This window comes from Ranitomeya imitator, chromosome 2 (genome assembly GCF_032444005.1).
Source record: "Ranitomeya imitator isolate aRanImi1 chromosome 2, aRanImi1.pri, whole genome shotgun sequence".
NCBI lineage: Eukaryota > Metazoa > Chordata > Amphibia > Anura > Dendrobatidae > Ranitomeya > Ranitomeya imitator.
The window spans coordinates 630,828,558-630,950,453 of NC_091283.1; the positions used below are offsets into that span (position 1 = coordinate 630,828,558).

At 44.7% G+C, this 121,896-nt stretch overlaps 2 protein-coding genes across 3 annotated transcripts in view; one reads left to right on the plus strand and one right to left on the minus strand.

Annotated features, from left to right (window-relative positions):
• Positions 1–5,042, plus strand: part of LOC138665264 (zinc finger protein OZF-like) — an 11,075-nt gene extending 6,033 nt beyond the window's left edge. The window contains exons 3-7 of the mRNA XM_069752585.1: positions 1,217–1,390; positions 1,476–1,599; positions 1,688–1,785; positions 2,348–2,453; positions 2,711–5,042. Coding sequence (XP_069608686.1) covers positions 1,217–1,390; positions 1,476–1,599; positions 1,688–1,785; positions 2,348–2,453; positions 2,711–3,705 — 1,497 coding nt within the window. The 3' untranslated portion in view covers positions 3,706–5,042. The remainder of the gene's footprint in view (positions 1–1,216; positions 1,391–1,475; positions 1,600–1,687; positions 1,786–2,347; positions 2,454–2,710) is intronic.
• A 53,937-nt stretch (positions 5,043–58,979) lies between these two features.
• Positions 58,980–120,468, minus strand: LOC138665262 (oocyte zinc finger protein XlCOF22-like). 2 transcript variants are annotated; one of them, XM_069752579.1, is made up of 7 exons: positions 120,406–120,468; positions 73,331–73,482; positions 73,059–73,220; positions 72,850–72,973; positions 70,183–70,280; positions 69,421–69,541; positions 58,980–61,620 (listed from the first exon to the last, which is right to left on the minus strand). In XM_069752579.1, exons 2-7 carry the CDS (start codon positions 73,436–73,438, stop codon positions 60,542–60,544), a joined length of 1,692 nt encoding a protein of 563 aa, XP_069608680.1. In that variant the 5' UTR covers positions 73,439–73,482; positions 120,406–120,468; the 3' UTR covers positions 58,980–60,541. The 2 variants fall into 2 exon arrangements, with proteins under 2 accessions (XP_069608680.1, XP_069608681.1); XM_069752580.1 differs by lacking the exon at positions 120,406–120,468 and adding an exon at positions 96,905–97,017.
• Positions 120,469–121,896: the final 1,428 nt, after the last annotated feature.

Genomic DNA, 121,896 nt, shown 5'->3' on the forward strand with positions numbered 1-121,896 from the left:
TCTTTTAAACAATTGTACCTGCTAATTCCAGTTCTTTCTATAGCTCTCCACAGGTTGTCCTTGGCTCTTGGACAACTCTTCTGATAATTATTTTTCACTCCTCTATCTGACATCCGGTCTTGGCCTTTTTATGGTGAAATGATGTTCTTTCCACTTCCGGATTACGACCTGTTAAAAATCGTTATTGTGCAAAAATATCTAATCAAGACTTAACCAGGTGCGTTATTCTTAAAAGAAAAATGTCATGATTTTCTGAAGAAAGTATAGTGGTTTATTGACTAGTCCACAGAAAAACCAAATTGCAGAAAACATAAAAATAGATTGTCCATGTGTAGATATCAGCGCTTTTCTTGTTACTCATCTTTCCAAGGTCCTGAATGGTAGAAGTCATCTGTCTGTGTGAAGTCTGAAGTCATCATAGCATGGAGTAGCTAACAGCTGTTGTTCCTCGTGTCTTGTCCCATGTCCATGGAGAATGATGGTGAAGGAAGGGAGGTGACCGTCCCACGTGACAAAAGCCCCCCACCCTCCTTAGAGACGTTATTTATATGATTTCTACAGATCACGTGTTCCCTGTATATGGAGTTAACTTATACTCTGAGCTACATACACAGAAATAGCTTTAGATAGTGTCAGCAAGAAACCATGTGCTCGGTATAGAATAAAAATAAGAATAATTAATATTTAACACGACCTCAACTGTGCTCACTGGAACCTTCAGTAGTTTAGAAATTCTTCTGTAACCAATGGCATCAGTATGTTTTGTAACAATAAGGTTGCAAAGGTCTTGAGACAGCTCACTGGTTTTACCCATCATGAGATGTTTCTTGTGTGGCACCTTGGTAATGAGACACCTTTTTATAGGCCATTAGTTGAACCAGCTGATATTATTTTTCACTTAGTGGCAGGATTGCTTTCTAATTACTGATAGATTTCAGATGGTGTCATGACTTTCCATGGCTTTTTACACCTCTTTCTTTATATGTTCAATATTTTTTCCCTGTATCATTTCCTATTATTACTCCTAACTTAATTTATGCATATTTGTGGTTTGATTTCTTTGCCTGTGTGGATTGGATGTGTTGTTACCAAGATCTGGCGGGAATTTCATGTTAATAGCACCTAGAAATATATTTATTTAGAAAATTGGTGGCAAGTTCAATACTTATTTCACCCCTGTATATGGTGATCTTTATCCTTCCTTTTCCTTGCATAGGATTGCATAGTAGTTAAAAAGACATCTGGTCAGTGTATGAGCCCCGCCAGCTGCCCTTTACTGTCAGAATGGAGCAGGACCCAAAGTTCACTACACTCACTAATATGTAAGAATAAAAATGATCAGAAGATCCTTGACCTCACCAACAAGATGATTGAGCTGCTGACTGGAGAGGTGAGCGCTGCTGGGAATACTGGGACATTATACAGTAACATAAGGGATGATGTGTCTGGATGATGACTGTATCATTGTGTGTCAGGTTCCTATAAGGTGTCAGGATGTCACTGTCCATTTCTACGTGGAGGAGTGGGAGTATGTAGAAGAGCATAAGGATCTATACAAGGACGTCCTGATGGAGGACCACCAGCCCCTTATATTACCCGGTAACTGGAAGTTTGATTTTAAAAGAGAGAGCAGTTTTCAGGGTCACCTGTATATATCCGCAATTTGATCTGTGTATGTTTCCTGCAGAAGGATTTACAAAGAGAAATCAATCAGAGAGATGTCCTAGTCCTATATATTGTCAGGATTGTCCAGAAGAAGATCAAAGTGTCATAGAGGATCATCAGGTGAATGGTCTGTAGGAAACCTATGTGGACCTCTTCAGTTTGATTCAATACATTTAAATGAAGGAGGTGGGCAGAATTGTGTGTAGAAGACATTAGGAATGCACAATTTGTTGTCTTAATTGGGTCTTAGGGTGTTTTTCTGAGTTACTAAAATATTCAAAACGACTTTTATGTGTATGATTACTCACCCGGTAATGCTACTATAGAGCAGAAGTATTTATTTTCATTATCTTGCGAAGCTCTGCACTGCACCTTTGTGTTGAGGCTGCCAGGGAATTGCTTCGGACAAGATTACCATGTAAAGAACAGATTTTATGATCTCTCCCTTGTCTCACACGCATTGGCTCTATTTAAAGTAGTATGTCTGCCCCTATACTGTAAGGTAGGGTTTTAATTTCTCCATGATCTACTATGCAGTGACGTTTCAGAAGGTCACTTCAGAATAGAACGCAGACCTCCCGGACTTATAAAGCATATTGGAGGTCCGCAAGTAGTTAAAATTTTTTTACTAGACTTCTATTACTGCTGATTTGACTGGTATTTATTCCTCATGGTGAATAAGGATGAAGATCTGATTGATCTTAAAGTTGAAGTTGTTGCAGAGGAAGATGAAATGTATGATAATCACCTGTGTAAGGAGGAAGAAATTCCTACAGATATCAATCCAGGTAAATAATAATTACTAAATGCAGAAGATTCCTATGCTGACTTTAAGTCACCTTAGCAGGGCACTTACCGATAAAGCTGTGACATTAAGTTTAGATGAATGAATTTAACCACTTGTCTTATACACATTTTATATACTCATACTATACAGAGAGATGTGCCAATGAAAGGACAGTTTAGCAACTTCCTTCTGAACATGTGCCATATTATGGAAATTTGGCTGTTGGTATTTTTATTGTTTTGTTTCTATTTCTTGAAGATGACCGGACCAAGAGTTCAGAGGAATATGTCTTCTTACATCCAGTTTGTGAAGAAGATAATGATGCCACGCTAGATTCTTCAGCAGAAAACTCAGAGACCCCTAATACACATACACTCAATTACAGTAAAGATATATCATCTGATCCCTCTGATCATGACTACCCTTCCCCTGATCAGTTGCAGATGGACACACAAAGTACAAGTCATAGCAGGGATAACCTTTTTATATTTCCTGAATGTGAGAAAGAGTTTTTGCAGAAAGCAGACCTTTTTCCATGTGTCCGCTGTGGCCAATCGTTGACTTGGAAATCTTACAGAGGAGAAAAACCATGTCCTTGTTCAGAACTTGGAAAAGGTTCTACACAGAATAAATATCTTAAGAATCCGAGAACACACCTAACTGTGCCTCAGCATCAATGTTCTGAGTGTGGGAAATGGTTTACACATAAAGCAAATCTCGAAAGACATGAGAAAATTCACAGAGATGAGAGGCCATATCCATGTTCAGAATGCGGGAAATGCTTTACTCAAAAATCAGATCTTATTAAGCACCAAAGAATTCACACTGGGGAGAAGCCATTTTCTTGTTCAGAATGTGGGAAATGTTTTACTAAGAAATCAGTTCTTGTTAAACATCAGAGAATTCACACAGGAGAGAGACCATTTCCGTGTTTGGAATGTGGAAAGTCCTTCACCCAGAAATCGGGCCTTGTCGAACATGGGAGAATTCACACAGGGGAGAAACCATATTCATGCTTGGAGTGTGGGAAATCTTTTACTAAGAAATCAAATCTTGCAAAACACTGGAAAATTCATACAGGGGAGAGGCCATTTCCTTGTTTGGTGTGTGGAAAAAGTTTTGCTCACAAATCCGGCCTCATTGAGCATGGGAGACTTCACACAGGGGAGAAGCCATTTTCCTGTTCAGAATGTGGGAAATGTTTTAAGTACAGATCAAATTTTATAAGACATCAGGTCCTTCATACACATTAATCCCCCATTCATGTACCCGAATACTTGAATTGAAGTACTGTACTTACAATGCATAATTTTCTGGATACCACAATGATTAAGATTCAAGTTTAAAATAATAAAGAGTGAAGCCTTGTTTATTTGGCTTCAAGTACTGTACTACCAATGCATCGTTAATGGTTAGGAGTTACGTTTTTTTTTGAAGAATAAAGCTTTGCTGGGTTGAAGCACTGGATACCTTACTTAAAGAGAACCTATCACCAGGTTTTCCCCATATAAAGTACAGCCAGCCTCTTTCAGCCCTCTGTTACAGCATGCTAAAATGCTGTATATATGTCTCCAATCCACTCTGCAAGGCACAAAAAGACATTTGTATTATACTCACATAAACTGTGTTCTGGTCCGATGGGTGTCTCTGGTCTTGATCCGGCGCCTCCTCTCTTCTCACAATCGCCGTCCTTCTGCCCTACTTCATGTGGATAATACATCCTACATGATCCACACAGTGCCATCTTGGGCAGGGGGACTTCTCTGCACTGTATTGTAGTGCACATGCACCTGCTTTACCTACAGCTCATCGGCGCTCTCTAGCCTTTACCGGCCCAGGCACATTGCAGTGCTTTGATTTGCCCTCATGAGACCAGAGAGAAGTTTGCCTGCGCAGGAGCAAGATTGGAGGACACTGTGTGGATGACGTAGGACACGACATCCACACGAAGCAAAGCAGGTGGACGCTGATCTTAAGAGAGGAGGTGTCGGATCAAGACCAGAGACTCCTATCGGACCGGACCTTGTCTGTGAGTAGAACAAAAGCTATTTTTGTGCCTTGGAGATCGGATTGGGGCCATACATACAGCATTCTAGTATACTGTAATACAGAGTTTACAGATGCTGGCCATACTTTATATGGGGAAAACCTAGCGACAGTTTCCCTTTAAACAATTGTATTCCCTGGTTTCCCTTCTGGGTCTTAAATACTTTCTATTCTCTGAAAGTATCATTTGTAGGGTAACTGATTGAGAACAATTATATCTAAAACTAAGTTATAGATTAAAGAGGTATATTTTTACATAGTAAAAACGTTTAGCATGTTTGTGTTTTCAATTCATCCACAGAACAAAATATTCCTGTGCCACATTGGTTCCTATTTTCCAGAGAGAACCCTTATGTAATATTGTTCTGCTGCTGTAGTGTGACTTCCTCTAGGATAATATTCCTTTTTTCTTATTATGTGTATTCTTATCCAAAATGTTTGGTAACAGTTGTTTTATTTATGTTTATTTATGTTTTTCTATTTATTATATCATGTATTTCCTTGTTCATGTCTTCCAAACCAAAATAAAACTGTTTCTTTTCAATATGGTCATGACAAAATTTGAATCTAATTGTTCACCGACTCTGCGGAATATTGTAGTGAAGTACGGGACACTGTATGAGACGATTAAAGGGAATCTGTCAGCAAGTGTTGATATGTAGTCTGAAAGCAGTATGATGTCTGGGCAGAAAACCTGATGTCAGTGATGTATCACTTGCTGGACTGCTTGGTGTAGTTTTGATAGAATCCTTGTAGATGTATCACTAGTCGGAATACTGAGCTGTGTAAATTCCACTCAGACGCCTGATGTACAGTGTACAATGAAAACTGCCAATTGTTAGCAAGCTACCAATCAGTGATGAGGATGGGGTTAGACAGATAAGCTGGACTGGCCTGCACTTGAGACCTAGGCCTGCAGTGATAATCTATTGATAAAATGCAGATTGTATTGAAACTACAACACACAGCCTAATAAGTGACACATCACTATAATCAGGTTCTCCGCTCCTACATTATGCTGCTCTCAAATTAAATATCACAGCCTTGCTGACAGATTCCTTTTAAAGTGTAATGTGTGTCACATTACAAACCCTGCTATCACCTCTGACTACTGTGTGTGTCAGGAATCACATTTTTATGTCTGCTGTGCTCAACTTGCACTCGCTCTGCAATGAGATTCAAGGCTGTATTTATGTCTTTGTAATAGAGTGCAGGGGTGAGTATGTCATCACGGAACAGACAGAGGGGGATTTATTAACAGGAGTAAGATTCTCCTCGCAGGGAGAAAACAGGGGATTAGTAGAGATAAAGCAAACAGTATAACAATACACAGCAAGCTAACTGAAGCTATGAAACAGTTAAGCGGAATAGAAATGGTTAACAAATGTTCTTGTAACTTATCAGTCCAGTCCAGCGAGGTCCTGACTGGAGGGTCCTTATTCCAATGTGGGTACAGTCACCAGCATCACTTGAAGATCCTGAAGTCTCTCCTCTGTCTCCTGGGAACTGTAGACTCCGGGGTTAATCTTTGCAGTCTTTTTCTCAGAGTGAAACTGGAAGCAGGAAGTAGCACATTCACACTGCTGCAGGAGTCTCTGTATATTAGGCTGGCAGTCTCTCTGCAGTAGCAATGCTACACACACACTGGGCAGTTTACTTATCACACTCAGGGGTCTTGGCTTGTCACTGTGGTCACCGAGGCTGCGCACTCGGGTCATTGTCTCTGCACTGTCAGGGGAAAAATCTTCTCTGATTACGGAGGCTTCCGAGTCCACACCCTCCCATACAGCCTTCACTATGGTGGGTATCTCAGCCTCAGTGCCCGCACGGGGAGCACTCTCGTGGGGAGCGCGGCGCTGCAGCCTGCTTTCTCGCGCGCTGTCCCCTCTGACCCGCACGCTCTGCTTTCCCGCTCTTTTCTGACCACACTCCTCTCTCTTCCTCTCCACCCCAGCAGTCACATGGTCTCCTCTGTCCAGGGCAGAAAGTCCTCCCCCCAACAACCCAGCTGTCCGACTAAGTGGTTCCAGGTAAGGAGCAGGGAAAGCAACTTCCTTTGGGCTCGTCTTCCTCTTCACCCCCTTATATTTCACACAGGAATAGTCTGTTCTGGACTACTCCTATGTGAGATGTAATAACAGCCTGCTGTGATCTTACTGCAGAGCAAGAAAGAGTTATGCACAGCAAGACATACAGTTGTGCTCAAAAGTTTACATGCCCCAGCAGAATTTTTGCTTTCTTGTCCTTTTTTCAGAGAATATGAATGATAACACTAAAACTTTTTCTCCACTCATGGTTAGTGGTTGGGTGAAGCCATTTATTGTCAAACTACTGTGTTTTCTCTTTTTAAATCATAATGACAACCCAACACATCCAAATGACCCTGATCAAAAGTTTACATACACTGGTTATTTTGGCCTAATAACATGCACAGAAGTTGACACAAATGGGTTTGAATGGCTACTAAAGATAATATCCTACCCTGTGACCTGTTTGCTTGTAATCAGAGTGTCTGCATAAAAGCTGAGTGAGTTTCTGGGATCCAGACAGACTATTGCATCTTTCATCCAGCCACTGACGTTTCTGGATTGTGAGTCATGGGGAAAGCAAAAGAATTGTCAATGGATCTAAGGGAAAAGGTAGTTGAACTGTATAAAACAGGAAAGAGATACAAAAAGATATCCAAGGAATTGATAATGCCAGTTAGCAGCGTTCAAACTGTGATTAACAAATGGAAAATCAGGGGCTCTCTAAAAACAAAACCATGATCAGGTAGACCAACAAAACTTTCATCCACTACTGCCAGGAAAATTGTTCGGGATGCAAAGAAAAACCCACAAATAACATCATCTGAAATACTGAACTTTCTGAAAACTAGCAGTGTGGCTGTTTCAAGATGCACAATAAGGAGGCACTCGAAGAAAAATGGGCTGCGTGGTCGAGTCGCCAGAAGAAAGCCATTACTGCAGAAATGCCATAAAGTATCTCACTTACAATGTGCAAAACAGCACAAAGACAAGCCTCAAAACTTCTGGAACAAAGGAATTTGGAGTGATGAGACCAAAATTGAACTTTTTGGCCACAACCATAAACTATACATTTCGAGAGAGGTCAACAAGGCCTATAATGAAAGGAACACCATTTCTACTGTAAAGCACAGAGGTGGATCGCTGATGTTTTGAGGATGTGTGAGCTAGACATGCAAAGGAAACTTGGTTAAAGATGAATACAGCACGTTATCAGCAAATACTGGAAGCAAATTTGCAATCATCAGCCCGGAAGATGCGCATGGGACATATTTGGATGTTCCAACATGACAATGACCCAAAACGCAAGGCCAAGTCGACCTGTCATTGGCTACTGCAGAACAAAGTGAAGGTTCTGGAGTGGCCATCTCAGTCTCCTAACCTCAACATCATTGAGCCACTCTGGGAAGATCTCAAACGTGCAGTTCATGTTGGACAGCCCAGGAATTTACAGGAACTGGAGGCTTTTTGCCAAGAAGAGTTGGCAGCTTTACCATCTGAGAAAAAGAAGAACCACATCCACAACTATCACAAAAGACTGCAAGCTGTCATTGATGTTAAAGGGGGCAATACACAGTATTAAGAAATGGAGTATGTGAACTTTGATCAGGGTCATTTGGATGTTTTGGGTTGTCATTACGATTTAAAAAGAGAAAACACAGTAGTTTGACAATAAATGGCTTTACCCAACCAATAACCATGAGTGGAGAAAAAGTTTTGGTGTTATCATTCATAGTCTCTTAAAAAAGGCCATGAAAGCAAAAATTCTGCCAGGGTATGTAAACTTTTGAGCACAACTGTAAGTGTGACACTAGCACTATGGGCACTCATGTCTGGACAGGCAGTGTGTAGGAGAAGCAGTACAGCAGAGCTGACAGTTTTATACGATGAGGAGAGCTGATAGACGGGTTTGTGTAATGCTGATGTCCTTGAGTGTTTCCTCTTCCTCCTCCCAGATGGGATGAACAGGGCTCCCGGCAGCGCGCCTAGTGTGCGTGCGTGCTCCCCGATTCTTAAAGGGGCACTGCACACATTTTGGAAATGACCCCAGCCAATAGCTGAGAGGCATCAAGTACATCCCTCTAGTATACATTAGAGGAGACCGAGAAAGAATTCAGAAGGATGTAGATAAGCTTGAGCAATGGGCATCGCTAATAGAATGGTATTTAACAGGGAGAAATGCAAGATTCTACATCTGGGCAAGAAGAGCGAAAATTACGTCTACAGAATGGGAGGAATAGAAATAAGCAACAGCACGTGAGAAAAAAAACTAATCAATCACAGACTGCATGACTCAACAGTGTGATGCAGCAACAAAAAAGGCAAACAGTTCTGGGATGTGTTAAGAAAGGCATAGAATCTAGATCACATGAAGTAATTATCCCCCTCTACTCCTTGGTCAGGCCTCATCTGAAATACTGTGTCCACTTCTGCGCACCAAATTTTAAAAAAAGATAATGAAAAACTGGAGCAAGTTCAGAGAAGAGCTACGTGGATGGTGAGTGGACTGCAAAATATGTCCTACAAGGAATGGTTAAAGGATCTGGGAATGTTTAGCTTGCAAAAAAGAAGACTTAAGAGAAGACTTAAAAGCTGTCTACAAATATCTCAAGGGCTGTCACATTGTAGAGGGATCATCATTATTCTCATTTGCACACGGAAACAGAAGCAATGGAATTAAATCAGGATTGGACCACCTGGCGGGGTGCCAGGGAAATTCCCGGTGGGCACATGTAGAAGAGCAAGAGAGGGGAGAAGAGAAAAAAAATACAGGCCACGGGTCATTTAAAAGCGCGAGGGCATGCGCACGCAGCTCGACAACCGTGACGCACAGAACAGCGGCCTGGGACGGGAGAGCAGCCAGGGTTGCATGCACGGCTGTGTCATAGCTAGCAGACACGGTCACAGCCGTGTCTGCTAAAAGTGACATTACTCCGCGTGCCTTACACTGCTGCTTCAGGCTGTAGAATTGCTTCAATAAAGCATGTGCCAGACTAGAGACAAGCCAAGGTAGGGTACTAACACTCCTAATGTTTGTATTTGTTTATATGAACTTTTATGTATATGTTATATGGTACAAATGAAAACCCAAAAGTCATTATCTCAGTAACTTAGAATACTTTATAACACCAGCTTGAAAAATGATTTTAAAATCCGAAATATTGGCCTACTGAAATGTATGTTCAGTAAATGCAGTCAATACTTGGTCGGGGCTCCTTTGGCATCAATTACTGCATCAATGCGGCGTGTCATGGAGGCGACCAGCCTGTGGCACTGCTGAGGTGTTATGGAAGCCCAGGTTGCTTTGATAGCAGCCTTCAGCTCGCCTGCATTGTTGGGTCTGGTGTCTCTCATCTTCCTTTTGAGAATACCCCATAGATTCACTTTGGGGTTAAGGTCAGGAGAGTTTGCTGGCCTATCAAGCACAGTGATACTGTTGTTTTTAAACCAGGTATTAGTACTTTTAGCAATGTGGACAGGTACCAAGTCCAGCTGGAAAATGAAATTTCCATCTCCAAAAAACTTGTCGGCAGAGGGAAGCATGAAGTACTCTAAAATTTCCTGATAGACAGCTGCGCTGACTTTGATCTTGATAAAGCACAGTGGACCTACACCAGAAGATGACATGGCTCCCCAAACCATCAATGACTGTGGAAACTTCACACTAGACCTCAAGCAGCTTGGATTGTGTGCCTCTCCTCTTCCTTCAGACTCTCGGACCTTGATTTACAAATGAAATTAAAAATTTACTTTCATCTAAAAACAAAATGTTTGATCACTGAGCAACAGTCCAGTTCTTTTTCTCCTTGGCCCAGGTAAGACGCTTCTGGTGTTGTCCATTGGTCATGAGTGGCTTGAAACAAGGAATACGACACTTGTAGCCCATGTCCTGGATACATCTGTGTGTGGTGTCTCTTGAAGCAATGACTCCAGCAGCAGTCAACTCCTTGTGAATCTCCCCCAAATTTTTGAATGGCCTTTTCTTAACAATCCTTTCAAGGCTGCGGTTATCCCGGTTCCTTGTGCACATTTATCTACCACACTTCCTTCCGCTCAACTTTCCATTAATATGCTTGGATACAGCACTCTGTGAGCAGCCAGCTTCTTTAGAAATAACCTTTTGTGGCTTACCGTCCTTCTGGCGTTTGTCAATGCCTTCTGGATATCTGTCAAGTCAGCAGTCTTCCCCATGATTGTGGAGCCTACTGAAACAGACTAAGGGACCTTTTTAAATGCTTAGGAAGTCTCTGCAGGTGTTTTTGTTAATTATTATAATTTACTGAGATCATGACTTTTGGGTTTTCATTGGCTTTATGCCATAATCATCAACATTAACAGAAATAAATTCTTGAAATAGATCTCTATGTTTGTAATGACTCACGTTTTGTATTGAAGAACTGAAGTAAATTAACTTTTTGATGATATTCTAATTTAGTGAGAAGCACTTGTATATGCCTGTATGTATATGCCTATATGTGTATGTATGCATGGTATATGTGTATGTATATTCTTGTATGTGTATGCATTTTCCTGTATGTGTATGTATATGCCTATTTGTGTATGTATAAGCCTTTACGTGTATGCCTGTATGTGTGTGTATATGTGTGCGCGCGCATGTCTACGTGTGTCTGCGCATGCATTTCTATGTGTGCGTGCATACGTATGTTTACATAAGCATTTCTGTGTGTGTTTGAGTGTTTGCATGTCTGTTTGTTCTGTGCGTGTCTGCATGCGTCTGGTGTTTACGTGTGCATTTCTGTGTGTGTATGTCTTTGAGTGTCTACATGTGATTGTGTGTGTCTCCCTGGGTGTGCTTGTATGTGTCTTCGTGTACATTTCTTTATATACAGTTGTGCTCAAAAGTTTACATACCCCAGCAGAATTTTTGCTTTCTTGGCTTTTTTTTCCGAGAATATGAATGATAACACCAAAAGTTTTTCACCGCTCATGGTTAGTGGTTGGGTGAAGCCATTTTTTTGTCAAACTACTTTGTTTTCTCTTTTTAAATCATAATTACAACCCAAAACATCCAAATGACCCTGATCAAAAGATTACATTCCCTGGTGATTTTGGCCTGATAAGATGCACAGGCGTTGACACAAATGGGTTTGAATGGCTACTAAGGGTATGTGCACACGTCAGGATTTCTTGCAGACATTTTCCTGACAAAAAACTGACATTTCTGCCAGAAATCCGCATGCGTTTTTGACGCGTTTTTATGTGCATTTTTTCCCAAATGCATAGAATAGCAGGAAAAACGCAGAAAACCCCAAAATTAATGAACATGCTGCTTTTTTTTACCGCGATGCGTTTTTTTTTTTTTGCAGAAAAAAAAGCATCATGTGCACAAAACATGCAGAATGCATTCTAAATGATAGGATGCATAATGTATGCGTTTTTAATGAGTTTTTATAGCGTTTTTACCACGAAAAAACCTGAATGTGTGCACATAGCCTAAAGGTGACATCATCACCTGAGACCAGTGACAATCATGCAGCCTATTTTTCTTCAAGTGCCATCTTATTGTGCAACTTGAAACAGCCACACCGCTAGTTTTCAGAGAGTCCAGTATTTCAGCTGATGTTACAGTGCCTTGCAAAAGTATTCGGCCCCCTTTAACTTTTCAACCTTTTCCCACATATCATGCTTCAAACATAAAGATACCAAATGTAAGTTTTTGGTGAAGAATCAACAAGTGGAACACAATTGTGAAGTTGAACAAAATGTATTGGTTATTTTAAATTTTTGTGGAAATTCAAAAACTGAAAAGTGGAGAGGGCAATGTTATTCGGCCCCTTTCCTTTCAGTGCAGCAAACTCACTCCAGAAGTTCATTGTGGGTCTCTGAATGATCCAATGTTGTCCTAAATGCCTAGTGATAATAAATATAATGCACCTGTGTGTAATCAAGTCTCCGTATAAATGCACCTGCTCTGTGATAGTCTCAGGGTTGTGTTTGAAGCACAGAGTTCATCATGAAGACCAAGGAACACAACAGGCAGGTCCGTGATACTGTTGTGGAGAAGTTTAAAGCCAGATTTGGATATAAAATGATTTCCAAAACTTTAAACATCCCCAGGAGCACTGTGCAAGCGATCATATTGAAATGGGCCATCCCTCTAAACTTTCTTCTCCAACAAGGAGAAGACTGATCAGAGATGAAGCCAAGAGGCCCATGATCACTCTGGATGAACTGCAGAGATCTACAGCTGAGGTGAGACAGTTTGTCCATAGGATAACAATCAGTCGTACACTGCATAAATCTGGCCTTTATGGAAGAGTGACAAGAAGAAAGCCGTTTCTCAAAGATATCCATAAAAAGTAATTTAAAGTTTGCAACAAGCCACCTGGGAGACACACCAAACATGTGGAAGAAGGTGCTCTGGCCAGATGAAACCAAAATCGAACTTTTTGGCAACAATGCCAGACAATATGTTTGGCATAAAGGCAACACAGCTCATCACCCTGAACACACCATCCCCACTGTCAAACATGGTGGTGGCAGCATCATGGTTTGGGCCTGCTTTTCTTCAGCAGGGACAGGGAAGATGGCTAAAATTGATGGGAAGATGGATGGCGCCAAACACAGGACCATTCTTGAAGAAAACCTGTTGGAGTCTGCAAAAGACCTGAGACTGGGATGGAGATTTGTTTTCCAACAAGACAATGATCCCAAACATAGAGCAAAATCCACAATGGAATGGTTCACAAATAAACGTATCCAGGTGTTAGAATGGCTAAGTCAAAGTCCAGACCTCAAGACCTCTGTGGAAACAGCTGAAAACTGCTGTTCACAAACGATCTCCATCAAACCTCACTGAGCTCGAGCTGTTTGCCAAGGAAGAATGGGCAAGAATTTCAGTCTCTCGATGTACAAAACTGATAGAGACATACCCCAAGCGACTTGCAGCTGTAATCGCAGCAAAAGGTGGCGTAACAAAGTATTAAGTTAAAGTGGCCAAATAATATTGCACGCCCCACTTTTCAGTTTTTGAATTTCCACAAAAATTTGAAATAACCAATAAATTTCATTCAACTTCACAATTATGTTCCACTTGTTGTTGATTCTTCACCCAAAATTTACATTTGGTATCACAGGTGAGGATGTTACCTTTAGTAGCCTTTCAAAACTATTTGTGTCAACTTCTGTGCATGTTATCAGGCCAAAATCACCAGGGTATATGAACTTTTTATCTGGGTCATTTGAATGTTTTGGGTTGTCATTATGATTTAAAAAGAGAAAGCACAGTAGTTTGATAATAAATGGCTTCACCCAACCACTAACCATGAGTGGAGAAAAACTTTTGGTGTTATCATTCATATTCTCTGGAAAAAGGCCAAGAAAGCAAAAATTCTGCCAGGGTATGTAAACTTTTGAGCACAACGGTATGAGTCTTCACACGTGTGTGCGCATGCTTCCCTGTGTGTGTGCGTTGCTGTATCCACATTTCTGTGTCTGCTTGTCTGAGCGTGTATTTCTGTGTGCGTATCTGTGTGTGTATGTCCATGACTGTCTGCGTGTTTACGTGTTCATTTTTGTGCGTGTAAGTGCGCTTGCCTGCGTGTATATGTGTGCATCCCCATTTCTGCATGGGTGCAATTTGCAAGTGTGTGTCTGCTAGTGCTTGTATGCACGCACTGTATGTATGTGTGCTTCTGCATGTCTGTGTGTGTCTTTGTGCTCTTCCAAAGATTTATTATAATTGGAGATATAGGTGGGGGAGAAATTTTGGGAGACAGTATGGGGAGAATGTGTGAAGAAACAGTATGGTGATTGGAGTGTGGAATGAGTGCAGGAATAGAAGAGGTACTGTATGTATGAGGAAACATTATGGAGAGTGGGAGAAATGTGAGAGGCGACAGCATGGGGGAGAAAAGTTTGAGGGGGACAGAGACCAAAGACTAGGTAGTGTGGGGAGAGGTATATAGATGCGGCAGTATAGGGGGACAGTGTGAGGGCACAGCAAGGAGGGAATAATATGCTGAAGAGAGGTGGTGTGATGAGGGGGTACAGTATGGGGGGACACCGTGTGAGAGGACAGTGTGAAGAGGAGGCCCAGTATAAAAAAGCAAGGACAGTGTGGAGGGCATGAACCATAAGAGAATTAGTGTGGCTCATATTTTGTGCAGGGAGCATTGTGAGAGTTAATAGTCTATACAGAGGCTCAGTATAGGGCAGATATTTGTATTCTGGAGCATTATAATGACACTGCTATTTTTAAGGGCGTCGTGTGGGGATGTGCTGCAGAAGACCGGAGAAGATGGAGGTCTGGAGAGAACATTGACATTAGTTTACTATTGATGTACCATGTACTGATGGTGATTCAAGTGATGTGTTCATGTACTGGCGTGTTTGTGCGTATCTGCATGTTTGTGCGTGTCTGTGTATGTGTTATTATAAAGGGTAATTTGCAAGACTCATTAAAGGATTTATTGTGACTTGTAGGATCACTACTTCCAACAGGTGGCGCTATATAGAGTTCAAGTCCTCTTCTCTCGAGGCAATTTTCATCTGTAATTATATGTATTTTTGTAAGATGCATCTATGTAACAGTGTATTGTGATGTGTAAAAGCATTCATATGCTTGGGGCACATTTACTAAATCTATAAGGGCTCTTTCACGTTAGGGAATTCCATTTGTCTTTCCATGTTTATGAACAGACAAGTGAAATTTGCTATCCTTGACACACCTGTCACTTTAGGGACATGATTGCATCAAGTGGGTTTAGGAGCTGAGCCTGCTCCATATTAGGCAGATATCAGATGTCGGCGTCTGCCTGTAACAGCAGTGATCAGAGCTTGCCTTGATTGCTGCTTGTGGGGAAACGGGGAGTCGGCGGGTGTCCAAGTCTGCTCCTGGAACCGCATTGACCAGGGATTGTCCTGCCTAACGCCCGCTCTCCCGCTCAACGTGGGCATAACGCTACTCAGACAACACTGGATGAGGGTAAAACAGTGTGGCAACTGTTATGAACAGGTAATTCAGAACCACAATGGACATTGAAGTTCAGAGCACACAAAGTGACCTGACAAATACCAAAAACATAGGACGAGCTCTGAGACGTGGGAACTCTGCTGACCGCAATCCCTAATCCTATCCAACCACACTAAAAGTAGCCGTGGAGCGCTCTTGACCAGACCTATGCGCCTCGAGCACAGCCTGAGAAGCTAGCTAGCCCTAAGAAAGAAAAATAAGCCTGCCTTGCCTCAGAGAAATACCCCAAAGGAAAAGGCAGCCCCCCACATATGACTGTGAGTAGAGATGAAAATACAAACGCAGAGATGAAATAGATTTAGCAAAGTGAGGCCCGACTTACTGAATAGACCAAGGATAGGAAAGATTGCTTTGCGGTCAACACAAAACCCTACAAACAACCACGCAGAGGGGGCAAAAAGACCCTCCGCACCGACTAACGGTACGGAGGTGCTTCCTCTGCGTCCCAGAGCTTCCAGCAAGCAAGAAAAAACAATAAAGCAAGCTGGACAGAAAAAATAGCAAACAAAAACAACACAACAACTACTGGATGGACAAATGTCTTTTTTTCGGCCTTACTAACTATGTTACTATATACAATTAGGTTCTGTAGAAGGACGTAGATCTGGGGATTTATTATGATGGAATATGGGCTGAACTGGATGGACAAATGTCTTTTTTCGGCCTTACTAACTATGTTACTATGTTACTATGTTACAAGCAAAACTTAGCTTATGCAGGAGATACAGGCCACAGGAACGATCCAGGAGGAAGCAAGACCAACACTAGAACATTGACTGGAGGCCAGGATCAAAGCACTAGGTGGAGTTAAATAGAGCAGCACCTAACAACTTAACCTCATCACCTGAGGAAGGAAACTCAGAAGCCGCAGTACCACTCTCATCCACCAAAGGAAGCTCATAGACAGAACCAGCCGAAGTACCACTCACGACCACAGGAAGGAGCTTGGCCACAGAATTCACAACAGGCAACGCTTTATTGAACCACAAAACAGGCAGATAACACATAGAACAGTCCCAGCAAAATTCCCCAAGATGGTGCACATTAAAGAGTCTCACCCTTCCGCTGACCCGCCGGGATAATGGCTGATGTTACGTCAGAGCTCCCAGGGGCAGCTACCCCACCTGTGATACACACACAGGAGGTAACAACAAGCGTATGGAGATGACAGTCCATAGAGTCCATACAAGGTCCAAAGCCAGTTGACATAACAGTCACCACCTGGCTTATCTGAACATCTCCATGGAGCCAGGCGACCAGCGAGTCCCAATCCTGGCTTTCTCCAAACGTATCCATGGTTCAGCGATGGTCAATGAAGTAGATCTGTATCCTTCCAACCCGAGCCAAAAACCCATAGGTTATTTCCTATAGAATGATAGATCCATGTCCCTTGTGATGGTTCCATGATAGATTTGCTGCAGTCCTGTCTCTCACTTTGTTGGGTGTTTTGCAGAATGTCCGGCTTTGTCGCTCTCAGTCTCTGAGTCTCTTTATACAGAGGCATGTAACCTACTTTTAGATTTACCCAGTGTCCTTCAGTCCACCCTCACAGATAAGGAGTAGAATGATGACGACCAAGTTGCCTTGTTTAATTACGTAATCTATTTGCATAGATTTTCCTCTATTTTAAAAATCAACAAACTATCTGGGATAGACAATGTATAATTAACATATCAGTTGACCTCACTATTCATCAAGGATAGGAGCACACTATGTTATATCAAATATCAGCTTACAAGTCAATATTCCAGGCTTACACAAACAAAAGTCTGTTTTCTTGACCCACGAGAAATCAACACTTTAAATCCAAAAGCCAACATACAGATAAAATAGTCAATTCTTCTTGGTTTGCTAAACATATTCGTCTGGGTAATATTGACCCCTCAAAGTCACTTCAAGTGTGATGTGGTCCCTAAAAAAAGATAGTTTTGTAAATTTTGTTGGAAAAATTAGAAATCGCTGGTCAACTTTTAACCCTTATAACGTCCTAACAAAAAAAAATTATGTTTTCAAAATTGTGCTGATGTAAAGTTGACATGTGGAAAATGTTATTTACTATGGGTGCGGAAAGTATTCAGACCCCTTTAAATTTTTCACTCCTTCATTGCAGTCATTTGGTAAATTCAAAAAAGTTCATTTTTTCTCATTAATGTACACTCTCCACCCCATCTTGACTGAAAAAAACAGAAATGTAGAATTTTTTGCAAATTTATTAAAAAAGAAAAACTGAAATATCACATGGTCGTACGTATTCAGACCTTTTGCTCAGTATTGAGTATAAGCACCCTTTTGAGCTAGTACAACCAAGAGTCTTCTTCTGAATGATGCAACAAGTTTTTCACACCTCGATTTGGGGATCCTCTGCCATTCTTCCTTGCATATCCTCTCCAGTTCCTTCTGGTTGGATGGTGAAAGTTGGTGGACAGCCATTTTTAGGTCTCTTCAGAGATGCTCAGTTGGGTTTAGGTCAGGGCTCTGTCTAGGCCAGATAAGAATGGTCACAGAGTTGTTCTGAGGCTTAGGGTCATTGTCTTGTTGGAAAGTGAACCTTCGGCACATTCTGAGGTCCAGAGCACTCTGGAAGATGTTTTCATCCAGGATAGCTCTGTACTTGACCTTATTCATGTTTCCTTCAATTGCAACCAGTAGTCCTGTCCCTGCAGGTGAAAAACACCCCCAAATCATGAAGCTGCCACCACCATGTTTCACTGTTGGGTTAGTATTGGGCAGGTAATGAGCAGTGCCTGGTTTTCTCCACACATACCGCTTAGAATTATCACCAAAAAGGTCTATCTTCATCTCATCAGACCAGAGATTAATATTTCTCATAGTCTGGGAGTCCTTCATGCGTTTTTTAGCAAACACTATGAGGGCTTTCATATGTCTTGCACTGAGGAAAGGCTTTTGTCTTGCCACTCTGCCATAAAGGCCTGACTGGAGGGTTGCAGTGAACTTTGTGGAACTTTCTTCCATCTCCCTACTGCATCTATGGAGCTCTGCCACAGTAACCTTGGGGTTCTTCTTTACCTCTCTCACCAAGGCTCTTCTCCCGCAATTGCTCAGTTTGGCTGAACGGCCAGGTCTAGGAAGACTTTCGGTGGTCCCAATCTTCTTCCATTTAAGGATTATCAAGGCCACTGTGCTCTTAGGAACCTTGAGCACTGCAGAACTTCTGTTGTAACATTGTCCAGATCTGTGCCTTGCCACAATTCTGTCTCTGAGCTCCTTGGCCAGTTCCTTTGACCTAATGTCACGCCGTTAACGGCGATAAAGGGGCAGGACGGTGTACTGGGACCCGCACCTGTCCCTGCCACTATAATGGGGCCCTGACTTTCCCTTATCTCAGGGGTACCTATAATGGGTTGGAGGCCTGAGCCGCCAGCGTATCCCTGTCTCCTGTGCAGGCCCTATCAGTGGCCCCCTCTCCCCCCCAAGGGAGGTGGACTGCACCAGTGTATAAATACGACAATTAAACAGGGTATGCAGACAAGGTAACTAAAATCTCAAACTCACCAAATGCTCACACAACCACAGAGGAAACACAGAGAAGGGAAGAGAAGGAAAAAACAAGGAAAACAGGTTTAACATGCCACACCAAAACAGCAGACAACAATCTCTGTAGATAAACCTCCAAGCTCCAAACACCACGCTCCTTCCCACTTCAAGTCAGGCAGCAGAACTGATCACTGACAACAGTTGTAGTCAAAGCTGAATCTATATAGGAGCGGAGATTACAAAAACCAAATCAGCTGAGAGACCAAGCTCTCAGTAACTAGATTTAACTCCTGCCCTACTGGCACAAGACAGCCAGGTCAGAATTCAGGAGAAGAGCTTCTGTTCATCGTGTGTGAACGAAGCCCAGAGCGCTGCGGTTCTCTGGAACCTCTCTGTCGTGGTAGCCCCATGACACCTAATGACTCATTTGGTCTGACATGCGCTGTGAGCTGTGAGGTCTGAGCAAAGGGTCTGAATGCTTTTGACCATGTGATATTTCAGTGTACATTAATGAGAAAAAAAAACTTTTTTTTTTGAATTTACCAAATGGCTGCAATGAAACAAAGAGTGAAAAATTTATAGAGGTCTGAATACTTTCCGTACCCACTGTATGAACTATTTTGTGTGATATAACTCTCTGATTTAAGGGCACAAAAATTTAAAGTTTCAAAATTGCAACATTTTCAAAAAAAATTCCAAATTTAAATTTTTTTTTTTCAAAATTTTTTCCAAATTTCAATTTTTTTCATAAATAAACGCAAGTCATTTTGAAGAATTGTTACCATTATCATGAAATATAATATGTCAGGAAAAAACATTCCCAGAATCACTGGGATCCGTTGAAGCATTCCAGAGTTATTACCTCATTAAGTGACAGTGGCCAGAATGGTAAAACTTGGCTTTGTCATTAAGGTCATAATTGGCTCAGTGACTAAAGGTACCTTCACACTAAACGATATCGCTAGCGATCCGTGACGTTGCAGCGTCCTCGCTAGCAATATCGTTCAGTTTGACACGCAGCAGCGATCAGAATCCTGCTGTGATGTCGTTGGTCGGGGCTAGAGGGCCAGCACTTTCTTTGGTCGCTGGCTCTCCCGCTGACATCGCTGAATCGGCGTGTGTGACACCGATTCAGCGATGTCTTCGCTGGTAACCAGGGTAAACATCGGGTTACTAAGCGCAGGGCCGCGCTTAGTAACCCGATGTTTACCCTGGTTACCATCCTAAAAGTAAAAAAAACAAAACGCTTCATACTTACCTTCCTCTGTCTGTCCTCCGGCGCTGTGCTTTCCTGCACTCACTGTGAGCACAGCGGCCGGAAAGCAGAGCGGTGACGTCACCGCTCTGCTTTCCGGCCGCTGTGCTCACAGCCAGTACAGAGAAGCAGAGCGTCGGGGACAGACAGCGGGAGGTATGTATGAAGCGTTTGTTTTTTTTTACTTTTAGGATGGTAACCAGGGTAAACATCGGGTTACTAAGCGCGGCCCTGCGCTTAGTAACCCGATGTTTACCCTGGTTACCGGCATCGTTGGTCGCTGGAGAGCTGTCTGTGTGACAGCTCTCCAGCGACCAAACAGCAACGCTGCAGCGATCCGGATCGTTGTCTGGATCGCTGCAGCGTCGTTTAGTCTGAAGGTACCTTAAGGGGATAATACTCAGACACGCGCACACACAAACACACAAGCTTGTCTAAATCAGCCTGAACAGATCTAGATTGAAGGTGTCACAGGAGCTGATCCAATAATATAAAGAAGCGTTTTTATTCCACAACGCATTTCCATAATGGACTGGTGTCTTTCTCAAGTGTAAAAAAAAAGTCCAGTAGATTTTTACACCTGAGAAAGACACAAGTCCAGTGAGGAAACGCATTGTGTAATAAAAAGAATCTTCTTTATATTATTGGATAAAAGATCTTTTCCTTTTTCTTCAAACACACAGTTTGTACACATCAGCTTATAATTTATGAACATCTTCCACTTTACTACATGGCTTGGTGTAATCTGCAAAAGTAGAAAGAATACTGATACAAATACCATTTTCTATATCATTAATAAATAAGTTGAATAATAGTGGACCCAACTGTGTGTCAGGAAACATGCAGGCTCAGCGTGTGAGCCCACAGCAAAGTCAGGGACACGACATATGATGTAAATATATAGAATATCACAAAAGTGAGTACACCCCTCACATTTTTTTAAATATTTTATCTAATCAGTTTTTATGAAGAGGTAAGCTATAGACTGGACCACGGTGAGTCATTGGACGTGGTATATCTCGATTTTTCCAAAGCGTTTGATACCGTGCCGCACAAGAGGTTGGTACACAAAATGAGAATGCTTGGTCTGGGGGAAAATGTGTGTAAATGGGTTAGTAACTGGCTTAGTGATAGAAAGCAGAGGGTGGTTATAAATGGTATAGTCTCTAACTGGGTCGCTGTGACCAGTGGGGTACCGCAGGGGTCAGTATTGGGACCTGTTCTCTTCAACATATTCATTAATGATCTGGTAGAAGGTTTACACAGTAAAATATCGATATTTGCAGATGATACAAAACTATGTAAAGCAGTTAATACAAGAGAAGATAGTATTCTGCTACAGATGGATCTGGATAAGTTGGAAACTTGGGCTGAAAGGTGGCAGATGAGGTTTAACAATGATAAATGTAAGGTTATACACATGGGAAGAGGGAATCAATATCACCATTACACACTGAACGGGAAACCACTGGGTAAATCTGACAGGGAGAAGGACTTGGGGATCCTAGTTAATGATAAACTTACCTGGAGCAGCCAGTGCCAGGCAGCAGCTGCCAAGGCAAACAGGATCATGGGGTGCATTAAAAGAGGTCTGGATACACATGATGAGAGCATTATACTGCCTCTGTACAAATCCCTAGTTAGACCGCACATGGAGTACTGTGTCCAGTTTTGGGCACCGGTGCTCAGGAAGGATATAATGGAACTAGAGAGAGTACAAAGGAGGGCAACAAAATTAATAAAGGGGATGGGAGAACTACAATACCCAGATAGATTAGCGAAATTAGGATTATTTAGTCTAGAAAAAAGACGACTGAGGGGCGATCTAATAACCATGTATAAGTATATAAGGGGACAATACAAATATCTCGCTGAGGATCTGTTTATACCAAGGAAGGTGACGGGCACAAGGGGGCATTCTTTGCGTCTGGAGGAGAGAAGGTTTTTCCACCAACATAGAAGAGGATTCTTTACTGTTAGGGCAGTGAGAATCTGGAATTGCTTGCCTGAGGAGGTGGTGATGGCGAACTCAGTCGAGGGGTTCAAGAGAGGCCTGGATGTCTTCCTGGAGCAGAACAATATTGTATCATACAATTATTAGGTTCTGTAGAAGGACGTAGATCTGGGGATTTATTATGATGGAATATAGGCTGAACTGGATGGACAAATGTCTTTTTTCGGCCTTACTAACTATGTTACTATGTTACTATGTTATATTATTTCATATGGCAACACTTTGAGATATGACATTTTGATACAATGCAAAGTAGTCAGCGTACAGCTTGTATAACACTGTAAATTTGGTGTGCCCTCTAAATAACGCAACACCAGGCCATTAATATCTAAACCTCTGGCAACAAAAGTGAGTACACCCCTATGTGAAGATGGCTAAATTGTGACCAAATTGTCAACATTTTGTGTTGTCACGATTATTTTCAAGCACTGCCTTAACTCTCTTGGGCAAAGAGTTCACTAGAGATTCACAGGTTGCCACTGGAATCCTCTTCCATGACGACATTATGGAGCTGGTGGGTATTAGGGACCTTGCACTCCTCCACCTTCCGTTTGAGCATATATTGTATGTTATATGTTGTGAAGGAGTTAACAGAGAGTGTATAGGTTTTTTATATCCACAGATCCACTGTATGGATAGGTGTCTATGTAGGACAGTGTAAAAAGGCAAAAAAAAAAACAAATCAAATAAAGGCGTGCACATAAGGTGAGTGAGTACTAGTAACACATGAGATGCAGATAAATTAAGACTATTCACCTTGAGAGGTTGTGCCCGGTGAGCACCAATCCACTAATAGTTAAAACATGATGCAGCCCCCGTCTTGCATCCATGGCTGAGTTTACCAAAGAACAAAGCCAAGTGGTAACAATAATGTATCCAAGCATTTGTTGGGTAGTTCCCAATTCAACTCCAAAACAGACCTGGCGCAAGGTGAATAAAAAATTCTTTGTTTTAACACAACAGGTTTCTGGGCTCCTATTGCAGTTCTTCTCCAATCTTAGGGATCTGTGCTGAGGACAACAACATCCTGTTTGTATCTGTAAGGCTTCTTTTACACTTGCCATGTTTTGCGGCCCATTTTTGCGGCCTCAATAGATTTCTATTGGGCTGCAAAAATTGGCCGCAATAATTCCACAGCGCACCATACGCCATATGGGCGTATTTATGGCCGTGAAAAAATATTGAGTCTGCTCTATATTTTTCACAGCTTACGGACACGGCCCCCATTGAAAATCAAAGGGGCCATAAAGACAATGGAAGCTTGTTTTTGTGATGCACCGTTAATACCGTTTTTGCAGAACGCCATTTTTTTTCCAATACTTTTTCCATGGTATTCGAAACCAGAAAAACGGCAATCTGCAAGATATTTGTGGCCCGTTTTTTGCGGCAGACCGTGAATATTGTGGCAATACGGCCCGCAAAAAAAACACGGCAAGTGTAAAAGAAGCCTAAGAACACTGAGAAGAAAAGAAGGAATCTTTCTTGTTGGGACACGATGAGACATTTCTCTCTTCAGGAACCCGTGTGTTGAACAGTCAGATTCAGATGTTTCTTGAGGAAGTGTTCTGATTCTGCCTTTATCAGTATGGTGTTTACATATGGGGCAGAAAATATTCTGCCTAGCCTTTGTGTCAAAGTTATGTCCACAGTCACTTTGGTAAACATCATTGATACGGAAGAGAGGTTGGGAGGTACACTGAGGAATTTAAAATGGGTTACACATGAACTTTGCTTGATGTTAATTCCTAAACATCTCCATGGAGTTTGGGGGAATGGAATATTAGGTAGGTGTCTTTTAAGTCTATTATTCTTTAAAAATGTGCTTATGTAGATATGAATTATAACCATGTACTATTTCCCCCCCGTTTGACGACTTAAATGTTAAGAAATCATACATTTATACCCTTCTGACGAGGGACTGGTTCCAAGGTATTCTTTAACCCTTTCCATTGTTCACCACATTTCACATTCCTGACCAAGTCATATATTTTACTTACGTGGTTGTAACTTTGAATGCTTCTTCTGATCGTAGTGATTCTGAGTTTGTTATTTTCCTGACGCATTGTACTTTATGTTAGTGGTGAATGTTGGTTAGGCATTTAAATGTTTCTGGTAATTGTTGATTACTCCTGAATATCGGCTTGGAGGAATTTTAACACATTCCTCCCTCTTAGAGGGCTCGAACTTTATCATGTTTGTGGATTTTCTCCCCAAAAATGCTTGCTTCAGTTCTTTCCACAGCATTACTGTAGGATTAAGATCAGGACTTTGATTTGGCCATTTTAAAAACAATATCTTCAGTATCTTTTAACCATTCTTTTGTAGACGGACATGTGTGCTTTGGGTCATTTTGTAGCTGCATGACCCACATTCTCTTCAGAGTCAACTCATGGACAGACATCCTGATATTTTCTTTTAGAATTTGCTGATAAAATTGAGAATTAATTAAATTATCAATGATAAGCCGCCTTGGCCCTGAGACAGTAAAACAGGCCGAAACCATGATACTACCACCACCGAGGTTAAGAGATGGTGTGAGGTTTTATGCTGTAATGCAGTGTTTTTCTTTCTCCGAACATAACACTTCTTATTTGAATCAAAAAGCTCCATTTTGGTCTCATCCACTCACAAAACATTGTTCTAAAAGCCTTCTGGCTTGTCCAGGTGATCGTAAGCAAACTATATGCCTTGCTTTGAAGTGATTTTAGTTGGTCTCTTTATTTTTTATAAATTATTTTGAACTTTTTTTTCCTTAGTCTTGTGTTGGGACTTGAACACATTATACTCTGATCTGTGGTTTAATACAATGCAATATACTTGTATTGGTACTTTTAGACCTATCAGTTTTACACTTTTAGGAGGCCTATTTGACTCTGCTTAAAACCAGACCTAACATGCTACCATACCTTGCAGACTTAGTGGCCATTGTTTGACGTCTGGTTGCCATAAACACCATTGGCACTTCTCGATCGCAGAACCAGGGAGCAAATCGAATGATAGAAGGAGCTCCCACCCTTTCACAACTATCTAGAATCTAGATACACTGGCCGCTATTGACCACAGAATCTAGAGGAATAAGCAGTCAACTATGGTTCTAGCAATAGTCTTGGCCATTGCTGCTGTAGCTCAACTGTCTGCTAAACTGAGCCCCTGCTCAAATGTCGGGCACAGCTCCAGTGACCACTCAGTAAGCACCATAAATAAAAATGTGAAAAAGAAGGAAAAACAGAACTGCTGTTTTTGTTCAACACAGCTTATAGGAAAATGGAATAAAAATTATTAATTGAACCAATAAAACAAGCTGTTAAAAAGTTATGGCTCTCAAAATATGGCAACCACAATAATTTTTTAAAAGAGTGATTTTTTTTTAGCTACTTTTGCAGACAAAACCCCCCACAAAATTTACATATCAGTTTTATTACACAGTGAACACAGCAAAAATTTAAAATGTCTTTGTTTAATCTTTTCTACCCAAAAATGGAACTCGAAAGATTGCCAATGAAAACTGCAGTCTGTCTTATAAAAAAGCCAAGATACAACTGTGTGGTAATTAGGCAGTGACCAAGAAAAATCAACATAATTGTCTTTATTTTCATACTAACAAAATAAATCCAAAACTTTTATCATCCGGTTTGCAGCCGAAATGTCCGTATCTGTCGATTGCCATGGACGACTGCACCACCCTATAATCAGTAGGTGTGGTAAAGTCTTGGCTCAAGTCTTTGGTCTGTGTTTCCTCTCACACCAACAGGTATAAACAGAACCCAAACCTTAACTGAAGGTTTAAATGGTAATTGTGGACATGGGTCACTCCCAAGACCTGAAGTGGAGAGAGAGAGATCGGTCTCACTACCATGCTATAGATCTTTCCAAAAATAAAAGCCCATGTCAGGTTTTCTTAATCTGACGGGTCAAATAGTTTGACCATACCAACACTCTTATTTTGCACTGTAGCCACAGCTTTGGCTTCAAGTACAATGCTCTCCTGCGGGTTTAGTATGCTTCTTTGTACATCCTGGGAGACACATAACGACCCTGGTATATGGTTCTCACGATCTCACAAAAGGTATAGGGCGTAGAAATTATTTACACCTAATCAATGTTTCAAGAGAAGAACCGTCCAGCTTGTTTTCAGCACACAGTTCATAAACCTTGGCATTTGCAGCATACACATCTTGAAAGGCATTATCAGGGCTGAGTATTAGATAGAGGTTTTAGAACGACATATGCTTCCATCTAGTCAATGCCTATTTCATGGAAAGCCTTGCATATTTCAGGAAGACAATGCTAAACCAGATACTGCTCCCATCACAACAGCTGGCTTCTCAGAATAAGAGATGAACCGACCGTCTGCAGTCCAGACCTTTCACCAATATAAAGCATTTGGCGCATAATGTAACAAAAAAGTCCAACAAAGACCCAGGACTTTGGAGCATCGAGAATCCTACATCAGACAAAAATGGTATAACATTCCTCTCCCAAAAGTCCAGCAACTGCTCTCTTCATTTCACAGACATTTACAAACTGTTGTAAAAAGAAGAGGGGATGATACACAATGGTAGACAAGGCCGTGCCCCAACTTTTATGAGATGTGTTACTACTATCATTTTCTAAATGAGTTAATTTTTTTTCTAACATTCTCCTCCTGTTCTATGTTTTGTTGTGAAAAAATATGGCTAGAAGAGATTTCCTAATCAATGCAATCTTGTTTTCTTTACATTGTATCCAGTGTACTTTTTTGGAATTAGGGTTGTATTATAAGTGATGGTACAGTTTTACTAAAGACAGAATTTAAACCAAAAAAATGAGCTGGAATATAAGCTAGTATATGTGTAAAGTGTAAAAGCATGTTCACGATGTGGCCATTTCACAGAAAAAAAGCTAAGAAATAAATAAAAAAAAATGAAAATGAGAATATATCCTACAGTAAGTAAATAGTAATAGTACATGTAAATAACACAGAGCACTTAGTTTATGCTATTTTGATTTAACAAAAAAGCATAAAAGCCATCCCACCATGACAAGGTGTACCCATTGGGATGATCCTAACCTGTTACTAGTATTAAAACCTTACCTTGTGTCAAACAACGTCAATATGAATAAGGGTAAAGTAGGACAGGGCTTGACTAGCGTTAACCAAGTATCCTATGTTAATTACATGTACTATTACTATTTACTTGCTATACGGTATATGCTTATTTTTGTTTTTTTTCTTGAGTTTGGTAAAGACAGAAGTTGTCAAACCAACCGGATTTGTTTTTTTATAAATTGGACAGTAGAACCCTACACACAAAATAGCTGAGCATAACGTGTTTTTGGTTTTATAAATGTATCAAAGCATGTTGGATAGTTCCTTGGGTAGCTCCCAACTAAACTCCAAAGAGACCAAGCACAAGGTGATTAAAAACTACTTTATTAAAATCTCAATACACAATGCTTATCTGGGCTCATGGCCCCTTTTTCAAGTGGTAGAGACGTAGCTGTGGGGCAGCGCTGGTGTCACTCGCTGCTTCTATTTCTATTGCCTTTTAACCATTTTAAGACCTATGATGTGTAGGTAGGTCATAGGTCGTGTACCTCTTTTTGATGCAGGCTCCAGCACTGAGCCCGCATCTTTTCTTTCACATGACGGCTGATCTAATCAATTATCATGTGCAGCTAACAGCTGCGGGTGGAAGCACAATCCACCCGAAACTGTTAACTTTTTTAATTAAATGCCACTGTCAATCTGTGACAGCGTCATTAACCCCTCTGTGACCTTAGACGTACTATCCCGTCGAGGTGCCCTGGGCTTATCTGACCCTGGACGGGATAGTACGTCATAGCCGATCGGCCGCGCTCACGGGGGGAGCGCGGCCGATCGCGGCCGGGTGTCAGCTGCTTATCGCAGCTGACATCCGGCACTATGTGCCAGGAGCGGTCACGGACCGCCCCCGGCACATTAACCCCTGGCACACCGCGATCAAACATGATCGCGATGTGCCGGCGGTGCAGGGAAGCACCGCGCAGGGAGGGGGCTCCCTGCGGGCTTCCCTGAGACCCCCGGAGCAACGCGATGTGATCGCGTTGCTGCGAGGGTCTCACCTCCCTCCCTGCTCAGTCCAGCTCCGGATCCAAGATGGCCGCGGATCCGGGTCCTGCAGGGAGGGAGGTGGCTTCACAGAGCCTGCTCAGAGCAGGCACTGTGAAGGCTGCAGCGCTGCATGTCAGATCAGTGATCTGACAGAGTGCTGTGCAAACTGTCAGATCACTGATCTGTGATGTCCCCCCCTGGGACAAAGTAAAAAAGTAAAAAAAAAATTTTCCAAATGTGTAAAAAAAATAAAAAAAAAATATTCCAAAATAATGAAAAAAAAAAAAAATATTATTCCCATAAATACATTTCTTCATCTAAATAAAAAAAAAAACCAATAAAAGTACACATATTTAGTATCGCCGCGTCCGTAACGACCCGACCTATAAAACTGTCCCACTAGTTAACCCCTTCAGTAAACACCGTAAGAAAAAAAAAAAAAAAACGAGGCAAAAAACAACGCTTTATTATCATACCGCCGAACAAAAAGTGGAATAACACGCGATCAAAAGGACAGATATAAATAACCATGGTACCGCTGAAAGCGTCATATTGTCCCGCAAAAAAAGAGCCGCCATACAGCATCATCAGCAAAAAAATAAAAAAGTTATAGTCCTGAGAATAAAGCGATGCAAAAATAATTATTTTTTCTGTAAAATAGTTTTTATCGTATAAAAGCGCCAAACCATAAAAAAATGATATAAATGAGGTATCGCTGTAATCGTACTGACCCGAAGAATAAAACTGATTTATCAATTTTACCAAACGCGGAACGGTATAAACGCCTCCCCCAATAGAAATTCATGAATAGCTGGCTTTTGGTCATTCTTCCTCACAAAAATCGGAATAAAAAGCGATCAAAAAATGTCACGTGCCCAAAAATGTTTTCAATAAAAACGTCAACTCGTCCCGCAAAAAACAAGACCTCACATGACTCTGTGGACCAAAATATGGAAAAATTATAGCTCTCAAAATGTGGTATTGCAAAAAATATTTTTTGCAATAAAAAGGGTCTTTCAGTGTGTGACGGCTGCCAATCATAAAAATCCGCTAAAAAACTCGCTATAAAAGTAAATCAAACCCCCCTTCATCACCCCCTTAGTTAGGGAAAAATAAAAAAAAATGTATTTATTTCCATTTTCCCATTAGGGCTAGGGTTAGGGCTAGGGTTAGGGCTAGGGTTAGAGCTAGGGTTAGGGCTAGGGCTAGGGTTAGGGTTAGGGCTAGGGTTAGGGCTAGGGTTAGGGCTAGGGTTAGGGCTAGGGTTAGGGCTAGGGTTAGGGTTAGGGCTAGGGTTAGGGCTAGGGTTAGGGCTAGGGTTAGGGCTAGGGTTGGGGCTACAGTTAGGGTTGGGGCTAAAGTTAGGGTTAGGGTTTAGATTACATTTACAGTTGGGAATAGGGTTGGGATTAGGGTTAGGGGTGTGTCAGGGTTAGAGGTGTGGTTAGGGTTACCGTTGGAATTAGGGTTAGGGGTGTGTTTAGATTAGGGTTTCAGTTATAATTGGGGGGTTTCCACTGTTTCGGCACATCAGGGGCTCTCCAAACACGACATGGCGTCCGATCTCAATTCCAGCCAATTCTGCGTTGAAAAAGTAAAACAGTGCTCCTTCCCTTCCGAGCTCTCCCGTGTGCCCAAACAGAGGTTTACCCCAACATATGGGGTATCAGCGTACTCAGGACAAATTGGACAACAACTTTTGTGGACCAATTTCTCCTGTTACCCTTGGGAAAATACAAAACTGGGGGCTAAAAAATAATTTTTGTGGGAAAACAAAAAGATTTTTTATTTTCACGGCTCTGCGTTATAAACTGTAGTGAAACACTTGGGGGTTCAAAGTTCTCACAACACATCTAGATAAGTTCATTGAGGGGTCTAGTTTCCAATATGGGGTCACTTGTGGGGGGTTTCTACTGTTTAGGTACATTAGGGGCTCTGCAAACGCAATGTGACGCCTGCAGACCAATCCATCTAAGTCTGCATTCCAAATGATGCTCCTTCCCTTCCGAGCCCTCCCATGCGCCCAAACGGTGGTTCCCCCCCACATATCGGGTATCAGCGTACTCAGGACAAATTGGACAACAACATTTAGGGTCCAATTTCTCCTGCTAACCTTGGAAAAATACAAAACTGGGGGTTAAAATATAATTTTTGTGGAAAAAAAAATATTTTTTATTTGCATGGCTCTGCGTTATAAACTGTAGTGAAATACTTGGGGGTTCAAAGCTCTCAACACATCAAGATGAGTTCCTTAGGGGGTCTACTTTCCAAAATGGTGTCACTTGTGGGGGGTTTCTACTGTTTAGGTACATTAGGGGCTCTGCAAACGCAATGTGACGCCTGCAGACCATTCCATCTAAGTCTGCATTCCAAATGGCGCTCCTTCCCTTCCGAACCCTCCCATGCGCCCAAACGGTGGTTCCCCCCCACATATGGGGTATCAGCGTACTCAGGACAAATTGGACAACAACTTTTGGGGTCCAATTTCTCCTGTTACCCTAGGGAAAATACAAAACTGGGGGCTAAAAAATAATTTTTGTGGGAAAAAAATTTTGTTTTATTTTTATGGCTCTGCATTATAAACTTCTGTGAAGCCCTTGGTGGGTCAAAGTGCTCACCACACATCCAGATAAGTTCCTTAGGGGGTCTACTTTCCAAAATGGTGTCACTTGTGGGGGGTTTCAATGTTTAGGCACATCAGTGGCTCTCCAAACGCAACATGGCGTCCCATCTCAATTCCTGTCAATTTTGCATTGAAAAGTCAAACGGCGCTTCTTCCCTTCCGAGCTCTCCCATGCGCCCAAACAGTGGTTTACTGCCACATATGGGGTATCAGCGTACTCGGGACAAATTGGACAACAACTTTTGAGGTCCAATTTCTTCTCTTACCCTTGGAAAAATAAAAAATTGGGGGCAAAAATATAATTTTTGTGAAAAAATATGATTTTTTATTTTTACGGTTCTGCATTATAAACTTCTGTGAAGCACTTGGTGGGTCAAAGTGCTCACCACACCTCTAGATAAGTTCCTTAGGGGGTCTACTTTCCAAAATGGTGTCACTTGTGGGGGGTTTCAATGTTTAGGCACATCAGTGGCTCTCCAAACGCAACATGGCGTCCCATCTCAATTCCTGTCAATTTTGCATTGAAAAGTCAAACGGCGCTCCTTCCCTTCCGAGCTCTCCCATGCGCCCAAACAGTGGTTTACTGCCACATATGGGGTATCAGCGTACTCGGGACAAATTGGACAACAACTTTTGAGGTCCAATTTCTTCTCTTACCCTTGGAAAAATAAAAAATTGGGGGCAAAAATATAATTTTTGTGAAAAAATATGATTTTTTATTTTTACGGTTCTGCATTATAAACTTCTGTGAAGCACTTGGTGGGTCAAAGTGCTCACCACACCTCTAGATAAGTTCCTTAGGGGGTCTACTTTCCAAAATGGTGTCACTTGTGGGGGGTTTCAATGTTTAGGCACATCAGTGGCTCTCCAAACGCAACATGGCGTCCCATCTCAATTTCTGTCAATTTTGCATTGAAAAGTCAAACTGCGCTCCTTCCCTTCCGAGCTCTCCCATGCGCCCAAACAGTGGTTTACTGCCACATATGGGGTATCAGCGTACTCAGGACAAATTGGACAACAACTTTTGAGGTCCAATTTCTTCTCTTACCCTTGGAAAAATAAAAAATTGGGGGCAAAAATATAATTTTTGTGAAAAAATATGATTTTTTATTTTTACGGTTCTGCATTATAAACTTCTGTGAAGCACTTGGTGGGTCAAAGTGCTCACCACACATCCAGATAAGTTCCTTAGGGGGTCTATTTTCCAAAATGGTGTCACTTGTGGGGGGTTTCAATGTTTAGGCACATCAGTGGCTCTCCAAACGCAACATGGCGTCCCATCTCAATTTCTGTCAATTTTGCATTGAAAAGTCAAACTGCGCTCCTTCCCTTCCGAGCTCTCCCATGCGCCCAAACAGTGGTTTACTGCCACATATGGGGTATCAGCGTACTCAGGACAAATTGGACAACAACTTTTTGGGTCCAATTTCTCCTGTTACCCTTGGTAAAATAAAACAAATTGGAGCTGAAGTAAATTTTTTGTGTAAAAAAGTTAAATGTTCATTTTTATTTAAACATTCCAAAAATTCCTATTAAACACCTGAAGGGTTAATAAACTTCTTGAATGTGGTTTTGAGCACCTTGAGGGGTGCAGTTTTTAGAATGGTGTCACACTTGGGCATTTTCTATCATATAGACCCCTCAAAATGACTTCAAATGAGACGTGGTCCCTAAAAAAAAATGGTGTTGTAAAAATGAGAAATTGCTGGTCAACTTTTAACCCTTATAACTCCCTAACAAAAAAAAAATTTGGTTCCAAAATTATGCTGATGTAAAGGAGACATGTGGGAAATGTTACTTATTAAGTATTTTGTGTGACATATCTCTGTGATTTAATTGCATAAAAATTCAAAGTTTGAAAATTGCGAAATTTTCTAAATTTTCGCCAAATTTCCGTTTTTTTCACAAATAAACGCAGGTACTATCAAAGAAATTTTACCACTATCATGAAGTACAATATGTCACGAGAAAACAATGTCAGAATCACCAGGATCCGTTGAAGCGTTTCGGAGTTATAACCTCATAAAGGGACAGTGGTCAGAATTGTAAAAATTGGCCTGGTCATTGACGTGCAAACCACCCTTGGGGGTAAAGGGGTTAAACTAACAGATAGTGCATCACAAGACACACCCATCGGTATCCGTGTCACGGGGTGCTGATGGGTTGTCATGACAGGCGAGAGTCTGCAGGAGTCCCCCATGCTTGTCATTGCAGATCTCTTATGAACGTCGGCCACATTGGAGATGATGATGTCTGCTACACCTAGCAGGACTGAAGCCCTGCTATGTGTAGCACAAACGATCGGAAGATCGCAGCTTCAAGTCTTGTAGAAAAAAAATGTTTAAAATTTTTTTTTATTAAAAAAGTATATAAAAGTTCAAATCACCCCCCTTTCTGCCCCCTTAAAAATAAAATAATAATAATAAATATATATATTTGGTAAAGCTGTGCTCAGAAATTACCGATCTATTAAAATATAAAAACAATTATTCCGAGTAAGCAGAGTAACAAGAAACAAAACTAAAGGCAAATGAGAAACTGGGCACTCAAAGGTTCAAGTGAATAAAACAAAATTTATTGGCAATTCTATTAGTTGTTAATGTTTCGGACCTAAAAATCGGACCTTCGTCAGAACTGTACAAAATAAGAAAAAAACAAACAATAATAATTAATAACTGGTAACAATATGCACATAATAATAATCTTTATTTATATAGCACCAACAGATTCCGCAGCGCTTTACAGTTTAACAGTTTCAAACACAACAGTCATAAGTGACAATGATAACATTAATACAATAATTAGAGCAAAATAAGACGGCCCTGCTCGTGAGAGCTTACAATCTACAATGAGGTGGGGGAGATACAAAGTACAGATGTGTATTTACAATGATGTATTTACAATCATAGTCCAGCCATCTTCAGGGGGTGGGGGATAGGTGGAGATAGTGAATGGGCTACACACACACTTACACATAAAATAACTTTGATTAGGGAACGTAATAGGCCGCTCTGAACAAATGTGTTTTGAGGGAGCACCTAAAACTGTGCAAGTTGTGGCTGGTCCTAATTTCTTGGGGTAGAGCATTCCAGAGGATTGGCGCAGCGCGGGAGAAGTCTTGGAGTCGGGAGTGGGAGTTACGGATTAATGAAGAGGTTAGTCGAAAGTCATTTGCAGAGCGCAGCGGTCGGTTAAGCCGATAGACCGAAATAAGGGAGGAGATGTAAGGGGGTGCAGCACTGTGGAGAGCTTTGTGGGTGACAACAAGTACTTTGAATTGGATCCTAATTGGATCCTGCACATATTTACATATATTAAAAACATGTATTGCGGCCGAGATTTCATGAAATGTAGAATAGAGCGATATAACAATCATTGTTGGATGCTGTTTTTTTTCATAGGGAACCCTAATTTTTCACATATTTTTACATATCAGAAACATGAATTTCTATAGCAGTTAAGGACCTCAAAAAAAAGATATGGTAAATATCTAGCTGTGATCTAAAATCAGGTTCTAGAGCCTGTCCAAGAAGAAAAAAGAGATAGTGAAATGGACTTGGGAAATGAAGGGGGCCAGGGAATGGAAAGGTCAAGTGGGTTAGGGAAGCACATACTGTACCATAGGTGGCAGGTGTGGAAACAGAAGGTATAGTCTAACAATCCTGGGAGGAGAACAAACAGATAATTAGTAACAGGACAGGTCCACCTGCATTAAATGTATTCATACACGGAAGACTCTAATAAAGAGTGTTTTAAGGCTATGTTCACACGTTCCTGATTTCCCTCCTTTTTTTTCAGGACTAAAAACCGCAGCTCTTGGCAGAAAACGCAGGTCCTTTTTTTGGTGCTTTTTTGGTGCGTTTTTTTATGCAGTTTTCTATGCAGAGTCTGTGTGTTTTCTAGGAAGTTTTTTTAGGGTTAAAATGGCTGAAAATACCCTAACCCTACCCCTACCCCTAACCCTGTTCTAACCTTAGTGGAAAAAAAAAAATTCTTAATTTTTTTATTGTCCCTACCTATGGGGGTGACAAAGGGGGGGGGTCATTTACTATTTTTTTTTATTTTGATCACTGAGATAGGTTATATCTCAGTGATCAAAATGCACTTTGGAACGAATCTGCCGGCCGGCAGATTCGGCGGGCGCACTGCGCATGCGCCCGCCATTTTGCAAGATGGCGGCGCCCAGGGAGAAGACGGCCGGACGGACACCGGGAGGCCGGGTAAGTATAAGGGGGGGAGATGAGGGCACGGGGGGGCGTCGGAGCACGGGGGGTGGCATCTGAGCATGGGGGGGTGGCATCGGGGCACAGGGGGGGCAGCCACACTGCAGCGGTTCTGCACCACAAACCGCAGAAAACCCGCAGATATTTTTTTCATCTGCGGGTTTTACTGCGGGTTTGACCTCACAATGGAGGTCAATGGGTGCAGAACCGCTGCAGTTCCGCAAAAAGAAGTGACATGGTACTTCTTTTTTACTGCGGCTATTCAGCGCGGCTTTTTTCGCGATTTTCCGCAATGTGGGCACAGCAGTTCCTGTTTTCCTTTTTGTACATTGTAATGTACCCTGCATGGAAAACAGCTGCGGACCCGCAGCAGGAAAATCGTGGCGATTCCGCATGAAAAAAAGGATGGTGTGAACATGGCCTAATACCTTATGAAAACAGGACTATAGTCCACAATAAATTTTAATCAACACGACACCACCAGACAGGGCCGGCGTCAGCACCCGGCACAGCGGGCAAATGCCGGGGCCCTGGGGAGAGGGGGGGGCCCACTCATGCTGTCATAGATACAGCTGGGAGAGCAGAGCAGGAGATAACATGCTCTCTCCCCCCACAAAGTCACGCTGGCTGCGTTCTCTTAACCCCTATGTGCCAGCTCTGACACAAGGATCTTCTCACTCAGTCAGTGCAGCCAGGCAGGCACACATAGGGGTTAACAGAAGGCAGTGTGACATTGTGGGCGGAGAGAGCACGTTCTCTGCTCTCCCCCCTGGGTGGCTGCAGACAGTGCTGAAGTTTATCAGATTCAGGAGCTCAGTCCTACTAGTGCCTGTCTGAGTGAGTGATATGGTATCCAGCAGTGGTTGCAGTTGTGGCTCAGTCTGCTGCTGTCTTTCTCCACTGCCTAAAAATGTGGGTGATGTCTGGAGGAGCAGCTGGTGGGGTGCAGCCTGTAGCCGCCCAGCTCACCCAGAATACATGCATGCTGCACCAAACCTGCACCAGTGGGGTAGGAAGAAGCTTAACCCCTTCCCATCTGTATGAAGGTTATTGCTGAACCTTAAAGATAACAATCCGACCCGCATAAATGGGGTTAACCAGATGCCAGGAGGAAGGGGAGCTGCTGCCATGGATAAAACTGAGCTGTGGGCTGTAGGTTGGGGCCCCGTGGCCCCAGGCTGGTGACTGGAGGGACTCTGCCCAGTGCTGGCATGTGGGTGATTTCTGCTCTGGAGTCTCAGCTTCTCTCCTCCAGGTCACACTGTGCAGTCACAGCAACATTGGTTGTCTCTGTCCAGGTCCCAGCAGCTGCCACTGCTTCCACCAAGGACATGGCATCACTTAACCCTTCCCCTGCAGCCACCGGCAACAAATCCACATTATTCCTTGATTAAATCAGGTTCCAACCCAATAGAGGAGCAGACATTTCCTGCTGCCATTAGGGTCCGGGAGGGGGTGACATTGGCTGCCCTGCTACTCTGTAGTGGGGGGTGACAAGTGTAACATGGGGTAACGATGACAGAGAAATGCACAGGATAATAGTGAGCGCGACAGAGGGCAGTGTATGGTATGGAGCAGTCAGGGGGTGGGCTGCAGGATCCCCCCATACTGTACATGACTGCTCGGGACAGGGAGGCGTTTAATGAGCTTCTAATGACGGGGCACTAATTGGGTCATTAGGGTTTGTGGAAAGGATTCAGCATCAGGTCCCTCATTAATGCCCGAGCCGCCTGTTACTTTGTAGCACAGATCTGTTAGGGCCGCAAAACCAAACAATGTTGTTTATGTAGAAAAGTCTTTGTTTCATAGAAAAACTCAAAACAGAAAAGCACCTCTCCTGTATATATACACTGCACAGCACCTTTCCTCCTGTATATATACACTGCACAGCACCTCTCCTGTATATATACACTGCACAGCACCTTTCCTCCTGTATATATACACTGCAGAATCTACAATAGCTGTCACTCATGTAAGAAGTGAAATCTGGCATTGTACTATACATTTCTCTGCCGTATCTGTGCATCATAAATCGGGGTATGTGTTAAAGGGGGGGGCCCACTGAGACTCTTTCGCCCGGGGCCCTCGAAAACCTGGAGCCGGCCCTGCCACCAGAATTACAAGGCAGACAATACAAGACTGTTTAGCATCCATAATACCTCAAAGGAAATCATAGTCATTATTAAGGCCCTTGGGCTCAAGGGTCTGTAGCGTTTAAATCCAATAAGCCTTGCGTTTCTTTAGTTGTTTGACCCTGTGTTGGCCTCTTCTGGGACATAGTATCTGCTCCAAACCTGGAATATTAACTGTGAGACGCTGTGGCCCAACCTTTGGAAATGGAAAAAAAGGACTTTTTTGCACCTAGTGTTGGACTTGTGCTGTGATATCCTTTCCTGGACAGACTGTCTGATTTTCTCCTTTGTAGAGGAGACCACAGGGGCATTTTATGGCATAGATCACAAAGGGAGACTCACAGGTAAAGATTCCTCTAATCGGGATGCCCTGCCCGTATGTGGCTGAAATATTCGGTTGCCACTATGTACATTGTTGCACTGTATGCAATTTAGGCGGGGAAAATCCCCTGTTGTGTTCGTAGAAAAGTCTCAACTGGAATAGTGGATTTTGAGCCAACGCCTGTTCTGAACAGCTTATCCCTGAGATTAGGAGGGTATGTAAAGCAAGGGAGGAAGGTTTCTTGAAACTCCTCATTAGGATAACTATTTCTTAGGATTGACCAGTATTTTCTTATGACCTGGTGAATTCATTAGGAGTACGGATAAAAAGTGTGAACAAAGGTCATTCTTTTTGCTCTAGGGGTTCGTATGGTTGGATGTGTATGTCATGCTTCTGCCAGTATCCTTTTGGGGTAATCCCTTTCTAGGAATTTATTCCGCATTTCACCCTATCTTCTTTTGTTTGTTGTTGGGATATTATCCTCTCTACTCTCCGAAATTGTGAAGATGGAATGGACTTCTTAGTGGCAAAGCAGTGATAACTACATAAATATAACAAACTATTACGATCAGTCTCTTTTGTGAATAGATCAATTGTTAGATTACCATTACATTCCCTGGAAATCAAAGTATCCAGAAAGCTGATTTTGTTGTCATCATGGTGTACTGTGAACTGTAATTCTGGACAAATGCTGTTAACATAGGTATTAAAGATTTGCAATGTTTCGATTGGTCCATCCCATATACAAATGATATTGTCAAAAACCTTGGCCATAGACAGGAATGTTTATGAAAAGTGTGTTAGTGTAAACGTAGTCCTCCTCAAAGGATGACATGCAGGCAATGGTGTAAAGCGGTACTACGTTCAAGCCCATTGCTGTGCCCTGTATTTGGAGGTAGAAGGTATACTGGAAAAAGAAAACGGTTTCTTTACGGACTAATTACAAAGGTTCAAAGCAGAATCCTCTGATGTTCCCGTCAAAATGTGCCTCAATCAACAATTTATCTATTGCCCTCAAACCTTTCACATGTGCGATAGATGTGTATAAGCTGTTGACATCCCAAGTTACCAATGTGGTGGTGGTGGGGGGTATGGGTCCCAATGTTTTGATAAGGTTTAAAAATGCATTATTATCTTTTAAGAACGAGCACTTGCTTTTTAACAGAGGTGTCAAGACTCATCCTATGAGTAAAGCTAGTGGTGATAGAATCAAGTCAGTTGATGACACAATAGATCTCCCTGTTGGTTTGTTGAGCCTTTTGTGTATTTGGGAAGAATGAAAAAAACAGGTGTAATTTGTTTGAACAAATAGTAACTTTTTGGTATATATTCCCCAGTTGTAAATGGTCATCTAATACTGCCTTGATTTTGGAGGTAATGGAAGGTGTGGGTTTGTTTTAATTGCAATTCTCTCCTATGGGGAAAGGAATAGCCGTCTGGTGAATTACGCCTAGATCAATGTCCCGCCCAATCATATATATATATCCCTGTCAATAAGGGAAATGAATGTCTCAATGGGAGGGATTGTCTTTGTGGGGCATATAAGTACTTGGGAATCGTAGTTCAAAGTCTTTAAGATTAATAGGGGTGATGTTACTAATGCCTGGTTTGGTGACATTGTCAGGTTTAGAAAAGTGTGCTCTCAATCGTAGGTTCTGATTGAACCTATGTAGGTCCATATCAAGTTTAAATAGATTGCAGCTATAAGATGAGCAAAAAGATAACCCCTTCTGTAACAAAGACAATTGATGTGTGTCCAGGTTTTTTGAGGAAATATTCACCACCAGGGAAAGTTGAGTACCTGTGATCGTGTAGTTTTTTGGGTTCTGGTTTCCGCCGTTACACTGGCCCCTCATCTTTCTTTTGTGGATCCTGGAGCATTTCCTAAAAAAGAAAGAGGAACAAGTCTGGTTGCGACCACATCTGATGCCACGAGCTTGTGGAATCCTGTGAAGTGTGGGGTTGTCTGATTGGTCTCTGGTGGTTCTGCCATCGACAGACACGGACCTGCAATTAATCCTCTGCATCTCTGATGAATTTGGTCCTCTTTCTCTTATCTAAACCTTGAGAAACAAGATGATGATGATATAGAATACTCTCTTCAGTTTTGTCTTTCAGGCTCTGGAAATCCTCTGTAGTCATGGTGCTTGTTGGTTGCGTTTCGATGGCATTGACTTGGGTCTTGATGTCCTCTATATTTTTCTATAGAAAGGGCGAGGGTCATCAGGTCGAAGGAACATTTGTTCAATATACCGTATATACTCGAGTATAGATAAATAGGTCAGGATTGGTGCACTCTCCAGAATATGTGGTGCTCGAAGGAAGAAAGTACAGCGTAAGACAAAAGTAACCTCTGGCACTCAACAAGTCCACACTCTTATGTTCTCAATGAAAATAGATTTATTCAAGGACAGTCAGCGAAAATCAGACAAAAATTTCCAACGTTTCGGCGTATCGCCTTTTTCAAGGAAGTCTGTGGTAGCAAAACAAAATGAATATTACAATACTTCGTAATGTACATACAGGCATATAGAACAAAATAAAAAATTAAATAAATCCCATCCAAGAGAAAATAATTTAATTGAAAAGAAGACACCGAAAGAGACCATGTGATTAAGCAACACCGTGATGAAGGAAGAAAAGTCTTTATTATTTATTATTATAAATAAAGATCCACGTGTCCCAGGAACCAAAAAGAGGGGGATGTGTACATATAGGAGAGAAAATGGAGAAAAAAACAATAGATAAAAAACAAAAAGCAAAAGTTGAGAGACTGGAGACAAAAAGTATCAAAACTATAGTCCCAGGTCAAGGTGTATAGGAAAAATGAGCCATCAACACATAGTAACGCACACATCATAGATGTGTAATGGTATAAACACCATACCCATATGTGTATATATGTATATACATACACACACACATATGAATGTAAATAAACATGTATACACGCACAGAGGCTAGTCCAGACCAAAGGAAAACCAAAAGACATACACAGAGAAATACCTGTATATGATCCGGAAAAAGTCTTAATTAAATCGCATGCCAATAACGGCTAATGTGGAAGGACCACTAGAGAAAGAAAAAAATATATAACATGTACCACTATAATTAGATAGACACAAGGTAACTGCCCCATAGCGACGACCAACACATCAGACAAAGTCATCTAATACCGCAAAAAATCCATCCACAAAGGCCGCTCAGGTGAAGCGAACAAAAAGTGTTCACTAGAGTTGAGCGACCTTGACCTTTTTAGAGTCGAGCCGGGTTTCGCGAAACCCGACTATCTCAAAAGTCGGGTCGAGTGAAATCGGCCGATTATGACGTAAAGTCGGGATCGACCGAAACACGAAACCCAATGCAAGTCAATGGGGCAGCATAGTCGGCAGTGAGTGGGGGCCAGGAAAACACCTAGAGTGCCCATTTTAATGTCAAAACCATCCATTCTTCTTAATGAAGCTTGTCAAGCGTAATTTACCTTATAATAATTGGAAGGCATTTGAAATTGGGGGTCATTTGGCTAAAGTTGTGGTGGGTAGGGCTGGTTCAAGTAATTAGTGGGCCCAGGAAATCTGGACCACGTCACGGCAGTGGAGCAGGGAGAGGTAAGTATTTCAACTTTGCAAGTGCTGTGAACCTGAGCAAGCAGGGGGGCCCACTCGTTGGCATTGGCACTGGCACAGGGCCCCTCAAAGTACAGCGGTGTGTTTGCACGGCGGGGGCGCCTCCCACCGGCAGCAACACTTTTGCGTACCATGAGAGGCCCTGTGCCAGTGACGTCGCCAACTAGTATTCCTCCCCCCACCTGATGAAGGAACCTGCACTTTCATCTGCACCTTCCTGTTTGTCCCCGTGTAAGGTGGTATGGTATGCGGGAAGGGGGACCTGACTTTCAGCAGGGTCACAATCTTGCAGTGTAGCGTGCACGGGAAATGTTGCGTTATGGGTCAATGTACCAGCAGACTCATCTATCACTGGCTGGGCAATGGGCAGGATGAGGAGGAAACACAGATATAGGCCCAAAGAATAAAGTGGGCTAAATGCAGTTCAAAATTGGTAACACAGGACTAATCAGGGGGCATTGCAGTGGAGGACAACTGGAATGAGAGGCTGACACAGAGAGTAGGCCCAAATCAGTAAGTAGTCGAAATGCAGTTCAAAATTGGCAACAGTAGTAAACAGGCGGCACAGCTTTGTTCAGTGGAGGAGAACAGCAAGGAGTGGCAGACACCGATAGTAGGCCCCAACCCAACTAGTAGGCCAAATGCAGTCTAACATTAACAACTACTTAACGAGCGCCTGAAAATGGAATTTCAGGACAGGAAACCAGGAGAACAGCAAAGAGCGGCAGACACCGATAGTAGGCCCCAAACCAACTAGTACGCCAAATGCAGTTGTTCCGTTTAACCACAATTTAATGAGAGCCTGAAGATAGAAGTTCAGGAAAGGCAACCTGGAGAACACCTTGGAGTGGAACACACCATCTCTCTACACCCCATACCCAATTTGTAGGTCTAATGCAGCGTAGTTTCCAACAACTACTAAACGAGAGCATGATGATCGAAGCATTGGCGAGGAAACCTGGGGAACACCTTGGAGTGGAACACACCATCTCTCTACAGTGGAACACACCATCTCTCTACACCCCATACCCAATTTGTAGGCCTAATGCAGCGTAGTTTCCAACAACTACTAAACGAGAGCCGGAAGATCGAAGCAATGGAGAGGAAACCTGGGGAACACCTTGGAGTGTAACACACCATCTCTCTACACCCCATACCCAATTTGTAGGCCTAATGCAGCGTAGTTTCCAACAACTACTAAACGAGAGCCGGAAGATCGAAGCAATGGAGAGGAAACCTGGGGAACACCTTGGAGTGTAACACACCATCTCTCTACACCCCATACCCAATTTGTAGGCCTAATGCAGCGTAGTTTCCAACAACTACTAAACGAGAGCCGGAAGATCGAAGCAATGGAGAGGAAACCTGGGGAACACCTTGGAGTGTAACACACCATCTCTCTACACCCCATACCCAATTTGTAGGCCTAATGCAGCGTAGTTTCCAACAACTACTAAACGAGAGCCGGAAGATCGAAGCAATGGAGAGGAAACCTGGGGAACACCTTGGAGTGTAACACACCATCTCTCTACACCCCATACCCAATTTGTAGGCCTAATGCAGCGTAGTTTCCAACAACTACTAAACGAGAGCATGATGATCGAAGCATTGGCGAGGAAACCTGGGGAACACCTTGGAGTGGAACACACCATCTCTCTACAGTGGAACACACCATCTCTCTACACCCCATACCCAATTTGTAGGCCTAATGCAGCGTAGTTTCCAACAACTACTAAACGAGAGCCGGAAGATCGTAGCTCAGGAAAGGCAACCTGGGGAACACCTTGGAGTGTAACAAACCCTCTCTCTACACCACGGAAGGGCTGATTCTTAGGAAGGAAGGCTGTCGGAAAGAAGCAGGGCGCGTCCGAGGGTGATTATATTCTTATTAGGTATATACTCACCCTCGGACGCGCCCTGCTTCTTTATTTGTAATGAATGTTTATTTGCAATGTGGTTTTGACTTACTCTATTTTTTTGGTAAATAATGATTTTATTATTTTCATTGTTTTGCATCTTCTTGGCAATAATATAAAGAAGACGCGACAGGACAACACTCGGTGGATGCCATATCTGTGTTTAAAATTGAAAAAACCTTTCAGTTAACTACTTGCAGGAGAAAGTTATTGTAGCTGGTGGCCATTTTTAGTACTGTACCAGATTTTTGTTGTATGTGTTTGTTTTTAATGTTAAAATGTCTGCATTTGATATCTCTCCAGTATTTTCTTTTTTATAAGCAAAATACTTATTTTTATATTTTCTGATGTTGGTTCCAGGGGTACACGGGCAGCAGTGGTGTGGTCAGTGGAGGCCTAGTGGAAGGAGTCACCGCAGACAGGCATCGAAGGCCTAAAATAATAACACATGGCTGTAGGCAATTTTAAATTGGTTACAGGGGTACACGGGCAGCAGTGGTGTGGTCAGTGGAGGCCTAGTGGAAGGAGTGACCGCAGACAGGCATCGAAGGCCTAAAATAATAACACATGGCTGTAGGCAATTTTAAATTGGTTCCAGGGGTACACGGGCAGCAGTGGTGTGGTCAGTGGAGGCCTAGTGGAAGGAGTGACCGCAGACAGGCATCGAAGGCCTAAAATAATAACACATGGCTGTAGGCAATTTTAAATTGGTTACAGGGGTACACGGGCAGCAGTGGTGTGGTCAGTGGAGGCCTAGTGGAAGGAGTGACCGCAGACAGGCATCGAAGGCCTAAAATAATAACACATGGCTGTAGGCAATTTTAAATTGGTTCCAGGGGTACACGGGCAGCAGTGGTGTGGTCAGTGGAGGCCTAGTGGAAGGAGTCACCGCAGACAGGCATCGAAGGCCTAAAATAATAACACATGGCTGTAGGCAATTTTAAATTGGTTACAGGGGTACACGGGCAGCAGTGGTGTGGTCAGTGGAGGCCTAGTGGAAGGAGTGACCACAGACAGGCATCGAAGGCCTAACATAACAAAAATGTCAATACAATGGTATTGTCAGTGGCAGGCATTGAAGGATGTCAGCGCATAGACTAAACATTGGTGGAGCTGTGAGATAATTTTGCAAGTGGTAGAGCACTGTTTGAGCTGGGGTGGGGGGAAACTGTCTTGTGGCCGGCGGTACAGGCCCAGGGCCCCTCATATTAGTCTCTAACTGGGTCGCTGTGACCAGTGGGGTACCGCAGGGGTCAGTATTGGGACCTGTTCTCTTCAACATATTCATTAATGATCTGGTAGAAGGTTTACACAGTAAAATATCGATATTTGCAGATGATACAAAACTATGTAAAGCAGTTAATACAAGAGAAGATAGTATTCTGCTACAGATGGATCTGGATAAGTTGGAAACTTGGGCTGAAAGGTGGCAGATGAGGTTTAACAATGATAAATGTAAGGTTATACACATGGGAAGAGGGAATCAATATCACCATTACACACTGAACGGGAAACCACTGGGTAAATCTGACAGGGAGAAGGACTTGGGGATCCTAGTTAATGATAAACTTACCTGGAGCAGCCAGTGCCAGGCAGCAGCTGCCAAGGCAAACAGGATCATGGGGTGCATTAAAAGAGGTCTGGATACACATGATGAGAGCATTATACTGCCTCTGTACAAATCCCTAGTTAGACCGCACATGGAGTACTGTGTCCAGTTTTGGGCACCGGTGCTCAGGAAGGATATAATGGAACTAGAGAGAGTACAAAGGAGGGCAACAAAATTAATAAAGGGGATGGGAGAACTACAATACCCAGATAGATTAGCGAAATTAGGATTATTTAGTCTAGAAAAAAGACGACTGAGAGGCGATCTAATAACCATGTATAAGTATATAAGGGGACAATACAAATATCTCGCTGAGGATCTGTTTATACCAAGGAAGGTGACGGGCACAAGGGGGCATTCTTTGCGTCTGGAGGAGAGAAGGTTTTTCCACCAACATAGAAGAGGATTCTTTACTGTTAGGGCAGTGAGAATCTGGAATTGCTTGCCTGAGGAGGTGGTGATGGCGAACTCAGTCGAGGGGTTCAAGAGAGGCCTGGATGTCTTCCTGGAGCAGAACAATATTGTATCATACAATTATTAGGTTCTGTAGAAGGACGTAGATCTGGGTATTTATTATGATGGAATATAGGCTGAACTGGATGGACAAATGTCTTTTTTCGGCCTTACTAACTATGTTACTATGTTACTATGTATGTTACATATTACAACGGTGTGTCTGACGTTGGGTGCGCACCACCACCGCCAGAGACACTTTATTGTACTAGGAGGGACCCAGTGGCAGTGCCGTCGACCAAAAGCGGGCTCACCCACCTCTTCAGACAAACTGCACTCTCACGGGTGCTGTCGCTAAGTGTCGATACCACGGCCCCATGTGGGGAGTTTGGCCATTTAGTGAGGTGTAAACATGTCGTATGCTGGACAATCAGGTGCAGAAAATTACGAGATTGGAAAAGGCATTCAGAATAGTCCACAGGCAAGACCTTTTCATAGGAAAGCTAGGTGTCAGCCGGGCAAGGTGGGGCAAAAGATTTCGAAATCCAGTTGTGGTTCATTTTAATGAAGGTTAGATCATCTACATTTTGGGTAGCCAGACGAGTCCTTTTTTCTGTTAGTATTGAACCTGCAGCACTGAATACTCTTTCTGATAGGACACTAGCTGCCGGGCAAGCAAGCTCCTGCAATGCATATTCTGCCAATTCTGGCCAGGTGTCTAATTTTGATGCCCAGTAATCAAATGGGAATGACGGTTGAGGGAGAACATCGATAAGGGATGAAAAATAGTTTGTAACCATACTGGACAAATGTTGTCTCCTGTCACTTTGAATTGATGCTGCAGTACCTGTCCTGTCTGCGGTCATAGCAAAATCACTCCACAACCTGGTCAGAAAACCCCTCTGGCCAACGCCACTTCTGATTTCTGCCCCTCCAACTCCTCTGGTCTGCTGGCCCCTGCAGCTCGTGTGAGAACGATCACGGGCGCTGTGTGCAGGGAATGCCAGAAGCAAACGGTCAACAAGAGTTGATTGTTTGGTTGCTAATATTAGTTCCAAGTTCTCATGTGGCATTATATTTTGCAATTTGCCTTTATAGCGAGGATCAAGGAGGCAGGCCAACCAGTAATCGTCATCATTCATCATTTTAGTTATGCGTGTGTCCCTTTTGAGGATACGTAAGGCATAATCCGCCATGTGGGCCAAAGTTCCAGTTCTCAAATCTGCGGTTGTGCTTGGTTGAGGGGCAGTTTCAGGCAAATCCACGTCACTTGTGTCCCTCAAAAAACCAGAACCCGGCCTTGCCGCGCCACCAATTTCCAGTGGCCCCGGAAAAGCTTCCTCATTAAAAATATAATCATCCCCATCATCCTCCTCCTCCTCTTCGCGCGCTACCTCGTCCTGTACACTGCCCTGGCCAGACAATGGCTGACTGTCATCAAGGCTTTCCTCTTCCTCAGCTGCAGACGCCTGATCCTTTATGTGCGTCAAACTTTGCATCAGCAGACGCATTAGGGGGATGCTCATGCTTATTATGGCGTTGTCTGCACTAACCAGCCGTGTGCATTCCTCAAAACACTGAAGGACTTGACACATGTCTTGAATCTTCGACCACTGCACACCTGACAACTCCATGTCTGCCATCCTACTGCCTGCCCGTGTATGTGTATCCTCCCACAAAAACATAACAGCCCGCCTCTGTTCACACAGTCTCTGAAGCATGTGCAGTGTTGAGTTCCACCTTGTTGCAACGTCTATGATTAGGCGATGCTGGGGAAGGTTCAAAGAACGCTGATAGGTCTGCATACGGCTGGAGTGTACGGGCGAACGGCGGATATGTGAGCAAAGTCCACGCACTTTGAGGAGCAGGTCGGATAACCCCGGATAACTTTTCAGGAAGCACTGCACCACCAGGTTTAAGGTGTGAGCCAGGCAAGGAATGTGTTTCAGTTGGGAAAGGGAGATGGCAGCCATGAAATTCCTTCCGTTATCACTCACTACCTTGCCTGCCTCAAGATCTACAGTGCCCAGCCACGACTGCTTTTCTTTCTGCAAGAACTCGGACAGAACTTCCGCGGTGTGTCTGTTGTCACCCAAACACTTCATAGCCAATACAGCCTGCTGACGTTTGCCAGTAGCTGCCCCATAATGGGAGACCTGGTGTGCAACAGTGGCAGCTGCGGATGGAGTGGTTGTGCGACTGCGGTCTGTGGACGAGCTCTCGCTTCTGCAGGAGGACGAAGAGGAGGAGGAGGGGGTGCGAACGGCTACAGCCAATTGTTTCCTAGACCGTGGGCTAGGCAGAACTGTCCCAAACTTGCTGTCCCCTGTGGACCCTGCATCCACCACATTTACCCAGTGTGCCGTGATGGACACGTAACGTCCCTGGCCATGCCTACTGGTCCATGCATCTGTTGTCAGGTGCACCTTTGTGCTCACAGATTGCCTGAGTGCATGGACGATGCGCTCTTTAACATGCTGGTGGAGGGCTGGGATGGCTTTTCTGGAAAAAAAGTGTCGACTGGGTAGCTCGTAGCGTGGTACAGCGTAGTCCATCAGGGCTTTGAAAGCTTCGCTTTCAACTAACCGGTAGGGCATCATCTCTAACTAGATTAGTCTAGCTATGTGTGCGTTCAAACCCTGTGTACGCGGATGCGAGGCTAAATACTTCCTTTTTCTAACCATAGTCTCATGTAGGGTGAGCTGGACTGGAGAGCTGGAGATCGTGGAACTAGCGGGGGTGCCGGTGGACATGGCAGACTGAGAGACGGTGGGAGATGGTATTGTTGCCACCGGTGCCCTAGATGCAGTGTTTCCTACTATGAAACTGGTGATTCCCTGACCCTGACTGCTTTGGCCTGGCAAAGAAACCTGCAAAGATACTGCAGGTGGTGCGGAAAATGGTGGCCCTACACTGCCAGAAGGGATGTTGCGTTGCTGACTAGCTTCATTGGCCGAGGGTGCTACAACCTTAAGGGACGTTTGGTAGTTAGTCCAGGCTTGCAAATGCATGGTGGTTAAATGTCTATGCATGCAACTTGTATTGAGACTTTTCAGATTCTGTCCTCTGCTTAAGGTAGTTGAACATTTTTGACAGATGACTTTGCGCTGATCAATTGGATGTTGTTTAAAAAAATGCCAGACTGCACTCTTTCTAGCAACGGATACCTTTTCAGGCATTGCAGACTGAGCTTTAACCGGATGGCCACGCTGTCCTCCAACAGGTTTTGGCTTTGCCACGCGTTTTGGGCAAGATACGGGCCCGGCAGATGGAACCTGTTGCGATGTTGATGCCTGCTGCGGCCCCTCCTCCTCCGCTTCAGAACTGCTGCCGCCTGCACCCTGTTCCCCCAATGGCTGCCAATCGGGGTCAAGAACTGGGTCATCTATTACCTCTTCTTGTAGCTCGTGTGCAACTTCGTCTGTGTCACCGTGTCGGTCGGTGGTATAGCGTTCGTGATGGGGCAACATAGTCTCATCAGGGTCTGATTCTTGATCAGCACCCTGCGAGGGCAATGTTGTGGTCTGAGTCAAAGGACCAGCATAGTAGTCTGGCTGTGGCTGTGCATCAGTGCACTCCATGTCAGATTCAACTTGTAATGGGCATGGACTGTTAACTGCTTCACTTTCTAAGCCAGGGACGGTATGTGTAAAGAGCTCCATGGAGTAACCCGTTGTGTCGCCTGCTGCATTCTTCTCTGTTGTTGTTTTTGCTGAAGAGGACAAGGAAGCGACTTGTCCCTGACCGTGAACATCCACTAACGACGCGCTGCTTTGACATTTACCAGTTTCACGAGAGGAGGCAAAAGAGCTAGAGGCTGAGTCAGCAAGATAAGCCAAAACTTGCTCTTGCTGCTCCGGCTTTAAAAGCGGTTTTCCTACTCCCAGAAAAGGGAGCGTTCGAGGCCTTGTGTAGCCAGACGACGAACCTGGCTCCACAGCTCCAGACTTAGGTGCAATATTTTTTTCCCACGACCAGCTGATGCTCCACCACTACCACTACCCTCATTACCAGCTGACAATGAACGCCCCCGGCCACGACCTCTTCCACCATACTTCCTCATTGTTTTAAAAACGTAAACAAACTAACGGTATTTGTTGCTGTCACACAAATTACACGGTGAGCTATAACTTCAGTATGATTTAGCTACCCCTTTACAGGTGAGTGAGACCACAACGAAAATCAGGCACAATGTTACACACTCTGTTGTTGGTGGCAACAAATGAGAGAGATGCCACACACGCAGGACTGTCACTGAAGCACAAATGTAAATATTAATCTCCCACTGATTTGATTTTTTTTTTTTTTTTTAAGGGAGACTTTAGGAAAAAAAAATAATAGAATAAAATGATTTTTTCAGGAAGAATTTAGAAACCAAATAAAATAAAATGATTTTTTCAGGGAGAATTTAGAAAACAAATAAAACAAAAAAAGGTTTTCTATGGCCCACTGAGTGAGAGATGACGCACACAGGAGTCAGGAGTGGCACACAAGCCCAGAGGCCAATATTTATCTCCCACTGATTGATGTAGTGATTTTTTCAGGTAGATTTTGGAACCCAAATCAAGCTAAAAAAAATAATAGGCTTTCTATGGCCCACAATTGGAGAGAGAGAGATGGCACACCCAGGAGTCAAGACTGGCACACAAGCAGAAAGGGAAATATTAATCTCCCACTGATTTGTTTTTTTTTTTGTTTTTTTTTCAGGGAGACTTTAGGAAAAAAAAAAATAGAATAAAATGATTTTTTCAGGAAGAATTTAGAAACCAAATAAAATAAAATGATTTTTTCAGGGAGAATTTAGAAAACAAATAAAACAAAAAAAGGCTTTCTATGGCCCACTGAGTGAGAGATGACGCACACAGGAGTCAGGAGTGGCACACAAGCCCAGAGGCCAATATTTATCTCCCACTGATTGATGTAGTGATTTTTTCAGGTAGATTTTGGAACCCAAATCAAGCTAAAAAAATAATAGGCTTTCTATGGCCCACAATTGGAGAGAGAGAGAGAGAGAGATGGCACACCCAGGAGTCAAGACTGGCACACAAGCAGAAAGGGCAATATTAATCTCCCACTGATTTGTTTTTTTTTTTGTTTTGTTTTTCAGGGAGACTTTAGGAAAAAAAAATAATAGAATAAAATGATTTTTTCAGGAAGAATTTAGAAACCAAATAAAATAAAATGATTTTTTCAGGGAGAATTTAGAAAACAAATAAAACAAAAAAAGGCTTTCTATGGCCCACTGAGTGAGAGATGACGCACACAGGAGTCAGGAGTGGCACACAAGCCCAGAGGCCAATATTTATCTCCCACTGATTGATGTAGTGATTTTTTCAGGTAGATTTTGGAACCCAAATCAAGCTAAAAAAATAATAGGCTTTCTATGGCCCACAATTGGAGAGAGAGAGAGAGAGAGATGGCACACCCAGGAGTCAAGACTGGCACACAAGCCCAAAGGCCAATATTAATCTCCCTTTTTTTTTTAAGGGAGAATTTATAAAACAAAAAAAAAAAAAAATAAATAGGCTTTCTATGGCCCACTATTTGTGAGAGAGATGGCACGCTCAGGACTGGCACACAAGCCCAGAGGCCAATATTAATCTCCCACTTTTTTTTTTTTTTCCAGGGAAAATTTATAAACCCATTAAAAAAAAAAAAAAAAAAAATAGGCTTTCTATGGCCCACTATCTGAGAGAGAGAGATGGCACGCTTAGGACTGGCACACAAGCCCAAAGGCCAATATTAATCTCCCACTGATTGATTTATTGATTTTTTCAGGTAGAATTTAGAACCCAAATAAAGCAAAAAAAAAAAAAAAAAAAAAAAGGGCTTTCTATGGCCCACTGAGTGAGTGATGATGCACACAGGAGTTAGGAGTGGCACACAAGCCCTGAGGCCAATATTTTTCTCCCACTGATTGATGTAGTGATTTTTTCAGGTAGATTTTAGAACCAAAATCAAGCAAAAAAATAAATAGGCTTTCTATGGCCCACTGAGTGAGTGATGATGCACACAGGAGTCAAGAGTGGCACACAAGCCCTGAGGCCAATATTTTTCTCCCACTGATTGATGTAGTGATTTTTTCAGGTAGATTTTATAACCCAAATCAAGCAAAAAAATAAATAGGCTTTCTATGGCCCACTGAGTGAGAGATGACACAGACAGGGATGGCACTCTAGCAGAAATGTCAATCTTAATCTCCCACAAAAAAAACAAAAAAAAAAAACAAACAGGGAGTGTCCTTCAATTACTATCTCCCTGCAGTAATCTCAGCCAGGTATGGCAGGCAGCAATAAGGAGTGGACTGATGCACAAATTAAATAAAAAGTGTGGACAAACAAAAAAGATAGCTGTGCAGAAAGGAAGGAACAAGAGGATTTGTGCTTTGAAAAAAGCAGTTGGTTTGCACAGCGGCGTACACACAGCAATGCAGCTATCAGGGAGCCTTCTAGGGCAGCCCAATGAGCTACAGCGCTGAGGGAAAAAAAAAAAAAAAATGTAGCTTCCACTGTCCCTGCACACCGAAGGTGGTGTTGGGCAGTGGAAATCGCTACAGCACAAGCGGTTTGGTGGTTAATGGACCCTGCCTAACGCTATCCCTGCTTCTGACGAAGCGGCAGCAACCTCTCCCTAAGCTCAGATCAGCAGCAGTAACATGGCGGTCGGCGGGAACGCCCCTTTATAGCCCCTGTGACGCCGCAGACAGCAAGCCAATCACTGCAATGCACTTCTCTAAGATGGTGGGGACCAGGACCTATGTCATCACGCTGCCCACACTCTGCGTTTACCTTCATTGGCTGAGAAATGGCGCTTTTCGCGTCATTGAAACGCGACTTTGGCGCGAAAGTCGCGTACCGCATGGCCGACCCCGCACAGGGGTCGGATCGGGTTTCATGAAACCCGACTTTGCCAAAAGTCGGCGACTTTTGAAAATGAACGACCCGTTTCGCTCAACCCTAGTGTTCACACTTACTTTTATAAGGAGAAACCAGCGTGTGTCCCGTAGCAAAAGGCAGGATGACGCACAGTATGCCACAAACCCGGTATAAATGCCGGAAAGAGGATGAGGTCACTTCCGGTTGCACGAAACCAATCGTGCAAAGTCCGGAGAAAGCCGACTGAGAAAAAAGATGCATGCGCAGTATGGAACTAAGCGCTAATAGGATAGTCCGAGCTCAGGAGACAGCGCCAGCAATAGCCGCCACATATTAATACAAACTGCCACTATACAGGTGTCATGTACGCAAGTAAAACACAAATACTAGAAAAGGAGGGGGACAAAAAAACGGTGGCAACAAAAGACCAAACAGAAAACCGGGACGTAACATGAAAAAATAAGAGCCTAACAAAACTCCAAGACCGGACCTAATAAAAATAATAAAAGGAGATAATAGTAAACGAAATAAATGATAGAAGACTTACAAAAAAGCAGGGAAAACAGAGTAGTGGAAATAATATAAGTAAAATATATATTTTTTTTATATAGTAGCACAAATCTATACTAAACAAGATCCCATAAGAAAGGTATCCATGCAATAGGAATGAAGAGGATGTTGGAGGGAGGCATAACCCAGAAAGAAGGAGGGAGCCTTGGAGAAAGAGTAACAATCATGATGGCACCTAAAAAGGGAAATAGTAAAAAATGTAATCAATAACAGGCATCATAAAGATAATCACAAAAATGACATTAGATTAAAAAATAAATTTAAAAAAATAAATTTATATAGCCTCATATTTCCTATTCATGCCTCGTGGATGAAGCGTCTGGAGGGTGAAAATCCAGAACGCCTCACGTTCTTTCAATCTCTGAACTCTATTGCTAAAAAAAAAACAAAAAACATTGCGCCATTTTCCGATACCCGTAGCGTCTCCATTTTTCATGATCTGGGGTCGGTTGAGGGCTTATTTTTTGCGTGCCGAGATGACGTTTTTAATGATAGCATTTTGGTGCAGATACGTTCTTTTGATCGCCCGTTATTGCATTTAAATGCAATGTTGCGGCGACCAAAAAAACGTAATTCTGGCGTTTCGAATTTTTTTCCCGCTACGTTGTTTAGCGATCAGCTTAATGCTTTTTTTTAGTTGATAGATCGGGTGATTCTGAGCGCGGCGATACCAAATATGCGTAGATTTTATATTTTTTTTATTGATTTATTTTGATTGGGGCGAAAGGGGGGTGATTTAAACTTTTATATTTTTTTTATTTTTTTTAACATTTTTTTCAACTTTTTTTTTTTTTACTTTTGCCATGCTTCAATAGCCTCCATGGGGGGCTAGAAGCAGGCACAACTCGATCGCCTCTGCTACATAGCAGCGATCTGCTGATCGTTGCTATGTAGCAGAAATGGAGGTGTGCTGTGAGCGCCGACCACAGAGTGATGCTCACAGCCACCGGCGATCAGTAACCATAGAGGTCTCAAGGACCTCTATGGTTACAATGGAGACGCATCGCCGACCCCCGATCATGTGACGGGGGTCGTCGATGATGTCATCTCCGGCCGCCCGGCCGGAAGCGGTAGTTAAATGCCGCTGTCTGCGTTTGACAGCGGCATTTAACTAGTTAATAGGTGCGGGCAGATCGCGATTCTGCCCGCGCCTTTTACGGGCACATGTCAGCTGTTCAAAACAGCTGACATTTCCCGGCTTTGGTGCGGGCTCACCGCGGAGCCCTGCATCAAAGCAGGGGATCTGACCTCGGATGTACTATCCCGTCCGAGGTCAGAAAGGGGTTAATGCATTGGGAAGATCGGGAAAGAAAACGTGCAAAAAACGCATGTGGATTTCTTGCAGAAAAAGTCTGATTTTGCTCAGGAAATTTCTGCAAGAAATCCTGAACGTGTGCACATAGCCTTATATGGGGCATCTATCTCTATGGAGCATCTTATGGGGCCAAAATCCACATTTGTGGAGCATTATACGGGGCAAATGTGTCTATGGAGCATCTTATGGGGTCATAATCAACATTTGTGCAGCATTATATGGGCCATATTTTAATATGGAGCATCTTATGGAGTCCATCATAAACTGTATGAAGCATTATATGGGGCGTATTTTGTATGGAGCATCTTATGGAGCCATCATGAACTGTATGGAGCATTATATGGGGCTCCTGATTCAATATGGATATTCAAAAACACTTAAACTACTGATGTCTCAATTAATTTTACTTTTATCGGTATCTATTTTTATTTTTGAAATTTACCAGTAGCTGCTGCATTTTCCACCCTAGGCTTATACTCGAGTCATTACGTTTTCCCAGTTTTTTGTGGCAAAATTAGGGTGTCGGCTTATACTCTGGTTGGCTTATACTCGAGTATATACTTGGTGCAGTATTCTTTTGTCTTCTCTGAAGAAGGTGGGATGTAGTGGTACGCCGAGTCCTCTCGGTATTCTCTGAACACATAAGTACAGTATTCTGCAATTGCAGCCGAGTGGAGTTCTAAGTCTTCTGGACTCTCATTCCCGAATTCTAGATCTTAGTTCGTGAGCAGGAACTTGTAAAAAGTCACTGCAAGTAGTGACCTTGGATATAATATTTGCAGTGTCCGTGGCATTGTATGAGAATGTTTTGTATGACATAGTCCAAATTGAAAATTAATGTATTAGAGAGATATATGGCAAAAAAATGAAAACGCCTGAACTAAAGTTTTCTTGGTTGCTGCAACATTACAGTAAAATACAATAACAGGTAATCAAAACATTGTATCTTTCCCAAAATGGTATCAATAAAAAAGTCAGCTCGGTGCGCAAAAAATAAGTCTTCACTCAGCCCCATATCCCCAAAAAAGGAGATGCTATGGATCTCGGAAATGGCACCTTTTTTTTCTTACAAACTTTGTTGTTGTTTTTTTTTCTTACAACTTAAATAAAAAAGAACTTATACATCAACGAACTCATAGTGACCTGGAGAATCATAATGGCAGGTTAGTTTTAGTATTTAGTAAACATTGGAAATGAAAAAAAAAAATTGTGAAATTGCACTTTTTTTTGCAATTTCACAGCAATTAGATTTTTTTCCGTTTTTCCAATACACTATATGGTAAAATCAATGATGTCGTTGAAAAGTACAGCTCGTCCTGCAAAAAACACGCACTCACATGGCCATATTGACGGAAAAATAACAAGAATTTATGGCTCTGGGAAGAAGGGGAGCAAAAAACAAAAAATGCAAAAACTTAAAATCCCAAGGTTGTGAAGGAGTTTAAATCCCTTGGTGTACTACTTGAAGGTGTGCAGGAAGACTAAAATATCCTTATCTAACATCCAGTTACTGTAGTAAGATGGCAGCACAATACTTCAACATAATTTTTTTTTGCTGCGTATTAGGTTTGTTGTTTTTGCCGAACACAACAGAGTTGGAAGTAATGAGTTTGACATAATTCCCTGTAGTTTATTAAAGGGAACCTGTCACCAGATTTTTCCCATGAAAAACCTTTCAGGCCTGTATTACAGCATTCTGAAAAGCTGTATATGTGTCTACAAGCCACCCTGCAGGTATATTTCTATCTACCCTCCTGAGGGCAGAGCAAAGTACAGTTCTGAGCACGCACGGGGAAAAGCAGGGCAGAGAGAAGTGAACCTGTGCAGGAGCACAATGGAGAACACTGTGTTGAAAGACTTAGGACGCGTCATCCGCACGAAGCAGAGAAGCAGGGCAGCATCGCAAGAAGAGAGGAGGAGCCGTATCAAGACCAGCAGGACCCATTGGACTGGAACGCCCCATAATAAAAGGTCTTATTTTTGTTTTACAGGGCGGCTTGGAGACTTATATACAGAATTCCAGAATGCTTTAACAGGGCTGAAAGTTGGTGACTGTAGATTATATGGGAAAAATCTGGTGACAGGTCTCCGCTAACTTGTTTTCTTCTGTCCTATAGACTCCAACCTAACTCTTAGTGCGGTCCCTTCAGAACACAGGATATGCTGATTAATGGGGTCACTCAGGCTTTGTTCTGGTTATTTTAGAAGCAGCATGAACTGCCCATTACTCAGTAGCAATCCATGTTCCTGTTTTGGGGGATTTTAGCTTGAAAAAGGCCCTTCAAAGGAGGAACACCACCATTTTTGTATTTTTTTTTAATAAAACTAAATGAAAAAAAACTATTGAGCGAGGTCGGGTGCCATAAGATCTAATTTTTATGCTCTTGTCTGCAATTAGGGGGAGAGTTGCCCAAGTAAGGCCGGCGTCACATTAGCGTATTGCATCCGATGCGAGAGCATCGGATGCGATATGCTAATGACGCTCGGCTCCTGCTCGCAGCAGAGCCGGAGCCGAGTGTCATGCGTCTGTGCTCCGATTCTCTCACACAGGGAGGATCGGAGCACAGCTGCAGAGGAGGCGGAGAAATGAATTTCTCCATCTCCTCCATTACTGGGGTCCGCTTATAGCGCACATCACTCGGATGATATCCGTGTGGTGTGCGCTGTCTCACTCGCACCCATAGGCTTATATGGGTGCGAGTGAGGCGAGATTTTTCCTCGGTCCGAGACAATCGCAGCATGCTGCGATTGTCTCGGACCGAGGAAAACGGCCGACAAAAAGTCGGCTGCTGGGAGCGGCCCCATATGTTAACATTGGTCCGAGTGCAATGCGATTTTTTATCGCATTGCACTCGGCCGTTTTAAACGCCAGTGTGACGCCGGCCTAAAGCATGAAACGAGGGGAGTGGTATATGAGAAACACACTACAGGTCAGGGGCAAACTATTAAAGGGCTTGTCAGGTCTTCTGATAAAAGTTTGCAGATACTCTATGTGACAGCAAACATATGAATCCTGATAGTCTGCAGTGCACACAATGTTTGGATTCACCAGTATTGCAGTTAAGGGCAGATTGTTGCGTGACCGAAAGTATTCGATTTGCTTACTTCTAGTAACATACCAACTAGAAGTGCCTGACTTCTATCAATACAAGTGTATTAGGATAAGCCCATCACGTAAAATATAATACTGGCTGCAGAGTGGAATTAAACGCTTTTTTTTAAATTTTACATCCCCATTGTGTAGATATTAGCGATAGAAGTTATTGTATGTGAGAGGTAATCACACTTATGTCTGCTGTGCTCAAGCAACTTGTACTCAGTCTGCAGTGAGAGTAGGCAGTTATCACATCTCACACAGGGGAAGTCTGTTCTGGGTAAAGGCCCCGTCACACTTAGCGACTCCTTAAGCGATCCCGACAACGATACGACCTGTCAGGGATCGTTGCTGCGTCGCTATGTGGTCACTGGTGAGATGTCAAACAGTGAGATCTCCCCAATGACGCAGCAGCGATGCGGCGACCTGTACAACGATGCCATTTCATGACGATTCAATGGGACGTCCTGTCAACGAGGTCGTTGGTAAGGTGTCAAACACAGCGATGTGTGCTACCCAGCGGGACCTCAACGATCAAAAAACGGTCCAGGCCATTCCGACACGACCAGCGATCTCACAGCAGGGGCCTGGTCGCTGCTACATGTCACACATAGCGAGATCGCTACTGAGGTCGCTGTTGCGTCACAAAACTTGTGACTCAGCAGCGATCTCGCTAGCGATCTCGCTATGTGTGACGGGGGGCTTTACTCCTGAGATGTAATGACAGCCTGCCCTGATCTCACAAAGTGCCTCAGGCACAAAAGACATTGGTGTAATTACTGACACATATTCAGACAGTAGCCTGGGGAAGAGGCAGTACAGAGAAGGTTGTAGTGGTGAGAGAGGATGAGAGCTGATAGAAGGGTTTGTAATGTGACACTGCTGAACTCACTGCACTGCCCTTTCCCCAAAAGGTATTAGGCTACGTTCACATTGGCGTTGCGCAACGCATGACGCACAAAAAACGCGCGCAAAAACGCTGCGTTTTGCGACGCGTGCGTCGTTTTTTGACGAAAATCGGACGCATGAAAAATGCAACTTGTTGCATTTTCTTGCGTCCGACGCTAGCGTCGGAAACGACGCACGTGTCGAAAAACGCCACCCAAAAAACGCACGCGTCCCCTATGTTAAACATAGGGGCGTGTCGCCGCTGCGTCGCCGACGCAACAGCGACGCACATTAGCGGAACGCTAATGTGAACGTAGCCTTAGTCGTCTGTGCCCTACTTCTCAGCACCTTCTAACCATGCAAAAGGTTAGACCAAGAGATCAGGGCTATCTGTCAACATATCATAAACTGAGAAACCTGCTCTGTGCTATGGTAGGGGCGTGTTCTTTCTCCAGTGTGCTGTTGCCTGCCTATGATTGGTCAGCATTAGTGATGAGCGAACGTGCTCAGATAACGTGTTATCCGAGCATGCTCGGGTGTGATCCAAGTATCTTGGGCATGCTTAGATAATATGATTGAGTCCCTGGGGCTGCATGTTTTTCGGCTGCTAGACAGCCACAACACATGTGGGGATTCTCTAACAAACAGGCAATCCCCGCTTGTGTTGCGATTGCCTGCTGCCACAAAACATGCAACCGCAGGGACTCAAACACATTATCCGAGCATGCCCAAGATACTCAAGATAACACGTTATCCGAGCATGTTCGCTCATCACTAGTCAGCATCATACAGGCAGAACTACATGCTCCTGATGAAAATGATCCAATACCACATCCAGATCAACATGAAAAATGTGGTAAAAACTCCTCTTAGGCCTCTGGAAATAGCACTCACTTCACCAAAATCCCATGCGGAAATCTCAAAATGTTCCTGCATTATAGCTTGTTTGTAATTTTGATGTAAAATCATTGCATAGTTAAATATTTTTTATTAATTTCATGCCATGACTACAGAATACATATATGTTACAAATGAACTAACATATTATTAAAATATTATTCACCAAGCACTTCCAATATATTATGATAAACATCACACATATGGAAAGGAAATAATATTATCATAGAATATGCAATAATATAACGACGGAAGAATGGGAGGTCCTCTCTTGCACATCAAAGATCAAGAGAGATTAATATAGAGCCAGATCAGTTCTGTGGGTGGATTCTATCATAAATAACATATTTTCCTTATATTATACTCACTCCTTGATTTGTTTTGTGCTACATTTCGAATTTTCTTTTAGCCCTGACAAAAAGCTGCATTTACACTGCAAGACAATGTTGTTAAAAAATACTCGTTTCACAATTATCTTACTATATAAACAGTCTGCTGATCACCTGATGGGCGAGCAATAATCAGATAAAATGATCCTTTGTGCAGTGCAAAAAATCATCATTCTCGTCAGTGCATTGCTGTGTAAACAGAACTCGTACTGAAGAGAAATATGACAGTATATGTGCCCTGATCAATCTAGTATAGATCATTCAGTGTGCGTCGTTTACTTGTGTCTGCCTGTGTAACCAGGCATTTAAAAAGACCACAGATCAGTAAGGCTGTGTGCACACGTTGCGTTTCTTTTTTTGCGTTTTTCCGCTATAAAAACGCTATAACAAAGCATACATTATGCATCCCATTATTTAGAAAGCATTCCGCAATTTTTGTGTACATGATGCTTTTTTTTCGCGAAAAAAACGCATTGCGGTAAAAAACACAGCATGTTCATTAATTTTGCTGATTTTTTGCGTTTTTCACGCTATTTATTGCATTGGGAAGCTCCAGAAAAAAACGCGTCAAAAACGCAAAAAAAAACACATGCGGATTTCTTGCAGAAAATGTCCGATTTTGCCCAGGAAATTTCTGCAAGAAATCCTGAACGTGTGCACATAGCCTCAAAGTTTACTTATCGGCAGTCATATTGTGCCACCATTTTGGTCCATGTAAACGGACCCTAAGGGACTCATCACACCAAGATAACTCTCTGTTTAGACTACAGTAACAGGTAGGAAGGTTTAAGGCGATGGATAACTTGGTTTACTGCTTAAAAAGCCTGGCTGTGGAGCCGGTAAGCCAAACCACCAACTCAATCTGACTCCTGACCCCACAGCACTGCTTCACTTCTGAGCATGTACATAAAGTTCAGCACAGATTCATCTCCACTAAAAGCCGAGATCCTTAGATCAGGAACAGAACAGACATTTATAGGACATTTCATAACTCTCCCAATTTATTATGGAAGCATGTACAGCACATCCTGCACTGAACTACTGAACCCAGCTTATTATATATTTTAGGAGTCGGAGTCAGTCCATTTTATACCAACTCCGACTCCACCAAAATGGACACCGACTCCACAGCCCTGTTAAAAAGGCTACACGCCTACACCATGCGCTTCTTGTCCATTTTGGAATCCCAGCTATGGTGAGCCTTATGTGGGATGAACCCTGTGACTGTAATGTGTTCTATACTTCAAATATTTCACATATTGCGATATAAAAATGGTCTATCTCCTGTGTGAATCCTCTGATGTTTCATGAGAACAGATTTCTGGGTGAAACACCTTCCACACTCTGAACATGAAAATGGCTTTTCTCCTTTGTGAATTCGCTGATGTTTATCAAGAACAGATTTCTGAGTAAAACATCTCCCACATTCTGAACATGAAAATGGCTTCTCTCCAGTGTGAATCCTCTGATGTTTAACAAGAACAGATTTGTCAGTAAAACATTTGCCGCATTCAGGACATGGAAACGGCCTCTCGCCAGTGTGAGTTCTCAGGTGATTAACCAGAACTGCTCTCTTATTAAAACATTTCCCACATACAGAACATGAAAATGGTCGCTCCCCTGTGTGAATTTTCTCATGTTCACTAAGGCCTGATTTATAGGTAAAGCATTTCCCACATTCTAAACATACAAACGGCTTCTCCCCTGTGTGAATTCTTCCATGTTCAACAAGGCTCGATTTTCGGGTAAAACACCTTCCACAATCTGAACATGAAAACGGTTTCTTGCCAGTGTGAAGTTTTTGATGTTCAAACAGGCCTGATTTCTGGGCATAGGATTTCCCACATTCTGCACATGAAAACGGCTTCTCCCCAGTATGAATTTTCTGATGTTTTAAAAGATCCGATTCTTGTGTAAACCATTTTCCACATTCCAAACAAAGAAATTGAGGAGGACCTGTGTTTGGTCTCTGCTGATTCAGAAGATATGGCCTTTGTGTTAAACTTCTTCCATCATCTGTATAAGAAATAGGCTTTTCTCCTGTGTAACGTCTTTGATGTTCTACAATATAAGATTCCCAAGGAGAGGGTTGGCCGCTTTCATCACTATCTGATTTCTGACTGAAATGGTCCTCTGGCTCAGGGAACTGGAATATATTATATTCTTCATAACTGGTACTTTGTGTATCAGTTGATGATTGATCAGGAAAAGTTCTCTTGATATTAGAAGGATAAGATGATGTATCATTGCTGAGACGTTGTGGATGGTTATTGGAACAAGTAGAGTTTTTTATTGAAGTACCTTGCGTGACACCATTAATTTCCTCTAAGTCTGTCGATAAAAAGGAGATGTTACCCTTATAGTCAATTAATGTCTACAAAGAGCATGACAAGTATTCCACAGAATTGGTAATAGCTTGCCAAAATAATTCTACTCTATTATAAACAGGCAGAAACTCTTTCAATACAATTCTAAATATCAACAAAACAAAATTATAAATACAAAAAAACCATGGTAACACAATGCAGAATTACTGAGAAAGCCTTTGGAGTGTCCGGCCATAGGCTATAATCTCAAAAGCATAAAGTGATTACTAGGGTTGATTACTGAGCATGTACATACCCCGATCCCAAAGCACTGCCTCACTACTGAGCATGTACATACCCCGACTCCACAGAACTGCCTCACTACTGAGCATGTACATACCCTGACCCCACAGCACTGCCTCACTACTGAGCATGTACATACTCTGACTCCACAGTAGTCTCCTACTGAGCATGTACATACCCCTACCACACAGTACTGCCTCACTACTGAGCATGTACATACCTCGACACGACAGCACTGCCTCACTACTGAGCATGTACATACTCCGACTCCACAGCACTGCCTCACTGCTGAGCATGTGCATACCCCGACTCCACAGTACTGGCTCACTACTGAGCATGTACATACCCTGACTCCACAGCACTGCCTCACTACTGAGCATGTACATATACCGACCCCACATCACTGCCTCAGTACTGAGCATGTACATACCCTGACTTCACAGCACTGCCTCGCTTCTGAGCATGCACATATCCCGGCCCCACAGCACTGCCTCAACTGAGCATGTACATATCCCGACTCCACAGCACTGCCTCACTACTGAGCATGTACATATCCTGAATCCACAGCATTGCCTCACTACTGAGCATGTACATATCCCGACCCCACAGCACTGCCTCACTACTGAACATGTACATACCCCGACTCCACAGCACTACCTCACTACTGAGCATGTACATACCCCAACTCCACAGCACTGCCTCACTACTGAGCATGTACATACCCCAACTCCACAGCACTACCTCACTACTGAGCATGTACATACCCTGACTCCACAGCACTGCCTCACTACTGAGCATATACATATCCCAACTCCACAACACTGCCTCACTACTGAGCATGTAGATATCCCGACTGCACAGCACTGCCTCACTACTGAGCATGTACATACCCTGACTCCACAGCACTGCCTCACTACTGAGCATGTACATATCCCGACTCCACAACACTGCCTCACTACTGAGCATGTACATACCCCCACCCCACAGCATTGCCTCACTACTGAGCATGTACATACCCCGACTCCACAGCACTGCATCACTACTGAGCATGTACATACCCTGACTCCACAGCACTGCCTCACTACTGAGCAAGTACAAATCCCGATTCCACAACACTGCCTCACTACTGAGAATGTAGATATCCCGACTGCACAGCACTGCCTCACTACTGAGCATGTATATACCGTGACCCCACAGCACTGCCTCACTACTGAGCATGTACAAACCCCGACTCCACAGCATTGCATCACTACTGAGCATGTACATACCCCGACTCCACAGCATTGCCACACTACTGAGCTTGTACATACCCTGACTCCACAGCACTGCCTCACTACTGAGCATGTACATATCCCGACTCCACAACACTGCCTCACTACTGAGCATGTAGATATCCCGACTGCACAGCACTGCCTCACTACTGAGCATGTACATACCCCGACTCCACAGCACTGCCTCACTACTGAGCATGTACATACCCTGACTCCACAGCACTGCCTCACTACTGAGCAAGTACAAATCCCGACTCCACAGCATTGCCTCACTACTGAGAATGTAGATATCCCGACTGCACAGCACTGCCTCACTACTGAGCATGTACATACCCTGACTCCACAGCACTGCCTCACTACTGAGCATGTACATATCCCAACTCTTCCCTCTCCTAGTGTATCCTCACCCACCCCTGCAGACTGTGAGCCCTCGCGGGCAGGGTCCTCCCTCCTTATGTACTCGTGTGCCTTGTTATCTGCTCATGTTTAATGTATTTGTCTATATTTGCCCCGTATTCACATGTAAAGCGCCATGGAATAAATGGCGCTATAAAAATGTATAATAATAATAAATAAAAACTCCACAACACTGCCTCACTACTGAGCATGTAGATATCCCGACTGCACAGCACTGCCTCACTACTGAGCATGTACATACCCTGACTCCACAGCACTGCCTCACTACTGAGCATGTACATATCCCGACTCCACAACACTGCCTCACTACTGAGCATGTACATACCCCGACCCCGCAGCATTGCCTCACTACTGAGCATGTACATACCCCGACTCCACAGCACTGCATCACTACTGAGCATGTACATACCCTGACTCCACAGCACTGCCTCACTACTGAGCAAGTACAAATCCCGACTCCACAGCATTGCCTCACTACTGAGAATGTAGATATCCCGACTGCACAGCACTGCCTCACTACTGAGCATGTACATATCCCGACTCCACAACACTGCCTCACTACTGAGCATGTAGATATCCCGACTCCACAACACTGCCTCACTACTGAGCATGTACATACCCCGACCCCACAGCACTGCCTCACTACTGAGCATGTACATACCCCGACCCCACAGCATTGCCTCACTACTGAGCATGTACATACCCCGACTCCACAGCACGGCCTCACTACTGAGCATGTACATACCCCGACTCCACAGCACTGCCTCACTACTGAGCATGTACATACCCTGACTCCACAGCACTGCCTCACTACTGAGCAAGTACAAATCCCGATTCCACAGCACTGCCTCAACTGAGCATGTACATGCCCCGACTCCACAGCATTGCCTCACTACTGAGCATGTACATACTCCGACTCCACAGCAGTGCCTCACTACTGAGCATGTACGTATCCCGACCCCACAGCACTGCCTCACTACTGAGCATGTACATACCCTGACTCCACAGCACTGCCTCACTACTGAGCATATACATATCCCAACTCCACAACACTGCCTCACTACTGAGCATGTAGATATCCCGACTGCACAGCACTGCCTCACTACTGAGCATGTATATACCGTGACCCTACAGCACTGCCTCATTACTGAGCATGTACATACCCTGACTCCACAGCACTGCCTCACTACTGAGCATGTACATACCCTGACTTCACAGCTCTGCCTCACTACTGAGCATGCACATATCCCGGCCCCACAGCACTGCCTCAACTGAGCATGTACATATCCCGACTCCACAGCACTGCCTCAACTGAGCATGTACATACCCCGACTCCACAGCATTGCCTCACTACTGAGCATGTACATACTCCGACTCCACAGCAGTGCCTCACTACTGAGCATGTACATACCCCAACTCCACAGCACTGCCTTACTACTGAGCATGTACATACCCCGACTCCACAGCACTGCCTCACTACTGAGCATGTACATATCCCGACCCCACAGCACTACCTCACTACTGAGCATGTACATACCCCGACTCCACAGCACTGCCTCACTACTGAGCATGTACGTATCCCGACTCCACAACACTGCCTCACTACTGAGCATGTAGATATCCTGACTGCACAGCACTGCCTCACTACTGAGCATGTACATACCCTGACTCCACAGCACTGCCTCACTACTGAGCATGTACATACCCCGACTCCACAGCACTGCCTCACTACTGAGCATGTACATATCCCGACCCCACAGCACTACCTCACTACTGAGCATGTACATACCCCGACTCCACAGCACTGCCTCACTACTGAGCATGTTTGTATCCCGACTCCACAACACTGCCTCACTACTGAGCATGTAGATATCCTGACTGCACAGCACTGCCTCACTACTGAGCATGTATATACCCTGACCCCACAGCACTACCTCACTACTGAACATGTACATACTCTGACTCCACAGCAGTGCATCACTAAGGAGCATGTAAATACTCCGACTCCACAGCACTGCCTCACTACTGAGCATGTACATACCCTGACTTCACAGCACTGCCTCACTACTGAGCATGTACATATCCCAACCCCACAGCACTGCCTCACTACTGAACATGTACATACCCCGACTCCACAGCACTACCTCACTACTGAGCATGTACATACCCTGACTCCACAGCAATGCCTCCTCACTACTGAGCATATACATATCCCAACTCCATAACACTGCCTCACTACTGAGCATGTAGATATCCCGACTGCACAGCACTGCCTCACTGCTGAGCATTTATATATCGTGACCCCACAGCACTGCCTCACTACTGAGCATGTACATACCCTGACCCCACAGCACTGCCTCATTACTGAGCATGTACATACTCTGACCCCTCAGCACTGCCTCACTACTGAGCATGTACATACCCCTACCACACAGTACTGCCTCACTACTGAGCATGTACATACCTCGACACGACAGCACTGCCTCACTACTGAGCATGTACATACTCCGACTCCACAGCACTGCCTCACTGCTGAGCATGTGCATACCCCGACTCCACAGTACTGGCTCACTACTGAGCATGTACATACCCTGACTCCACAGCACTGCCTCACTACTGAGCATGTACATATCCCGACCCCACAGCACTGCCTCACTACTGAGCATGTACATATACCGACCCCACATCACTGCCTCACTACTGAGCATGTACATACCCTGACTTCACAGCTCTGCCTCACTACTGAGCATGCACATATCCCGGCCCCACAGCACTGCCTCAACTGAGCATGTACATATCCCGACTCCACAGCACTGCCTCAACTGAGCATGTACATATCCAGACCCCACAGCATTACCTCACTACTGAGCATGTACATACCCCAACTCCACAGCACTGCCTCACTACTAAGCATGTACATACTCCGACTCCACAGCAGTGCCTCACTACTGAGCATGTACATACCCTGACTTCACAGCTCTGCCTCACTACTGAGCATGCACATATCCCGGCCCCACAGCACTGCCTCAACTGAGCATGTACATATCCCGACTCCACAGCAGTGCCTCACTACTGAGCATGTACATACCCCAACTCCACAGCACTGCCTCACTACTGAGCATGTACATACCCCGACTCCACAGCACTGCCTCACTACTGAGCATGTACATACCCCGACTCCACAGCACTGCCTGACTACTGAGCATGTACATACCCTGACTCCACAGCACTGCCTCACTACTGAGCAAGTACATATCCCGATTCCACAACACTGCCTCACTACTGAGCATGTAGATATCCCGACTGCACAGCACTGCCTCACTACTGAGCATGTATATACCGTGACCCCACAGCACTGCCTCACTACTGAGCATGTACATACCCCAACTCCACAGCACTGCCTCACTACTGAGCATGTACATACCCTGACCCCACAGCACTGCCTCACTACTGAGCATGTACATACCCTGACCCCACAGCACTGCCTCACTACTGAGCATGTAGATATCCTGACTGCACAGCACTGCCTCACTACTGAGCATGTACAGTGCCTACAAGTAGTATTCAACCCCCTGCAGATTTAGCAGGTTTAATAAGATGCAAATAAGTTAGAGCCTTCAAACTTCAAACAAGAGCAGGATTTATTAACAGATGCATAAATCTTACAAACCAAAAAGTTTTGTTGCTCAGTTAAATTTTTATAAATTTTAAACATAAAAGTGTGGGTCAATTATTATTCAACCCCTAGGTTTGATATTTTGTGGAATAACCTTTGTTTGCAATTACAGCTAATAATCGTCTTTTATAAGACCTGATCAGGCCGGCACAGGTCTCTGGAGTTATCTTGGCCCACTCCTCCATGCAGATCTTCTCCAAGTTATTTAGGTTCTTTGGGTGTCTCATGTGGACTTTAATCTTGAGCTCCTTCCACAAGTTTTCAATTGGGTTAAGGTCAGGAGACTGACTAGGCCACTGCAACACCTTGATTTTTTGCCTCTTGAACCAGGCCTTGGTTTTCTTGGCTGTGTGCTTTGGGTCGTTGTCTTGTTGGAAGATGAAATGACGACCCATCTTAAGATCCTTGATGGAGGAGCGGTTCTTGGCCAAAATCTCCAGGTAGGCCGTGCTATCCATCTTCCCATGGATGCGGACCAGATGGCCAGGCCCCTTGGCTGAGAAACCGCCCCACAGCATGATGCTGCCACCACCATGCTTGACTGTAGGGATGGTATTCTTGGGGTTGTATGCAGTGCCATCCAGTCTCCAAACGTCACGTGTGTGGTTGGCACCAAAGATCTCCATCTTGGTCTCATCAGACCAGAGAACCTTGAACCAGTCTCAGAGTCCTCCAAGTGATCATGAGCAAACTGTAGACGAGCCTTGACATGACGCTTTGAAAGTAAAGGTACCTTACGGGCTCGTCTGGAACGGAGACCATTGCGGTGGAGTACGTTACTTATGGTATTGACTGAAACCAATGTCCCCACTGCCATGAGATCTTCCCGGAGCTCCTTCCTTGTTGTCCTTGGGTTAGCCTTGACTCTTTGGACAAGCCTGGCCTTGGCACGGGAGGAAACTTTCAAAGGCTGTCCAGGCCGTGGAAGGCTAACAGTAGTTCCATAAGCCTTCCACTTCCGGATGATGCTCCCAACAGTGGAGACAGGTAGGCCCAACTCCTTGGGAAGGGTTTTGTACCCCTTGCCAGCCTTGTGACCCTCCACGATCTTGTCTCTGATGGCCTTGGAATGCTCCTTTGTCTTTCCCATGTTGACCATGTATGAGTGCTGTTCACAAGTTTGGGGAGGGTCTTAAATAGTCAGAAAAGGCTGGAAAAAGAGATAATTAATCCAAACATGTGAAGCTCATTGTTCTTTGTGCCTGAACTACTTCTTAATACTTTAGGGGAACCAAACAGAATTCTGGTGAGTTGAGGGGTTGAATAATAAATGACCCTCTGAAAAGACTTTTCACAATTTAAAAAAAAAATAAACAAAGAAATAACATTCTTTTTTGCTGCAGTGCATTTCACACTTCCAGGCTGATCTACAGTCCAAATGTCACAATGCCAAGTTAATTCCAAATGTGTAAACCTGCTAAATCTGCAGGGGGTTGAATACTACTTGTAGGCACTGTATATACCCTGACCCCACAGCACTGCCTCACTACTGAACATGTACATACCCCGACCCCACAGCACTGCCTCACTACTGAGCATATACATATCCCAACTCCACAACACTGCCTCACTACTGAGCATGTAGATATCCTGACTGCACAGCACTGCCTCACTACTGAGCATGTATATACCGTGACCCTACAGCACTGCCTCACTACTGAGCATGCACATATCCCAACTCCACAACACTGCCTCACTACTGAGCATGTAGATATCCCGACTGCAGAGCACTGCCTCACTACTGAGCATGTATATACCGTGACCCCACAGCACTGCCTCACTACTGAGCATGTACATACCCTGACTCCACAGCACTGCCTCACTACTGAGCATGTACATACCCCGACTCCACAGCACTGCCTCATTACTGAGCATGTACATAACGTGCAGCACAGATTTATCTCATCTAAAAGCCGAGATCCTTAAATTAGGAATAGAACAGACATTTATAGGACATTTTATAACTTTCCCAAATTATTATGAAAAAATATACAGTACACCCTGCATTGTACTACTGTTCCCAATTTATTATATATTTTAGGAGTCAGTCCATTTTATACTGACTCCGCCAAAATGGACACCGACTTCAACTCCACAGCCCTGCTTGGAATATGAATTAAAATTACTCTGGTATATTGATTTCATGAATATTGCTCACCTGGATTGATATCTACAGGAATTTTTTCTTCCTTACATTGCTGATCTGCTTTGTCATACACTTCTTCGTCACCATCTATAACTTCAATTTTAATATCGATCAAGTCTTCATCCGGATTCGGCTTATAGGAGAAATGATGTACAAGTCAGCAAAGACTTGTAAAATAAGTACAACTGATTAGCACATAGCAAACTAAAATGAGATATCATTGCTTTAGTTATACCATTTGAGGTTTTCCAATGCTACTATTTAGTGAAATTAACAAGTGTTGTATCTACAGAAATGTTCTACAACACGAGGTCTTTAAAGAGAGTTTCCCACAAACAAAAGTACATTTTAATCAATGGATCTTGGAATTATAATATTTTCCACAATTGGATGTGTTTAAATAAAATGTCCCTGTGCGGATATAATCTTATAAATGTGTCCCTGCTGTGTACTGTGTAACGGCTGTGTATGACCAGGCATGAAAATGCTTTACCTCACAAAAACAATCATCTGTGATCCCGTGCTGTAATGTCTGTGTATACTCTTTTGCTTCCTCTCCTGCCCAGAAGCTGTGGTATGATCAGAGTTCAGACCATGTCCATCATGTCCCTGCATGGTCAGACACGGCCATTACACAGTACACAGCAGGGGCACATGTATAAGATTATCTCAGCACAGGGACATTTTATTAAACACATCCAATATTGATCAAAATGTACTTTAGTTTGTGGGAAAACCCCTTTAAGGCTTTTATCCATGTTATATACAATATACCTGATGATACTGTGGGAAACTCTGATTTTCTTCTTGACAATCCTGGGAATACAAGAGGCCAGGATACCTTTCTGGTGGATTTCTCTTACTGGATCCCTCTGTATACACACAATGGCGCAATGATAATCAATACATTTTATGTGATAATCAGATAATACAGTCAGGGCCGCCATCAGGGCATTACTGCCCTGACTGGCGTATGGGGCCCGGTGGGCAGAGGGAGCCCCCCTACAGGCGCTGCGGCATTTTAACGTTATTGACATGCGGGTGCGTCAATAGTTAACAGCCGCCAGCCAACTGGAGGCTGGCAGCTGACTTCAGCCGCAGCGCGCTCTTCGCCGGCGTCTGACGTCATTGTCAGCCGCCGGCGAGTGTGCGCTTCAGCTGCGTGGACTCGGGAGCTTCGCCCGCTGCAGGAGTGCGGCCAGGTAAGAACACCTTGTGTTTTTTTTTTAGGCGGTGATCCAGGGGGCCCCGGGGCAGCTGGAGACACGGGAGGGGGGGGGGGGAGGAAGAATGCTGGAGACACGGGGGGGGGGAAATGAGGAAGAATGCTGGAGGCACGGGGTGGGGGGTGGCAAAGAAGAATGCCGGAGACGCTGGGGGCAGAATCCTGGAGACACTGGGGGCAGGATCCTGGAGACACTGGGGGCAGAATCCTGGAGACACTGGGGGCAGAATGCTGGAGACACTGGGGGCAGAATGCTGGAGACACTGGGGGCAGAATGCTGGAGACACTAGGGGCAGAATGCTGGAGACACTGGGGGCAGAATGCTGGAGACACTGGGGGCAGAATGCTGGAGACACTGGGGGCAGAATGGAGATACGGGCATGATTGGAGATACGGGGCAGAATGGAGATACGGGGCAGGATGAAAGACATGGGGGCATGATTGGAGACACTGGGGGCAGGATTGGAGACAGATTGTGCAGGATCATGGGGCAGGATGGATACGATGGAGACAGATGGGGCAGGATGGGGAGATCATATGGGCAGAATGGATACTCATGAGGGCAGGATGTGAGAACATATGGCTGGAGCCAGAAATGAGACCCACGGGGGCCAGGATGGGGAATATTGTTACCAAAGGGGCTAATTAAAGGGATATTATTACTGCAGGGACGTATTTATTTAATTTTTTGAGGATACTGTTTTAAATGGGGGGGGGGGGGGGGCGGTCCTGTTACTGCGTAGAGTGACACTATGTCGCCTTTTTTTCTTCATGTGGTGTAATGTAGAAGTTGGGAAAAATTAAATAATGTGTTCTGCAAGCGGAGCTCGAGATAACTGTGTTATTTCCTGCAGAGACTAGCCCTGGCTGGAAGGAATGATGGCGGTCTGTGCTGGATGAAAGTTGAAAGATGAAGGACTTAACCTAGAGACGTCACTGGTGAGTCAGTGTGTTACCTATACACTGACACTATACACTGTATACTATATACAGAGCTCCTGTGTATAATGTCACCAGTGATCACTGCATTACCTCTACATTATATACAGAGCTCCTGTGTATAATACCACCAGTGACCACTATTTGGGCTTGTTTTCACTTGCGAGGAACACGTCCGTGTCTCGCATGTGGAAACGAAGCTCTGGTGCCGGCACTCCAGAGCGGAGCGTGCGGCTCAATGTGTTGCTATGCGGCCGCACGCTCCGCTCCGGAGTGCCGGCACCAGAGCTTTGTTTCCACATGCGAGACACGGACGTGTTTCTCGCAAATGGAAACAAGCCCTTACCTGTACCCAGACACTGCATACTAAGTACAAATCTCCTGTCTACAGTATAATGGAACTTATGGTGATAGTATTGTTTTTTTTATTTATTACTGATCAGTAGTGTAGTAATCAGTCACTATGTGGTGGTAATATGTGGTCTGGACATGGTGTTGCGGTATTTGTCCCTTGTATGTGCTATTTGGTCACTTTGTGGTGGTAATATGTGGTCATGGTGTAGCGGTATTTGTTCCTTGCATGTGATATTATTCGCTCACTGTGGTTGTAATATGTGGTCTGGTCATGGTGCAGTGGTATTTGTTCTTTGTATGTGATATTATTCGGTCACTGGTGGTAATATGTGGTCTGGACATGGTGTAGCGGTATTTGTTCCTTGTATGTAAGATTATTGGTCATTTTAAAAATTGAAAAATAAATAAAAATATACCTAAATTGTATTGCATATTTTAACAAATATTTAATAGGTTACAGCAGAGTAGGGCCCGGCCAAAAGTGTCTACCGTGTTATGGTGGCAGCTTAAAAAATCTTTTGGACAAAACAAAAGCTGCCGGCTATATGTGTGATCTGGTGATGGGAACTGTTAATGTGCAATAGATGAGAAGTAGCGTTTTTCCAAGAGAGAGGACTGGGACTGTGGACATTTTGAGGGGTGGAGCCTGGGCGGAGTCTAAAGGGGGCCAAGAAAAATTTGCCAGTATGGGGTCCCGAAATTTCTAGTTGCAGCCCTGAATACAGTTATCCAAAGGTGCGTTTTCACTGGCTGATAATCAGGAATGAGCATTCCTAGGAACGCTTGTTTCCTGATAACCAGCCTGTCTAAATAGGCTGCTTATAGCCACATGATTGAGCAAAATGCTCGTTTGTTGGGTACAATGATTTTTAAGCATCCTTCAAAACATGTCTACTTAACAGTCATAAATAATCACTACCTACCTGGTGATGTTGGAGGCTGGTGGTCCTCCATCATGACGTCCATGTACAGATCCTTGTGTCCTTCTAAATACTCCCACTCCTCCATGGAGAAATGGACAGTGACATCCTGAAACCTTATAGGAACCTGAAACACAATGATACAGTCATCATCCAGACACATCATCCCTTGTGTTACTGTATAATGTCCCAGTATTCCCAGCAGCGCTCACCTCTGCAGTCAGCAGCTCAATCATCTTGTTGGTGAGATCCAGGATCTTCTGATCATTGGTTCTATCATGCATTCTAGGAATTTTGTTTCTTTCCTCTGATGAAAAGGTATGGCTTCTGGATGTTACACATTTACTTGAGGTTTTTTTCACTATTGTAAAATCCTGGAAAATAGGATTACATGACAATTTACATTTCCAAAATCTCTCTCATCTTCTCTGGCGATGCCATATAAGAGTAATGCCAGTACACCCTTAATACCAGGATCCCTCACCTCTCCAGTAAGCTGGAAGATTATCTCCAGGGTCAGGTTTAATAACATCTTGGTCATCTCATTCTTGTCCTTTTCCATTCTGGGTTGGTTAGTCAATAAAAGTACCATTGTCTTGTGGAGGTTGAAGAAACTATACCTATGAGGATCCTGTACTGCAGAGACATGGAAAGTAGAGACAGCATTTCTAACATTGTATTGGCTGAAAATATGTCCTGGCAAATTAAACAAATAGTTTGAATCTAGAACAACATGTCAATAGTTTTTGAAGATCCATTTACCCTTTACATGTATTGAAAGGGAATATGTGACCAGGTGTTTGCATGGAGCATGATGTAGGGGCAAAAATCCCAGTTCCTGCAATGCACAGCTTGCTGCGTCTTTCAGTCTTTCATAAAACCCGTTTTATCTGCTGCAGATCTACCAGTTCTCTGAATGCTGAGCTATGTATAATCCCTCCCCCACCACTGCTTGGCAGCTTCCTGTGAACACTGTGCATAGGCAGAAAGTTGCCAGTGGCGGTGGAGTTATATAGAGCTCATGAATATGAGGGCCTACATCGCAGCAAGTTTACTAGTCCTCCAGTAATAATCTCCAGCTGATAAAGCAGGAATTTTATAACAAAAAAAACTTAATCAAGCAGCGCAATAAATGACAACACTGGAATCAGGATCTGTCTATACATTATGCTTAGGTGGCAAAATCCTGATGACAGGTTCCCTTTAAGTCTTAAAATGTTTTATTGACCAATTTACCATTTGTGAGAGGAGACAAATGAATGCACAGAAGATATCGCCTATCAAATTAAGAAAAAAATTTAAGAAGCACTCCTTCCATCAAAGTTTTTTTAATATATTGCAATCATATTATTCAACACTGTGTACTTGCAATTGCTTATTTTGCCTTTCTACCCAGATAATTCTTCTCTTTTTCTATGATCTATATAGAAACAGGAAATCTCTTGTCCCTGCAGAAATCATTCCCATCTTCAACTCCTGGCCCAGCTCTTCTGCCCCTGCCATAGACGTTTGCAGGGACTAGTGAGTCATACAGGAAATATTGACCTCCTGATTCTACATAGAGCTTAGAAAGATTCAGCTAGTTGGTTTGTAATCATGTGATTTCACAGACCTGATGGAAAAGAGAAGAATTAGCTGAGTAGAAAGGTAAAATGTGCAATTGTAAGTACAAAGTGCTATATAATAATACATTAAAATATACCACTGAGGACTCAAATTTTAATATATTTCCATTATTACATAGCATCCTCTTGTTATGTGCAGTGCCACCTCTTATTAAGCATCATCCTCTTATTATGAATAGATGATTGTAAACAGAAGCGGAGAGAGGGGGATGAGTGTGAATATATTATCGTATATACTAGTGTATAAGCTGTGATTTTCAGCATAATTTTTTTGTTCTGAAAACGCCCCCCCTTGGCTTATACACAAGTCAATTGTCTACAATGCTGGCGGTGGGAGGGGGAGCGGACATCATACACACCCTCCGTCGCTACATTTCCGTCCCTGCATTTCGTTTCTCCCGGGGCCGGCAGCTCTCCTGTGCTGAGCGGTCACATGGTATCGCTCATTAAGGTAATGAATATGGATGCGTTTCCACTCCCATAGGCGTGGAGTGCATATTCATTACCTTAATGAGCGAGCAGAGGAGAGCCGCTGTCGCTGAACAACGGAGCTATAGGGACAGAGATGCAGGCGCGAGGAGGGTGAGTATGACAAGGGGGGGAGGGGTGGCAATGTGGGCCATGCATACAACCAGGGGAAGGGGGAGCCGTGCCATTCGGGATCGGGGTGGCCGAGCAATGCAGGACCGGGGAGCCGAGCAATGCGGGACCTGGGGAGCCGAGCAATGCAGGACCGGGGGAGCCATGCATACAAGGGGAGTCACACATACCAGGACAGGACAGGGGAAACCACACATACCAGGACAGGATAGGGGGAGCCACATACCAGGACAGGACGAGGGGAGCCTCATACCAGGACAGGTGGAGCCACACATACCAGAACAGGACAGGGGGAGCCACACATACCAGGACAGGACGAGGGGAGGCACATAGCATGACAGGACGGAGGAGCGACACATACCAGGACAGGGGGAGCCACACATATCAGGACGAGGGGAGCCACATAGCAGGACAGGACGGGGACAGGACGGAGGAGCCACACATAGCAGGACAAGGATGAGGGGACAATGTATAACCGGCTTATACTCTAGTCAATAAGATTACCCAGTTTTCCGTGGCAAAAGTAGGTGCCTCTGCTTATACTTGGGTTGGCTTATACTCGAATATATACGGTACTAACTATTAAAATGTGAGTTTTATTATCACAATTGAAATAATAATAATAATAATTAAAATTGTCCCTATCAATAGCAAAGAATTCCCATAGGAAAATGAGATAGGATAAGCTGGGGTCCACAATTTATTCCTGGTTTATGGGATATAATTATCCTTTATAATGCAAGCAACAGTGTGATAGTATCTTGACAATATTAGATCATGTGGATAATGATTAGAATGGAAATTCAGGTTAGCAATTGTATATTAAGGTACTGTCACACTAGACGATATCGCTAGCGATCCGTGACGTTGCAGCGTCCTCGCTAGCGATATCGTCCAGTGTGACAGGCAGCAGCGATCAGGCCCCTGCTGGGAGATCGCTGGTCGGGGAAGAAAGTCCAGAACTTTATTTCGTCGCTGGACTCCCCGCAGACATCGCTGAATCGGTGTGTGTGACACCGATTCAGCGATGTCTTCACTGGTAACCAGGGTAAACATCGGGTAACTAAGCGCAGGGCCGCGCTTAGTAACCCGCTGTTTACCCTGGTTACCAGCGTAAAAAAACAAACAGTACATACTTACATTCAGCTGTCTGTCCCTTGCCGTCTGGTCCCTGCACTGACTGCTGGCCGCAAAGTGAAAGTGAAAGCACAGCACAGCGGTGAGTCACACAGCGGTGACTCACCGCTGTGGCTGTGCTCTGCTTTCACTTTACGGCCAGCAGTCAAGGCAGGAACCAGACGGCAAGGGACAGACAGCTGAATGTAAGTATGTACTGTTTGTTTTTTTACGCTGGTAACCAGGGTAAACATCGGGTTACTAAGCGCGGCCCTGCGCTTAGTTACCCGATGTTTACCCTGGTTACCGGGGACCTCGGGATCGTTGGTCGCTGGAGAGCTGTCTGTGTGACAGCTCTCCAGCGACCAAACAGCGACGCTGCAGCGATCCGGATCGTTGTCGGTATCGCTGCAGCGTCGCTTAGTGTGACGGTACCTTAAGTTATAACCAGGCTTAATAAAAGTTGATTATAGATGATGCAATAATTTGTATCTACTGCGTAATGAAATAAGAATTACCATTGTTTATGAGAGCAAGTGTATGGCAACGATATTTAGAACTAAGAGCTATTTATGACTGCTTTGCAACATATGGAATGTATATATAATGTGTGGTAGGAGAACTAAAACTATATAGAAAGTGCTCATACACTGCTCAAAAAAATAAAGGGAACACTAAAATCCCACATCCTAGATATCACTGAATGACATATTCCAGTTGTAAATCTTTATTCATTACATAGTGGAATGTGTTGAGAACAATAAAACCTATAAATGATCAACGTAAATCACAATTATCTCCATGGAGGTCTGGAGTTGGAATGATGCTCAAAATCAAAGTGGAAAATGAAGTTACAGGCTGATCAAACTTCAGGGGTTGAGGAAACGACGGATTCTGGAAATATTTTTGAGCTGGATGCGGCAGGAAGTGGAAAGAGCTTGGATGTGCGGTTTGAAGGACAGGGCACAGTCAAGGGTTACTCCGAGGCAGCGAACTTCTGGTACGGGGAAAGCATGATGTCGTTAATTGCGATAGATAGGTCAGGTAAGGAAGATCTATGAGATGGAGGAAAGATTTCAGATTCAATCAGGTTTGTCCTGCATTGAGTTTGAGGAAGCGAGAGGAAAAGGAGGAAATAGCTGATAGACACTCTGGGATTCTGGACAGCAGAGAGGTGAAGTCTGGGCCAGAGAGTTAGATGTGAGTGCAACTTATGATTTGACTTATTTGGTTTTGCTGTAGTTTCCTGTCAGGGGTGTTGTCAGCTTTTTTGAGGTAGGCATTTAATTTATATAGCTTTCCATGGCCAGGTGTCTGAACAGTCAGAACTCAGTCCTGCTCTGCGCCCATCTACACTGAGGTTGTGACATAAAGTGAGGTTTTAATACTGGAGGATAGAACCATCACAATTGGGTACACCTTGTAGTGGTGAGATGGCTTTTATGCTTTTTTTCATCAAGAACAGTGTTTACTAAGTAGCTATGGTGAGTGTTGACCCACGAGCCAGGAAATCCCTGGTGGGCCGTAACTATCAGGTATTCACTAGACCTTCTAATGGTAGGACAGGCTTGGCCGTTGGAAGTCTCCAGGTACCACTCCAGGGCAGTCCCTGGGTCTGGGCCTGCAGCAGCTGACAAAGAAGTGATCAGACAATCCGTGGTCAGGGCAGGCACCACAGAATCAATATACGTAGCCAAGGTCAGGAGAGGATAGATCAGGATAAACGAGTAGACAAGCCAAATCAGAACACAGAACCAATACGAGAAAGCACCTTGCAGGAAACTAGACATGATCTTGCACCTAGGTCATGCAAGGAGTGGTGGGAGGAGCTGCCTAATAAACCCCCTGCTGCTTGGGGATAGGCCAGAAAATATTACCTCTGCAGGACATGACTGGATTAAATGCCTGCAGAAAGGAGCTGCGCTTCCCTATAGCCATGTGGAAAGTTACCAGCAGCAGTATTGGAAAAGCTACAAGAGGTAGCTCAGCGAAACACCCCGTGACTGGGGAGAGCAGAGCAGTGACCGCAGTTAGTAGGGTGGCGCTTACTCCATGTGTGAGTCACCGGTGTGACAGTACCCTATGTTATTTATGTAGAGTACATGTTAATTTTGTTTCTATATTAGGTTTTGTATGTTAAATGAGCATTGAACATGCTCCTATACGTTGCATGTATACAAACTTATGTTCTGACTCATTTCTTAGATTTTTCTTTAGAAAAACAACAAACTAACCCATGTCATGTAATGTAAATCAATCTGGAGTAATATTGAATAAAATAATAGCAAAATAAAAAATAGGCAAACTGATTGGATAAGATGGACTCAATCACTAACTGACATACAGAATTGTGATCAGATTTGTGACATTTATATGACATGTAATGTTCACTGATCAGCCATGACATTACTTGCTTATCTTTGGATAAGTAACGTGTCATACTGATGAAACCTCTCAAACCATTCAGAGCATGGACTGCACTAGATGATGTCATGTGGTATCTGTTTCAGTGAGATGAGAGATGGCTGCCTAGGAGTCCATTAGTCTGTCTATTTGGGTCTGAGCTTGATTCTTGAACAATTTATCTGATAAGGGGTTAATCTCCTTAAAGCCATAGACTCAGGTGGGGTTCTTCCTTTTTTGCCTCAAATAGAGACTGTAGATCTAACAGGCAAGATTGATGGGAGAGTTACCGTATATATTTGTATATAAGCAGAGTTTTTCAGCACATCATTTTAATGCTGAAAACGCCCCCCTCGGCTTATACACGAGTCATTGTCCCAGAAAGATGGCGGGGGAGGGGGAGCGGCAGAGCAGCGGGTCACAGGAGGCAGGAGCTGGTGGCTGTAACTCTAATTGTGCCCAATGCTAAAGAGAAATGAATTCACTTCGCTGACAGTGAATATTCATTTCTATTATGGCTCGCATTGTTACAGCCGCAGCCAACGGCTTCCAGCACACATCCTACTTACCTTGCCAGCGCACCCTTGCTGCATCTCGTTGGTGCACCCCTCTCCACTCCCATAGACGTGGACTGAATATTCATTACCTTAATGAGTGGGGCCACGTGATCGCTCGGCCAGAAGAGCTGCTGGCGCCGGAACCATCGAGATGCAGCAAAGGCACGCTGAGAAGGTAAGTAGGATGTGTTTTTTTTTTTTAAATAGGAACCATGCATACAAGGATAGGGGATAAGGAGCCATGCATACAAGAACAGGGACGGGGGAGCCATGCATACAAGGACATTGACGGGGGACCCATGCATACAAAAACAGGAACGGGGGAACCATGCATACCTGGCTTATGCTCAATAAGTTTACCCAGTTTTTCATGCCAAAATTAGGTGCCTCGGCTTATAGTCAGGTCGACTTATAGTCGAGTATATACGGTACTTCGTTGAAAGAGGTCACAACTCTCAGACATCCTCCAATGCATGTGTCACGTGACTGCAGTTTGATATCCTGGGGCTAGGGGCTCAATCACTATTCCTAAAGCTAAGGGCTCCCAGGATTACTTCTAATGATGAAGATGCCAGTGCCACGTACTTTGCTGAGCTCCTGAATCATCCCTTATCTGTCCCTTCCCCCAACCGGGGAAGTGAAGAGTAGTTGTATATAACAATACATAAACCAGAGTAACAAGGGAAGACATACATGGATAAATGAAAATACCAATCATACAATTATGTATTCACAAACAACAGAGCGGAATTAAAAAGTAACGACCAAATAGGAAAGGATGAGGATATGCACACAGACAAATCACCAAGCAACAGTCTTTAGAACAACACTCCAAACACCTCAGCAACAATCACATCCAACTCAACATCAGGCAGTATAAAACTAACGCTCGCAATTCATATGGTCCGAGGCGAGTATATATAGCAGAGGGGTGTGGCCAACACTGTTAAAGCTTCAGAGACTCTCAACTGAACAAATTTAACCCCTGCACTGCTAGCAGAACTGGGTCATTATGAAGAGGAGGTTTTGTACAGAATCAATCAAATCTGTCCTTCTCCTAGAAAAAGATTTTTTAAGACCATCAACCTCAAGCATATTTGCATATCCCAATCCATGTGAATAATTACAAATTTCATAGAGATTTCTTTGAGATTTATTCTGCCCCTCATAATTTTACAAAGATAATTGCAGACGTGGTGGCTAGTAATCAGCGAAAGTGCTCGCTACTAAAATTTACATCAGGTGCCCTGGTACGCAATGAGTATTGTCGGTACTCAAGGTACATGCTACAGGCCCCACGTTTTTTTGGCTGTAACAGCTGCGGAACATGAGGGGCGGTGACTCAAGCATGTAGTTCAAGCACTCGCGATACTTGGTGTGCACCCGAGCACCTGATACAAACTCAAGTAGTGAGCACTTCCTCTCATCACTAGAGGTGGTCAGTTTCAGAGAAATAGGAATTAAAACTGAGAAATGGCAGATTCTTGCATACAACTTTCAGTCACAGCCATACACAAGGATGGGTCATCAATTGAGAGAAGTCCCATATTTCCCCATCCCATAAGAAACAAATGTTAGGATTTATTTTGATCACCAGAGAAGTGATCACATGTTGTTCTAAGTGCTGCCAGACTTCTTAAACAACCCCAAACCAATATCTCTTTGCCAAATACAGAGGTTTTATGCATCCCCTATAGCAGGAGAAGTGGGACAGAGACCTGAAATTTCTGGATGAGCTAACAATCATTTCCAGAGACATGATCCTCCCTGAATTGGTGGCTCTGCTTGAAGTACAGATCGTCTCAGAGACATCCCAAACAGTAATAGCAAACCAGTTAGATTTTTATACGTCCCTCGCTAATAATGTGTTAGGGGTCGAGTTCCCGCCTCTGCACAGGGGGAATCTCGGGCCATCTCCGCTGCGGTCCTCCATTCTTCTCCTGCCGCAGTGGAGCCTGCTCGGCAGAGACGTCTTGCTAGGTCTGACTCTGTACAAAGAGTTACTGCTGCTTTTCCTGCTTCTGCCATTGAAGTCAGTGCTGGGCAGCGGCAAGCAGACGCTTCTAGGACTAAGTCCTGCTTTTCTCGTTCTGAGCATGCCCAGAGTAAGATCTCTCAGTGGAGATCGAGGGTCACATGTTCAGATACTGCAGCTAAATCCATTGGTCCTTCTAGGAAGGTCCTGTAGGTGCTCAGGCTCTGTAGCAGCTTCTCATTGGCCCTTCTACGAAGGTCCTGTATGTGCTCTGCTGCAACTATTTAAGGCTCGCATGGCCGCAAGGCCATGCGCTAGTATCTTTCTAAGTTATGTGCTTTGCGCCTGTGTGGTCATGTAAGACTGTGTTCAGGGACCCGGCTGAAATAAGCCCCTAGAATGCTGGCACCTACGGTGAGGAGATTGCGTTTGTATGTATTCAGGGACCAGGCTGAAATAAGCCCCTAGAATGCTGGCACCTCCGGCGAGGAGTTTTGTGTGTGTGCATGACCACTGACTGCTCTCATTTGGGTAGTTAGCCTGTGCCTCTGTGAAAGTCTAACAGGGCGCAGTGCTTTGCTTTCACGGCTACTCTGTGAAGTAACAGAGCTAGTTCATACCGCCATATAGTGCCGCCGTTTGCTAGGTTCTCCTGCACGGTGGACCCCGGGCTGCGAACGCATCAACTACAGTAATACATCTATATTTATTCGGTGCGTTCCGCTAGCTCTAACATAATGTTAGTAGTGTGTGTGTGTGTTTGTAAAATTTTTGAGCTGTAGGTGTTAAATTAAAGGGTTAATTCACTGAAAAAGCTGGTGTGGGCTCCCGTGCAATTTTCTCCACCACAGAGGGAAAGCTAGTGACTGAGGGCAGATATTAATAGCCTAGAGAGGGACCATGGTCATTGCCCCACCAGCTAAAAACATCTGCCCCCAGCCACCCCAGAAAAGGCGCATCTGCAAGATGCACCTATTCCGACACCTAGCCTCTTTCTTCCCACTGCCCTGTAGCATTGGCATATGGGGTTAATGTCAACTTGCCATTGTAAGGTGACATTAGGCCCGGTTAATAATGGAGAAGTGTCAATAAGTATGAATGGGTTAAAAAATACACACACACACATTAAGAATAAAGTCTTTTAATTAAATTATGAAACACACTGGTTTACCATCTTTATTACACTGTCAATCCAAGCGAAGCCCTCGTTCTTCTCTAAAAAAAAATTCACAATTAAAATCAACAGTATCCCATACCTGTCCGCCATACAGTCAAGTCCCACGCTACAATCCATCTCAGGGGGTTAAAGGGAACCTGTCTCCCCCAAAATCGAAGGTGAGCTAAGCCCAACAGCATCAGGGGCTTATCTACAGGATTCTGGAATGCTGTAGATAAGCCTCAGATGTATCCTAAATGATGAGTTAAAGAGGTTAGATTATACTCACCCAGGGGCGGTACCGGTCTGGTCGGATGGGTGTCATCTGATGAAGATAGGAGGCACCGGACCGGAGCGCGACACCCATCGGATCGGGACAGCCCCTGGGTGAGTATAATCTAACCTCTTTTTCTCATCTTTTAGGATAGATAAGCCCCTGATGCTGGTGGGCTTAGCTCACCTTCGATTTTGGGGGTGACAGGTTCCCTTTAAATAGTTTACAACCCGGAGAGGTGCTAATGCTATCGGCCGGGCTGTAAACCACGGAGGAATTAATAAAAAGCTGCCTGCGCAGCCTCCCTGCCTGACCGGACATGAACTCTAGAGGGTGGGAAAGTTTCTGATCATTTTCCCACACTGTCAGTTCACCGCGGGTTAGGCTGGGCCGATTACTGCTGACGTCACTGAGCATGCACAGACTCCCCGCCTGACACAGTGAACTTGACAGCGTGGGAAAATGTTCAGAAACTTTTCCCCATTAATGAGTTCATATCCGGTCAGGCGGTGAGGCTGTGCAGGCAGCTTTTCATTCATTCCTCTGTGATTTACAGCCGGGAGCGGCAGGTAGCATTAGCACCGCTCCTGGTTGTAAACTATTTAACTCCCTGAGATGGATTGCAGCATGGGACTTGACTGTATGGCGGACAGGTATGGGATATTGTTGCTTTTTATTTTGGATTTTTTACAGAAAAATGAGGGCTTCGCTTGGATTGAGAGTGTAAAAAAGATGGAAAACCTGTGTGTTTAAAGAGAACCTGTCACTCCAAAAATCGAAGATGAGCTAAGCCCACCGGCATCAGGGGCTTATCTACAGCATTCTGTATTTCTGTACATAAGCCCCCGATGTATCCTGAAAGATGAGAAAAAGAGGTTAGATTATACTCACCCAGGGGCGTTCCCGCTGTGGTCCGGTCTGATGGGCGTCACGGTCCGGGGCCTCCTATCTTCATATGATGACATCCTCTTCTTGTCTTCACGCTGCGGCTCCGGCACACTTTGTCGGCCCTGTTGAGGGCAGAGCAAAGTACTGCAGTGCGCAGGCGCCGGGTCTCTGTGACCTTTCCCGGCATCTGCGCACTGCAGTACTTTGCTCTACCCTCAACAAGGTACGCCTGCGCCGGAGCCGCAGCGTGAAGACAAGAGGACGTCATCGTAAGAAGATGGGAGGCCCCGGACTGTGACGCCCATCGGATCAGACCGCCCCCCCAGGTAAGTATAATCTAACCTCTTTTTCTCATCTTCCAGGATACATTGGGGGCTTATCTACAGCATTACAGAATGCTGTAGATAAGCCCCTGATGCCAGTGGGCTTAGCTCATCTTCGATTTTGAGGGTGACAGGTTCCCTTTAATTATTTCATTAAAAGACTTTATTCTTAATGTGTGTGTATTTTTTTTAACCCTTTCATACTATTGGATTAATAATGGATAGGTGTCTTATTGACACCTCTCCAATATTAACCAGGCTTAATGTCACCTTACAATAGCAAGGTGACATTAACCCCTTATGCCAATGCCACAGGGCAGTGGGAAGAGATGCTAAGTGCCGGAATAGCCTTTTCTGGGGTGGCTGGGGGCAGATGTTTTTAGGGGGGGGGCAATAACCATAGTCCCTCTCTGGGCTATTAATATCTGGCTTTCCCTCTCTGACGTGGGAGCTCACACCAGTTTTTTCCGTGAATTAATCCTTTAACACCTACAACTCAAAAATGTACACACACACTACTAACATTAGTAGTGAGGAATATGTAAAAATATAACGGATATGAAATGGTTTACTGTATGTAAACCATGTCTTATATCCTGTCGGGTTCGGTAATGGTTTTACCGAACCCTACAATTGAATTATCGGCTATTCTGCTGCCTCTCTATGAAATATAAAGGTTATATATATATATATATATATATATATATATATATACATACACAGTTAGGGCCAGGGTCTTTACAAACACTCCACATTTTAGGAGGTCAAAAGTAATTGGACAAATAAACATAACCCAAACAAAATATTTTTATTTTCAATATTTTGTTGCAAATCCTTTGGAGGCAATCACTGCCTTAAGTCTGGAACCCATGGACATCACCAAACGCTGGGTTTCCTCCTTCTTAATGCTTTGCCAGGCCTTTACAGCCACAGCCTTCAGGTCTTGCTTGTTGGTGGGTCTTTCCATCTTAAGTCTGGATTTGAGCAAGTGAAATGCATGCTCAATTGGGTTTAGATCTGGAGATTGACTTGGCCATTGCAGAATTTATATGACATGTAATGTTCACTGATCAGCCATGACATTACTTGCTTATCTTTGGATAAGTAACGTGTCATACTGATGAAACCTCTCAAACCATTCAGAGCATGGACTGCACTAGATGATGTCATGTGGTATCTGTTTCAGTGAGATGAGAGATGGCTGCCTAGGAGTCCATTAGTCTGTCTAATTGGGTCTGAGCTTGATTCTTGAACAATTTATCTGATAAGGGGTTAATCTCCTTAAAGCCATAGACTCAGGTGGGGTTCTTCCTTTTTTGCCTCAAATAGAGACTGTAGATCTAACAGGCAAGATTGATGGGAGAGTTACCGTATATATTTGTATATAAGCAGAGTTTTTCAGCACATCATTTTAATGCTGAAAACGCCCCCCTCGGCTTATACACGAGTCATTGTCCCAGAAAGATGGCGGGGGAGGGGGAGCGGCAGAGCAGCGGGTCACAGGAGGCAGGAGCTGGTGGCTGTAACTCTAATTGTGCCCAATGCTAAAGAGAAATGAATTCACTTCGCTGACAGTGAATATTCATTTCTATTATGGCTCGCATTGTTACAGCCGCAGCCAACGGCTTCCAGCACACATCCTACTTACCTTGCCAGCGCACCCTTGCTGCATCTCGTTGGTGCACCCCTCTCCACTCCCATAGACGTGGACTGAATATTCATTACCTTAATGAGTGGGGCCACGTGATCGCTCGGCCAGAAGAGCTGCTGGCGCCGGAACCATCGAGATGCAGCAAAGGCACGCTGAGAAGGTAAGTAGGATGTGTTTTTTTTTTTTAAATAGGAACCATGCATACAAGGATAGGGGATAAGGAGCCATGCATACAAGAACAGGGACGGGGGAGCCATGCATACAAGGACATTGACGGGGGACCCATGCATACAAAAACAGGAACGGGGGAACCATGCATACCTGGCTTATGCTCAATAAGTTTACCCAGTTTTTCATGCCAAAATTAGGTGCCTCGGCTTATAGTCAGGTCGACTTATAGTCGAGTATATACGGTACTTCGTTGAAAGAGGTCACAACTCTCAGACATCCTCCAATGCATGTGTCACGTGACTGCAGTTTGATATCCTGGGGCTAGGGGCTCAATCACTATTCCTAAAGCTAAGGGCTCCCAGGATTACTTCTAATGATGAAGATGCCAGTGCCACGTACTTTGCTGAGCTCCTGAATCATCCCTTATCTGTCCCTTCCCCCAACCGGGGAAGTGAAGAGTAGTTGTATATAACAATACATAAACCAGAGTAACAAGGGAAGACATACATGGATAAATGAAAATACCAATCATACAATTATGTATTCACAAACAACAGAGCGGAATTAAAAAGTAACGACCAAATAGGAAAGGATGAGGATATGCACACAGACAAATCACCAAGCAACAGTCTTTAGAACAACACTCCAAACACCTCAGCAACAATCACATCCAACTCAACATCAGGCAGTATAAAACTAACGCTCGCAATTCATATGGTCCGAGGCGAGTATATATAGCAGAGGGGTGTGGCCAACACTGTTAAAGCTTCAGAGACTCTCAACTGAACAAATTTAACCCCTGCACTGCTAGCAGAACTGGGTCATTATGAAGAGGAGGTTTTGTACAGAATCAATCAAATCTGTCCTTCTCCTAGAAAAAGATTTTTTAAGACCATCAACCTCAAGCATATTTGCATATCCCAATCCATGTGAATAATTACAAATTTCATAGAGATTTCTTTGAGATTTATTCTGCCCCTCATAATTTTACAAAGATAATTGCAGACGTGGTGGCTAGTAATCAGCGAAAGTGCTCGCTACTAAAATTTACATCAGGTGCCCTGGTACGCAATGAGTATTGTCGGTACTCAAGGTACATGCTACAGGCCCCACGTTTTTTTGGCTGTAACAGCTGCGGAACATGAGGGGCGGTGACTCAAGCATGTAGTTCAAGCACTCGCGATACTTGGTGTGCACCCGAGCACCTGATACAAACTCAAGTAGTGAGCACTTCCTCTCATCACTAGAGGTGGTCAGTTTCAGAGAAATAGGAATTAAAACTGAGAAATGGCAGATTCTTGCATACAACTTTCAGTCACAGCCATACACAAGGATGGGTCATCAATTGAGAGAAGTCCCATATTTCCCCATCCCATAAGAAACAAATGTTAGGATTTATTTTGATCACCAGAGAAGTGATCACATGTTGTTCTAAGTGCTGCCAGACTTCTTAAACAACCCCAAACCAATATCTCTTTGCCAAATACAGAGGTTTTATGCATCCCCTATAGCAGGAGAAGTGGGACAGAGACCTGAAATTTCTGGATGAGCTAACAATCATTTCCAGAGACATGATCCTCCCTGAATTGGTGGCTCTGCTTGAAGTACAGATCGTCTCAGAGACATCCCAAACAGTAATAGCAAACCAGTTAGATTTTTATACGTCCCTCGCTAATAATGTGTTAGGGGTCGAGTTCCCGCCTCTGCACAGGGGGAATCTCGGGCCATCTCCGCTGCGGTCCTCCATTCTTCTCCTGCCGCAGTGGAGCCTGCTCGGCAGAGACGTCTTGCTAGGTCTGACTCTGTACAAAGAGTTACTGCTGCTTTTCCTGCTTCTGCCATTGAAGTCAGTGCTGGGCAGCGGCAAGCAGACGCTTCTAGGACTAAGTCCTGCTTTTCTCGTTCTGAGCATGCCCAGAGTAAGATCTCTCAGTGGAGATCGAGGGTCACATGTTCAGATACTGCAGCTAAATCCATTGGTCCTTCTAGGAAGGTCCTGTAGGTGCTCAGGCTCTGTAGCAGCTTCTCATTGGCCCTTCTACGAAGGTCCTGTATGTGCTCTGCTGCAACTATTTAAGGCTCGCATGGCCGCAAGGCCATGCGCTAGTATCTTTCTAAGTTATGTGCTTTGCGCCTGTGTGGTCATGTAAGACTGTGTTCAGGGACCCGGCTGAAATAAGCCCCTAGAATGCTGGCACCTACGGTGAGGAGATTGCGTTTGTATGTATTCAGGGACCAGGCTGAAATAAGCCCCTAGAATGCTGGCACCTCCGGCGAGGAGTTTTGTGTGTGTGCATGACCACTGACTGCTCTCATTTGGGTAGTTAGCCTGTGCCTCTGTGAAAGTCTAACAGGGCGCAGTGCTTTGCTTTCACGGCTACTCTGTGAAGTAACAGAGCTAGTTCATACCGCCATATAGTGCCGCCGTTTGCTAGGTTCTCCTGCACGGTGGACCCCGGGCTGCGAACGCATCAACTACAGTAATACATCTATATTTATTCGGTGCGTTCCGCTAGCTCTAACATAATGTTAGTAGTGTGTGTGTGTGTTTGTAAAATTTTTGAGCTGTAGGTGTTAAATTAAAGGGTTAATTCACTGAAAAAGCTGGTGTGGGCTCCCGTGCAATTTTCTCCACCACAGAGGGAAAGCTAGTGACTGAGGGCAGATATTAATAGCCTAGAGAGGGACCATGGTCATTGCCCCACCAGCTAAAAACATCTGCCCCCAGCCACCCCAGAAAAGGCGCATCTGCAAGATGCACCTATTCCGACACCTAGCCTCTTTCTTCCCACTGCCCTGTAGCATTGGCATATGGGGTTAATGTCAACTTGCCATTGTAAGGTGACATTAGGCCCGGTTAATAATGGAGAAGTGTCAATAAGTATGAATGGGTTAAAAAATACACACACACACATTAAGAATAAAGTCTTTTAATTAAATTATGAAACACACTGGTTTACCATCTTTATTACACTGTCAATCCAAGCGAAGCCCTCGTTCTTCTCTAAAAAAAAATTCACAATTAAAATCAACAGTATCCCATACCTGTCCGCCATACAGTCAAGTCCCACGCTACAATCCATCTCAGGGGGTTAAAGGGAACCTGTCTCCCCCAAAATCGAAGGTGAGCTAAGCCCAACAGCATCAGGGGCTTATCTACAGGATTCTGGAATGCTGTAGATAAGCCTCAGATGTATCCTAAATGATGAGTTAAAGAGGTTAGATTATACTCACCCAGGGGCGGTACCGGTCTGGTCGGATGGGTGTCATCTGATGAAGATAGGAGGCACCGGACCGGAGCGCGACACCCATCGGATCGGGACAGCCCCTGGGTGAGTATAATCTAACCTCTTTTTCTCATCTTTTAGGATAGATAAGCCCCTGATGCTGGTGGGCTTAGCTCACCTTCGATTTTGGGGGTGACAGGTTCCCTTTAAATAGTTTACAACCCGGAGAGGTGCTAATGCTATCGGCCGGGCTGTAAACCACGGAGGAATTAATAAAAAGCTGCCTGCGCAGCCTCCCTGCCTGACCGGACATGAACTCTAGAGGGTGGGAAAGTTTCTGATCATTTTCCCACACTGTCAGTTCACCGCGGGTTAGGCTGGGCCGATTACTGCTGACGTCACTGAGCATGCACAGACTCCCCGCCTGACACAGTGAACTTGACAGCGTGGGAAAATGTTCAGAAACTTTTCCCCATTAATGAGTTCATATCCGGTCAGGCGGTGAGGCTGTGCAGGCAGCTTTTCATTCATTCCTCTGTGATTTACAGCCGGGAGCGGCAGGTAGCATTAGCACCGCTCCTGGTTGTAAACTATTTAACTCCCTGAGATGGATTGCAGCATGGGACTTGACTGTATGGCGGACAGGTATGGGATATTGTTGCTTTTTATTTTGGATTTTTTACAGAAAAATGAGGGCTTCGCTTGGATTGAGAGTGTAAAAAAGATGGAAAACCTGTGTGTTTAAAGAGAACCTGTCACTCCAAAAATCGAAGATGAGCTAAGTCCACCGGCATCAGGGGCTTATCTACAGCATTCTGTATTTCTGTACATAAGCCCCCGATGTATCCTGAAAGATGAGAAAAAGAGGTTAGATTATACTCACCCAGGGGCGTTCCCGCTGTGGTCCGGTCTGATGGGCGTCACGGTCCGGGGCCTCCTATCTTCATATGATGACATCCTCTTCTTGTCTTCACGCTGCGGCTCCGGCACACTTTGTCGGCCCTGTTGAGGGCAGAGCAAAGTACTGCAGTGCGCAGGCGCCGGGTCTCTGTGACCTTTCCCGGCATCTGCGCACTGCAGTACTTTGCTCTACCCTCAACAAGGTACGCCTGCGCCGGAGCCGCAGCGTGAAGACAAGAGGACGTCATCGTAAGAAGATGGGAGGCCCCGGACTGTGACGCCCATCGGATCAGACCGCCCCCCCAGGTAAGTATAATCTAACCTCTTTTTCTCATCTTCCAGGATACATTGGGGGCTTATCTACAGCATTACAGAATGCTGTAGATAAGCCCCTGATGCCAGTGGGCTTAGCTCATCTTCGATTTTGAGGGTGACAGGTTCCCTTTAATTATTTCATTAAAAGACTTTATTCTTAATGTGTGTGTATTTTTTTTAACCCTTTCATACTATTGGATTAATAATGGATAGGTGTCTTATTGACACCTCTCCAATATTAACCAGGCTTAATGTCACCTTACAATAGCAAGGTGACATTAACCCCTTATGCCAATGCCACAGGGCAGTGGGAAGAGATGCTAAGTGCCGGAATAGCCTTTTCTGGGGTGGCTGGGGGCAGATGTTTTTAGGGGGGGGGCAATAACCATAGTCCCTCTCTGGGCTATTAATATCTGGCTTTCCCTCTCTGACGTGGGAGCTCACACCAGTTTTTTCCGTGAATTAATCCTTTAACACCTACAACTCAAAAATGTACACACACACTACTAACATTAGTAGTGAGGAATATGTAAAAATATAACGGATATGAAATGGTTTACTGTATGTAAACCATGTCTTATATCCTGTCGGGTTCGGTAATGGTTTTACCGAACCCTACAATTGAATTATCGGCTATTCTGCTGCCTCTCTATGAAATATAAAGGTTATATATATATATATATATATATATATATATATATATATATATATATACATACACAGTTAGGGCCAGGGTCTTTACAAACACTCCACATTTTAGGAGGTCAAAAGTAATTGGACAAATAAACATAACCCAAACAAAATATTTTTATTTTCAATATTTTGTTGCAAATCCTTTGGAGGCAATCACTGCCTTAAGTCTGGAACCCATGGACATCACCAAACGCTGGGTTTCCTCCTTCTTAATGCTTTGCCAGGCCTTTACAGCCACAGCCTTCAGGTCTTGCTTGTTGGTGGGTCTTTCCATCTTAAGTCTGGATTTGAGCAAGTGAAATGCATGCTCAATTGGGTTTAGATCTGGAGATTGACTTGGCCATTGCAGAATTTATATGACATGTAATGTTCACTGATCAGCCATGACATTACTTGCTTATCTTTGGATAAGTAACGTGTCATACTGATGAAACCTCTCAAACCATTCAGAGCATGGACTGCACTAGATGATGTCATGTGGTATCTGTTTCAGTGAGATGAGAGATGGCTGCCTAGGAGTCCATTAGTCTGTCTAATTGGGTCTGAGCTTGATTCTTGAACAATTTATCTGATAAGGGGTTAATCTCCTTAAAGCCATAGACTCAGGTGGGGTTCTTCCTTTTTTGCCTCAAATAGAGACTGTAGATCTAACAGGCAAGATTGATGGGAGAGTTACCGTATATATTTGTATATAAGCAGAGTTTTTCAGCACATCATTTTAATGCTGAAAACGCCCCCCTCGGCTTATACACGAGTCATTGTCCCAGAAAGATGGCGGGGGAGGGGGAGCGGCAGAGCAGCGGGTCACAGGAGGCAGGAGCTGGTGGCTGTAACTCTAATTGTGCCCAATGCTAAAGAGAAATGAATTCACTTCGCTGACAGTGAATATTCATTTCTATTATGGCTCGCATTGTTACAGCCGCAGCCAACGGCTTCCAGCACACATCCTACTTACCTTGCCAGCGCACCCTTGCTGCATCTCGTTGGTGCACCCCTCTCCACTCCCATAGACGTGGACTGAATATTCATTACCTTAATGAGTGGGGCCACGTGATCGCTCGGCCAGAAGAGCTGCTGGCGCCGGAACCATCGAGATGCAGCAAAGGCACGCTGAGAAGGTAAGTAGGATGTGTTTTTTTTTTTAAAATAGGAACCATGCATACAAGGATAGGGGATAAGGAGCCATGCATACAAGAACAGGGACGGGGGAGCCATGCATACAAGGACATTGACGGGGGACCCATGCATACAAAAACAGGAACGGGGGAACCATGCATACCTGGCTTATGCTCAATAAGTTTACCCAGTTTTTCATGCCAAAATTAGGTGCCTCGGCTTATAGTCAGGTCGACTTATAGTCGAGTATATACGGTACTTCGTTGAAAGAGGTCACAACTCTCAGACATCCTCCAATGCATGTGTCACGTGACTGCAGTTTGATATCCTGGGGCTAGGGGCTCAATCACTATTCCTAAAGCTAAGGGCTCCCAGGATTACTTCTAATGATGAAGATGCCAGTGCCACGTACTTTGCTGAGCTCCTGAATCATCCCTTATCTGTCCCTTCCCCCAACCGGGGAAGTGAAGAGTAGTTGTATATAACAATACATAAACCAGAGTAACAAGGGAAGACATACATGGATAAATGAAAATACCAATCATACAATTATGTATTCACAAACAACAGAGCGGAATTAAAAAGTAACGACCAAATAGGAAAGGATGAGGATATGCACACAGACAAATCACCAAGCAACAGTCTTTAGAACAACACTCCAAACACCTCAGCAACAATCACATCCAACTCAACATCAGGCAGTATAAAACTAACGCTCGCAATTCATATGGTCCGAGGCGAGTATATATAGCAGAGGGGTGTGGCCAACACTGTTAAAGCTTCAGAGTCTCTCAACTGAACAAATTTAACCCCTGCACTGCTAGCAGAACTGGGTCATTATGAAGAGGAGGTTTTGTACAGAATCAATCAAATCTGTCCTTCTCCTAGAAAAAGATTTTTTAAGACCATCAACCTCAAGCATATTTGCATATCCCAATCCATGTGAATAATTACAAATTTCATAGAGATTTCTTTGAGATTTATTCTGCCCCTCATAATTTTACAAAGATAATTGCAGACGTGGTGGCTAGTAATCAGCGAAAGTGCTCGCTACTAAAATTTACATCAGGTGCCCTGGTACGCAATGAGTATTGTGGGTACTCAAGGTACATGCTACAGGCCCCACGTTTTTTTGGCTGTAACAGCTGCGGAACATGAGGGGCGGTGACTCAAGCATGTAGTTCAAGCACTCGCGATACTTGGTGTGCACCCGAGCACCTGATACAAACTCAAGTAGTGAGCACTTCCTCTCATCACTAGAGGTGGTCAGTTTCAGAGAAATAGGAATTAAAACTGAGAAATGGCAGATTCTTGCATACAACTTTCAGTCACAGCCATACACAAGGATGGGTCATCAATTGAGAGAAGTCCCATATTTCCCCATCCCATAAGAAACAAATGTTAGGATTTATTTTGATCACCAGAGAAGTGATCACATGTTGTTCTAAGTGCTGCCAGACTTCTTAAACAACCCCAAACCAATATCTCTTTGCCAAATACAGAGGTTTTATGCATCCCCTATAGCAGGAGAAGTGGGACAGAGACCTGAAATTTCTGGATGAGCTAACAATCATTTCCAGAGACATGATCCTCCCTGAATTGGTGGCTCTGCTTGAAGTACAGATCGTCTCAGAGACATCCCAAACAGTAATAGCAAACCAGTTAGATTTTTATACGTCCCTCGCTAATAATGTGTTAGGGGTCGAGTTCCCGCCTCTGCACAGGGGGAATCTCGGGCCATCTCCGCTGCGGTCCTCCATTCTTCTCCTGCCGCAGTGGAGCCTGCTCGGCAGAGACGTCTTGCTAGGTCTGACTCTGTACAAAGAGATACTGCTGCTTTTCCTGCTTCTGCCATTGAAGTCAGTGCTGGGCAGCGGCAAGCAGACGCTTCTAGGACTAAGTCCTGCTTTTCTCGTTCTGAGCATGCCAAGAGTAAGATCTCTCAGTGGAGATCGAGGGTCACATGTTCAGATACTGCAGCTAAATCCATTGGTCCTTCTAGGAAGGTCCTGTAGGTGCTCAGGCTCTGTAGCAGCTTCTCATTGGCCCTTCTACGAAGGTCCTGTATGTGCTCTGCTGCAACTATTTAAGGCTCGCATGGCCGCAAGGCCATGCGCTAGTATCTTTCTAAGTTATGTGCTTTGCGCCTGTGTGGTCATGTAAGACTGTGTTCAGGGACCCGGCAGAATGTTCCACTTTTTGGCACTCATGAACTCCTGGGTAGCTTTGGCTGTATGCTTGGGGTCATTGTCCATCTGTACTATGAAGCGCCGTCCAATCAACTTTGCAGCATTTGGCAGAATCTGGGCTGAAAGTATATCCCGGTACACTTCAGAATTCATCCGGCTACTCTTGTCTGCTCTTATGTCATCAATAAACACAAGTGACCCAGTGCCATTGAAAGCCATGCATGCCCATGCCATCACGTTGCCTCCACCATGTTTTACAGAGGATGTGGTGTGCCTTGGATCATGTGCCGTTCCCTTTCTTCTCCAAACTTTTTTCTTCCCATCATTCTGGTACAGTTTGATCTTTGTCTCATCTGTCCATAGAATACTTTTCCAGAACTGAGCTGGCTTCTTGAGGTGTTTTTCTGCAAATTTAACTCTGGCCTGTCTATTTTTGGTATTGATGAATGGTTTGCATCTAGATGTGAACCCTTTGTATTTACTGTCATGGAGTCTTCTCTTTACTGTTGACTTAGAGACTGATACACCTACTTCACTGAGAGTGTTCTGGACTTCAGTTGATGTTGTGAACGGGTTCTTCTTCACCAAATTAAGTATGCGGCGATCATCCACCACTGTTGTCATCCGTGGACGCCCAGGCCTTTTTGAGTTCCCAAGCTCACCAGTCAATTCCTTTTTTCTCAGAATGTACCCAACTGTTGATTTTGCTACTCCAAGCATGTCTGCTATCTCTCTGATGGATTTTTTCTTTTTTTTCAGCCTCAGGATGTTCTGCTTCACCTCAATTGAGAGTTCCTTTGACCGCATGTTGTCTGCTCACAGCAAAACCACACACCTGGAATCCACCCATGACCTTTTAACTACTTCATTGATTACAGGTTAACGAGGGAGACGCCTTCAGAGTTAATTACCGCCCTTAGAGTCCATTGTCCAATTACTTTTGGTCCCTTGAAAAAGAGGACGCTATGCATTACAGAGCTATGATTCCTAAACCCTTTCTCCGATTTGGATGTGGAAACTATCATATTGCAGCTGGGAGTGTGCACTTTCAGCCCATATTATATATATAATTGTATTTCTGAACATGTTTTTGTAAACAGCTAAAATAACAAAACTTGTGTCACTGTCCAAATATTTCTGGCCCTAACTGTATCTATATATATATATACTAGCTATTGAACCCGTTCTACACCCGGGTGGCGAGCATTTATATTGGTATATGGTCTCCATCCTGGTATGTGCTGCTCCATCCTGCATCCCCATCCTGTCATGTGCTGCTCCATCCTGCGTCCCCATCCTGTCATGTGCTGCTCCCATCCCGCGCCCCCATCCTGTCATGTGCTGCTCCCATCCTGCGCCCCCATCCTGTCATGTGCTGCTCCATCCTGCATCCCCATCCTGACATGTGCTGCTCCATCCTGCGTCCCCATCCTGTCATGTGCTGCTCCATCCTGCACCCCCATTCTGTCATGTGCTGCTCCATCCTGCATCCCCATCCTGTCATGTGCTGCTCCCATCCTGCGCCCCCGTTCTGTCATGTGCTGCTCCCATCCTGCGCCTCCATTCTGTCATTTGCTGCTCCCATCCTGTCATGTGCTGCTCCCATCCGGCGCCCCGTTCTGTCATGTGCTGCTCCCATCCTGCGCCCCCGTTCTGTCATGTGCTGCTCCCATCCTGCGCCCCCGTTCTGTCATGTGCTGCTCCCATCCTGCGCCTGTTCTGTCATGTGCTGCTCCCATCCTGCGCCCGTTCTGTCATGTGCTGCTGCCATCCTGCGCCCATTCTGTCATGTGCTGCTCCCATCCTGCTCCCCTGTTCTGTCATGTGCTGCTCCCATCCTGCGCCCGTTCTGTCATGTGCTGCTGCCATCCTGCGCCCGTTCTGTCATGTGCTGCTGCCATCATGCGCCCGTTCTGTCATGTGCTGCTGCCATCCTGCGCCCGTTCTGTCATGTGCTGCTGCCATCCTGCGCCCGTTCTGTCATGTGCTGCTGCCATCCTGGGCCCGTTCTGTCATGTGCTGCTGCCATCCTGCGCCCGTTCTGTCATGTGCTGCTGCCATCCTGCGCCCGTTCTGTCATGTGCTGCTGCCATCCTGCCCCCGTTCTTTCATGTGCTGCTCCCATCCTGCGCCACCATTGTATTATATGCCCCCCATAAGACGCTCCAGTTTGTATGCCCCCGTATGCTGCTGCCATATAAAAAAAAAAAAATACCATACTCACCTATCGTCCGGCTCCACTGCAGGTGTGTCTTCAAGAAAATGGCGCCGGAAAGCGCGGCCTGCACAGGCGCAGATTCCGGCAGCAGGAATCGGCGCCTGCGCAGTCCGCGCTTTCCGGCGCCATTTTCTTGAAGACACACCTGCAGTGGAGCCGGAGTGTGTCTTCAAGAAAATGGCGCCGGAAAGCGTGGACTGCGCAGGCGCCGATTCCGGCAGCAGGAATCGGCGCCTGCGCAGTCCACGCTTTCCGGTGCCATTTTCTTGAAGACACACTCCGGCTCCACTGCCTGTGACTGGTAAGTCAGAGGGCGGCGCCGGCGCGCATTAAGCGCGTCATCGCGCCCTCTGAACTGTCACAGCAGAGGAGCCGGGAGACGGAGCCGCACGCAGCGCTGGAACGGGGAAAGGTGAATATACTTACCCTCCTGGCGGTCCCTGACTCTCCGGTGGAGATCGCGGTATGCGTTCAGTGTTTACGCATACCGCGATCTCCTGGGAGCGTCACTCTGTGGGGGCCAGACTGCATCGGCGCTTGCGCCTGCGCAGTCTATAAAGGCTTCGGACAGAGTGACGCTCCCAGCGTTATATTATAGATATATTTTACACACACATATACAATTTTATATACACAGTACAGAACAAAAGTTTAGACACACCTTCTCATTCAAAGATTTTTCTGTATTTTCATGACTATGAAAGTTGTAAATTCACACTGAAGGCATCAAAACTATGAATTAACACATGTGGAATTATATACTTAAAAAAAAAGTGTGAAACAACTGAAAATATGTCGTATAATCTAGGTTTTTCAAAGTAGCCACCTTTTGCTTTGATGACTGCTTTGCACACTCTTAGCATTCTCTTGATGAGCTTCAAGAGGTAGTCACCTGGAATGGTTTTCACTTCACATGTGTGCCCTGTCAGGTTTAATAAGTGGGGTTTCTTGCCTTATAAATGGGGTTGGGACCATCAGTTGTGTTGCGCAGAAGTCTGGTGGATATACGGCTGATAGTCCTACTGAACAGACTGTTAGAATTTGTATTATGGCAAGAAAAAAGCAGCTAAGTAAAGAAAAACAAGTGGCCATCATTACTTTAAGAAATGAAGGTCAGTCAGTCCGAAAAATTGGGAAAACTTTGAAAGTGTCCCCAAGTGCAGTGGCAAAAACCATCAAGCGCTACAAAGAAATTGGCTCACATGAGGACCGTCCCAGGAAAGGAAGACCAAGAGTCACCTCTGCTTCTGAGGATAAGTTTATCCGAGTCATCAGCCTCAGAAAACGCAGGTTAACAGCAGCTCAGATTAGAGACCAGGTTAATGCCACAAAGAGTTCTAACAGCAGACACATCTCTACAACAACTGTTAAGAGGAAACTTTGTGCAGCAGGCCTTCATGGTAAAATAGCTGCTAGGAAACCACTGCTAAGGACAAGCAACAAGCAGAAGAGACTTTTTTGGGCTAAAGAACACAAGGAATGGACATTAGACCAGTGGAAATCTGTGCTTTGGTCTGATGAGTCCAAATTTGAGATCTTTGGTTCCAACAACCGTGTCTTTGTGTGACGCAGAAAAGGTGAACGGATGGACTCTACATGCCTGGTTCCCACCGTGAAGCATGGAGGAGGAGGAGGTGTGATGATGTGGGGGTGATTTGCTGGTGACACTGATGGGGATTTATTCAAAATTGAAGTCATACTGAACCAGCATGGCTACCTCAGCATCTTGGAAGAGCATTGATTGTTGGAAGACCAATTCCGGTGACTACCTCTTGAAGCTCATCAAGAGAATGCCAAGAGTGTGCAAAGCAGTCATCAAAGCAAAAGGTGGCTACTTTGAAGAACCTAGAATATAAGACATAATTTCAGTTGTTTCACACTTTTTTGTTAAGTATATAATTCCACATGTGTTAATTCATAGTTTTGATGTCTTCAGTGTGACTGCACAATTTTCATAGTCATGAAAACACAGAAAAATCTTTAAATGAGGTGTGTCCAAACTTTTGGTCTGTACTGTATATACCCCTATACTATGTGTAGACATTTATTTTATCTACTAGATAGTGGCCCGATTCTAACGCATCGGGTATTCTAGAATATGCATGTCCACGTAGTATATTGCCCAGTCACGTAGTATATTGTCCAAACACGTAATATATTGCCCAGCCACGTAGTATATTGCCCAGCCACGTAGTATATTGCCCAGCCACGTAGTATATTGCCCAGCCACATAGTATACAGCAGAGCCACGTAGTATATTGCCCAGCCACGTAGTATATTGCCCAGCCACGTAGTATATTGCCCAGCCACGTAGTATATTGCCCAGCCACGTAGTATATTGCCCAGCCACGTAGTATATTGCCCAGCCACGTAGTATATTGCCCAGCCACGTAGTATATTGCCCAGCCACGTAGTATATTGCCCAGCCACGTAGTATATTGCCCAGCCACGTAGTATATTGCCCAGCCACGTAGTATATTGCCCAGTCACGTAGTATATTGCCCAGTCACGTAGTACAATCATGGCCAAAAGTATTAACACCCCTGAAATTTTGTCAGATAATACTCAGTTTCTTCCTGAAAATGATTGCAATCACAAATTCTTTGGTATTATTATCTTCACTTAATTTGTCTTAAATGAAAAAAACACAAAAAGAATTGTCCTAAAGCCAAATTGGATATAATTCCACACCAAACATAAAAAACGGGGTGGACAAAAGAATTGGCACCATTCGAAAAATCATGTGATGCTTCTCTAATTTGTGTAATTACCAGCACCTGTAACTTACCTGTGGCACCTAACAGGTGTTGGCAATAACTAAATCACACTTGCAGCCAGTTGACATGGATTAAAGTTGACTCAACCTCTGTCCTGTGTCCTTGTGTGTACCACATTGAGCATGGAGAAAAGAAAGAAGACCAAAGAACTGTCTGAGGACTTGAGAAACCAAATTGTGAGGAAGCATGAGCAATCTCAAGACTACAAGTCCATCTCCAAAGACCTGAATGTTCCTGTGTCTACCGTGCGCAGTGTCATCAAGAAGTTTAAAGCCCATGGCACTGTGGCTAACCTCCCTAGATGTGTATGGAAAAGAAAAATTGACCAGAGATTTCAACGCAAGATTGTGCGGATGTTGGATAAAGAACCTAGACTAACATCCAAACAAGTTCAAGCTGCCCTGCAGTCCGAGGGTACAACAGTGTCAACCCGTACTATCCGTCTGCGTCTGAATGAAAAGGGACTGTATGGTAGGAGATCCAGGAAGACCCCACTTCTTACCCCGAGACATAAAAAAGCCTGGCTGGAGTTTGCCAAAATTAACCTGAAAAAGCCTAAAATGTTTTGGAAGAATGTTCTCTGGTCAGATGAGACAAAAGTAGAGCTTTTTGGAAAAAGGCATCAACATAGAGTTTAACCCCTTCACGACATGCGCCGTACTAGTACTGCGCATGCCGTGAATCCCCCTTTGATGTGGGCTCCGGCGGTGAGCCCACATCAAGGTCGCGACATGTCAGCTGTTTTGTACAGCTGACATGTGCGCGCAATAGCGGCGGGTGAAATCGCTATTCACCCGCTGCTATTAACCTGTTAAATGCCGCTGTCAAACACAGACAGTGGCATTTAACTACCGCATCCGGCCGGGCGGCCGGATATGACGTCATCGCCGACCCCCGTCACATGATCGGGGGTCGGCGATGCATCAGGAAGGTAACCATAGAGGTCCTTGAGACCTCTATGGTTACTGATGCAGGTCTGCTGTGAGCGCCCCCCTGTGGTCGGCGCTCACAGCACACCTGCATTTCTGCTACATAGCAGCGATCTGATGATCGCTGCTATGTAGCAGAGCCGATCAGGCTATGCCAGCTTCTAGCCTCCCATGGAGGCTATTGAAGCATGGCACAAGTAAAAAAAAATGTTTTTAAAAATATGAAAAAAATATAAAAAATATAAAAGTTTAAATCACACCCCTTTCGCCCCATCCTAAATAAAACAATAAAAAAAAAAACAAACCTACACGTATTTGGTATCGCCGTGTTCAGAATCGCCCGATCTATCAATTAAAAAAAAGCATTAACCTGATCGCTAAACGGCGTAGCGAGAAAAAAATCCGAAACGGCAGAATTACGTTTTTTTGGTTGCCGCGACATTGCATTAAAATGCAATAACGGGCGATCAAAAGAACGTATCTGCACAAAAATGGTATCATTAAAAACATCAGCTCGGCACGCAAAAAATAAGCCCTCACCCGACCCCAGATCACGAAAAATGGAGACGCTACGGGTATCGGAAAATGGCACTTTTTTTTTTTTTAGCAAAGTTTGGAATTTTTTTTCACCACTTAGATAAAAAATAACCTAGTCATGTTAGGTGTCTTTGAACTCGTAATGACCTAGAGAATCATAATGGCAGGTTAGTTTTAGCATTTAGTGAATCTAGCAAAAAAGCCAAACAAAAAACAAGTGTGGGATTGCACTTTTTTTTCAATTTCACCGCACTTGGAATTTTTTTCACGTTTTCTAGTAAAAGACATGGTAAAACCAATGGTGTCGTTCAAAAGTACAACTTGTCCCGCAAAAATTAAGCCCTCACATGACCATATTGATGGAAAAATAAAAAAGTTATGGCTCAGGGAAGGAGGGAAGTGAAAAACGAAAACGCAAAAATGAAAAAGGGCCGCGACTTGAAGGGGTTAAAGGAGAAAAAAAGAGGCATTCAAAGAAAAGAACACGGTCCCTTCAGTCAAACATGGCGGAGGTTCCCTGTTGTTTTGGGGTTGTTTTGCTGCCTCTGGCACTGGACTGCTTGACCGTGTGCATGGCATTATGAAGTCTGAAGACTACCAACAAATTTTGCAGTATAATGTAGGGCCCAGTGTGAGCAAGCTGGGTCTCCCTCAGAGGTCATGGGTCTTCCAGCAGGACAATGACCCAAAACACACTTCAAAAAGCACTAGAAAATGGTTTGAGAGAAAGCACTGGAGATTTCTAAGGTGGCCAGCAATGAGTCCACACCTGAATCCCATAGAACACCTGTGGAGAGATCTAAAAATGGCAGTTTGGAGAAGGCACCCTTCAAATATCAGGGACCTGGAGCAGTTTGTCAAAGAAGAATGGTCTAAAATTCCAGCAGAGCATTGTAAGAAACTCATTGATGGTTACCGGAAGCGGTTGGTCGCAGTTATTTTGGCTAAAGGTTGTGCAACCAAGTATTAGGCTGCAGGTGCCAATACTTTTGTCTGGACCATTTTTGGAGTTTTGTGTGAAATGATCAATGTTTTGCTTTTTGCTACATTCTCTTTTGTGTTTTTTCATTTAAGACAAATTAACCCCTTAGTGACCGAGCCAATTTTTGCAATTCTGACCACTGTCACTTTATGAGGTTATAACTCTGGAACGCTTCAACGGATCCCGCTGATTCTGAGATTGTTTTTTCGTGACATATTGTACTTCATGTTAGTGGTAACATTTCTTCGATATTACTTGCGATTATTTATGAAAAAAACGGAAATATGGCGAAAATTTTTAAAATTTTGCAATTATCAAACTTTGTATTTTTATGCCCTTAAATCAGAGAGATAAGTCACGAAAAATAGTTAATAAATAACATTTCCCACATGTCTACTTTACATCATCACAATTTTGGAAACAAAATTTTTTTTTGTTAGGGAGTTATAAGGGTTAAAAGTTGACCAGCAATTTCTCATTTTTACAACACCATTTTTTTTTTAGGGACCACATCACATTTGAAGTCATTTTGAGGGGTCTATATGATAGAAAATAACGAAGTGTGACACCATTCTAAAAACTACACCCCTCAAGGTTCTCAAAACCACATTCAAGAAGTTTATTAACCCTTTACGTGCTTCACAGGAACTGAAACAATGTGGAAGGAAAAAATGAACATTTAACTTTTTTTTTGCAAACATCTTAATTCAGAACCATTTTTTTTATTTTCACATGTGTAAAAACAGAAATGTAACCATAAATTTTGTTATGCAATTTCTCCTGAATACGCCAATACCCCATATGTGGGGGTAAACCACTGTTTGGGTGCACCGCAGAACTTAGAAATGAAGGAGCGCCGTTTGACTTTTTCAATGCAGAATTGGCTGGAATTGAGATCGGACGCCATGTCACGTTTAGAGAGCCCCTGATGTGCCTAAACAGTGGAAACTCCCCACAAGTGACACCATTTTGGAAACTAGACCCCTTAAGGAACTTATCTAGACGTGTGGTGAGCACTTTGAACCCCCAAGTGCTTCACAGAAGTTTATAACGTAGAGCCGTGAAAATAAAAAATCGCTTTTGTTTACACAAAAATGATCTTTTCGCCCACAAATTCTTATTTTCACAAGGGTAACAGGAGAAATTAGACCACAAAAGTTGGTGTGCGATTTCTCTTGAGTACGTCGATACCCAATATGTGGGGGTAAACCACTGTTTGGGCGCACCGCAGAGCTTGGAAGAGAAGGAGTGCCGTTTTACTTTTTCAATGTAGAATTGGCTGGAATTGAGATTGGACGCCATGTCGTGTTTGGAGAGCCCCTGATGTGCCTAAACAGTGGAAACCCCCCACAGGTGACACCATTTTGGAAACTAGACCCCTTAAGGAACTTATCTAGATGTGTGGTGAGAACTTTGAATGCCCAAGTGCTTCACAGAAGTTTAGAATGCAGAGTCGTGAAAATAAAAAATATTTTTTTTTTCACAAAAAAGATATTGTAGCCCCCAAGTTTTTATTTTCACAAAGGTAACAGGAGAAATTGGACTGCAATAGTTGTTGTCCAATTTATCCCGAGTACGCTGATGCACCATATGTGGGGGTAAACCACTGTTTGGGCGCACGGCAGAGCTCGGAAGAGAAGGAGCGCCGTTTTGGAATGCAGACTTTGATAGAATGGTCTGTGGGCGTTATGTTGCGTTTGCAGAGCCCCTGATGTACCTAAACAGTAGTAACCCCCCACAAGTGACCCCGTTTTGTAAACTAGACCCCCCAAGGAACTTATATAGATGTGTGGTGAGAACTTTGAATGCCCAAGTGCTTCACAGAAGTTTATAATGCAGAGTCATAAAAAAAAATATATATATATATTTTTCCACAAAAAAGATTTTGTAGCCCCCAAGTTTTTATTTTCACAAGGGTAACAAGAGAAATTGGACCCCAGAAGTTGTTGTCCAATTTATCCCGAGTACGCTGATGCCCAATATGTGGGGGTAACCCACTGTTTGGGCACACGGCAGAGCTCAGAAGGGAGGGAGCACCATTTGACTTTTTGAGCGCAAAATTGGCTGTCGTGTTTGGAGACCCCCTGATGTACCTAAACAGTGGAAACCCCCCAATTCTAGCTCCAACCCAACTCCAACACACCCCTAACCCTAATCCCAACCTGATCCATAATCCTAATCACTAACCCTAACGATAATCACAACCCTTACCCCAAAACAACCCTAATGTCAACCCTAACCATAACACTAATCAAAACCCTAAATCCAACACACCCCTAATCCTAATCTCAACCCTAACCCTAATCCCAATACACCCCTAATCACAACCCTAACCTTAACCCTAATCCCAAACCTAACCCTAATCCCAACCCTAACCCTAATACCAACCCTAATCCAAACCCTAACCCTAATCCCAACTCTAACCCTAACTTTAGCCCCAACCCTAGCCCTAACTTTAGCCCCAACCCTAACCCTAGCCCTAAGGCTACTTTCACACTTGCGTCGTTTGACATCCGTCGCAATCCGTAGTTTTGGACAAGAAACGGATCCTGCAAATGTGCCCGCAGGTTGCGTTTTTTGCCCATAGACTTGTATTGCCGACGGATCGTGACGGATGGCCACACGTCGCGTCCATCGTGCATTGGATCAGTTGTGTTTTGGCGGACCGTCGGCACAAAAAAAGTCCAATGAAACTTTTTTTGTACATCGCATCCGCCATTTCTGACCGCGCATGCGTTGCCGTAACTCCGCCCCCTCCTCCCCAGGACATAGATTGGGCAGCGGCTGCGTTGAAAAACTACATCCGCTGCCCACGTTGGGCACAATTTTCACAATGTGCGTCGGTATGTCGGGCCGACGCATTGCGACGGCCCCGTACCGACGTAAGTGTGAAAGAAGCCTAACCCTAAATTTAGCCCCAACCCTAACCCTAAATTTAGCCCTAGCCCTAACCCTACCCCTAACCCTACCCCTAATTTTAGCCCCAACTGCTGTTCTCCTGCCGGCCAGCAGATGGAGACAGATGGCGGGCGCACTGCGCGTGCGCCCGCCATTTTCTTTTCCCCGGCAGCCAGGAGGAGCAGCAGGAGGACCCAGGGACACAGGCGAGTATGCTAGGGTCCCCGAATCCCCCTATTTCTCTGTCCTCTGATGTGCGATCACATCAGAGGACAGAGAATTACACTTTACTTTTTTTTTTTTTTGCGGTCGCCGGTGAACAGTTAATTACCGGCGATCGCAAAACAGGAGTCGGTAAAACCGACCCCGATCATGTTCATTGGGGTCTCGGCTACCCCCGGCAGCCGAGACCCCAAAGATTCTCCCGGTGCCGGCCGGCGGGTGCACTGCGCATGCGCCCGCCATTCTGAAGATGGCAGCGCCCACCGGGAGACACGAGGAGCATCGGGGGAGATAGGTGAGTATTGGGGGGCTACCTGGGACCCCTTTTCTCTGTCCTCCGATGTGCGATCACATCGGAGGACAGAGAAATTAAAAAGAGATCGCTTTTTTTTTTTGCAATCGTCGGTAAACGGTTAATTACCGGCGATCGCAAATGCGGGGTCGGTTAAAAAAACCCCGAATCATGTTCTCTGTCATGATCCCAATGGCAGGGGATCACTAAAGGACAAGCACAGATACAAACAAGCTCTAGGGCGATGGAACCTGAGCTGACCGCGACCCTGAACCTAACACACAAATAAAAGTAGCCGGGGAACGTGCCTACGATGATCCAAGACGTCTCGCTCCAGCCGAAGATCTAACTTCCCCTATTAGAAGAAACACAGACCTCTCTTGCCTCCAGAGAAATCCCCCACAGAAATAGCAGCCCCCCACATATAATGATGGTGAAATGAGAGGAAAGCACATACGCAGTATGAAAACAGTTTCAGCAAAATGAGGCCCGCTAAAGCTAGATAGCAGAGGATACAAAAGTGAACTGCGCGGTCAGCGAAAAACCCTTCAAAAAACCATCCTGAAATTACCTGAACTCATGTGCCAACTCATGGTACATGAGGAGCAATTTCAGCCCACTAGAGCAACCAGCAGCAAGAATCACATATCTGCAGGCTGGACTAAAAACCAAATTAAGCAAAACACCAAAACAGGAAAATCCAAACTTAGCTTGACCAGAAGGTTCTAGGAGCAGGGAGCAGAGGTAACAAGACACACTGGATACATTGATAACCGGCGAGGAAATGCCAGCAAAGCCAGGTTAAATAGGAAACTCCCATATGCTGATGGAACAGGTGGAACCCAGAAACCCAGGAAAGACAAGTCACCCAGTACCATCAGTAACCACCAGAGGGAGCCCAAAAACAGAACTCACAACAGTACCCCCCCCTTGAGGAGGGGTCACCGAACCCTCACGAGAACCACCAGGGCGACCAGGATGAGCCCTATGAAAAGCGCGAAGCAAATCATCAGCATGAACATCCGAGGCAACCACTGTTATGGCTGGCAATCAGGCAACACAGCGTGCAGTAATCAGCGCACATACAGAGATCTGGCAATAACCCAAAACAATAGGACGAGCTCTGAGACGTGGAATCTCTGTAGACTGCAGTACCTGATCTATCCTCACACAACTGGAAGCAGCAGTGGATTGCGCCTATCAACTACCTATGCAACTCGGCACTGCCTGAGGAGCTGACTAGCCTGAAGATAGAAATACAAGCCTGACTTGCCTCAGAGAAATACCCCAAAGGAATAGGCAGCCCCCACATATAATGACTGTTAGCAAGATGAAAAGACAAACGTAGGAATGAAATAGATTCAGCAAAGTGAGGCCCGATATTCTAGACAGAGCGAGGATAGCAAAGAGAACTATGCAGTCTACAAAAAACCCTAAAACGAAAACCACGCAAAGGGGCAAAAAGACCCACCGTGCCGAACTAACAGCACGGCGGTGCACCCCTTTGCTTCTCAGAGCTTCCAGCAAAAGATAATAACAAGCTGGACAGAAAAAACAGAAAACAAACTAGAAGCACTTATCTAGCAGAGCAGCAGGCCCAAGGAAAGATGCAGTAGCTCAGATCCAACACTGGAACATTGACAAGGAGCAAGGAAGACAGACTCAGGTGGAGCTAAATAGCAAGGCAGCCAACGAGCTCACCAAAACACCTGAGGGAGGAAGCCCAGAGACTGCAATACCACTTGTGACCACAGAAGTGAACTCAGCCACAGAATTCACAACAGTACCCCCCCTTGAGGAGGGGTCACCGAACCCTCACCAGAACCCCCAGGCCGACCAGGATGAGCCACATGAAAGGCACGAACAAGATCTGGGGCATGGACATCAGAGGCAAAAACCCAGGAATTATCTTCCTGAGCATAACCCTTCCATTTGACCAGATACTGGAGTTTCCGTCTAGAGACACGAGAATCCAAAATCTTCTCCACAATATACTCCAATTCCCCCTCCACCAAAACAGGGGCAGGAGGCTCCACAGATGGAACCATAGGTGCCACGTATCTCCTCAACAACGACCTATGGAATACATTATGTATGGAAAAGGAGTCTGGGAGGGTCAGACGAAAAGACACCGGATTGAGAATCTCAGAAATCCTATACGGACCAATAAAACGAGGTTTAAATTTAGGAGAGGAAACCTTCATAGGTATATGACGAGAAGATAACCAAACCAGATCCCCAACACGAAGTCGGGGTCCCACACGGCGTCTGCGATTAGCGAAAAGCTGAGCCTTCTCCTGGGACAAGGTCAAATTGTCCACTACCTGAGTCCAGATCTGCTGCAACCTGTCCACCACATAATCCACACCAGGACAGTCCGAAGACTCAACCTGTCCTGAAGAGAAACGAGGATGGAACCCAGAATTGCAGAAAAATGGAGAGACCAAGGTAGCCGAGCTGGCCCGATTATTAAGGGCGAACTCAGCCAACGGCAAAAATGACACCCAATCATCCTGGTCAGCGGAAACAAAACATCTCAGATATGTTTCCAAGGTCTGATTGGTTCGTTCGGTCTGGCCATTAGTCTGAGGATGGAAGGCCGAGGAAAAAGATAGGTCAATGCCCATCCTACCACAAAAGGCTCGCCAGAACCTCGAGACAAACTGGGAACCTCTGTCAGAAACAATATTCTCAGGAATGCCATGTAAACGAACCACATGCTGGAAGAACAAAGGCACCAAATCAGAGGAGGACGGCAATTTAACCAAGGGCACCAGATGGACCATTTTAGAAAAGCGATCACAGACCACCCAAATGACAGACATCTTTTGAGAAACGGGAAGGTCAGAAATGAAATCCATCGAAATATGTGTCCAAGGCCTCTTCGGGACCGGCAAGGGCAAAAGCAACCCACTGGCACGTGAACAGCAGGGCTTAGCCCTAGCACAAATTCCACAGGACTGCACAAAAGCACGCACATCCCGTGACAGAGATGGCCACCAGAAGGATCTAGCAACCAACTCCCTGGTACCAAAGATTCCTGGATGACCGGCCAGCACCGAACAATGAAGTTCAGAGATAACTTTACTAGTCCACCTATCAGGGACGAACAGTTTCTCGGCCGGACAACGATCAGGTTTATTAGCCTGAAATTTCTGCAACACTCTCCGCAAATCAGGGGAGATGGCAGACACAATGACTCCTTCCTTGAGGATACTCGCCGGCTCAGATAACCCCGGAGAGTCGGGCACAAAACTCCTAGACAGAGCATCCGCCTTCACATTTTTAGAGCCCGGAAGGTATGAAATCACAAAATCAAAACGAGCAAAAAATAACGACCAACGGGCCTGTCTAGGATTCAAGCGCTTGGCAGACTCAAGATAAGTAAGGTTCTTATGATCAGTCAAAACCACCACGCGATGCTTAGCACCCTCAAGCCAATGACGCCACTCCTCGAATGCCCACTTCATGGCCAGCAACTCTCGGTTGCCCACATCATAATTACGCTCAGCAGCAGAAAATTTCCTGGAAAAGAAAGCACATGGTTTGAACACTGAGCAACCAGAACCTCTCTGTGACAAAACCGCCCCTGCACCAATCTCAGAAGCATCAACCTCGACCTGGAACGGAAGAGAAACATCAGGTTGACACAACACAGGGGCACAGCAAAAACGACGCTTCAACTCCTGAAAAGCTTCCACGGCAGCAGAAGACCAATTAACCAAATCAGCACCCTTCTTGGTCAAATCGGTCAATGGTCTGGCAATGCTAGAAAAATTACAGATGAAGCGACGATAAAAATTAGCAAAGCCCAGGAATTTCTGCAAACTTTTTAGAGATGTCGGCTGAGTCCAATCCTGGATGGCCTGAACCTTAACCGGATCCATCTCGATAGTAGAAGGGGAAAAGATGAACCCCAAAAATGAAACTTTCTGCACACCGAAGAGACACTTTGATCCCTTCACGAACAAGGAATTAACACGCAGTACCTGGAAAACCATTCTGACTTGCTTCACATGAGACTCCCAATCATCTGTGAAGATCAAAATGTCATCCAAGTAAACAATCAAGAATTTATCCAGATACTCACGGAAAATGTCATGCATAAAAGACTGAAAAACAGATGGAGCATTGGCAAGTCCGAACGGCATCACCAGATACTCAAAATGACCCTCGGGCGTATTAAATGCCGTTTTCCATTCATCTCCCTGCCTGATTCTCACCAGATTATACGCACCACGAAGATCAATCTTAGTAAACCAACTAGCCCCCTTAATCCGAGCAAACAAGTCAGAAATCAATGGCAAGGGATACTGAAACTTAACAGTGATCTTATTAAGAAGGCGGTAATCAATACACGGTCTTAGCGAACCATCCTTCTTGGCTACAAAAAAGAACCCTGCTCCCAATGGTGACGACGATGGGCGAATATGTCCCTTCTCCAGGGACTCCTTCACATAACTGCGCATAGCGGTGTGTTCAGGTACGGACAAATTAAATAAACGACCCTTAGGGAATTTACTACCAGGAATCAAATCGATAGCACAATCACAATTCCTATGCGGAGGTAGGGCATCAGACTTGGACTCTTCAAATACATCCTGAAAGTCCGACAAGAACTCTGGGATGTCAGAAGGAATGGATGACGAAATAGACAAAAATGGAACATCACCATGTACTCCCTGACAACCCCAGCTGGTTACCGACATAGAGTTCCAATCCAATACTGGATTATGGGTTTGTAGCCATGGCAACCCCAACACGACCACATCATGCAAATTATGCAGTACCAAAAAGCGAATAACTTCCTGATGTGCAGGAGCCATGCACATGGTCAGCTGGGCCCAGTACTGAGGCTTATTCTTGGCCAGAGGTGTAGCATCAATTCCTCTCAACGGAATAGGACACCGCAAAGGCTCCAAGAAAAATCCACAACGTTTAGCATAATCCAAATCCATCAGATTCAGGGCAGCGCCTGAATCCACAAACGCCATGACAGAATATGATGACAAAGAGCACATTAAGGTAATGGACAAAAGGAATTTGGACTGTACAGTACCAATAACGGCAGAGCTATCGAACCGCCTAGTGCGTTTAGGACAATTAGAAATAGCATGAGTAGAATCACCACAATAGAAACACAGTCTGTTCAGACGTCTGTGTTCGTGCCGTTCTACTTTAGTCATAGTCCTGTCGCACTGCATAGGCTCAGGCTTACTCTCAGACAATACCGCCAGATGGTGCACAGATTTACGCTCGCGCAAGCGACGACCGATCTGAATGGCCAAGGACATAGACTCATTCAAACCAGCAGGCATAGGAAATCCCACCATTACATCCTTAAGAGCTTCAGAGAGACCCTTTCTGAACAAAGCCGCTAGTGCAGATTCATTCCACAGAGTGAGTACTGACCATTTTCTAAATTTCTGACAATATACTTCTACATCATCCTGACCCTGGCATAAAGCCAGCAGATTTTTCTCAGCTTGATCCACTGAATTAGGCTCATCGTAAAGCAATCCCAGCGCCTGGAAAAATGCATCAACATTACTCAATGCAGAATCTCCTGGTGCAAGAGAAAACGCCCAGTCCTGTGGGTCGCCGCGCAAAAAAGAAATAATAATCAAAACCTGTTGAATAGGATTACCAGAAGAATGAGGTTTCAAGGCCAAAAATAGCTTACAATTATTTCTGAAGCTCAGGAACTTAGTTCTGTCACCAAAAAACAAATCAGGAATCGGAATTCTTGGTTCTAGCATCGATTTCTGATCAATAGTATCTTGAATCTTTTGTACATTTACAACGAGATTATCCATTGAGGAGCACAGAGCCTGAATATCCATGTCCACAGCTGTGTCCTGAAGCACTCTAATGTCTAGGGGAAAAAAAAGACTGAAGACAGAGCTAAGAAAAAAAAATGATGTCAGGATTTCTTTTTTCCCTCTATTGGAAATCATTGAATGGCTCCTTGTACTGTTATGGCTGGCAATCAGGCAACACAGCGTGCAGTAATCAGCGCACATACAGAGATCTGGCAATAACCCAAAACAATAGGACGAGCTCTGAGACGTGGAATCTCTGTAGACTGCAGTACCTGATCTATCCTCACACAACTGGAAGCAGCAGTGGATTGCGCCTATCAACTACCTATGCAACTCGGCACTGCCTGAGGAGCTGACTAGCCTGAAGATAGAAATACAAGCCTGACTTGCCTCAGAGAAATACCCCAAAGGAATAGGCAGCCCCCACATATAATGACTGTTAGCAAGATGAAAAGACAAACGTAGGAATGAAATAGATTCAGCAAAGTGAGGCCCGATATTCTAGACAGAGCGAGGATAGCAAAGAGAACTATGCAGTCTACAAAAAACCCTAAAACGAAAACCACGCAAAGGGGCAAAAAGACCCACCGTGCCGAACTAACAGCACGGCGGTGCACCCCTTTGCTTCTCAGAGCTTCCAGCAAAAGATAATAACAAGCTGGACAGAAAAAACAGAAAACAAACTAGAAGCACTTATCTAGCAGAGCAGCAGGCCCAAGGAAAGATGCAGTAGCTCAGATCCAACACTGGAACATTGACAAGGAGCAAGGAAGACAGACTCAGGTGGAGCTAAATAGCAAGGCAGCCAACGAGCTCACCAAAACACCTGAGGGAGGAAGCCCAGAGACTGCAATACCACTTGTGACCACAGAAGTGAACTCAGCCACAGAATTCACAACAAACCACCCAAGAATTATCCTCCTGACCATAACCCTTCCACTTGACCAAATACTGGAGTTTCCGTCTGGAAACACGAGAATCCAAGATCTTCTCCACAACATACTCCAATTCTCCCTCCACCAGCACTGGAGCAGGAGGCTCAAGAGAAGGAACAACAGGTACCTCATACTTCCGCAACAACGACCGATGAAACACATTATGAATAGCAAACGATGCCGGGAGATCCAAACGAAACGACACAGGGTTAAGAATTTCCAAGATCCTATAGGGACCGATGAACCGAGGCTTGAACTTAGGAGAAGAGACCTTCATAGGAACAAAACGAGAAGACAACCACACCAAGTCACCAACAAGGAGTCGAGGACCCACGCGGCGACGGCGATTAGCAAACTGCTGAGTCTTCTCCTGGGACAACTTCAAATTGTCCACCACATGACTCCAAATCCGATGCAACCTATCCACCACCATGTCCACTCCAGGACAATCAGAAGGTTCCACCTGACCAGAGGAAAAACGAGGATGAAACCCCGAATTACAAAAGAAAGGAGAAACCAAGGTAGCAGAACTAGCCCGATTATTAAGGGCAAACTCGGCCAGCGGCAAAAAGGTAACCCAGTCATCCTGATCAGCAGAAACAAAACACCTTAAATAAGTTTCCAAGGTCTGATTAGTTCGTTCAGTCTGGCCATTCGTCTGAGGATGGAATGCAGACGAAAAGGACACATCAATGCCCATCTTAGCACAGAACGTCCGCCAAAATCTAGACACAAACTGGGATCCCCTGTCAGAAACGATGTTCTCAGGAATCCCATGCAAACGAACCACATTCTGAAAAAACAGAGGGACCAACTCAGAGGAGGAAGGTAACTTAGGCAAGGGTACCAGATGAACCATTTTAGAAAAGCGATCACACACAACCCAGATGACGGACATTTTTTGAGAGACAGGGAGGCCTCTTCGGGATAGGCAAAGGTGACAACAATCCACTGGCCCGAGAACAGCAAGGCTTAGCCCGAGCACAAACCTCACAAGACTGCACAAAAGAACGCACATCCCTCGACAAGGAAGGCCACCAAAAAGACCTGGCCACCAAGTCTCTAGTACCAAATATTCCAGGATGACCTGCCAAGGCAGAAGAATGGACCTCGGAGATGACTCTACTGGTCCAATTATCCGGAACAAACAGTCTCTCAGGCGGACAACGATCAGGTTTAGCCGCCTGAAACTCCTGCAAAGCACGTCGCAAGTCTGGGGAGACAGCAGACAAAATCACCCCATCCCTAAGGATACCAGAGGGCTCAGAATTTCCAAGGGAGTCAGGCACAAAACTCCTAGAAAGAGCATCCGCCTTCACATTCTTTGAACCCGGCAGGTATGAAACCACAAAATTGAAACGAGAGAAAAACAGTGACCAACGAGCCTGTCTAGGATTCAGACGCCTGGCAGACTCAAGGTAAATCAAATTTTTGTGATCAGTCAAGACCACCACACGATGTCTAGCACCCTCTAGCCAATGACGCCACTCCTCAAATGCCCACTTCATGGCCAAAAGTTCCCAATTACCAACATCATAATTCCGCTCAGCCGGCGAAAACTTTCTAGAAAAAAACGCGCATGGCTTCATCACTGAGCCATCGGAGCTTCTCTGTGACAAAACCGCCCCCGCTCCAATCTCGGAAGCATCAACCTCAACCTGAAAAGGGAGCGAAACATCTGGCTGACGCAACACAGGAGCAGAAGAAAACCGGCGCTTAAGTTCCTGAAAGGCCTCCACAGCCGCAGGAGACCAATTAGTAACATCAGCACCCTTCTTAGTCAAATCCGTCAAAGGCTTAACAACACTAGAAAAATTAGTTATAAAACGACGATAGAAATTAGCAAAGCCCAAGAACTTCTGTAGACTCTTAAGAGATGTAGGCTGCGTCCAGTCACAAATAGCCTGAACCTTGACGGGATCCATCTCAATAGTAGAAGGGGAAAAAATATACCCCAAGAAAGAAATCTTCTGGACTCCAAAGAGACACTTTGAGCCTTTTACAAACAAGGAATTGGCCCGCAGGACCTGAAACACCTTCCTGACCTGCTGAACATGAGACTCCCAGTCATCAGAAAAAACCAAAATATCATCCAAATACACAATCATAAATTTATCCAGATATTCACGGAAAATATCGTGCATAAAGGACTGGAAGACTGAAGGAGCATTAGAAAGTCCAAAAGGCATTACCAAATACTCAAAATGGCCCTCAGGCGTATTAAGTGCGGTTTTCCACTCATCACCTTGCTTTATTCGTATAAGATTATACGCACCCCGAAGATCAATCTTAGTGAACCATTTAGCCCCCTTAATGCGAGCAAACAAATCAGTCAACAATGGCAAAGGATACTGATATTTTACGGTAATCTTATTCAAAAGACGATAATCTATACAAGGCCTCAAGGAACCATCTTTTTTGGCCACGAAAAAAAAACCTGCTCCCAAAGGGGACAAAGATGGACGGATATGTCCCTTTTCCAAGGACTCCTTAACATAATCCCGCATAGCAGTATGCTCTGGCACTGACAGATTGAACAAACGACCTTTAGGAAATTTACTGCCTGGAATTAAATTTATAGCACAATCGCAATCCCTGTGAGGAGGAAGCGAACTGAGCTTAGGCTCCTCAAAAACATCCCGATAGTCAGACAAAAACACAGGAATCTCAGAAGGAGTAGATGAAGCGATAGAAATCGGAGGTGCATCATCATGAACCCCCTGACAACCCCAGCTTAACACAGACATTGATTTCCAGTCAAGGACTGGATTATGAGTTTGTAACCATGGCAGACCAAGTACTAGAACATCATGCAAATTATACAGTACCAGGAAGCGAATCACCTCCTGATGAACGGGAGTCATACGCATGGTCACTTGTGTCCAGTACTGAGGTTTATTCATAGCCAAAGGTGTAGAGTCAATTCCCTTCAAAGGAATAGGGACTTCCAGAGGCTCCAGACTAAACCCACAGCGATTGGCAAATGACCAATCCATACGACTCAGGGCAGCGCCTGAATCCACATAGGCATCGACGGAAATGGATGATAATGAACAAATCAGAGTCACAGACAGAATGAACTTAGACTGTAAAGTACCAATGGCAACAGACTTATCAACGTTTTTTGTGCGTTTAGAGCATGCTGATATAACATGAGCTGAATCACCACAATAAAAGCACAACCCTTTTTTCCGCCTATAATTTTGCCGTTCACTTCTGGACTGAATTCTATCACATTGCATTATCTCAGGTGACGGTTCAGACGACACCGCCAAATGATGCACAGGTTTGCGCTCCCGTAAACGCCGATCAATCTGAACAGCCATAGTCATAGACTCATTCAGACCAGCAGGCGCAGGGAACCCCACCATAACATCTTTAATGGCCTCAGAAAGGCCATCTCTAAACTTTGCAGCCAGAGCGCACTCATTCCACTGAGTAAGTACCGACCACTTCCGAAATTTTTGACAATAAATTTCTGCTTCATCTTGCCCCTGAGAGAGGGCCAACAAAGCTTTTTCAGCCTGAATCTCTTGGTTAGGTTCCTCATAGAGCAAACCCAATGCCAGAAAAAACGCATCCGCATTAAGCAACGCAGGGTCCCCTGGTGCCAATGCAAATGCCCAATCCTGAGGGTCACCCCGCAGGAAAGATATAATTATCTTGACTTGCTGAGCAGGGTCTCCAGAGGAGCGAGATTTCAAAGAAAGAAACAACTTGCAATTGTTCCTAAAATTCAGAAAACGAGATCTATCTCCAGAAAAAAACTCTGGGACAGGAATTCTAGGTTCAGACATAGGAGCATGTACAACAAAATCCTGTATATTTTGAACCTTAGTGGCAAGATTATTCAGGCTGGAAGCCAAACTCTGGACGTCCATGATAAACAGCTGAGATCAGAGCCATTCAAAGATTAAGAGGAGGAGGAAGTAGCCAGGCTGCAATAAGGCTAGGCAGCAAACTCTGAGGGAAAGAGAAAGAGAAAGAGAAAAAAAAACTTCCTCAGACTACTTATCCTCCTACTTCAGCCAATACAATTAACACTTTGTGGGCCGGTTATACTGTCATGATCCCAATGGCAGGGGATCACTAAAGGACAAGCACAGATACAAACAAGCTCTAGGGCGATGGAACCTGAGCTGACCGCGACCCTGAACCTAACACACAAATAAAAGTAGCCGGGGAACGTGCCTACGATGATCCAAGACGTCTCGCTCCAGCCGAAGATCTAACTTCCCCTATTAGAAGAAACACAGACCTCTCTTGCCTCCAGAGAAATCCCCCACAGAAATAGCAGCCCCCCACATATAATGACGGTGAAATGAGAGGAAAGCACATACGCAGTATGAAAACAGTTTCAGCAAAATGAGGCCCGCTAGAGCTAGATAGCAGAGGATACAAAAGTGAACTGCGCGGTCAGCGAAAAACCCTTCAAAAAACCATCCTGAAATTACCTGAACTCATGTGCCAACTCATGGTACATGAGGAGCAATTTCAGCCCACTAGAGCAACCAGCAGCAAGAATCACATATCTGCAGGCTGGACTAAAAACCAAATTAAGCAAAACACCAAAACAGGAAAATCCAAACTTAGCTTGACCAGAAGGTTCTAGGAGCAGGGAGCAGAGGTAACAAGACACACTGGATACATTGATAACCGGCGAGGAAATGCCAGCAAAGCCAGGTTAAATAGGAAACTCCCATATGCTGATGGAACAGGTGGAACCCAGAAACCCAGGAAAGACAAGTCACCCAGTACCATCAGTAACCACCAGAGGGAGCCCAAAAACAGAACTCACAACAGTTCTCTGCGGTCTCGGCTACCCCCGGCAGCTGACTCTGGGGGGCGCTATTCACTTTTTCCACAGCGCCGTTAATTAACGGCGCTGTGGTTTAAGTACCCTTAGCGGCCGCCGTTAAAAGCGTATCGGCGGTTGCTAAGGGGTTAAATGAAGATAATAATACCAAAGAATGTGATTGCAATCATTTTCAGGAAGAAACTGAGTATTATCTGACAGAATTGCAGGGGTGTGAATACTTTTGGCCATGACTGTATATTGCCCAGCCACGTAGTATATTGCCCAGCCACGTAGTATATTGCCCAGTCACGTAGTATATTGCCCAGCCATGTAGTAAATTGCCAAGCCACGTAGTATATTGCCCAGCCACATAGTATATTGCTCAGCCACGTAGTATATTGCCCAGTCACGTAGTACATTGGCCAGTCACGTAGTGTATTGCCCAGTGACGTAGTATATTGGCCAGCCACATAGTATATTGCTCAGCCACGTAGTATATTGTCCAGTCACGTAGTACATTGGCCAGTCACGTAGTGTATTGCCCAGTGACAAAGTATATTGCCCAGCCAAGTAGTATATTGCCCAGTCACGTAGTATATTGCCCAGCCACGTAGTATATTGCCCAGCCACGTAGTATATTGCCCAGCCACGTAGTATATTGCCAAGCCACGTAGTATATTGCCCAGCCACATAGTATATTGCTCAGCCACGTAGTATATTGCCCAGTCACGTAGTATATTGCCCAGTCACGTAGTGTATTGCCCAGTGACGTAGTATATTGCCCAGCCACGTAGTATATTGCCCAGTCACGTAGTATATTGCCCAGCCACGTAGTATATTGCCAAGCCACGTAGTATATTGCCCAGTCACGTAGTACATTGGCCAGTCACGTAGTGTATTGCCCAGTGACGTAGTATATTGGCCAGTCACGCAGTATATTGGCCAGCCACGTATGTAACAAGTTAAAATAGACTTAAAATAAAAAATAAACATATACTCACGTTCCGAGGGCCCATTGTAGTTCTGGCGCTTGTGTGCGGTGCGAGAGTCGGTATGAGCGCAGGACCTGTGATGACGTTGTGGTCACATGACCGTGATGTCATGGAAGGTCCTTCTCGCATAGCATCCTTGCCACGGGAACCTGCTGCTTGCACTGCCGAGGACAGCGCGACATCGGTGGGTGAGAATAACCTTCTTTTTTTATTATTATTTGTAACATTAGATCTTTTTACTATTGATGCTGCATACGCATCATCAACAGTAAAAAGTTGGTCACACAGGGTTGATAGCGGCGTTAATGGAGTGCGTTACACCGCGGTCCATTAACCCTGTGTGAGGGCTGATTGAAGGTGAGTATGGAGAAGGCACTGACTGCGGGGAGTAAGGAGTGCCCATTTTTCCGCTGGACTGTGCCGGTCGCTGATTGGTCGTGGCCGTTTTGCCGCGACCAATCAGCGACTTGAATTTCCATGATAGACAGAGGCCGCGACCAATGAATATCCGTGACAGACAGAAGTGACCCTTAGACAATTATATAGTAGATTCTATTCTAACCTGTCAGTGTGATTTTACTGTACACCGCACTGAATTGCCGGCTTTCCTATAGGACACCGCTACGTATTTCTTGCAAGTCGCACTGATGGTCCTGGTGGTGTGCGACTTTTTCTCACACCCATAGACTTGCATTGGCGAGTCTCGGACGATGAACGCTGACAATTGCAGCGTGCTGTGATTTCTCTTGCACGTATAATACGGCCGAGAAAACAACGGATGATGTGAGCTGCCCCATAAATTAACATTGGTCTGAGTGACTTTTTGTAGCACAGCACTCGTCCGTATTACGCTCTAGTGTGACCCCGGCCTGATTCCACAAGGCGGAGGGTGCGGGCAGGGTTCACTGAATATTCACAAATGGAATATTTGGCTACCGCCAACAGGTCGCACTAATGAGAGGAGACAGGACGGAGCGGGCTGTGGCCGCAGGACAAGCAGGTCCCGTACAGCGGCGTTATATGAGGGACGTCCCGCACAGCGGCGTTATATGAGGGACGTCCCGCACAGCGGCGTTATATGAGGGACGTCCCGCACAGCGGCGTTATATGAGGGACGTCCCGCACAGCGGCGTTATATGAGGGACGTCCCGCACAGCGGCGTTATATGAGGGACGTCCCGCACAGCGGCGTTATATGAGGGACGTCCCGCACAGCGGCGTTATATGAGGGACGTCCCGCACAGCGGCGTTATATGAGGGACGTCCCGCACAGCGGCGTTATATGAGGGACGTCCCGCACAGCGGCGTTATATGAGGGACGTCCCGCACAGCGGCGTTATATGAGGGACGTCCCGCACAGCGGCGTTATATGAGGGACGTCCCGCACAGCGGCGTTATATGAGGGACGTCCCGCACAGCGGCGTTATATGAGGGACGTCCCGCACAGCGGCGTTATATGAGGGACGTCCCGCACAGCGGCGTTATATGAGGGACGTCCCGCACAGCGGCGTTATATGAGGGACGTCCCGGACAGCGGCGTTATATGAGGGACGTCCCGCACAGCGGCGTTATATGAGGGACGTCCCGGACAGCGGCGTTATATGAGGGACGTCCCGCACAGCGGCGTTATATGAGGGACGTCCCGCACAGCGGCGTTATATGAGGGACGTCCCGCACAGCGGCGTTATATGAGGGACGTCCCGCACAGCGGCGTTATATGAGGGACGTCCCGCACAGCGGCGTTATATGAGGGACGTCCCGCACAGCGGCGTTATATGAGGGACGTCCCGCACAGCGGCGTTATATGAGGGACGTCCCGCACAGCGGCGTTATATGAGGGACGTCCCGGACAGCGGCGTTATATGAGGGACGTCCCGCACAGCGGCGTTATATGAGGGACGTCCCGGACAGCGGCGTTATATGAGGGACGTCCCGCACAGCGGCGTTATATGAGGGACGTCCCGCACAGCGGCGTTATATGAGGGACGTCCCGCACAGCGGCGTTATATGAGGGACGTCCCGCACAGCGGCGTTATATGAGGGACGTCCCGGACAGCGGCGTTATATGAGGGACGTCCCGCACAGCGGCGTTATATGAGGGACGTCCCGCACAGCGGCGTTATATGAGGGACGTCCCGCACAGCGGCGTTATATGAGGGACGTCCCGCACAGCGGCGTTATATGAGGGACGTCCCGCACAGCGGCGTTATATGAGGGACGTCCCGCACAGCGGCGTTATATGAGGGACGTCCCGCACAGCGGCGTTATATGAGGGACGTCCCGCACAGCGGCGTTATATGAGGGACGTCCCGGACAGCGGCGTTATATGAGGGACGTCCCGCACAGCGGCGTTATATGAGGGACGTCCCGCACAGCGGCGTTATATGAGGGACGTCCCGCACAGCGGCGTTATATGAGGGACGTCCCGGACAGCGGCGTTATATGAGGGACGTCCCGCACAGCGGCGTTATATGAGGGACGTCCCGCACAGCGGCGTTATATGAGGGACGTCCCGCACAGCGGCGTTATATGAGGGACGTCCCGCACAGCGGCGTTATATGAGGGACGTCCCGCACAGCGGCGTTATATGAGGGACGTCCCGGACAGCGGCGTTATATGAGGGACGTCCCGCACAGCGGCGTTATATGAGGGACGTCCCGCACAGCGGCGTTATATGAGGGACGTCCCGCACAGCGGCGTTATATGAGGGACGTCCCGCACAGCGGCGTTATATGAGGGACGTCCCGGACAGCGGCGTTATATGAGGGACGTCCCGCACAGCGGCGTTATATGAGGGACGTCCCGCACAGCGGCGTTATATGAGGGACGTCCCGCACAGCGGCGTTATATGAGGGACGTCCCGCACAGCGGCGTTATATGAGGGACGTCCCGCACAGCGGCGTTATATGAGGGACGTCCCCATACGCCCCGCCCGCCCTGCACACACCCGGCAGCAGGTAGCTGCACCTCCATACATACCCTGCCCAGGAACTCGGGCTGCTCGGTCCTAGTGACTATAGGACCTGTGATGACGTCACCGCCATGTGACCAGGCATATGAGGAGGCGGAGCTCAGCAGGAGGTCGTGAAGCAGCGGTGAATGAAAGTGCTAGGTTCATTGGGACTTGTAGTTCTCCCTTATATCAGCAGTAATATCAGCTGTTCTGTGTCAGTTCTGTCTGTGTTACCTCTAGTTCTCTTATGTTCCCCTTTCTATAATGTCTTCTGATATCCTATAATAACTGGTCAGACATGCTGAGACCTTTAGTTCTTGTATCGCCACTTCCAATAATGGTTCTTTGCTAACACATAATAACTTGCCTGGATATGCTGGGACTTTTAGTTCTTGTGTATCCACTTCCAATAATGGTCCTTTGTTAGCCCCCTAATAACTTACCTGGACATGCTGGGACTTTTAGTTCTTGTATAGCTACTTCCATTAATGGTCCTTTGCTAACTCATAAAAACTTATCTGGATATGCTGGGACTTTTAGTTCTTGTATATCCACTTCTATTAACGGCCCTTTGCTAGCATATAATAACCTTCCTGGACATGCTGGGACTTTTAGTTCTTGTATAGCTACTTCCATTAATGGCCCTTTGCTAGCATATAATAACCTTCCTGGACATGCTGGGACTTTTAGTTCTTGTATATCCACTTCTATTAAAGGCCCTTTGCTAGCATATAATAACCTTCCTGGACATGCTGGGACTTTTAGTTCTTGTATAGCAACTTCCATTAATGGCCCTTTGCTAGCATATAATAACCTTCCTGGACATGCTGGGACTTTTAGTTCTTGTATAGCTACTTCCATTAACGGCCCTTTGCTAGCATATAATAACCTTCCTGGACATGCTGGGACTTTAGGCTATGTGCACACGTTGCGGATTTGGCTCTGCGGAATCGCAGTAGTTTTCCATGCGGTTTACAGTACCATGTAAATCCAGGGAAAACCAAATCCGCTGTGCACATGGAGCGGAAAATACCGCGCGGAAACACTGCGCTGTTTATTTTCTGCAGCATGTCAATTCTTTGTGCGGATTCCGCAGCGGTTTACACCTGCTCCATAATAGGAATCCTCAGGTGTAAAACCGCAAGTGGAATCTGCTGAAAAACCCACACACAAATCCGCAAGGTGTGCACATAGCCTTAGTTTCTTCACCTCTACTCCCTCCTTGTAATCACTTGAAATCCATCAATAAGAGCCCGAACCCGCTGGGACTTTTAGTTCTCTCCCCAATACCACCTTACTTTAATGTCCCATAATAACAGCTTAGACATGTAATTCACTCCCTAGCCCACCTCCCTGTAATGTCTTCTGTAGTCACAGGCTGTGCATGCTGGGACATGTAGTTCTCCCACCTGGACACAATATATAACGGTGGCCTGAACTCTGCTCCCTATGTGCATTTTAAGCTTTTGTTATGAGACTAAAGGCTACTTTCACACTAGCGTTGTTTTCAATTCGTC

Bases quoted from the DNA above. Each gene is read 5' to 3' on its own strand.
- LOC138665262 (XM_069752579.1), bottom strand. From the start codon at position 73,438: ATGGTACTTTTATTGACTAACCAACCCAGAATGGAAAAGGACAAGAAT. The intron at 72,974-73,058 runs GTGAGCGCTGCT...ATTGTGTTTCAG, and splicing joins TTGAGCTGCTGACTGCAGAG to GTTCCTATAAGGTTTCAGGA. The intron at 70,281-72,849 runs GTAGGTAGTGAT...GTGTGTATACAG, and splicing joins CCAGCCTCCAACATCACCAG to AGGGATCCAGTAAGAGAAAT.